Source organism: Henckelia pumila, chromosome 1 (assembly GCF_033568475.1).
Source record: "Henckelia pumila isolate YLH828 chromosome 1, ASM3356847v2, whole genome shotgun sequence".
NCBI lineage: Eukaryota > Viridiplantae > Streptophyta > Magnoliopsida > Lamiales > Gesneriaceae > Henckelia > Henckelia pumila.
The window spans coordinates 87,881,577-88,003,472 of record NC_133120.1 but is presented as its reverse complement, the minus strand read 5'-3'; the positions used below and the strand labels follow the sequence as shown (position 1 = coordinate 88,003,472).

General features: G+C 35.2%; 7 protein-coding genes across 15 annotated transcripts; 2 read left to right on the top strand and 5 right to left on the bottom strand.

Moving 5' to 3' along the window:
* Window positions 1–19,176: 19,176 nt before the first annotated feature.
* LOC140875064 (transcription factor PHYTOCHROME INTERACTING FACTOR-LIKE 13-like) lies at window positions 19,177–21,335 on the top strand. Of its 5 annotated transcripts, XM_073278609.1 has the most exons (6): window positions 19,177–19,314; window positions 19,472–19,683; window positions 20,312–20,493; window positions 20,583–20,648; window positions 20,719–20,784; window positions 20,878–21,335. In XM_073278609.1, exons 2-6 carry the CDS (start codon window positions 19,611–19,613, stop codon window positions 21,169–21,171), a joined length of 681 nt encoding a protein of 226 aa, XP_073134710.1. In that variant the 5' UTR covers window positions 19,177–19,314; window positions 19,472–19,610; the 3' UTR covers window positions 21,172–21,335. The 5 variants fall into 5 exon arrangements, 2 of the variants coding, with proteins under 2 accessions (XP_073134710.1, XP_073134708.1); XM_073278607.1 differs by having other exon boundaries at window positions 19,177–19,683; XR_012148312.1 differs by lacking the exon at window positions 20,312–20,493 and having other exon boundaries at window positions 19,177–19,683.
* A 1,169-nt stretch (window positions 21,336–22,504) lies between these two features.
* LOC140875695 (uncharacterized) lies at window positions 22,505–24,337 on the bottom strand. The gene is made up of 6 exons (XM_073279466.1): window positions 24,321–24,337; window positions 24,117–24,190; window positions 23,931–24,019; window positions 23,738–23,822; window positions 23,569–23,636; window positions 22,505–22,895 (listed from the first exon to the last, which is right to left on the bottom strand). The coding sequence occupies exons 3-6, from the start codon at window positions 23,996–23,998 to the stop codon at window positions 22,781–22,783; spliced, it is 336 nt and encodes a 111-aa protein (XP_073135567.1). The 5' UTR covers window positions 23,999–24,019; window positions 24,117–24,190; window positions 24,321–24,337; the 3' UTR covers window positions 22,505–22,780.
* Window positions 24,338–24,510: 173 nt separating this feature from the next.
* LOC140875359 (uncharacterized) lies at window positions 24,511–28,044 on the top strand. The gene is made up of 7 exons (XM_073279023.1): window positions 24,511–24,996; window positions 25,540–25,617; window positions 25,712–25,854; window positions 26,266–26,336; window positions 26,445–26,540; window positions 27,392–27,484; window positions 27,597–28,044. The coding sequence occupies exons 1-7, from the start codon at window positions 24,550–24,552 to the stop codon at window positions 27,677–27,679; spliced, it is 1,011 nt and encodes a 336-aa protein (XP_073135124.1). The 5' UTR covers window positions 24,511–24,549; the 3' UTR covers window positions 27,680–28,044.
* A 6,838-nt stretch (window positions 28,045–34,882) lies between these two features.
* LOC140889741 (uncharacterized) lies at window positions 34,883–39,066 on the bottom strand. 2 transcript variants are annotated; one of them, XM_073297472.1, is made up of 4 exons: window positions 38,817–39,066; window positions 38,042–38,675; window positions 35,464–37,373; window positions 34,883–35,378 (listed from the first exon to the last, which is right to left on the bottom strand). In XM_073297472.1, exons 1-3 carry the CDS (start codon window positions 38,952–38,954, stop codon window positions 35,500–35,502), a joined length of 2,646 nt encoding a protein of 881 aa, XP_073153573.1. In that variant the 5' UTR covers window positions 38,955–39,066; the 3' UTR covers window positions 34,883–35,378; window positions 35,464–35,499. The 2 variants fall into 2 exon arrangements, with proteins under 2 accessions (XP_073153573.1, XP_073153564.1); XM_073297463.1 differs by having other exon boundaries at window positions 38,042–39,066.
* Window positions 39,067–43,816: 4,750 nt separating this feature from the next.
* On the bottom strand, window positions 43,817–52,791 carry LOC140887705 (fanconi-associated nuclease 1 homolog). 2 transcript variants are annotated; one of them, XM_073295140.1, is made up of 15 exons: window positions 52,642–52,791; window positions 52,446–52,557; window positions 51,735–52,240; window positions 51,544–51,648; window positions 50,580–50,853; window positions 50,426–50,488; window positions 49,281–49,355; window positions 49,060–49,178; window positions 47,510–47,580; window positions 47,355–47,442; window positions 46,403–46,543; window positions 46,113–46,336; window positions 44,966–45,239; window positions 44,602–44,835; window positions 43,817–44,490 (listed from the first exon to the last, which is right to left on the bottom strand). In XM_073295140.1, exons 1-15 carry the CDS (start codon window positions 52,750–52,752, stop codon window positions 44,047–44,049), a joined length of 2,841 nt encoding a protein of 946 aa, XP_073151241.1. In that variant the 5' UTR covers window positions 52,753–52,791; the 3' UTR covers window positions 43,817–44,046. The 2 variants fall into 2 exon arrangements, with proteins under 2 accessions (XP_073151241.1, XP_073151250.1); XM_073295149.1 differs by having other exon boundaries at window positions 50,592–50,853.
* A 1,252-nt stretch (window positions 52,792–54,043) lies between these two features.
* LOC140883844 (uncharacterized) lies at window positions 54,044–64,399 on the bottom strand. Its single transcript, XM_073290444.1, has 8 exons — window positions 64,057–64,399; window positions 63,497–63,708; window positions 62,757–63,038; window positions 56,597–56,719; window positions 55,805–55,955; window positions 55,168–55,388; window positions 54,490–54,526; window positions 54,044–54,402 (listed from the first exon to the last, which is right to left on the bottom strand). The coding sequence occupies exons 1-8, from the start codon at window positions 64,349–64,351 to the stop codon at window positions 54,284–54,286; spliced, it is 1,440 nt and encodes a 479-aa protein (XP_073146545.1). The 5' UTR covers window positions 64,352–64,399; the 3' UTR covers window positions 54,044–54,283.
* A 435-nt stretch (window positions 64,400–64,834) lies between these two features.
* On the bottom strand, window positions 64,835–81,873 carry LOC140874842 (uncharacterized). Of its 3 annotated transcripts, none has more exons than XM_073278285.1 (11): window positions 81,561–81,873; window positions 71,008–71,102; window positions 70,605–70,662; window positions 69,238–69,432; window positions 68,842–68,918; window positions 68,350–68,432; window positions 68,147–68,198; window positions 67,447–67,515; window positions 66,795–66,881; window positions 66,635–66,696; window positions 64,835–65,304 (listed from the first exon to the last, which is right to left on the bottom strand). In XM_073278285.1, the coding sequence occupies exons 1-11, from the start codon at window positions 81,685–81,687 to the stop codon at window positions 65,130–65,132; spliced, it is 1,080 nt and encodes a 359-aa protein (XP_073134386.1). In that variant the 5' UTR covers window positions 81,688–81,873; the 3' UTR covers window positions 64,835–65,129. The 3 variants fall into 3 exon arrangements, with proteins under 3 accessions (XP_073134386.1, XP_073134395.1, XP_073134403.1); XM_073278294.1 differs by lacking the exon at window positions 81,561–81,873 and adding an exon at window positions 71,367–71,870; XM_073278302.1 differs by lacking the exon at window positions 64,835–65,304 and adding an exon at window positions 66,295–66,521.
* Between the last annotated feature and the right edge of the window lie 40,023 nt (window positions 81,874–121,896).

Below are 121,896 nucleotides of genomic sequence, written 5' to 3'. Positions count from 1 at the left end.
CTAGATATGAAGTTATAATTTTTCCACAAAAGTTGTGCAGTACCTATTTCTGCAGAACTTGAAGTGAAGGATGAAGAATCAACTTATGAAAATTACTGGACGTGCTTGAGACATCCAAATCAAATCTCCACCGATCAAAATCAATGTCAGGATGTTTTAAAACGTATATCAAAATTTCATATCAATCCAACGGCTAGATATGGAGTTATGAATTTTCCACAAAGGTTGCACAGTACCTATTTCTGCAGAACATGAAGAAAATGATGAAGATTCAACTTCAGAAATTAACTGGGATTGTTTGAAACATCAAATCAAATCTCCACCGATCAGATTCATATTTAGGATGTTTTACAACCTCTGTCCAAAATTCAAATCAATCCAACGGATGGATATGGAGATATGAATTTTTCAAATTTGTTGCACAGAACAAGTTTGAAAACTTGATGAAGTGACTTCCGAAAATTACTGGAAATGTTTGACTGCTAAAATCAAATCTTCACCTTTCATAATGAAGATCCAGATGTTTTAAAGCTTCAGTTCAAATTTCAGATCAATCCAACGGTTAGATTGGAAGATATGATTTTTCCACAAAATCCGCTCAGTGCTGAAAAATAGTAGGCAGCGGCGCCGAACACTTTTTGTCACTCCTTGACTTCTTAACACACGCTCCAAGCACTCAAATCAGATTCAAATCTTTGCAAACTATAAATAGAGGCCATCCAAGTTCATTTGGAGACATCACAACTCATCTCTTCTCTCCTTTGCAAGCAATTTCTCACTATCAAAGTGTTTGTGTGATATATTTGAGAGTGTTTGTAAAAATAGTTTGTGAGTTGGTTGTGCTATTGTTGTAAACACTTGAGTGTGAAGCCAAGTGTGTTGTGCTATCGTTGTAAGCACTTGAGTGTGAAGCCAAGTTTTTGTGTTGAGGCTATCCTTGGAGCCCTTAAGGCCAAGAGTATCGAGTTGTATCGGCGCGATGATCGTGTCAAGTTTTACGGCTATCCTTGGAGCCATCAAGGCCAAGACGTTGAAGTGCTAGTGGATCCTTGGTTAATCGATGTTAACCAAGAAGGGAAGACGTAGACGATTTATCGTCGAACTTCCATAAACATATCCTATCTCATTTATCGCTTTATTTCTTTTACGCATTTATTTACCGCATTTATTTTTTATTGTTTTAAGTCTTCCGCTTGCGTATTTCCATAATCGCTTTAAATTGCTAAAGTTGTCAATAGAACCTAAATCCCCCCCATTAGGTTCTAACAAGTGGTATCAGAGCCACTTTTTTACAAAAATATTTTCAAAAAGGCTCTATGGCAAATCTAGCTAGCGATTATGCTCAAGGGCAATCTATCAATCGTCCTCCTCTTTTCAACGGCATAAACTACGGATATTGGAAAAATCGAATGTCCCTATATATTCAATCCGTAGATTATGATCTTTGGAAAGTTACGGTAAAAGGTCCCTACAAACCAATGAAAGAGGTTGAAGGGATTAAAATTCCTAAGGGAATGGATGACTTTACCAAGGAGGACATGCGATTAATTTCTCAAAATGCTAAAGCTATGAATATTTTGTGTAACACCCGGTATTTTTAATACGTAAATTCGCATGCATAATTAGGAAATTTATTTATTTAAAATTTTAGATTTATGGGTTAAATAATTATGTGAAATTATTTGTGCATGTTTTAAGTTATTTTTAAGCATTTAACCCATAATTAGTGATTTTTCATGATTTATGGAAATTTAATTATTTTATCGCGTAGACGGGACCGTGGACGGACAAGATGACAACTTTCTATCCAATTTATTTCATGAGCATTTTTAGAGCCTAAAAATATTATTTTGAGTTTTATTTCCTCAAAATTATCAGTATTTAATTTTATATAATTTTAGGAGTCCATTTTTATCCAAATTTAGCCAAAATAATGACTTTTTACTATCTTTAAAATTCCCTTAATTATATATTTTGGGATTTTATTAAAGTTATCAGATTTTAAATATTATTTAGAGTTTTTTTAAGTTATATATATATTTTATATTTAAAACCCATATTAATATTTTAATTATCCTAAACCTTATTTTATTCTAATTACCCTAAACCTACCCCCAAAATCCTACGTTAAATCACTCAGCCGCCACCCCACCATCTTCATCATCTTCTTCATCGGCCATCACCCCCTAGGACTCCATAGCCACGTTTTTGAAGCTCCAAGTCAAGTTGTCGTCGTTCCGTCGTCCCGGAATCGTTCCACGCGCCTATTTCTCTTCAAACATCGGTGCAAGGCATGTTCCTTTTCATTTTAACGTGCCATATCAGTGTTTATGTGTGTGTGTGTGCGTGAGCATCAGTTTCCTTCAAGAATTTTCAGAAAAACGAGATTTTTTATGGTTTTATGCGTTTGTTCTTGTGATTCTTGATCATCTTCATGATTTTCTTAGCCATGGTTCGTACCACTGCTGGTCGAAGGGATGTAGGGTGTGTGAGGGTTGCCTAGACTCGAATGGCTCGAGTGGCTCGAGCCAAATGAGCCCAGGAAACCAGCTGTTGCAGGTCGGGTCCCTTGGATGCGCAGAATAGGGTTTCGTGGAAGGGGGCTCGGGATTGGTTCTGTGGGTTGCATGGGGCTGGGTCAAGGACTAGGTTCGAACCGCCCAGACGTGGGCTACGTCTGGGCGGCAGCGCTTCGGCCAGTGGCGGCCGGAGCAGGCCTTGGCTGCTGCTCACGGCCGCGGCAGAATCGGGAAGAGGGGGGATCGGGTTCTAGGGTTTGGGGTGGATCCGGGTCGGGTTGTTGTGTCCAGGTCGGGTCTGGAAGGTCATGGGTTATGTTAGTTGGGTCCGGGTCCGGGTTAAGTTAGTCGGGCTCGGGTATTTTATTTTTAAGTTAATTATTAAGTTAAAGTGTTTTAATTGGGCTAATTAGATTAATTAAATTAATGGGCTACATTTAAGTTTATTAATGGGCTTGAATAATTAAATTAAGTTGGTCCAATACTTATTATGAGCTTGGGGGGCCATGAAAATTATTGGGCCAGTTTTTGGGCTTTTGGGCCCATCGGGCCAGAATAGGATGTTATTGGGCCAGGAATGTTTTAATGGGCTTGAATTTATTAAGTGGGTCTAGAAATGTATTTTTGGGTTTAAGTGTGTTAATGTGTCAGTCTCAGTGTTAATGGGTCAGATTTAAGAAAATGGGCTTGGGTGTTAGGGCCAGCTGTTCAGTACAAACCATGAGAAATTGCATGTGTCCTGAATATATATTTAATTATTTTTATGCATGGAAGTTATTTTTAATATTTATATGTTAGTATGAAATTAAATTAAATATATATGAAGGACACACATTTTATTTAAGTACATGCATTCATGAAATAATTTTTATGCATGATTTAATGTTTAAGGTTGAGCAAAAGAAAATAATTTTATGTTGGAAGTTGAAGTAGTGTGACAATTTAAGGGGGATTCGTCCCCATATGTGAACTATTGAAGGGCAGTTTACTGCCAATTTAAGAGGTGATTCGTCACCGCCACGTACGTTGGTTTACCACGCTGATCAGTATTTAATGTATGTATGGTTACACTATGGAGACGACCTTTCGATGTTAGAAAATACTTTGCTCAACAATGTTTATGTATTATTATGATATTTAAGTTTATGTTATGTTCATGATACTTTTAAGCATGCTCATTCATGTATATGTTATGTATTAGTATTAAAGTGATTTAAATTATTTTAAACCCTTGTTATGTTAGCATGTTGGGCCTCTAGGCTCACTACACTGATATGGTGCAGGTGAGTACGTAGAGGAGGATATAGTACCCACCGGCGGCGAGCACCTATGAGCGGACATGCAGTAACCCCGTGACCGTTGTCTGAGTCTACGTCATGTTTTGAATATTTTTATCGTGTTATACATTTTTATTTATTTTCAGTGGTGGTTATTATTACTCATCTTATTTAAATATTTTCGGTGCATGCAAATTTTATTTATTTTGCTTATGTCAGTATTTTATCAAATGTTAGACTCAGATATTTAATTTATTAAGGGTTGTATTTTTAGTTAAGTTATTTATTTTTAAATCTATTTATTCTGTGCATATATGTATGGGCATGTATGTACATATTTTTACTTAGTAAGTAAATAAAAAAAAAAATTCCGCATATTTATTTATATTTAGAGATTTAGGTTCTTTACAGTTGGTATCAAAGCACGGTCCTTGGAGGGGTCATTACTGCTATGCGAGCTCAGAAAATCCGCGCTACCGGTCTGTAAGTTTTACGTGTTTATAGCATGATTTACTTTTAAGAATTTAAGTTAGCATTAATGTTAAAACACTTAGTTATGCATGGCGATTTACGTAAAGAAATATGTTGTGGTGCAGAATGCCTCCGAGACCTATGAACAGACGTGGGGAATCTCCACCTCCGCAGAACCCTCTTGCAGCATTGGAGCAGGTCAATGCTAATATGATGGCAGGGATTACTGCTCTGTTGGAGCAGCAGGCTGCACGTCCTAGGCTGTCCCATGAGGAGGACGTTGCTGAGCGGTTCCAGAAGAAGGGATCGAAGGAGTTCACTGGTACCATTGATCCATTGGTGGCTGAGATGTGGATTCGCTCTTTGGAGTCCATCTTTGCATACATGGGGATTACTGACGCCGACAGGGTAAACTGTGCGACTTATATGATGAGGAGAGATGCAGCTCTTTGGTGGGAGGGTGCTGCTAGGGGAGTACATCTTCCTACATTGACTTGGGCGGAGTTTAAGCGTATCTTCTACGCCAAGTATTTCACAGAGGATGTGCGCAGTCGCATGATTCGGGAGTTTATGAGTCTCCGACAGGGGGACAGGTCAGTGGTTGAGTATGTGAGACAGTTCGAGAGGGGCTATCATTTTGTGCCTCTGATTTCAGACAGTCCACCGGAGAAGATGAGGCAATTTGTGGAGGGACTGAAGGCGGATATCAAGCATGATGTACGTATGATGGACGTCGCTACATATGAGGCGGCAGGTAGTAGAGCACTGAGGTCAGAGGAGGGTAGGAGAGAGATATAGCGAGAGCAGCAGGGGAAGAGACAGATTCAGTCTGGATTTCAGCCACCATCTTCGCAGCCTCCTGCGAAGAAGCAGTATACTGGGCCATCTAAGGGCCCGAACCAGCAGCAGAGGCCACAGCAGCCGAGGGGCGGGGCCCCTAATACTGGAGGTTTTCCTACTTGCCCGAAGTGTCAGAAGATGCATTCGGGACCTTGTCTTTTGGGAGCAGGAGTTTGTTTCCACTGTAGAGAGCCAGGGCACCAGATAGCTAATTGCCCGAGGAAGAAGAACACTGCTAGTAGAGTGTTCGTTATGCAGGCAGAGGAGGCAGACCCAGACACCTCCTTGATCACCGGTATATCTTACCTCTAGTATTTTATAATTTCATCCTTTGGTTAAGAATTTTGATTTTTTCTTTGTGAAATAATTTGTATTTGGGATTTTTCTATATGCATGTTAGAATAAGAAGCATGTTTATTAGTTCATCTTTGGGGGAAAGTTTGGTAGTGGTATGAAATTTTTGGGATTTTTCTGCGTGCAGGGAGAATTCTAGTTGGAGGCAAATCCACCTTTGCGTTGCTAGATTCAGGGGCTACGCATTCATTTATCTCCCTGGAGTTTATCAGACGGGTAGGCATCACACCTGAGATTGTTGACAGTGGTTATGATGTCACTATGCCGTCAGGACAGATTATTTCTACCTCTAGTGTCATTCGAGAACTGGAGTTGGAGCTTCAGGGGCACTCCATTCGCGCAGATGTGGTGGTTTTGCTGTTGAGTGGATTTGATTTGATATTGGGTATGGACTGGTTGACAGTCAATGGAGCTTCGATTGACTTTCGTCGGAGATCAGTGTCAGTGAAACCATCAGAAGGCGACCCGTTTACCTTCCATGCATCTCAGAGCAGTGATATTTCTCAGGTGATATCTCTTATTCAGGCGAGGAAGCTGTTGAAATGGGATTGCCAAGGTTTTCTAGCAAGTATTGTCACGGCCTCAGGACCATCTAGCAGATCATTATCAGAGATAGAGGTGGTTCGTGACTTTCCGGACGTTTTTCCGGAGGATGTTGCAGGAATTCCACCAGTGAGAGATGTGGAGTTCAGTATCGACTTAGTGCCAGACACCGTGCCTATCTCTAAAGCACCATACAGACTAGCTCCTACCGAGATGAAAGAGTTGAAGGAGCAGATTCAGGAGTTATTAGAGAAAGGCTTTGTTCGTCCTAGCTTTTCTCCATGGGGAGCTCCAGTGTTATTTGTGAAGAAGAAGGATGGCAGTATGAGACTGTGCATCGATTATCGAGAGCTCAATAGGGTCACAGTGAAGAATAAGTACCCACAGCCGATGATAGAGGACTTATTTGATCAGTTGCAGGGAGCTTCGGTGTTCTCCAAGATCGACCTGCGATCTGGTTATCATCAGCTGCGAGTTAGAGAGGCAGATGTGTCCAAGACTGCTTTTCGGACACGTTATGAGCATTACGAGTTCTTAGTGATGCCATTTGGGATGACCAATGCTCCAGCGGTTTTCATGGATCTCATGAATCGGGTATTTCAGCCGTATCTTGATCAGTTCATCATAGTCTTCATTGATGATATCTTGATCTACTCTAGGAGCGTTGAGGAGCATAGGCAGCATCTACAGACAGCCTTGCAGACTTTGAGAGAGCATCGTTTGTATGCCAAGTTTAGCAACTGCGAGTTTTGGCTCGAGCAGGTGGCATTTCTTGGCCACATTATTTCGAGAAATGGGATTGCAGTGGATCAGTTGAAGGTTGAGGCAGTGCAGAAATGGGGTATTCCGAGGAATGCTTCGGAGATTCGCAGTTTCTTGGGTTTGGCAGGATATTATAGGAAGTTCATCAAGGATTTTTCCTCTATTGCAGTACCCTTGACTTCCTTAACCAAGAAGAACGCGAAGTTTATTTGGAGTTCAGACTGTCAGAGGAGCTTCGATCAGCTGAAGGAAGCACTCACTACTGCACCGGTTTTAGCGATGATAGTACCACATGAGGAGTTAGTGGTGTACACCGATGCGTCTAAGCTAGGTTTAGGCGCAGTACGTATGCAGTGTGGTAAGGTTATTGCTTATGCGTCGAGACAGTTGAAGATTCATGAGCAGAACTACCCGACACATGACTTGGAGTTAGCAGCAGTGGTCTTCGCTTTGAAAATCTGGAGGCACTATCTGTATGGAGAGAAGTGCAAGATTTTCACGGATCATAAGAGCCTCAAGTACTTCTTCACTCAGAAGGAGTTGAACATGAGGCAACAGAGATGGTTGGAGTTGGTGAAGGATTACGACTGTGACATTAGCTACCATCCAGGTAAAGCTAATGTAGTGGCCGATGCTTTGAGTCGGAAGTCGTCAGTGGTATCGTGTTTTTCAGTGCAGTTACCACTGCAGAGTGAGATTCAGAGGTTTGATTTGGAGTTTTACTCGAGTGGTCATGCACCGAGCTTGTCAGTGTTGACGGTGCAGCCGATTCTACGGGATCGGATCAGAGAGGGACAGCCTACAGATGAGGAGTTGCAGCGTTGGAGACAGAGGGATGAGGCCAAGGGTGGTCTTCTATATACAGTTGTGGATGACATTGTTCAGTACCGTGGTAGGATGTGGGTACCGAACGTCGATCAGTTGAGAGCTGAGATTCTAGCAGAGGCTCACACATCTCCGTACTCCGTTCACCCCGTAAGTACGAAGATGTACCGACATTTGCAGCTATTGTATTGGTGGCCCGGGATGAAGAGAGACATCGGGAGAGTTGTGTCAGAGTGCTTGACATGTCAGCAGGTCAAGGCTGAGCATCAGCGTCCAGCAGGACTTCTTAGACCTCTTCCTATTCCGGAATGGAAATGGGAGAATATTACGATGGACTTTGTAGTTGGCTTACCAAGGCGTGCCAGAGGTTGCACAGCTATTTGGGTGATCGTGGATAGACTCACCAAGTCAGCTCATTTCTTATCGGTGGGGACTAGTTACTCGTTGACACAGTATGCAGAGCTTTACATCAAGGAGATTGTTAGACTGCATGGCATACCAGTGTCGATAGTATCAGACAGAGATCCGAGATTTACGTCTGCGTTTTGGAAGAGTTTGCACACTGCATTGGGGACTAGACTTTTGTTCAGTACAGCGTTCCATCCCCAGACAAATGGTCAGTCTGAGAGAGTGATCCAGGTTCTCGAGGATCTACTGAGGGCTTGTGTCATCAACTTTCAGGGCTCGTGGGAGACTAGACTGCCATTAGTGGAGTTTACCTATAACAACCGTTTTCAGTCGTCTATAGGTATGGCTCCTTATGCAGCATTGTACGGGAGGAGATGCAGATCTCCTGTGCATTGGGATGAGGTTGGTGAGAGGATTTTACTTGGTCCTGAGATTGTACAGCAGACTGCAGACATTGTGACTCAGATTCGGGATCGAATGAGGACTGCTCAGAGTCGTCAGAAGAGTTACGCAGATACTCGACGACGAGATTTGGAGTTCGCAGTAGGTGATCACGTGTTTCTGAGAGTGTCACCTATGAAGGGAGTGGTACGATTTGGCCGGAGAGGGAAGCTTAATCCAAGATATATAGGGCCATTCGAAATCTTAGAGAGAGTTGGCACGTTGGCCTACCGTTTAGCTCTACCGCCAGGGCTTGCAGCAGTGCACAACGTCTTCCATGTATCCATGCTTCGAAGATATGTCTCTAACCCGTCGCATGTGTTGGATTTCGAGCCCTTGCAGTTGCCACCTGATCTAGTTTATGAGGAGAGGCCAGTACGGATCTTGGCTAGGGAGGAGCGGAGACTTAGGACGCGAGTCATACCGATGGTCAGAGTCCAGTGGCTGAATCACTCGGAGGAGGAAGCTACTTGGGAGACCGAGGCAGACATGAGGACTCGCTACCCGGAGTTGTTCGGGTAAGTACTTTAATTTCGAGGACGAAATTCAATTTAAGGGGGGGAGAATTGTAACACCCGGTATTTTTAATACGTAAATTCGCATGCATAATTAGGAAATTTATTTATTTAAAATTTTAGATTTATGGGTTAAATAATTATGTGAAATTATTTGTGCATGTTTTAAGTTATTTTTAAGCATTTAACCCATAATTAGTGATTTTTCATGATTTATGGAAATTTAATTATTTTATCGACGAGATGACAACTTTCTATCCAATTTATTTCATGAGCATTTTTAGAGCCCAAAAATATTATTTTGAGTTTTATTTTCTCAAAATTATCAGTATTTAATTTTATATAATTTTAAGAGTCCATTTTTATCCAAATTTAGCCAAAATAATGACTTTTTACTATCTTTAAAATTCCATTAATTATATATTTTGGGATTTTATTAAAGTTATCAGATTTTAAATATTATTTAGAGTTTTTTAAGTTATATATATATTGTATATTTAAAACCCTTATTAATATTTTAATTATCCTAAACCTTATTTTATTCTAATTACCCTAAACCTACCCCCAAAATCCTACGTTAAATCACTCAGCCGCCACCCCACCATCTTCATCATCTTCTTCATCGACCATCACCCCCTAGGACTCCATAGCCACGTTTTTGAAGCTCCAAGTCAAGTTGTCGTCGCCCCGTCGTCCCGGAATCGTTCCACGCGCCTATTTCTCTTCAAACATCGGTGCAAGGCATGTCCCTTTTCATTTTAACGTGCCATATCAGTGTTTATGCATGTGTGTGTGCGTGAGCATCAGTTTCCTTCAAGAATTTTCAGAAAAACGAGATTTGTTATGGTTTTATGCGTTTGTTCTTGTGATTCTTGATCATCTTCATGATTTTCTTAGCCATGGTTCGTACCACTGCTGGTCGAAGGGATGTAGGGTGTGTGAGGGTTGCCTAGACTCGAATGGCTTGAGTGGCTCGAGCCAAACGAGCCCAGGAAACTAGCTGTTGCAGGTCGGGTCCTTTGGATGCGCAGAATAGGGTTTCGTGGAAGGGGGCTCGGGATTGGTTCTGTGGGTTGCATGGGGCTGGGTCAAGGACTAGGTTCGAACCGCCCAGACGTGGGCTACGTTTGGGCGGCGGCGCTCCAGCCAGTGGCGGCCGGAGCAGGCTGGCAGCAGCCAAGGAGTGGCTGCTGCTCACGGCCGCGGCAGAATCGAGAAGAGGGGGGGATCGGGTTCTAGGGTTTGGGGTGGATCCGGGTCGGGTTGTTGTGTTCGGGTCGGGTCTGGAAATTCATGGGTTATGTTAGTTGGGTCCGAGTTCGGGTTAAGTTAGTCGCTCGGGTATTTTATTTTTAAGTTAATTATTAAGTTAAAGTGTTTTAATTGGGCTAATTAGATTAATTAAATTAATGGGCTACATTTAAGTTTATTAATGGGCTTGAATAATTAAATTAAGTTGGTCCAATACTTATTATGGGCTTGGGGGCCCATGAAAATTATTGGGCCAGTCTTTGGGCTTTTGGGCCCATTGGGCCAGAATAGGTTGTTATTGGGCCAGAAATGTTTTAATGGGCTTGAATTTATTAAGTGGGTCTAGAAATGTATTTTTGGGTTTAAGTGTGTTAATGTGCCAGTCTCAGTGTTAATGGGTCAGATTTAAGAAAATGGGCTTGGGTGTTAGGGCCAGCTGTTCAGTACAAACCATGAGAAATTGCATGTGTCCTGAATATATATTTAATTGTTTTTATGCATGGAAGTTATTTTTAATATTTATATGTTAGTATGAAATTAAATTAAATATATATGAAGGACACACATTTTATTTAAGTACATGCATTCATGAAATAATTTTTATGCATGATTTAATGTTTAAGGTTGAGCAAAAGAAAATAATTTTATGTTGGAAGTTGAAGTAGTGTGACAATTTAAGGGGGATTCGTCCCCATATGTGAACTATTGAAGGGCAGTTTACTGCCAATTTAAGAGGTGATTCGTCACCGCCACGTACGTTGGTTTACCACGCTGATCAGTATTTAATGTATGTATGGTTACACTATGGAGACGACCTTTCGATGTTAGAAAATACTTTGCTCAACAATGTTTATGTATTATTATGATATTTAAGTTTATGTTATGTTCATGATACTTTTAAGCATGCTCATTCATGTATATGTTATGTATTAGTATTAATTTCGAAGCCTGCTCTGTGATGGGAGGTGAGGCTGTGATTTAAATTATTTTAAACCCTTGTTATGTTAGCATGTTGGGCCTCTAGGCTCACTACACTGATATGGTGCAGGTGAGTACGTAGAGGAGGATGTAGTACCCATCGGCGGCGAGCACCTATGAGCGGAAATGCAGTAACCCCGTGACCGTTGTCTGAGTCTACATCATGTTTTGAATATTTTTATCGTGTTATACATTTTTATTTATTTTCAGTGGTGGTTATTATTACTCATCTTATTTAAATATTTTCGGTGCATGCAAATTTTATTTATTTTGCTTATGTCAGTATTTTATCAAATGTTAGACTCAGATATTTAATTTATTAAGGGTTGTATTTTTAGTTAAGTTATTTATTTTTAAATCTATTTATTCTGTGCATATATGTATGGGCATGTATGTACATATTTTTACTTAATAAGTAAATAAAAAAAAATTCGCATATTTATTTATATTTAGAGAGTTAGGGTCTTTACATTTTGCATTGTTCTTTAGATATGAACGAGTACAACCAAATATCAATGTGCTCCTCCGCTAAAGAAATATGGGATAAATTAGAGATATGCCACGAGGAAACCAACCAGGTCAAGAAAACAAAGATTGACCTCCTAGAGCTCAAACATGAGAAATTTGAGATGGAAGCCTATGAAGATAGCGATGAGGAGGAAGCCAACATATGTCTCATGGCATCGCCTCCGACGATGATGATGAGGTACCATCTTACGATTAATTACTACAAGCTTATAAGCTTATGTTTGACATGGCTAAACCACTTAGAAAAGAAAATATAAACCTCAAAAATGAATTAGAATCTAAGGAGCATGAAAACCTAAGATTAAAGGATGACATAGCTACCTTAGAAAAATCATTTTATAAATTCAATGTTAGTAGTAACAAGTTGAATAATTTACTAAGCATGCAAAAATGTAGCTTTGATAAGGGTGGAATAGGGTATGGTAAGAAATCAATAGATTTTACTAGCCTTATTGCTAAAACCAAAATGAGATCACCCCCTACATGCTCTTATTGTTGTAAAATTGGTCATGCTAGATATAAATGTAGATCTTTAAGATTTCAATATGATCAAAAGAGCTATATGAAATGGAGGCCTAAGAGTACTTAACAACTCATCAGTTGGCATTATGAGATCATGATCTAAGGAAGTTCATCATAGACCGGTTTAAACTGCCTTGAATTGCGACTGGTCTTCCTGATGAACGCTGCTCTGTCCAAGAAAATAGGTTTTTAAAGAGGCCATATCCCTACCTACTACTGGGAGCACTCTTAGAAAGTGGCGATGATGTTGCTATGAGAGACTGAACTCTTAGAAGTCTATTTTGTATCTCTCTTTTCTAACATTGTGGACCCAAAAAAACTAAAGGGTACCAAAACCAATTTTTGCAGGGAAATAGGAAAACTGTTCTCCCTAGCATATGGTATCTAGACAGTGGATGTTCTAGACATATGACAGGAAACAAAGGGCTACTCCAATCCATCAAACCAAAGGAGAAGGGATCTGTCACCTTTGGAGACAACAGCAAAGGAGTTATCGAAGGAATCGGCTCAATAGGTATTTCTAAATCCTGCTTGATTGATGATGTACTCCTAGTGAAAGGGCTTAAGCATAACTTACTAAGCATAAGTCAATTGTGCGATAGAGGTTATGAAGTCAAATTCACTCTCCAACACTGCACTATATCACTCATGACTGACAAATCCATAAATTTCAAAGGATATAGAAGTGAAAATGTATACAAGATTTCTTTAAATAATTTATCTTTATCAAATATTAAAAGCCTTGTATCCTTGAATGTTGATGACAACATTCTTTGGCATAGACGACTAGGTCATGTTGGTCCTAGTACCATAGAAATTTTTTTTAAACTTGATTTAGTTGTTGGTATGCCAAAACTCAATTTAAAATTAGATTCTGTTTGTGATGCATGTCAACTTGGCAAACATACAAGAGAATCTTTTAAAAGAAAAAATTTTGTATCTACTTCTATGCCCCTTGAACTTTTTCACCTAGATCTATGTGGTCCCTCGAGGAACGCTAGCCTAGGAGGGAAGCTTTATGCATTTGTCATTGTGGATGATTTCTCACGTTACACGTGGACATTGTTTTTAGCCCACAAAAATGATGCCTTTGATTATTTTAAAACTTTTGTCAAACTTATTGAGAATGAAAAAAATCTTTCAATAAAACAGATCCGTAGTGACCATGGAACTGAATTTTAAAATGAGAGTTTTACAAATTTTTGTGAAGAGAAAGGCATCGATCACAATTTTTCTTGTCCTAAGACTCCTCAACAAAACGGGATCGTTGAAAGGAAAAATAGGATACTTGTGGAGATTGCAAGGACCATGATATGTGAGCATTCTCTACCAAAATATTTTTGGGCTGAAGAAATGAACACTGCTTGTTACATTATCAATCGTGTATCAATAAGTCCAATTCTCAAGAAAACTCCATATGAATTATGGAGAGGGAGAAAGCCTAACATTTAATACTTTCGAGCTTTTGGTTCCAAATTCTATATTCATAATAACGGTAAGGACAACCTTGGCAAATTTGATGCCAAATCCGACAAAGGTATTTTTTTTGGATATTCTACTACAAGTAAGGCTTTTAGAGTATTTAATAAACGCACTTTACTTGTTGAAGAATCAATGCATGTAATATTTGATGAATCTATGTCTATAGTTCCTCGTAATACTAACGATGATGTAGAATTACTCGAAAAAGAGATGGCCTCCTTAATATTAAATGATATAGATGTTTCTGTTGAGAAAACACCACTTCCGAAGGATTGGACGCTTCACAAAGATCATCCTATGGATCTTATCATTGGAAGTCCTTCGAAGGGAGTAACCACTCGCTCTTAAATTAATAATATTTGCAATCATCTTGCTTTTGTTTCGCATGTTGAACCTAAGTGCATTGATGATGCTTTATTAGATGATTCATGGATTATTGCTATACAAGATGAGTTGAATGAGTTTAGACGTAATAATGTTTGGAATCTTGTTCTTAGGCCGCATGATAGATCTATTATTGGTACTAAATGGGTCTTTAGAAATAAACTTTACGAGCATGGTACTATCACTAGAAATAAAACTAGGCTTGTAGCTAAAGGATATAGCCAAGAAGAAGGCATTGATTATGATGAGACTTATGCGCCTGTTGCTAGACTAGAATCTATTCGCATGCTACTTGCTTTTGCTTGCTCTAGAGATTTTAAGTTATTTCAAATGGATGTCAAAAGTGCATTTCTCAATGGTGAATTGAAAGATGAAGTTTACATTGAGCAACCTGATGGCTTTGTTGATGCATTATTGTCTGATCATGTGTATAGACTAAACAAATCATTATATGGTTTGAAACAATCTCCTCGAGCTTGGTATGAAAAGTTATCAACTTTTCTTCTTTCAAATGGTTTTTCAAGAGGAAAGATTGATATTACGTTGTTTACCAAACATGCTAAAGATGACTTATTGATTGTGCAAATTTATGTTGATGACATAATATTTGGTTCTACTAACGAAACTCTTTGTCAATAATTCTCTAAGTTGATGCAGGATCACTTCGAGATGAGCATGATGGGGGAACTTAATTATTTCCTCGGATTACAAATCAAGCAGTGCAAGGATGGGTTCTTTGTGAACCAAAGCAAATACATAAAGGAGATTCTAAAGAAGTTTGGGATGGAGAACACAAAATCATCATCCACACCGATGAGCACAGCAATCAGACTCGACAAGAATGAAAATGGTAAATCTGTAGATCAATCTTCCTTTCGTAGTATGATTGGCTCCTTACTTTATGCTACTGCTAGTAGACCGGACATTATGTTTAGTGTTTGCTTGTGTGCACGATTTCAATCATGTCCAAATGAATCGCATTTGTTCGCCTTAAAACACATTTTCAAATATCTTTCAAATACTCCAAATCTCGGCTTGTGGTATTCGAAACATTCTTTCTTTGATTTAAAAGTGTACTGTGATGCCGACTTTGGTGGATATAAGGTGGACAAGAAAAGCACTAATAAAACTTGCTTCTTTCTAGAAAATTGTTTATTTTCTTGTTTTTCAATGAAACAAAATTGTGTTGCGTTGTCAACGATCGAAGCCAAATATATGGCTGCCGGTAGTTTTTGTGCGCAAATTCTTTGCATGAAGCATCAATTGCTTGACTATGGTGTATCTTTTTCAAAAATTTCTATTTTCTTTGACAACACTAGCGCCATATGTCTTACAAAGAATCCGATTCAATATTCGCGCACCAAACATATTGACATTCGTCATCATTTTATTCGTGACCACATCGAACGAAATGAAGTTGAACTTCAATATGTTGACACAACTAATCAAATTGCTGATATTTTTACAAAACCACTAGATGAAAATACTTTTATTCATTTGCGTGGTGAACTTGACATGATTGAGTTGTAATCGCTTGTAGACATAAGTTTAAATTTAATGTCATATTAAGGGAGAACTTAATATTAAATTCGAGCAATTTAATATTGGATAATACAAATTAATTGTATTTATTCAAAATTATAAAGCTCACATTTTATGTGAAATTTATGCGTTGCTTTTTAGAAATCATATTTCAATTCTTTTGTTTTTGCATTTACTTTTCCAGTCTTTTTGATTATCACAAAAAAAGGGAGAATTAGTTTGGTTAAATACTTTAACTATGGGGGAGACTTAGTTTGGTTAAATGCATGGAGAATAAAACTGGTTATTTGATAAACAAACTCTTCTTAACTAATTGTTTAAATTCGGCGGAGTTTTATTCATGCAATTATATTTTACAAATTTAAATTTTTTATTTAATATTGTACATTTATTTCTCCTATTTAACCAAGTTTTGTGATCATCAAAAAGGGGGAGATTGTTACTCCTTAAACGCATACAAATCTCGTGTTATGAGATTAATGTTTTTAATGCATTAACAAGTCTCATAATATTATATTTTGATGATTACAAAACTCGGTTAATTATTACTAACCATTTAAAGTAAGATTTTACAGATTAGATTTATTGATGATTAAATTTTTGAAAGCTATTTTGAAGCTATACATGTATTTATAAAGTCTTGTATTGCTCATTGAATTGATGAAACATTGTTAAGAGATATGAAGAAAAAGACAAGAAGAAGCCAAAGTATGTAGAATCAACTTCCGAAAACTAGGAATTTTCTAGGCATTGAAATCCGATCTTCACCAGTCATAATCGTGATGAGGAAGTTTTACATGTGCTGTCCACATTTGAGAGCAATCCAACGGCTAGATATGAAGTTATGATTTTTCCACAAAAGTTGTGCAGTACCTATTTCTACAGAACTTGAAGTGAAGGATGAAGAATCAACTTATGAAAATTACTGGACGTGCTTGAGACATCCAAATCAAATCTTCACCGATCAAAATCAATATCAGGATGTTTTAAAACGTTTATCAAAATTTCATATCAATCCAACGGCTAGATATGGAGTTATGAATTTTCCACAAAGGTTGCATAGTACCTATTTCTGCAGAACATGAAGCAAATGATGAAGATTCAACTTCAGAAATTAACTGGGATTGTTTGAGTCATCCAAATCGAATCTCCACTGATCAAATTCATATTTAGGATGTTTTACAACCTCTTTCCAAAATTCAAATCAATCCAACGGATGGATATGGAGATATGAATTTTTCAAATTTGTTGCACAGAACAGGTTTGAAAACTTGATGAAGTGACTTCCGAAAATTACTGGAAATGTTTGACTCGTTAAAATCAAATCTTCACTGTTCAGAATGAAGATCCAGATGTTTTAAAGCTTCAGTTCAAATTTCAGATCAATCCAACGGTTAGATTGGAAGATATAATTTTTCCACAAAATCCGCTCAGTGCTGGAAAAAAGTAGGCAGCGGCGCCGAACACTTTTTGTCACTCCTTGACTTCTTAACACACGCTCCAAGTACTCAAATCAGATTCAAATCTTTGTCAACTATAAATAGAGGCCATCCAAGTTTATTTGGAGACATCACAACTCATCTCTTCTCTCCTTTGAAAGTAATTTTTCACTATCAAAGTGTTTGTGTGATATATTTGAGAGTGTTTGTAAAAATAGTTTGTGAGTTGGTTGTGCTATTGTTGTAAACAAGTGTGAAGCCAAGTGTGTTGTGCTATCGTTGTAAGCACTTGAGTGTGAAGCCAAATGCTTGTGTTGAGGCTATCCTTGGAGCCCTTAAGGCCAAGAGTATTGAGTTGTATCGGCGCGGTGATCGTGTCAAGTTTTACGGCTATCCTTGGAGCCATCAAGGCCAAGACGTTGAAGTGCTAGTGGATCCTTTGTTAATCGATCTTAACCAAGAAGGGGAGACGTAGACGATTTATCGTCGAACTTCCATAAACATATCCTATCTCATTTATCGCTTTATTTCTTTTACGCATTTATTTACCGCATTTATTTTTGATTGCTTTAAGTTTTCCGCTTGCGTATTTGCATAATCGCTTTAAATTGCTAAAGTTGTCAATAGAATCTAAATCCCCCCATTAGATTCTAACAAGCCTTTTAAACCTAAAAACAAATTGTTAAAGTAAAAAGAGATGTATTTATGAGCTTACAAGAGTTTGACTTTGATTTTATCAGTTGTTGCAATAACTACAGTGAAGAGAAAATTTTTATCTGTAAATATTATTATGAATATTGAATATTAATTACTTATAATGCAATATATATTTTAATTTGTCAAATAAAGTTATTATTAATTATTTTCAAAAATTATTAACTTGTAAGGGTAAATTGGTTAAATTTGAAATCTAATAATATTATTTAAATTTTAATATTATATTTAACTTTTGTTACGTGATGATTATATATATATATATATATATATATAGATGTGATCTTTTGTTATATTCGGTTGCCCTCCCTTGATAAAATTTATGTATCCGTCCCTGCTCGTCTCAACCCGTCGAATATATATAACTAAAAATTAGCGGATCGACCCGCTTCGCACTGCCAAATAAATAGGTTGGGTTGATAATTTCACAACCCGCCTAAATAGTGGGTCGTCTCACCCCGCCCTGCCAACTGATTAGTTTTGATGAGTTGCGGGTTGACCAGTCTCGTCGGCCCATTTTAACAACTTTAGATACTAGTCTATCTATTTTGGGTAGTCGTTCATATCTATATTATTAATCAATTTTTTTTTTTTGAAGTCTATTATTAATCAAAATTAAACTATTAAAAATAAGCAATTTCTCCAGCTCTACTGTCTTATTTTCCCATCATACTATTTTAATTTCAAAATTGATAACTTTTTATTTTATAAATTAAAAAAACTTTATTTTTTTATGTTAATTGCATATGTCAGAAGCAGGGGTCTAAATGAATCGAGGTTGTTCGGGAGCTTTTCGAATCGGCCCGATAAATATTTGATTCGTATTTGAACTTATCGAACTCGAGTCGAATCCAAACATGTTTGAACTTTTTTTTTCGAACCAAACTCGAGTCAAAATTATTTTGTTCGATAGTTCTTAAATAGTTCGCGAGCTTTAATATTTTATTAATATAATATAATTATATAATAAATATATATATTTCGAACCTTTTTTGACATTTTGAGTTTTTTGAACCATAATATCCGAACAATAGTTCGAATAGTTCACAAATAATCCGAGCTCGAACCAAAATATTTTATTGTATTTTACTAATTTAAAATTATAATCTTTATTGATTATATATTTATATATATCTAATAAACTATAGTTTTTTTCTCACTTTATTCAATATTATTATCTATCTTTTAAATGAATATTTTTTTTTTCACTTTTTAAAGTCGTTCTAACAATAATATATTGATAGTTAAAATTTCTAACATTTATCTGAGATTTTTTTGACACACTCCCATGAAACAATCTCACTCTCATGAAACAATCTCATCGTGCGACGGATCTTGACCCAGATCCACCATATATATTATGACCCGGCAAACTGTAATCCAACTTCTCAAATTAATTCGAACCCAAACTCTTACTCTGCTTACAAAATTGAAACGAGAAACTCCGATCCGTTGCCTTGCGTTTGATTTAACAGAAAATTTCCCAGCCCATCTCGAATCAAAGAAGCTTCAACCTCTGGTAATTCAACCACCCATTTTAAATTGTTTTGCAAGATTGGTAAAGGTTTTTAGGATTAGTCGATTGATGATTTAATTTTTGTTACGGTGATTTCATGCCCGTGGATTTTTCGCCGCCGCTAATCTCATCGTTCTTCCTCTCCATCGGAATCGTGAAGAACTGTTGAGCTCTGCTATATAATTTTTTTCTTGAATTTTGCGATTTCCGAACTCAGCTTGTGTTGAAAAGTTGAGTACAAGCCCGAGATAGTGATTGGCGAGAGGCATTTGGTTCACGATTGTGATGTGAGTCGAGCCATGGGCTATTTTGTGGAGCCTCCGATCGTGTTGGCTTTGTTTGGAAAGAAGCCTCTCGCTATTAAACTCCATGGTATACTTACGTTTTTAACCTATTTGTTCCTATGAAAATTAGTTGTTATCATTCGATTGTTCTCTTAGAAATATAACTGAAATAATGAAGTGCAGATGGCCAAAGTACCAGTTTATGATTGATACATTCGGATAATAGTGTTGATCAATATAAAAAATAGCTCCTTTTTTATTCAAAGCTGCTGTGTCTCTTTTTGTGGCACCTTAATATGGTTCAAGAAAGATTATGACTGAAAATTTTACCTTTCATAGACTCAAAATTAGCTACAATTAGAATTAGAATTGGTGCAGATTAAAATATATGTCTGTTCAATTATTATCAAGTATTCAAATTGTACTGATCAAGTGCCTTGAGCACGTGTTTATTTGTCTAAATGGTCGATGGATGTTTTGGGTCTCTCAAATCTCATGTTTGTGGCTGTGAGTCTGTGACTGCCATAACTTACACGATTAAGCTATGAAACTCTTATAGTTATTTATTCATTGGTCTGCCAAACTTAGATGTCATTTGACTAAAAGTTTTGGGATATATCTGCAAAGGTAATGTGCATTTGATGGTAAAGAAAAGAATTTTCTGGACATCAATCTTAAGTGCAACCATTTATATGACTGTTAGCTTTATGTGATAGGAAGGAAGCCAAGAGACTGTTGCAACTATGATAAGAATGGCTTTAGGAATGCTCCTCGCCCATATTACTATGGGGCACTCATTTGCCATTTGGTTTTGTTTTCTTTCTCTTACCGTCTTTCTAAGAAATCTGGAACTGCCCGCAGAAGCCGTGTAGCTGAAGTGCATAACTTATCCGAGAGGGTTCAAATTCTTGGATTTCTCATGTACTTTCATTTGGATGCTTCCTACCCATTTTTGTAAAACAGATTTTCATCGTGTTCGACGTGCAGAGAAGGAGGGACAGGATCAACGAGAAGATGAGAGCCTTACAGGAGCTGATCACTCACTCTCACAAGGTAAAAATGCCAAGAATACATGATAACGAGCTATATTTATTCGTGTTTTTAATTTGAATTTCTTGTACAGTCGGATAAAGCATCCATGTTAGATGAGGTGATTGAGTACATGAAGTACCTTCAATCACAAATTCAGGTACAGTTTACTTCCATAAATCGGTTGGCTGAAGTCGTCCTCTATGCCACTAAGATTATGTATGTGTTGTCTTTCATCGCATGTTTTCATCAGTTTATGTGGATGGGAAGTCAAATGGCACAAATGGTACTACCAGGCATTCAAAACTACATGTTTTGGGCAGGAATGGGAATCAGCCCGACTACGACGATTTCTCAAATTCAATATCTCATGTGTTTCCCAAGGCTGCCACAAATCTACCAAGCCATGGCAGTGATCCATGTTGGGATAACGATACTGGGAAAACATGAAAGATTTATTGCAGTGATCCATGTTGGGATATTCCCACCATGTATCAAATGTAATGTCCAAGTTGAATATTTTATATTTTTCGCATTGATATTATGATTATCATTAGACCTTTGAGTTTAAGATTCTATCATTTAAGATATTAGATACAAGTTCTAGGATGTTTATAGGGAAATATATAATTTGCGAAATACATTTTTGATAGACTTTCCTTGTAAAAGTGATAAGACTTTACCCCTTGCTACATGGAATGATATTTTTAACGATCTTGGAAGTTCTTGGTTCTAGTTTAATAGAATGTCATTAAGTCGTCAATGTATTCTCAATTTTTTGCAAAGTAATTTTTTGATATAAAAAGTAATACTTATGCAATGAAAACTAATATTTTTCACATAAAAAATAATATTTTTCACAGGAAAAATAAGATATTTTATGTCAAATTATCATAATTTAAAGTAATATTGTATCATAAAGATTAATATTTTTGATTAAAAAAATAATATTTTTATGTCAAATTAACATACGAGGGAAGTAATATTTTTAACAAAAAAAAGTAATACGTTTGAAAAAAATAATAATAATTTTAACATAAAAAATATTAATATCATGTCAAATAAACATGCATTAATTTTGACATAATATCTAAACGCATGCGTTAGAAGTAATAGTTTTAACAAAATATATATCACCCTTGACAAAAAAAAGTAATACTTTGGGAAAAAAATAATATTTTTTATTTCAAATTAGCATATATTAGAAGTAATACGTTTATCACAAAACTAATACTTTGCACATAAAAAATAATACGTTAGATTAAAAAAAATTATTTTTATGTCAAATTAGCGAACGATGGAATCAATATTTTTAACAGAAAAAATAATATTTTTATCATATAAAATAATACTTTTAAAAGGAAAAATAATATTTTTTTATGATCAATTAACATACATAAGAGGTAATACCTTTAATAGAAAAACTAATATTTTTTTAAAAAAAATGAAATACTTTATATGTAAAATTTGTATACTCTAAAAATAAAAATTTTATCATAAAAATAATAATATTTTTCACAAGAAAATTAATACGTTTTATATCAAATTAACATATTTTAAAAGTAATACGTATAACAGAAAAAATAATATTTTTGATCGAAAAAATAATATTTTTAACAGGAAAAAGGTAATAAATTATTTTATATTTAATCATTCTGATTATAAATATTTAATAGAACGTTGTATGAAGTTAGCGTTTTCATAGTAAGTTACAAATTAAGTCCTCAAGGTATTCTCAATTTTTTACAAAATAATAATTTGATATAAAAAATAATAATTTTGCAATGAAAACTAATATTTTTTTACATAAAACGTGATACCTTTGAGTCGAATAAACATATCTTAGTTTTCTAATCTTTGTTTAGCAGAGGAACCGATGGTAAAAAATATTACTTTTTAGATTCACTTTGATTAAATGGATTCGCAATCAATTTGATGCCTTAAAATGGTACGGTTAAAAAAATGATCATGATAGAATCTCATTAGACGAATTTGCATCTCTTGACGACAAAGCCGGTCCAAAGACAATCTTGTCGCAGATAGGCTTCGCTTCCGTCATGGTACAAATGAAATGTTTCAAATGAACCAGGTTGTGTCTCCATTGACAACTAATAACCCGGTAAATTTATCCATACAACGCATGCCAAGCTTCTTCGCTATCCCTCAAAATCTTTGTTGGGTTTAGCAGCATGATTGTCTCTCGTGAAAAGCTGAGCGACATTAAATTTGCTATATGCTCTCCAGCATCGTATATAACCTGACAAATTTGCACTAGTAAAACAATAAACGTTAAGAAAGAAGGAAGAAATACGAATCAGGTAGAGATGTGTGAGTATTTCGTTTTGTTATTTTTCATTGGTTGCATTGTTGCTTGAACATGTGTATGTATAATACTTGATATAAGGAGTAACGTAAATACTTGTCAAAAGTGGGAAAGAGTAGGTATGCAGAGTAGAGAGCATTTAAAGTCGCCACAAAGATTTCAGGATAGGGTGCGAAGGGAGATTGACAAACGAGAAAATAAGACGTGCAACTTGAAAATTGCATTGTTGTCATTTAAAATTTGAGCATCCATTAAGATTCTTGCTGCCAACTAAAAGTATTTTAATCTAAATCTAAAATTATAAAAAAAATTGAAAACATGAAGTTTACAGCCTAGCTTTTAGCAGTATACAAACAAACAAGCTATGTAAGATACTAAACTCACTGAAACATATCCCAGAACACACTAACCCAAGCATTCTTGCTTGAGCTTAAAAATAACATTGAAGGTACCATCCAATCATTATAGAGAAGAATTTCAGCCTCATCCATGTCCATACTCCATAGGCATTGCAATATGCTACTCTTTTAACTTTTTACTAAATTTACTAAACTAATTTTAGCAAATGAATTGTCTAAACGTGCGAAAAGAAAATGAGTAATTGAATTCCAACGACATTACCTTATGAGGTTTTCCAGAATCATTCCCTCTACTGGCGCACATAAAATTCTCACCTTCTTAAACCTACACTAAAGAAACAAGAATACCAAGTGACAATCAAGTACTTAAAACTGAATGATTCACACAAAGACCAATTTTTTTCATAGATATTAGAAATTAATTAACATACTGAAAATGTTCGAGGAAGCCGAGGGCGACAGAAATGGAGTTCGACCATGAAATTGCTGTGGATCCACTTACTTCCATCAAGAAAGCTTGACCGACACACACTTTGTTAGAATCACGAGAGAATGAGGAAAATTAGGGAAAAAAAACCAGAAATCGACAAAAAAAAATCAGAAATAGACGAGTCGTTTAATTACCATGAACTTTGAATGAAAGAGGTGGGAGATGAGAAGCCCTTCTCGCTGATGTCGCGCACTAAACCCATGACTTCTGGAAATCTTGTGCCCTAAACAAACCATTTAAGCATGAAATTGAAGATGTTCAAAATCAAAGAATAATTCAAATGCGTGAGAAGGAGCAGAATCGAACGGTGAACTATTTACCCTTGCTGCAAGCGTCGAGGCAGAGGCAAGAAATCCCAAATTTATTTTCCTCAGCAAACAAACCTGTAACGAGTCTAGGGTAGTGTTTGAGAGGGCTTTTTAAAAGTACTTTTCAGCTTTTTATTAACAAAATTTTACAAAATTTTAAACTTTTGTTAACGAACAAGCTGATAAGCGCTTCTAAGAAGCTATCCCAAACACTACCTAGGCCTAAGTGAAGAATCCGCCCAATTTGCCAAGAATATGGATCCGATTGTTAACGTGGGTATTTGAATTTTATAACCGGGTTGACCCGTCTCCTGTGAGACTCACAGGAGAGTTACTCGTCTTTTTATATGCTGACTACTTAATTTTTGGGCAAAAATTTATTATTTTAATTTTAATATTTAAAAAATGTAAAATATTTACTGGTGACGGTGCGGAGGTCGGAGAAATGAGCAGCTCATCGTATCTCCAACTCCGCTTCGCCTTCCTCTTCTCCCTCTCCCTCGCCGGCGGCGCCGCCACCTTCACCAAAAACCGTCTCAATCTCGTTAATGTTGACGCTCTCTCTCCGCCATCGAAGCCCAAAGCCACTGCGTCGGACTTGCTTTCGCTACTGGGCACACCACAGCAGTCTCATTCAGTCAACTCGCAGGTTGCCCAAGACATTTGGTCCTGCTTCAAATTCCTTGCGCCCTTTCCTCCCTATAATGAAACATTAGCAGCTAGGCGATCGCTGAGTTCAAAGATAAGTTTTTCATCGAATCGGAGCGAGGAGGATATCGATTATCTGATTTTGTCGCCGCCGGAGCCAGTATTGGAGCTTGCTCGGCTCGCCGTTGACTCTGGCGCAGACCCGGGGGCTATTCAACGTGCTCTGGACCCAACCATTCTCCCTGTCAGTGCTCCTTCCTTTTTTTGCTCATTAAATTTAGTCTAATGCTTAAAGGTTGCGATTTCAGCTTGTGCATACATGCATTTCAGTTAAGCATCATTGAAAATGTTTATATTTTGACACGATAATTTCCTGGCTTATGAGCAGCGCGGTGATATCATTTCCCCCAGTAAGTGTGAACTTGTAATATTCGCGCCCCTTGATTTATACACCCAAATCTTTCGTTTCCTCCTCTATCCTCCTTTAAATTATGTATGATGGGTGCAATTTGGGAGGTGCTTCATGTGCGTTCTTTAAATTCTCAGGCAATTATATTAATATGTGAAACTTGCTATTGAAGTCTTTTATATGAAGTATTCAAGATGCATCAAGGAGAACATAACTAGTGAAATTTGCGTGAAAACTTTTATGTTTTTAGGACATTTGCAGGTGGCAGTGCAATTTAAAGAGCCCATTGTTAATTTATCTGTTCTGCACTTCTGCTACTTGCAAAGTTACAATTGGGACAAAAACCCCATAAGAGACATTGTTATTTGATTGGTACAGGTTCCTGATGTTGAAGGATCGAACGAAGATCGGTGTGAACTTACCAGAACTCCTTATGGCAGACGTTTTATAAACGAGGTATGTAATATGTTGTTGATAGCTTTTGGTCATTTAAAGTGATCTGGTTTTTCATTTTTCTTTGTTAATGTAGTGTGTTATTTTTGTTTTGTAGGAGTTGAATTCTTATCTTGAGTTTTTGTTCAATATTATTGTCGAGCGGGGTCCTAGTGTAGGGCTGAATGTTTCTTTGAGTCGCTATGACTTGTTCCATGGTCACCTTTTCCTTGCTGCAGATTCTGGAAGGCTTGGTATACTGTAAGTTGGCACATGGAACAATATATATATTTGCAGTCTGTGAACTACTAGTGATATTGATGGTTCAGATTCTTCAGAACCAAACATTTCAGAATTTCAATGCTGTCATTCTTGTTTGCTCAAGTTGGAATTATCTTTGTTAATAGTGCTCCCATGTGGGACGGAAATCATAATAGATTGTTGTTTGGGTTGTGGGACTACTTAAGAAGAATCACAAAGAAATACTGACACAAGGGCTGTTGCCTGTATTTTGGGCTTCTAAGAAAATCACAAGTGTTACGTAGCTGAAATTCATGCCACATTATAGTAATATATCAAATTAAGAGACGATGCCATGCTAACAGAAAGTGGATGCATGCATATTTGTTGAATACTGGCTTATTCATTGTCCCAGAATACAAACATTTACAGGTTTCACGCTAGAGAATATCCTGCATATGACAAAGAAGTTTTTCCATTAAATATGGGCTATTGCCAAGTTGGTAAGTAAATTTCTTTCAAATTTATGAATCAATCATAAAAAAGGATGATACTGGGGGATTTGAGGAAGAGTATTTGATTCTTTTAACTGTGATTTTGAGTGTTCTCAGGGTCTCATGTTGCTTATGATGATTCAATGAATCTGAGAAATATTTTGTGGCTTGCTCCATTGCCAAGTGATTCCACGAGAGCATGGCTGGCACCAGGTATCACTCCTTGTTTGTTATCTTTGCAAAAATTGTTCAATTAGCAGATGCTTTTAATTATTTTCATTGTTGACGAAGTATTAGCATTGATTTCAGAATTATTCTTTAAAATGCTATTTTTTGTACTTAAACATGCAATGACTCTAGTTCATAATTTCATGCTCCTGCAAGACATTTTCGTTGAGGTACTCGAGTAAATGTTGGAACACGACATTATGTATCCATATGACATATTTCTTATCGATATACAAAAAGAGAACTGCAATGGGCTAATCTGAACTGAAGATTTGCTCATAACTTTACGGCATCAAGAGAATTTTCTTTTTCCTTCGAAGATTCCCATCAATGCAAGTAGTTTGAAAATGATCTTGCCTTTCATTTTCTTCGACAGTAATTAAATGCCTTGCGACTTGCGAGTTTGGCTAGAGAAACCTTGATTTTAAAGGGAGAAAAACGGTTTTTTTTTAAGGAACACTTTTTATGATAGACAGTAATGTTTCGATAAAGAAGGTTATTTAAAAAAAAAAAAAAGAAGCCATAAAAATGTGGCTGTTAGAGTTTCAATTTCATCTATTTAAAATATTACAAAACTCTTTCCACTATCGTATCCAAATTAAACACACTTGAAAATTCTGCTTAAAAAATTGATTTGTTTGAGCCAAGCACTTTTTTACTCAAACTAACCCTAACTGGAATTATAACTTTAGTGTTGGATGTCTGGATTCTGTTGTGAAAGGAAACTAATTGAAAACATTATCTTATATCTACTTTAAATTTAAATAATTGGTTGAGTTAGAAATACCTTATAAGCTATCTCATATACTCCTTTTTCCCATTTATTCTCACTGAAGGAGTCCTAGTTGTATTGGATGCACATCCTGAGGGAATCATATACGGAGATCTCATACCCGATTATGTTCAAATTGCAAGGACACTCTATGAAGGTAGCTTTTATCTAGTGGTTCTAATGAAACTATAGAAACGTTCATCTCCGCCTACCATTTCTTGAAATTAATTAAAGAAAACGTAACATGTATACTTTATATTTTGTGACAGATGATTTTGGAGAAGTTGTGGTTGATGTTAACTACCTCAACGTTGGAATCGACGTGCCTAAATTTCAAGTCTTTTTATGCTGATTCCTCCTGCTAGTAAGCTGGAAATCGTTTGCCACTTCAGATTCCCTATAAGCGTAACATCTCTATGCCACCGACGGAAAAACCGAAAAAGAGTTTCTTGTTAATCTATATTACAGAAGCTTGAAAGGGCTGCTTGTTGTGCGGGTGTTATCGAGCCGAGCCGAGCCGAGCTCGAGTAGCACACTACTCGAGCTCGAGCTCATATTTTACTACTCGAGCTCGAGCTCGATCGAGTAGTAAAATATGAGTTTGAGCTCGAGCTCGATTGTAGTTCGAGTACTCGAGCTCGAGCTTGGGCTCGGGCTTTTATATTATATATATATATAAATTAAAAATATATTAATAAATAAATAAATATTATATTATATTATATATATTATAAAATAAATAAATATATAAATATAATAAATAAAGAAAAATTAATTAAATATTATAAATAAATATATAAATATTATAAATTATTTAATATATAAATATAATATTATATTATATATATTATATTTATATTTATATATATTTATATTATTTTTTAATATATATATGTGGCTTATCGAGTAGCTCGTGAGCTACTCGATCATATAGTTTTAAAGCTCGACTCGAGCTCGATTGTATGTTAGAGCTACTCGAACTCGAGCTCGAGTCGAGCTTTGACCTAGCTACTCGCGAGTTGCTCACGAGTAGCTCGGCTCGTTTACACCCCTAGCAAGTACCATGAGCAGTCAAATGAGACAGATATGTACTGTATATTGATTGCACAATATCCAAACAATGGTGCTACTGCTAGTAACTTTTTAGTGGAGTTGAGTGAATGCATCTGAAAAATTATTTCCTCTCAGACAAAGTTTTGTGGCATTATGGTATCTCGGAACAGGGTGGATTCCGCTATAAAAAGAGAGTTGATTGTATTTCTCTTCACATTTACATTATACTTTTCGACGATACTTATATTCTATAATAATCTCATTTTTGGCACTGTTGTAAATATCAACCTCGAGCTTGATTGATGCTAAAAGAATGCGAGCTTTTTTAAATAAAAAAAAATTGATTCAAGAGGTTTTTTAAGCTATTATATTATAATGCATGCGCTTAGTTTTAAAAATTAATGATTTTGTGGCATTTTTTTACTAATACTAATATATCTGACAAAATGTTATGTCTGTGCACGTACTGACGTACATATATGTATATTTTTTGGAACAAAATACCGACGTACATATTATTTGATGATTTCATGTATATATTATTTCATGAAAACTATCGTAAGAAAAATTTTGAAATATATTTAAAATGATTTTTCAAGGTACAGTAGAAGTTGGAGAGAATTAACAAATATGCATTATTCAGAAACTAAAAAAAATTTTGGGCTTTTTTTCTAGACTTGGGCTTGAGACGATCGATCGACTTACTCAACTCATCTCAGCTGCGATTAGGGGTGTTATCGAGCCGAGTCGAGTGCTACTCGAGCTCATATTTTACTACTCGAGCTCGAGTAGTAAAATATGAGCTCGAGCTTTTATATTTTATATATATAAAAATTAAAAATATATTAATAAATAAAAAAATATATTATTATATTATATATATTTTAAAATAAATAAATATATAAATATAATAAATAAAATATATTTAAGTAAATATTATAAATAAATTAATATATAAATATAAATATTATATTATATGTATGTATATATATATATACAGATTTGATATTATGAGCATCCATGATGTGCATTTTTGTGTGCACCGCTGACGTGTCATCCTCTACATCCAATAGGTGAACGCCACATCAGCAGGTGCACACATAAGTGCACATGATAGGTACTCACAATATCAAAACTATATATATATATATATATATATATATATATATATATATATGTGACTTATCGAGTAGCTCGCGAGCTACTCGATCACATAGTTTCAAAGCTCGACTCAAGCTTGATTGTATGCTCGGTCAAATCGAGCTCGAGTCGAGCTTTGACCGAGCTACTCACGAGTAGCTTTACTCGTTTACACCCCTAGCTGCGACTTGACTCGGTAATGAACAGACGCATTTTCTTTTCTTTCTTTTTTTTTCTTTTCTTTTTTATTATAATATGTTTGTTGTTTTCTTTTGAAATTTTTTTGTATCTTTAAATTATAATATATTTATTATAATTGTTAATTATAGGATATTTTTATTTTAAATTTTCATTAATCTGATTATATTATTTTAATAAATTTTTATTTTAAATGTTTATAGATAATTACATCACTTAATTATTCTTTTATAATATTATATTTAATAAATATATAAATTATTGTGTTTATAAATTTTGTGAAATAAATTAATTGTTAAATAAAATAATAAAAAATATTTTGATAATATTTCTTTAGTGTAAAATTTAGAGTTGATGAATTGAAAATAAATTTTATATTTGATCTAAAATTAAATTATACTATATTAAATTTAATATTACACTAAAATAGCGTATAAATTGGATATGACCTTATAATATTTCTTTACAATTGGATATGACCTCATAATTAAAACTAAAGTATTGATGTACGTGTTGCGTATTTGTATAATGTTTTTATAATTAATTTGATTTACATTCAAATAAGAGTAATATCATACTTGTAAAATTATTGAGAGATCAAACTATAATTTAAAATATCGAAAAATTAAAAAATAAACACAAAAAAATAAAATTTTAATATCTATATCACATATGGACAATTTGGATAGGAAAAAAATGGTGTCTAATAGACATTTTTTAATCTATAGGAGAAGATATATTTCTACAGTTTTCATAATATTTAAAATGTTGATATTATTAAATGTATTTTCTAACAACATATATATAAAATTAAAAGTCCGAAAGTTAGTTATTTTGATGCTCTCTTTTTCTTAAACTTTCACTATTTCCTAAGTGAGAGTACTGATAATTGATAAGAAAGCTAGTTTAGTGATGCTAAGCGTAGCTTTAAAAATAAGCCTAGTTTCAATTTAAAAAATAAAAGGATACATAGAGATGATTTGAAATATCTTGGTTTTATAATATAATATTATCAATATTGTATTAAAGTAAAAGTAATTCTTTCACTTTAATTGTGAACTGCATAGCTTTCCACTAATAAATTTGTGTCAGTTTTATCTTTTTAAAATACTAGATAAAATATATTTAGATAATTATGTTAATAAATTTTTTGTTTGATATTTTTGGTAAATCGTGTGTACGCGCGTCGGCTGTAAAGAGGAAATTATACATTATCTTGCCCATATGGCATAGACGAGTTGGTAAGGTTTATGGTGACGTGAGATGAAATTTTTCAGCGTTGCAGATTCGATTTTCGTGTGGAGCATATTCCTCGTGTGGAGCATATTCTTCGCATGAATCAGTGGGCATCTGACTCATGTGGGATAGATTTCTTTCGGGGTCAACCATTTTAAGAAAGAATAACACTCCTGTGAGACGGTCTCATTCGTGAGACGGTCTCATTCGTGAGACGAGTTAACCCTACCCATATTTATATTAATAATTAATATTTTTGACATAAAATATAATAATTTTTAATGGATAACCCATATAAGATATCCGTCTCATAAAAATGACATTTGAGACTGTCTCATAGGAGTTTTTGCCTTTAAAAAAATTATACATTATCTCGGTTTAATGTATAAATTTAAAAAAAAAAAAACAGTCGCATTAATTAATAATCTCTATGAGATAATGACTTTTCTTCACCAGAACTCTCGCTAAAATGAAAAATTAATAACTTGAAAAATCGTAAGAAAATATTATTTTTTGGGAAAGAGTATAAATTTACAAATATCATATTTCTTAATATACTTTTTTCATGACCAGAACTGAATTTTTCATTAAAAAATATGTTTGGATTTGTTTTTTTGATGGAATGTATTTATCGTGCACAACAAATCATATAATGTTTTGTCCGGCACAAATTATTAAGGTTAATCGAGTTTTTACTTTTAAAATAAAATTGATAGTTTGGGTTCTGGCAACGGAATATTATTATAAGTTGAAATCACTCTTAATCAAGACTTGGTCGTTTTTTTGGGACACTGATGATATTAGGTAAAAGATTTGAGACGATAAATTTTGAATTTAAATAAATGTTTGTGCTGAGATGTGATATCACACACGCATCATATGCTTGTATTTTTATTTTCTAATTTTACAGCAAGTCGATTTTACGGATCAATATTATTCATATTAAAATAAAAATAATACATTTAACATAAAAATCATATTTTTTATGAATACAAATAGAATATTCATTTCATAAAATTAATCCAAAAAACTATGTCAAATAAGAGTTTGTGCTAATTTTAAGGGTAACAGCCAACAATACATCCAAAGACCATGTGTTTTTTTTGTGTGTAAATTGCTACCAGCGAATAATTTTTTTTAAAATATAATTATAAGGGCAACTCTGCCTAGAATATAGGACGGCTATAGTCTATACTGTATTATTACGTATACATCGCATCAAAACAAATAGAAACATCGTTTAAAAAAACATTATTTGCATAAAAATTTTATATATATAAATGATTGTATTTATTTAGTTTTATTCATATATCACATGACAATATGTATTTGAAATAAGTAAAAATTAATTTGGTACATGAACTATTGGTTAAAAATCAAATTGGTATACAAAATTTTGTTAATGGCTTAATTGGTACATGTCAACCTGATTTTGACTAAATTATGATGAAGAAAAAGATATAATAGTTTTGTGATACTAACAATTAATTAAAGCAATAATATTGTTTTGTTTCAAAACCAGCTTCATCATTTCAATGTATTAATATTAGTCACGTTCTTTTATAAAATTATTGTGGTTAAATAAATTTTCAATTTTTCTATTTGTTAATTAAAAAACATGTTGTACATTATGACGGAGTTTAATTGATACTTTAATGAGTTTTTCTTATAAATATAATTTGAAACTTTAAATTAATTTTTATTAGAACTTACATAATATTTTTATTAAAATAATATATTCAATAAATTTTTAATAGTTAAAATATTAAAAAATATTTTATCACAATCATTCTTTATTTAATATTTCACAATATTATCGAGACAATCATGTATACAAATATCAGAATTTTAGCTAAAAAATATTTATTTATTTTCTATGATATTAATTAATTTATTTATAATTATTTAGACATTGTATGCTTTAATATAATTTATCTATTCCTTCTCGTTGAAATATATAATATATTTAATATATATAATATAATAAATATTATGTAGTACAATTATTAGAGAAGAGTAATATTTGAAATGTCTAAATTATTAGAGAAGAGTAATATTTGAAATGTGTAAATTCTCTAACAAAATTTCGTGTACTAATTTAGTATTTAACTAAGAGTTTTTGTACCAAATTAAATTTAATATATTTCAAATAAGATTTTTATGGAGACTGCAGAGGACAATACCCTTCCTGCTAAAAGTGAGTGTATATAGTACAATTATTAGAGAAGACATCGGAAAAAGGAATCATTTTGGGTGGAACTTTACAAGAATAAATTGAATAATCCAACCAAATAAAATAAGTAATTTTCAATTTCCATTATGAGAGGCTGCTGCTGAGCTCTAGCTTTCAAGTTGTTGGCCCAACAAATAGTTATATAACGTGTGTGTGAAAAAAAAAGGAACATATTTAATCATCGAGTAAATATATTTTATTGATGATGATTAACTTAATCATTTTATCAATGACTAGCATGAGCATAAAGTGTCAAATTTATAGACATAATATTCGGTTGAGTTTCCAAATAATATTGTCATGACCGATCAAATCACCTTGTGACATCGGAAAAATCTGTCTATTAATTGAGTGAATTTGATTCGAAAATGATTTCAAATCGATTAGTGAGATCGATGGATCAAGATTTCGTGATATTCTCGTCAACATAATATATCACAAGCTCATTTCAAGAATTCGACATGTAAACTCTGAACTCATGAACATATTGGTGAATAATGAGTTATATATATATATATACATGTATTATGTATATATGCATAATGCTAAAATAATATTATGTTTCTAGCACAATCTTTTTTTTTTTTTTTTCTTTTCTAGCAGAATCTTTTTTTTTTTTTTTTAGAAATGTTTCTAGCACAATCTTGAAAACAAATAATTGTTATTTGGATGCCTTCTTCACAACCGGACAAGCAACAAGCAACTAAAACTTTAGGGGTGGAATTCCGTGGAAATCCCTTCAAATCAGCTAAAATTTTCTTTGATATTTAATAATTTTTAAAGAATATTTTTCGCAATATTCAATTTTTTTAATTCATGCAATAATTCAAAATTGAATGTGAAGAAACGACTTTTGGCCGGAAGTCACCAGCTGGCAGCTGCCTAGTGCCTACAGAATACATCTCATTTAATTAATTTTTTTAAAAATTATAATAAAATAAATTCAAGATTATGATTGATCTACAGTCCTGAAGAAACCCCGTACTTTTCATTGGGGGACAGCTTTATGAATGACAACTAACGAATCACTAGCTAATATTTGGATAATAATAATATTAAAAAATGAAAATAAAAAATGTGCAGATTTGGTGAGATTTGGTAGCAATAGCCAACCACCCAAGAAATAAAAGCCAAAAAAGCAGACCAATTTTCAAATGGCGAATTGAATCCAAGCAGCCTCGAATCCTAAGATTTTATTACAAAATACTCGGGAATACATTAATTAGTGCCTAATCATATATCTTGACGTCAGCACTAATTATTTCTAGGGTTTAAAATTAGATAATCATATATCTTGACGTCGGCACTAATTATTTCTAGTGTTTAGAATAATCTAATTAAGCTAATAAGTGAATTAGTTAGACCATTAATATATTTAACCAGTTATAACTTATAAGAGACGTTGATTCAAAAAAATAAGTAACTTATAACTAGAGACGTCTGGTTAACACACACACACATATGCATCGAGAGAACTTTTATTATTATTATTATTATAAAGAAATTTATTATTATTATTATTATTATTATTATTTATTATTATTATAGTGTGCGTGTGTGTATATGCCCGATATATATATAGCAATTGGGTAGTCAACAATTAATATTTTATTGATCGGCCGTACGTGATCATGTTTCTTCTTCTGTTGGATTCATGTCGATGTTATAATAAGGCCTAAATCAAATGAACTGGAAGACAACAAAACGTAACCATTTATTATTTACTTTTGAGATTACATGACGAAAGGATATTTAACAAGAAACAAGAAACAAGAATAATCAATGCAATTCAATCAAACGAGGCCATATATATATATATATATATATATATATATATATATAGGCCATATATATATATCCACTATGCACATACAAGGTTTAGAGGAAACACAACACGATAAACAAATGTCTGGCCCTCCGATCATATATAGGCTTAAACTACACTAGATAAATATTCGTTGTGCAAGACGATCGTTCATCTTTGAGCCTTCTCCACTCGAATATATCAGCATGAGCACCATGGGTAATAAAACTGCCAAACAAGTCGATGCAAACTGAACAAACACATAAAGTTTTGAGCTTTCTAATGGTTGTAAGACCTTATTGAAAAGTAATCTAGCTGCCGGGAAACGTTTATGCCTGAATCTTTTCTTATATGAACCTTCTTTTATTCCGTCATTTGAACTGAATGCTGAAAAAATAAACATGAGTGTGAGGTCATGTGATGAACATAATGATTTTGTATAATGCACGATAAAGAGAGAAAGATTACTTACATGATTGTCCGAGTAAATTTGGTGGATTTTTTGTGATTACTGGTAAGTTGGAGGAGGTGGAGATGCGTATACATAAACGGGTGGTGGAGGTGACTTTATGGGTGGGGGAGGTGATGCATAGTGGTATGGAGGTGGAGGTGACGGTGACGGTGGAGGCGGGGACTTGTAAACATATGGTGGAGGGGGCGAGGGTGAGGGTGGAGGTGGAGAAATGTAGTGGTATGGTGGTGGGGGTGATGGTGAGGGCGGTGGTGGGGAAATGTAGTGGTAAGGAGGTGGAGGAGATGGCGATGGTGGTGGGGGTGAGTTGTAGTAGTAGGGTGGAGGCGGTGAAGGAGATGGTGGGGGAGGAGATTTGTAATGGTAAGGCGGAGGTGGAGATGGTGAAGGTGGTGGTGGGGACTTATAGTAGTATGGTGGAGGAGGAGACGGTGATGGTGGTGGAGGGGATTTGTAATGGTATGGTGGTGGAGGTGATGGTGAAGGGGGTGGTGGAGACTTGTAGTAGTATGGTGGAGGAGGAGAAGGCGATGGCGGTGGAGGAGATTTATAGTAGTAGGGTGGTGGAGGCGATGGGGAAGGTGGTGGCGGAGACTTGTAATAGTATGGTGGAGGAGGAGATGGCGATGGCGGTGGGGGTGATTTATAATAGTAAGGAGGTGGAGGTGATGGTGATGGTGGTGGTGGAGACTTATAATAGTATGGTACTGGAGGAGGAGATGGCGATGGTGGTGGTGGAGATTTATAATAATAGGGAGGTGGTGGAGATGGCGAAGATGGTGGTGGGGACTTGTAGTAGTATGGTGGAGGAGGAGATGGAGATGGTGGGGGAGGAGATTTATAATAGTAAGGAGGTGGTGGGGATGGCGAAGGTGGTGGCGGAGACTTGTAGTAGTATGGTGGAGGAGGAGACGGTGATGGCGGTGGAGGAGATTTATAATAATAGGGAGGTGGCGGAGATGGTGAAGGTGGTGGCGGAGACTTGTAATAGTATGGTGGAGGAGGATACGGTGATGGCGGTGGAGGTGATTTATAATAGTATGGTGGTGGAGGGGGTGGAGACTTGTATATGTAACTTGGCGGAGGAGGAGACTTATATACATAAACCGGTGGAGGTGGTGGTGGTGATTTATAAACATAAGGTGGCGGTGGTGGTGGGGACTTGTAAATGTAAGTTGGCGGAGGAGGTGGTGATTTATACACGTATACGGGTGGTGGTGGTGGTGGCGACTTGTACACATAAGTCGGTGGTGGTGGTGATTTATAAATGTATACCGGTGACGGAGGTGGGGGTGATTTATAATAGTATGGTGGTGGAGGGGGTGGAGACTTGTATATGTAGCTTGGCGGAGGAGGAGACTTATATACATAAACCGGTGGAGGTGGTGGTGGTGATTTATAAACATAAGGTGGCGGCGATGGGGACTTGTAAATGTAAGTTGGCGGAGGAGGTGGTGATTTATACACGTATACGGGTGGTGGTGGTGGTGGCGACTTGTACACATAAGTCGGTGGTGGTGGTGGTGGTGGAGGTGATTTATAAATGTATACCGGTGCTGGTGGAGGTGGCGACTTGTAATAGTACGGGGTCGGGGTCGGCTTTGGCTTCGTACATTCTTCGTAAGGGGTCTCTGGAGCATAAGCAAATGATTTAGCATATAGCACAACTTCATGCTCAGTCTTAGATTTCACTTTGAGCTTGGCTCCTTTCTTTCCCCAATGAAGATTTGTTGGAATATTGCATTTGGAACCCTTAGGTGGTGCATGGAGTTTAGCCTTGCATGCCGTAGCTCCATATTTGTTGTATTCAAATCCTTCGATTGGAATGCTATATTTCCCATTTATCTTTGTCTTGCCGTATGCCACAATTTCTTTATCACCCACCTTGCATGTCACCTCGACAATTGCACCTGTAGCATGCGTGAAATATGTTACAAAAAGATTAAATTATAAATTTTTAAAAATGGAATAAGATTGATTCTTATTATCAGAACATTGTCACTGATTTATACACGGTCTCCTTTAATATTATTACATTATATTGTTAAATAAATAATGGAGTTCTTAATTCCATGTATAAAATTTTGATTGAGCTATTCAAATTTGGAGTACTGTTTTTAGATATTTAAATTTAAATAAATTCAAAAGTGCAAACAAACAAAACGAAAAAGAAAAGCAAAGCAAAGCAAAAAAGAATATGCTGAAATGAATGGGTCCATATTTCAAAAATATATATTAATGGGTCCACTTTGCTAGCCAATTCAAATATTTGTTGATTTCAAGATTAACATATATTCAGATTATTAAATACCTATTACTAAAAATAATGCAGAAGAATCTCCTATGTATACGTTTAGTTTTATTTTTGAATTAATGTACAAGTTTAGGTTTAATTATATATGTGCTCTCAAAAATAAAGTTGGGTTGCATGCATGTATAATCAATTAAAGCATATTAAATGCTGCAAGCTCATGTACCCTCATTTATATATTGTTTTTAACAAAAAAAAAAAAAAAACTATTATCAAATTAAATAAGACGAGAGATATAAAACATATAAAACGAGAATTGTTAATTACCTTTGAGATGTTTCTTATCATGAGACTTCACTGGATACGTCCAATCATAGCACTTGTAACAATATACTTTTCCTACAACCTTAACAACCAACGGGTGGTGATGAGGGACAGGAGGAGGTGGAGATGTATAGTAATATGGAGGAGGGGGCGACTTCACTGGTGGTGGCGGCGAAACATAGTAATATGGGGGTGGAGGTGACTTTAAGGGAGGTGGTGGTGAAGTATAGTGGTATGGTGGTGGTGGAGATTTGTAGTAGTACGGTGATGGTGGTGGCGGAGATTTGTAGTAGTATGGTGGCGGCGGAGACGGTGATGGTGGTGGGGGAGATTTGTAGTAGTATGGTGGTGGCGGAGACGGTGATGGTGGTGGTGGAGATTTGTAGTAGTATGGTGGTGAGGGTGGTGGCGGAGATTTGTAGTAGTATGGTGGTGGGGGTGATGGTGATGGAGGTGGTGGAGATTTATAGTAATATGGTGGAGGTGGTGATGGTGAGGGCGGTGGTGGAGACTTGTATACATAAGGTGGAGGAGACTTGTAATGATAAGGTGGAGGTGGCGATGGGGAGGGTGGAGGGGGTGATTTGTACTCATACGGTGGTGGTGGAGAAGGTGAGGGAGGTGGTGGTGATTTGTACTCATAAGGTGGAGGGGGAGACGGCGATGGCGGTGGGGGAGACTTGTAAACATAATGTGGCGGTGGAGGAGATGGCGAGGGTGGTGGTGGTGATTTGTATTCATACGGAGACGGTGATGGTGGCGAAGGAGATTTGTACACATAAGGTGGTGGGGGAGGAGACGAATAAGAATAAGGGTCGGCTGATACAATGTTGGAAGTAGCCAATATAGCCAAAGCCACCATGAGCTCCGGCAAGAACCGTCCCCTGGAGGCGGGGCGGCGGCCTCGAATCATCATTCTTTCACGGGAAAATGCCACCAAGGCCACCCAATTTTTGTTAGAAAATCCCTCTTGGCCAAATCAATTATAGTGTGAGCATGCTATACATCGTATCGTAGCAAGTAATTAATATTAGGCAGGAGGAGATATAATGGAAGTTGTTTTATGGCCAGGAATATATATAGGGCATAAATTGGTTCTCACAATAAATAATTTGTTGGGTCACTTCAAAACAGCTGTAATAATCACATTTTTTAAAGTCCATAATCGAACCACTTCCGGGTTTCATTTTATTGATTGATAATATGCTAGCTAATGGTCACCTGCTACCGAATACTTACTATTATTTACAACCATTATGCTAGTATATTCTTTTGTGTTTGTACATATATATATGTATGAGTGACTTGATCGAGTCAAGGCTCTTAAGTGATTTAACGTAATATTTTACGTGTGTCGATTGAATTACATTTCGATTTCAACTTCAAAATGCGAATAAATTTATGGGTAATGCTACATGTACACGGAAGTTTACACGTTGGATTACACGTAGAACTTGAACATATGTTATAATTCAATTTTTGTGTTTTTATTTCGAAACACATTTTGTTTTTAAATTATTTGACAAAAGTTAATATAATCTTGATTGATAGTTACATTTGGCATTTGTCAGTAGATGATTGAAAGTTGAGATACTCGAAACAACTGAGGAAGGCGTACACTCCTCAATCCACAAAATCAAGACTAACTAACTCATTTATTTATTTAAAATTTAGTTAGTGTTGTATACTCGTACTGAATTAATCATTTATATAATCTCGTTGAAGGTTTTTTTTTCCCTAGGCGTACACTCAATCCAAAAAATATAGACTAATTAATTCATTTATTTATTTAAAATTTACTTTGTGTTGTACACTAGCTCGTACTGAATTCATCATTTATATAATCTCGTTGAAGGTTCTTTTTTTTAAAAAATAATAATAATCCTTTTGGTGGTTCGAACCGATAGATACATTTCAATTTCCCTTTCAACGACTGAAGATTTTGATCTTGCTCATTAATTAATATATCGTAAATGAAGAAAGAATGTCGTTAGAGTAATTTTTTTAAGTTTTATAAAATAAAATTCTTAGTAAATTTGATTATTTACTTCATTTGAACAAAGTTGTTCCTCTTCGATGCTCGAACCTACATCTAGACTTGCGAAAATCCGATCTGTTCGATCTTGTGTTTAGGGCAGTATTGTCATGAATGTTGATCCAATAATGTGATATGTGTTAAATCTGATTATTTACGTTATTTTATATGTCTATTGTATGACATTATATCAACTCTAAAAACGATGTTGTAAGTAACTCCGACATCTTTGGCTATTTGTTTACGTTCACATAATGTTAACCAGATTGATTTTCCAATTTTTTGACATATAATATCTTTTAACATTATATAAAAGAAACCCCAATTGATTTTATTTTAATTCTCTGATATTAAATTTTTTATGCATGTAAATTAGTTATGCGGTGTGTGGGTTTTAATTATTAGAGAAAAGTAAAAGGTCAAATCTACCCAAAAAAACCCCACATGGGCATGTTGGAAAAGCAAACGCTCCTTTGCGAACATGTTTTATTTTGACATAACGAAATCATGGTTTTCTTTTTCCATTTATGTAGTATTTTCACATGACAGATAAAAGTTTATAATTTATTATTTAAAATTCAAAAATTATGAGACAAAATTTAATTTACTGAGAAAAATTATAAGTGTTTCAAATTTTTATTAGAATTTGAATAGTACTCCAAACTAAAACAGCGTTGTTGCTAAAAAAATCGTTGAATAAATGAGAATATTGAATGCTGGAAGATTTGAGTTCAATTATTAATATATATAACACAATCATTTTATTGATTTAATTAAATTAATTTTTGAATCCATGGTTGTTGAATGATTAATTGGTGCTTGCTTGTTGAATGATGAATTAGTACAATAGTACTATAGCTCAATTGCTCTGGAAATTGAATGACATGATTGACGGACTGATTGTATATTTTCCTTCAAGGGAAATTAAATACATAATTCAAAATGAATAATAATAATAATAATAATTTGGTATTTTTGTCATAATTTTTCTTATTAATAATTCTTATATGTAAAAAAAAAACAAAACTAATTTAATCCTCTAAATTGTCGTGTTTGTTTGTTTTTTTTTTTTTTTGTCTTCTAACACGTTAAATTTGTGTTTTGCAAACATATCCTTTTATTAATTTAAATTTGAGCGATTTGGAGTATTGAAAAATTATTATTATTAAAAGTGTTTTTCATTTACAATTTATTTTAAAAATTAATAAGAGAAACAAAAGATTTATAAAATCAAGTCGACATGTTTCTGGCGTAGCACCTTAATGCAGAAGGGGAAAAAGTCCATACTCCTGAACTCTTAGTTCTATATTAAATAACAACCGTCACCATTTTATATGGTAGAAAAATATCTCGAATAGTACAATTAAATTAAAATAAATTCACATCAAAATTTAATCATAACCAGTATTATATATTTAATTTGTTGATAACAATAAATGTCTATACAAGATAAAGATAAACGGATAAACGATCAAAACATAATATTTGATATGTCGCAAGATTTAAAATCTGAGTAGCATCGTTAAAATCATTTATAATTTTCGATAAAATAACAAACACTTGATAATACAGTATTTAATATGAATCTAGTTATTTAGGTCATCTCCAATCCAACCTTACATGAGAATAGCGTTTCTCATGCAGGAAAGGGTCTCCAATCCAGGGACGCTACTTTGAAGTAGCGTTATAGCGTCCCATGATTTTTATTCCTGCGTCAAATTTGATGCATGGGGCTTTTAATTTTTTTTTTATTTTTTATTGTTTTTTTATTTATTATTTATATAATAAAATAAAATAATTAAATTAATAAATGTAAGAATAATAATTTAAAAGTAATTTTTAAATATTAATAATGAATTGTAAATAAGTTATTATTTAAAAATATTTTAGTTTGTATTATAATAATTAAAATATATTTATTACTTATTAAAATAATTAAATAATGTAAATAATTAATACAAATTATATGATTGATATTATAAAAATTAAATGTAATATAATTAATTAATGCAAATTTATAAATATATTTTTATAAATAATAAAAAAAATAAAAAAGTAAAGTGAAAGGAATATTCTAAGAATATTCTTTTTAAAAGTAAGATTTGAAGTAAACCTATATTATGTAGATGAATAAATCATGTTTTAGAAAATAAACATATCACTTCCACAAAAATAACCATATTATTTGGGATTATTTGCGGTATAAATATATCAATATTATAGTTTAGTGGACATTTAGTCTTCGTTAAATCCATGTGATTTCTCAATTATGAGCATCCATGCACATGCATGTAGGTGCATTAATCAAAATTCCAAGAACCTGCACAATCAGAATTAACGGTAACAAAATTATATATATCTTTCATTTATATAAATAATATGGAACTTGGAATCATTCTTCAAGAAATTGTAGAAGTAATTAGGCTACAAAATCAAAGATACGTACTTTTAAATCATATATAAAATAAATTTTGATGGAGAATTCGATCTCAATTCGGGTTTTGTTCATGCCGCCCGGTGTAACCCCATGATTGGTTAAAATCAATGGGTCCCACGTGAGGCCTATTAATTTTAACCAATAAAAATTTGCCACGCTACAAATAAAATCCAAAATGTAAAATCACATCTCAAATTCCGTGGTAAAAAGTTTAGGGACAAAATTAATGTGTCTTTTAAACCTTCGTAGGATATAATGAGAGTATCTTTTCATTTAAACCAAACTTTATTTTGTATTTTCAGGAGCATATATGTTAAGGTATATTTTACACAAAAAATAGGATTTAATATTAAGGTTAATTACATACATCACTCTTATAAAATCTCAAGATTTCTAAATTCGAGCACACATACCTCTGAAAATACATACAAATAAAAATATAGTATGCTCAAAATTTAAAAATATCAAGATATTTGTACTCAATATTTAAGAATAAGAAGAGTTGATAAATCATTTTTTTATGAAAAAGTTTAACAATCCCAAAATTTCTGTTGCAATTAACTCTGATGTTATGCGACGACCATTCAGTTCTATGCCAAGATCAAGATGGAGAATGCTGATCCCTAGACAAAGAGACATCCCATTTTACGAAACAGGACAGACGACCCATTTTCCAAAATAATACTTTTTATGCAAATAGTACTATATTATATTATATTATACGTAAAATAGATGCATATTTTTCGTAATTCTTTTTTTACAAAAAAAAAAAACATATATCTGTATTTATTCGAAGATAAATTATTCGAGCGAGAGGCTAAAATATTGTGGAGGTGGATGAAATCACATGGACATGTATAATTGTACAGAAGTGACAAAGAGACGCGACTTTCCGATGACATTGTAACGAGTCAACGTTCTTATTTATGATGATTGAAATATTAATTTTGTTATCCTAAAATATATTTAGATAAATATTTGGTCGGTTGAAATTCATGTCTATTTAAATGGTATGTGCAGGATGTAACAGTAAGCAATATAGACTATGCCACTGAGATATCATTTTTGTTGTCTAGTAGCTTCGTCTTCCAGCTATGTAATAAACAAAGAGGGGATTATATTTTAAATCGAGATTTCTCTTTCGGAAACCCCAATAGTTATTTTCGAAATTAATATCAACTTTATGCCATCAAAATGCATATCAAATCGTAACTATGAAAGTTTCGTAAAGTTAATGAAATTGAAGATAAAATAAGGATTCGATAACGTTTGAGATGATCGAACAAGTAATCACGATTCTCTTCAGAACTCAATTTATTGCTCTCATTCCTCTTAAATTTTTGTATCGAGTTTTACATGTATTGAACCTTCCCACTGAGGTACAATCGCTGTCATTCCTCTTGAATTTTCTATTTAGTGTTAAATATATTGAATTTTCTTACAAAGGTTTTTTTGGCTCGGTCACTCCATTCCAATGAAGAGAACCAATAAAATGCACCACCACTGTGGTGGTAAAGAGTGTGAATGTCACAACATTCACGGTTTCGGGGCCGGAGTTATCTTGCAAACCTCGACATTGAAGCCACATTCTATTAGAACTAGCAGCCATGCCCGCTGCTGTTCCGAAAGTCGATCGTTGGGGCCCTTGACTTCCACGAGCTTTGCTTCACCTCTGTAACAGTCATGGAGGCGCCATAGCAACAAATCAGGCATGCCACTAGACCAGCTGCGGTAATCTTGGGCCAAATGCCGGCAGATTGAGGCAAGAGAGACGCCGCCAATGCATGTAACAGCTGCTCGAAGATCGGATAGTGAATGCTTATCCCAGTTAACTCCTCGACAGGCTGTTCCAAAGTGTGCTTCCCATGATGTGATGAGTATCTCTTCTGCCATGCCCTCCCGTATTTTGTCCAGGAGTTCTTCTATGAGGCTCTTTCTAACTTCGTAGAAGCTGTCGGACTCCAGATCCAAAGGTGCAGTCTGCAAAAGAGCAAGATTTAGTGTCTCCGTATGTTCGACAAAGAGGTCTGGAGACGGGGAGAGCAGTCCCCAGAAGCCATCACGCAGTTTTAAGTTGATTATTCTGTGAACCTGAAATTTGGTGCGGAAGACATTTGGTACATCAGAAAAAATAATATCCCACAGTAAGATCCCGAAAATGGTTAGCCAAATGCCACTCTCTGTATGAACGCCATGCCAACCACCACCTTCCCCAGCATAATACTCTAAAGCAAGCTGTTCGACTCCACATTGCTCTCCATCTTCGCTATAAAATATGCTCCTCATCCCTGCTTTACAATTTAACGGTTTTCCTTGAATATGAACCTACATAGGCATTGCACTTATAATAAATTATTGAGACAATAAATATCTAATTAATCCAGGAAAATAACATGGTATTGGTGTATCACTAAAAATAAAATAGCTAGACCTTTGGAATTTAAAATGCATTTACCTCGAAAATCTTCCTCTTAATTGAACTCGAATAACTAGGAATTTTCCAGCGCCTGGGTGGTTTCCCTAACCGCAATACCCGCCTTTGCAGGGCTACTCTTGAACCTGCACGAACCCATGAATCAAGTAAACCATCTTCTGCAGTTTGTAAACTCTCTTCCAAACATCCCAAATGTTCCAAATTAACAGAAAGCCTTAGAATCCAGTAGCCCCGTCTTCCGTCAGAAATGAACGTATTTAGCAGCCGTTTGAGTAAATTGATGGCATCACTATACCTATAAAAGAAATTTGCTAATTGTAATATGCAGCTTGCAAAGCTGCACGAGAGAACCAAAAAATTTTCTTCAAAACAAATGAAGACACATCACAGTGTCACACAATAAAAAGTATGTGAGAATGGAGTAAAGCTAAAATCTGAAAGTTGTTTGGGATCGCCTTTCACTGTATCTTGTCAGAGTGATTTTATAAGTTTGAGAAATGCCTCGTCCAGATACAAAGTAACAGCACAATTTTCATATAAATATTTGGGAGTAGTATGAGTCTCGATTCCAACTCCCCCTGCAAGATTCTAGCTTTAGAATTCTGACATGAAAAGCCACAGGATTAAAAGTGGTAGATACAGAATTGCAAATCAATTTCACTTTATGATCAGCTTTTTGGCATATTCCTCATCTTATCCCAAAATTTAGAAGTCCATGGTTTGATAATCTACGAGTACAATTAAATCCTTGGTTTTTTTAAGTTTTAACATCCATTCCGGACATGAGCATCATAATTATAACCAAACCTCAGGACCAGTGCTGTAGTCAGGAGCCAATGTTTAAAAAGACAACTGAAGTCAACCAACCTACCATCTGCTTTCTGTTCATCTCTGCTAAGATAAACCAATTCAATATGGTGGCCATGTATGCAATAATGAAACTTCATAATTATGGAGTTGCTTTGGCAAACATGTGTCACTCACTAGTTTACTACGCTCAAAACATTGAACAAATGCTAGAATTGTGGTTTGAGTTTCTCCAAATTTGCTGTTGAATCCCTTAACTGTCTTGTTTTACGGTTGGACCAATTAACTTGTAGAAACGAGGATGAAATCAGATCACATCATTCACGTAGATTATCAAAACATGAACTTCTAAACACCTTACCTCTTTTCACGCTCAAGAAAGGAGACACCCAGTAAGACCACCTTAGAGTAGGTCCATGAGGCTGAAAAGCGTGATATGAAAGATGCCATTGATTTCTCACTTGAATATTTGCCTTCTTCAAAAGAAACCATCAAGTTTGAAACAGAAATCTCTATGCATCTCAAAACCAGCTCACTGTTGCTCTCGTCAATACCCTCAACCATGATTTGTGCAACTTCGACAGACTGCAATCATTATACTTGCAATCAGAAAGAGAGATAAAAATTATGCTGACAATAATTCAGGTGTACCTTTTCAAAAGAAAGCAAGTCACTCCCATTTGAAAATATCTGTTCAGTGATTATACAGTTGTAAGCAGGATACTTCACAATGCCCAAATCCACAAGTAAAAAAGTTGACAGATCCTGCTCTCCATTAAGGAAGAAAAGCCTCTGTGCTAAGTAAAAATAAATAAATCAATAATGGAACCAAAAGAGGAAAACAAAAAAAGGATGTGACGAGTGAACCTATGTCCAAAAACGAAATTTCCCAAGGTTGAAAAAAGGATGTGAGAAGAGTGGACCTATGTCCAAAATAAAATGTCCCAAGGTTGTGAGGAGTGTGGACCCATTTATCCCACCCTTACAGGAGAGGTCTACAATGTTAACAACAGGACCAAACATCTATAAAAAGGGTCGCATAGTAAAATGCAACAAAAATAAAATTGGAGGGCCCAAAAGTGTGACCTGAAAAAATAAAAAGCAAACAGAAGAAGATGCAATTTAGTTTCCTGAATGAATTAAGTGCAGCAACTAATTTCTGGTCGCTATTCTTGATTACGAACTGGATTTTTAGTGATCCTTGAAAAATGTTAAATATCACTTTTTAACTTTTACAAATGCTTTTTCAGAAATATGTACAAGAACAGCCGTTTAATAATAAATGAAACTCTATCTATAGGCTTTCACATATTGCCTTATCAAAACTTGTGAAAGACCTGGCATGTAGTAATATAATTCAAGCCCTTGGTTATGACACATTTCATTGACCCAAATTTATCTAGTTTTGCTCTTAGGTTTCATGGTCAATTAACTTCATTTCCTCAATTAATGTGTTGGAAACAGAGTGTCTAAAATAAACAAAGACAAAGTTATATTACAAGAGACCCTTTAACCAGCTGCATAAACGGATGGAGGTACATAGGCAAGGGGGAAGAACACCCAACATCAACCAACCAACTTAAAGAAAATGCAAGAAAATTACCTCAATCCGCCATATCAAAGATTCAGCTAATGGTGATATTCGAACACAAGCACCAGTTCTTTCCAAAACAAAAGTTTGGAGCTTGGTGCTGCATGAGACATTGAAGGCCAGTTAGATCAGAAATACACCTAGCTATGATGAATAAATTCCCGTACCATAGGCCAACCCTGCATGAAGATAGAAGCAAATCGATCATCTCTTGCTTTCTTGTACCTTGACTGCGTTTCTGAATATTGATAGAGTAAAAAGAATCATAAATTTATCAGCAAACATGAAGGGTTGAGAACTGTAGACATAAACTCCAAATCGCTGATGTTTTATTGAAACAGGTATCAGTGATATATTATCTCCACAGATATAAAGTTTAAGAGAATGAAGGGAAATCACGATGAATCTCGCAGATGACTAAGATGTCAATTAAACAAGATAGAATTTCTTTCATTCAAAATTTAAGAAGTTTGAGAATATGGGCAAGGGCAAGCTATAATTAGAAAAACATATAGCAGCTAAACCCAGGGTAATACTGGGTGTCACCACTTTTCCATAAGACTGCGAGCATGAAATTGATGCTTCATATGTCATGAGAAAGATGCGCTTTGTTTTCTTATGTATAGATTATATCTCTTCAAACTGTTAAATGATAATACAAAGTGCACAAGTTGCCAAGTGTATCCAAGCATGATATCACCACAACTTGGTATGCTGAAAACAATAAATCTGACTCTCTACAAATAGCAAGAAGTGCCTGGTGCCGCACTATTAACAGAGAAATGCTGCAATTTACCATTTACAACCAGTCATTTTAGCAATGCAATTCATAATGGAGAGTTGTGCATTGAATGAAGAAAGGATAAGGCAAACAACACCAGCCATTCAACGACGAACTCAACCAAACATATCGATAACAAGAAAAGTTATTCAATGGATGCTAATTAGGACTGCCTAGAGTGCCACAAAGTGGCTTCATATAAATGCTTTATTGCAGAACTATAAATACTTCTGTTTGTGACCTTGACTAAATCATAACATGGTACATAATATGTGGCCCGTATCTGTCCACACAGTAAGTCTCCTTCTGTGTAGTCATCAGAAGCCAATACTAACTTTAGGAGCATAAACCATGGAGTCAACAAATCTAGAGTGACCCATCCATTATGCTCCAATTCTTTGGGCAGAAAAGTTTTCCCGAATTTAGTAAATGAGGTATCTTCTGTAAAAGAAATAATCGAAGATCGTCGAAATTGAAGTATTCATAAGGACATTGTTCAATTTATTAAGCCCACTGTCTACATTAGATTCAAATATTCCAAGAATTTCAAAAAAAAAAAATCAATGAGCCAAGCGTCTAATACACCGATAAGGTTCAAAGTTGGTATCTAAAATACACAACCTACACCCATTTTCAACCAGAAACTGACAGATCACTTCCTTTGGGATGTGAAGAGAAGAGAAAACTACTAACAGATAGTCATGCAAGTAATATTTCTCATAATGTTGATTGATAGCAGGATTGAGATTACCACTTAACCATTTCCAAACACAATATGTATATAGGTACTGTTTTTTCACATATACTTCATAGATCCAGTTCAAGCATCGGGATTGGTAGATGAATCAAAATATCAAATCAATGACTCAATGTCTGGCTAAAACTATGCAAATGACTGCACACATATAAACTGCATAGAACACTTTAGGAACCAACCTTGTTAAGCATGTTCAAGGCCTCCCGTAACTCATCTGTGTAAAGTACATTCAAGACCTCCTTTAAGTCATCGTCATCTACTTCATTCTTCGATGGAAAGACACAGATGTATCCTGCCTCTTTATTAGCCCAACACCAATAAACCTTTTCAAACTTTACTCAACTTCATTAAGAATGCATGTCTAAAATTAGGTGTTCCACTCAATTAAAGATATTTTCACCTGAGAGACCCTTTATTGCCTCAGTCAAATCTGCTATCTCAGGGTATGAGACATTTGACATCCGAAACCATGGCCCTGAGAGAAGAAAACCAACAATTTCTCGAACAATAAGATTTTATTTGCATAACTTAAAAGACCTCCAAAACAGCAACAGTAGAACATTAAACATGCCCCTTAAGCGATTGTGTGTCATTAGAAAACAGGCATGTCAAAATTTTGGAACATTATATTTTATTATTGATTTTGCAGCTTCACAATAAAATAACAATAATCTATACGTAAATCTTGAACACAGCCAATTAATGGACTTTTCATACGTCTTCAGCACACAGAAAGGACTCTTTCAAACTCAGTTTTTTAGAGTGCACGTGAAACAAGGAACTTCACTTTAAATAGTTTCCAACTTCAATAACAATTGAAAATTTCTGTTTTCTTTTACCAGTAGGATGATAAACTGAAGAGACAAGTTTTGCAGAGCAAACTGAATAGTCATGTAACCATGTCAGCTTCTAATGTCTAAATATCTATGCTAGAGTCACATGCTAACAAATTCAACCATTACATGAGATTCACTCCAATCATAAGTAAATAATTGTGAAAACAACAAGAATCACGCCCCACACACGATCAATCTTTCTTTCAGAAGGATGAGGATAGCAGGAAATGAAGTCAAAGAGGGTAAATGTAAGTTTTAAGTTTCACATTTCTTTTTAAACAAATAACAATTCTAACATGGACAGTATTCCCTCTCACTTTGAATCCATCAACAGTCCAGAAATATCCAAGGCTGTAGTAACTACATAAAGCCTCCAAGTCATCAGGATGAATACTTTTTAGCTTTATTTTAGAGGACACGTTACAGCTTTGTTGGACAACAAAATCAAATAATATTTCCAAGTCAAGAAATAAAATTACTAAAAAATTGAATTTAATATACTTGACGATTAACAAAGTGCCACGATAAATTCACGATCATCCATAGCTCACATGTCATGAACATATCAAGTTGATTCTCTTTGGAATAGACAATTGGAAAAAGAATTCGTACAAACTTGTTATCTACTTACTATATAGAAAAAATTCACGGCATCGGTCGCACAAAGCCTAAAAATATAATGGACAATAAACAATTGGTCGTGTAAAACCTTTCCGTGCGTAAAGCCGAGCAAATAGTCTCTGGCTATCATCTGAAAGTGATATAAATGATTCTGCAAGAGAAAGAATGCATAGACCACATTATAATCATTTCAGATTTGACTAAATAGAGAATGGAATAGAGTCTTCAATTTCATCAAGTACCAAAAATAGTACCCAAGAAAGACTTCTCAGTGATGGTGAAAACATGTGCGCTGCTCTTTAAAACCTCTAGTATAATCAGCACCATATTTTGCTGATATCTGATCATCCCAGAGCGATTAGTCTTGGCAAGTTCAACATTTAAAACATGACTCCATAAAGTCTTAAAATCTTGAACATTGTCACAATATTTTTTATCACGTAAGTCCACATTTTTGCACACAATTTGAATAGGAACAGCAGCTCGATAATCTTTTGGAACAGATGTTATATTTCCCTGGAAAAATACACAAGAGTACATCTATTGAACACCAACAATCACGGAAGATAATGTTTCAAGCAAGAAAAATATCTGAGAAATATAAAAATCAACAAGTGTAACGGGTGTGTGCCTAATATAAAATATCTGAGAAATATAAAAATCAACAAGTGTAACGGGGTGTGTGCCTAATCTTTTTTTTTTGATAGGAAACTAGTATATAATATATTATATGCCTAATCTCAACACTTTTACTACAGAATAAAGATTATACTGCGTGAAAAGCAAAAAATTACTCCACAGAGATTGGGCCAGAGGGAAGATTGATATAATTAAAAAAACCAACAAATAAATCTATTTTCACATGTGAAATATGATCGGTATACCATTGACAGAACCACGAGATTGTTTCTGTGAATGAGATTCTCAAAAAATCACAGAAAAGAAGTAATCTTCAATAATAATCTTCTGAGAACAAATGATTCGATGACGTTTGAAAGAGGAGAATATCAGAAAGTCATTGGTGCATTTGTCAGAGAAGGATTTGGTGGATATTCAAGTTGCATTATCTTTAATGGCAACAGAAAAAGTCACTTTAGCACCTTGCAATATCCCCGCATTTATTATTCAGATAAAATTCGTCTATGACACGAAGAAAATTCGATTCCGATATTCAAACTATATATACCAAGAACATAGTCCCAGTACCTCGAACGTCAAGTCGAACATGTCTATCAAAGTAGACAGATACTGAGCCAACTCTCGAGGTAAATAACCTAGCACATTATTGTCATCAAAATCTGCACAAATTACCTGGTCAAAGGGGGATATAACACTTGCATGAATAAAGAATTCAGTGTAAATCAAAATAAGCACAAAGGAGGAAAGGAAAGCTGAACCTTAATAGCGTTTGGATCCTTAACGTTATTAGGATCTCTAGAGAGACATATCCTTGATTCAGGATCTAGCTCCTCTCTTCGACCATACCTGCGCCCAACAATGAAAGTTGGAATGAAAACCTTCGATATGTCGAAATCATCCAGACAATCCTCCAGCACATATTTAGCCCTTTTTGAAATCAATGATGGTGACACAAGCTCCTCATTGACAGGTTCATTAGGAAACAGATTTTCAATAGAACTTGCAATCGGATTGTTCCTCAAAGCAAGGAAACCATAATTTGACTCTTCTTTCTCATTTTCACACCCTTTAGAACTATCTGACTCATTCGTGTCATGTATTATATCGCAAAAGCTAGCGGCAATGGGATTACTTTGATCAAGGTTTCGTCCCGTTTCACCCAGATGAAGGTCGTGAACTTTAACTTTTGACCTAGAGAAGTTCAACTGAAGAAGAGTAAGCTGGTTCAGTTTGCGTTTACTCCCTCCTTTAGCAACGCACTCATCTGAAACCATAAAACAGACAATTAGCATCTTTAAATTGAAATCTAAACAAATAAAAGCGCTTGTGATACTGCATTGCACAAAAATGCAACTATGGCATCCCCAGATCACGGAATGATAATTAACAATATTCATCAATTAATCCAAAAATGTCAAGCCAAAAAAATAAAATAATAAGACAAATGGAAGAACGCGCGCGCATCTAACCTAGATGGGAATTGATACTGGCGTTGTCTTGAGCAGGAAACTGGTTTCCACAGACCGGACATTTGGCAGAATCAGAACTTTCTCCGACCGCATCCTTCTTGTGCTTTTCATCCTGTTAGCACAAATGGAAAAGTGAAGAACACAATATTGTCATAAATTTAATGAAAAAGCAAGAATTCAAAAATGAGCAGAATACCGCAATGTGAGATGAAGACAGCGAAGATGAAGAGAGAATGGTGCGACGGTTGGGTAGGAAACGGCGTCGTCTCCCGATCAACCGGACCAAGCTTTCGCGGCCCCTCAGCATGTTTTCTCTTCTTTGTTCGGGATTGGCGGCCAAGGCTTCCCTCCCAAGCTAATACCGTACGCAGTCCCCATTTATGAGTTTTTTTTTTTTAACTTTCCCATTTATGAAAATAATAAAATAAACGACAGTAAATAATTTATTTTGTTTTTTGAGTAACACTCTTGTGAGATGGTTGAGACGGTGGAGTTCTTATGTGATGAGCTTCCGAAAAGAAGATGCATCTTCTTGATATGAATAGTACATATGAAATCTTTTAAGCCCTCCTCAACTATGTAGTCCCATACGTACACAGTCTCAGAATCCCCTCTCATTCCGGCACGAGATCGGTTCATTCATGTCTCCCTCCGCCTAGAAGCCTACCAGGAGCCGCTCATTGTCCGTGCAACCTCTTGGCACCGGCGATCACTCCCTGCCTCCTCAGCCCCGGGCGTCACAGACGGTCTCAAGGGTCATATTTATGAGACGGATCTTTTATATGAGTTATCCATTAAAAAGTATTATAATTTATGTAAAAAGTATTACTTATTATTATAAATATTTGTATAATTGACCCGTTTCACGGATGAGACCGTCTCATAAGAGTGTTACTCTAATAAGTAATATTTTTGACATAAATTGTAATACTTTTTAATGGATAACCCATATAAAAGATCCGTATCATAAATATGACCCTTGAGACCGTCTCATAGAAGTTTTTGCCTGGTTTTTTAGAGGAAATAATTTATTTTAAATCGAACATCATGAACTCGAAAGTTTCATTGTGGTAAAATAATAATAATAATGATAATATATAAATTCAAAAAACAAGAATAAAATATAATCAAAATTTTCTAACAATTGTAATAAAAAAATTATGACAATTACCTTTAAAAAAATTCTCACATTTTGATATCATTTTCTGTGATTCACGTGATAATTAATAATTATATATATCTCTATATTTTCTATGTGTTACCCATTTTGACCTCCACAGAATGTGCCAACCGTTGTTTTTTTTTAAAATTTAAATCAACGAGATTGAAAGTTCATAAAACCAATTCCGGAATGACAGCTTGAGAAATCAAAGTAGGAGAACGAGACGTTCCTCCCATCGGATCACTCATGGAAACAACATTATCAGCTAGAACATGAGCAACCCGATTCGTCGATAGTTCAACCATTACTAAATTGTGTACAGCTTATGGATATTGCATTATGTACAGCGAGAAAAACAAAAAAAATCCTATGTCACAGATTAACTTTGTGTGACGGAACTTTAACTCGACCTATATAAAAGAATTAATTTTTTGTCAAAATATTATTTTTCTATACAAGTAGAGATCGGGTCACATTGACCTGCTCGGAGAAAAAATCCAAAATTTTACATAATGTAAGACCAAAACAAAAGATAATCCATAAATCAAATTATTGGGAGACCTATAAATTATACTCCAATAAGATTTCGATTCGGATAGTTATTTTATCAAAAGAAAAAAGAAATAAAAATAAATAAGCTTCATATGCAAATCGAGGAGATTCTGGTCACCAAAATCTACTCCAGAAAGACTTGAATTCTGTCACCCATTCTATCTTTGAAATCCAACAACTGCTTGCCGCCTTCTTCTAAAGCAGCATCATCCAACAACGCCTTCAAGTTTATGCCCCCAAAAGCTGTGCACGAGCAAACAGTATACGTTTCACATATAGTTTTGGTGGTTGATTTCGAAAAAAATACTGAAATTTTTATCTAGACAGAACCTGGAATTGTGTTGGTAATTCCATTCAAAAAGCCTGCCTGAGAAAACGAAAGATAAAATGTGTAGGAATCAGATCACAAGCCAACTTGAGATGATAAATACACGCCTCATCCCGGAGAATTCTCAACCAAGAATTTGACGTTCGGACCAGCTAATTATGTACTTCAAATACAGCATTTTTCAAAGAAAAAAGGTTTTTCCAAATATTGGCTCATGGTTTACCTACGAAATATGTAACTACCCGATAAGCTTCGATATAATAAAGGGCGCTATGTCTCACATGCGGTAGAAACGGATAATAATTAAGCTCTACCATATGAAGAATGATCAGAAACTATTACAAAGCTATATTTTGAATGTGATTTGTAAATCGGCCTCTTCAGGTCGTAGTCCAGGGCGTAGCTGAATACTCCGATTTTACAGTTAACAAAAACTTTTCAAGTAAACAACCAAAGTGAAAAAAACTAAAAAAAAAAATTGGCGAAAACCAGTCAGACTACTGCCTACAGAATTGAGCTTGGCATGGACAAGAAAATAGCAAATTTGGCTAAACATGGTTATTGGTGGCTTGTACTCACTAACTGAGCTAACATCCTGGCTGAAAAAATCAAAAGATAAAATCATTTAAGCAAAACCTAATGTGTATGTTGATTGTTTGAAACAGAACAAAAAGACATACTGGTATTCGAACATCAAGTCTTTCAGATCCATCTCGTCCAGTTATTTTAACTCTCAACTTCCGTGACCAAATGCCAGAGAAAGGACCCTCAGAACCATCTGCATCAAAGTTACGGAACTTTTCAGGACTTAATACTTCCACCACAGCTTCATAGGCACCCTGATTGCTCTTATCCACATCGTGTTGAGTAGAATGAGAAGTGCTGCTTGTTGAGGAATAACCTGCGATTTAAATAAATGTTTCCATGTGGGCCTTTGATAGCATACTATATTTAGTGAAGTAAAATTTTCAAAAGACGCGCAGGAAAACTTTACTGTATCTCTTGAAATGATTGGGTGAGATTATTGAAAAATAAATCGCATCAAGATCTTCAAATATGCTCAGAACTTCCAAAGGGATACCTCACAATTTCTTGGATGTCTTGTACTTTTTTGCATCACTGTCGTTTACCAGTTATTTGACTCAAACAAAAATAGCATATAATAAATCACACTGAGAACTATAAATTGTTCTGGTTAAAGAGATAATACTGTGACCAGTATCAGAAATTTTTAGTAGAATGCCAATTTGTTAGATCCAATGAGAGAATGCATGCTTTAACTACCAGAACTGTTCTGCAGTATTTTTTTTGGACTACCTCTCTCTATAGGGAGTTGGTTGATCTTGGTGTCATATCGCATCTCTTCTTCATAATAGGTATTAAAACCCAGAATCTCTTTAATTTCTTCAAAAGATGGCATGTTTCCGGGAGAAGGCATGCGACCTCCTTTAATAGCCATCAATGCATCCTGCAAGACAGTCGATGAATTTATGCATCAGTGAACTTAGCAATGTCAAATGATAGGACTGGATACACATCCGCCAGGGCTAAAAAAAGGGTAGTGAAATGGTCAGATTTTAAACCAATTTTGATGAGGATAGAAGATAGTTTTCGGATCAACTAAATATTTGAATTAAACCCCGGCGTCCATTGTCAAATATTGATGAGGAGACAATTAAGTTTAAACCAAGTGCACAGAATATGATAGTCGCTAAATGTATACAGTAATTTCACTTGAGTATATGAATACAAGTTTCAAACTCAACCCTAGAAATTATGTCTCCAGACTCACTCTCCACACTGACTTGATTGCCTTTTATCAGGGAAGAGCACTGAAAATTTTAGCAGTATATAGAGTACATGGAAAAAAAAATGAAACGATGTTAGGAGACGAGGAGTGAGGCCAGACTCCAACTAGTTCACAGATGACCACAACTAAAACAACATCATTTATAAGTCACTTGAGAATTTCAAGAATCTTGGCTGACATTATTCATATTTGATTATTCATATTTGTGTGTTTACACTCGGTTCCAGCTTCTAACTACATGGAAATCCATAGGACAAAGCCAATGGTTGTTTTTAATTCACTTTATAGACCCAACCCACCTGCATTGCACGAATGGACACACCCATCAATGACAATGGATACGCCACGATTTTGTATCCAACATCAGCAAGCTCCATAGGGCTAAGTATTGGGGTCCTTCCGCCCCCTTCAAGCATGTTGGCCTGGACAAGATATACAACTATAAGTAAAGTTTCAACCACAACACAGGAATGTAGTTAAATAATAATGTCACGACGTTAGCAGAAACAAAGATCTAAATTGCTAGTCAGAATCCATCAGTTGCTGAGTCGTTATTTAACATAAGTGAAAGTTCTTACGGCTCAACCCTTTGTTATGGACCAAAGTAAAGAAAGCCCAGTTACAGGTACAGAGGCAGTGATGGGCCCAAGTAGCAAAGGAGTTACAAGTGCAGAGGCAGTTATGGGCCCAACTAGCAAAGGAAAGCCCATAATCAAAAATGTGTACACACGTAAGAATAAGAAGGGGTGAGAAAGGTGATGGGGGGGTATTCAGTTACGTCTGTTTCTGAGTGAGACTAGCGTGAGCTAGGGAGTGTGCACAGAGTGAATCTCTGGGATAATCTTGTATTGAAGGTATTCATTTATTTGATCACAACAATTTGGTCCGACCTGCCGGATCGAAGTGGAGCTTTGTGTTGCGATGGCCAGCACCCGTTCGGAGGCAAAGGTGGAATCGTTGGAAAGGTCGGTCATGGGTTTGCAGGAAGGGATGTCCAAGGTACAGGGCGATGTGGCGATGGTTTCTCAGGCAGTAGGGGAACTATTGACGGTACGGGATGAGGTTGTTTCATTAAACCAATCTGTGTCAGAGTTGAAAGGAGTAAAGGCGCTGATGGAACAACTGCTGTTGCGGGAGAAAACGGGAAACAAGGAGGGTCAGAAGGGAGGACATGGGGAGATTCATACCGAGGATCATGCATCGGGGCACTTTGGCGAAGTAAATGGGATTCATGTGCGCGAGGGGCCACACCAGTTCCACCAGGCGTTGAAACGAATTAAACTACCATCGTTTGAAGGAGGGGATCCGTTGGTTTGGCTGGGCAAGATTGAGCAATATTTTGAGCTCCAAGGTACGCCCCCAGACCACAGGGTGAAACTCGCTTACATGTGTATGGAGGGATCTGCCGTCCACTGGTTCCGATGGACACGATCACGGTTTCCCGAGTTAGATTGGGACACTTTGGTGGATGAATTGATCAAGAGGTATGGAGGGAAGCGCGCGGCGAATCCTTACGAGTTATTAGCCTCTTTGCACCAAGGAGATCTGACGGTGACTTCCTACATCGAACAATTTGAGGTTCTGTTGGCTCAAATTGGTAATCTCCCGGAGGAACAAGGGCTGGGTTATTTTCTGAGTGGTTTACGTGACGAGGTGCGGCGGAAGATTGGGATTCACGATCCTCGCACGGTTGCTCGCGCCATGGATTTGGCTCGGTGGGCTGAGGATGAATTGTGGGGCGAGATGTCTGGTGGCAGGATGAATCCCTATCCTTTGGGCCAGAATAGTGATTTTCGAGGGGGCTATGCGAACAGCTGGATGGGGCGGGCCCAAACGTTTGAGAAAGATAGGCCCAAAACCAACTACCAAGGCCACAACAGTAATCGTGGGGGTATATGGCCCGATTCAATTCAAAAGAAACCAAACCCAGTGCCCTCTCCCATGAATTCACGCCCTAACACTATGCCGGACAGAGGGGTGAGATCACGACCGAACAATCCCGTAAATAAAGAAGGGAGGATATTCTCACATCAGGAGTACTTGAATCGTAAAGAGAAAGGGCTCTGTTTCAAGTGCGGCGAGCCTTTTCATCCGCTGCACAGATGTGCCCATAAATCTATGTGGGTGATTTATTTTGCAGAGGATGAGGAACTTGGGGACGACAAAGAGGGATTTGAGAAATTGGGAGAGGCTGACATCGACCCACTGCCGAGTGAGGGCTTGGAGGAAAACCCCGAGTACAATACCATCGAGTTGCCACTGTACTCGGTTGGGGGGATTAACCATCCACAGACTATGAAGCTACGAGCTAAGTTGGGGGGTACCACGATTATTGCGATGGTGGATAGTGGAGCCAGCCACAATTTCGTCTCTCGCACCTTGGTCCAGGGCATGGGGTTGGAAATTGATGAATCTGTCAAGTTCACGGTATGTTTAGGAGACGGTGGGCGTGTACCTTGTCAAGGTGTCTGCCGAGCATTGAGTTTGGACTTAGGGGAATGTCAAATATTCATTGAGGGGTATGTGTTTGAACTGGGCGGGATTGATGTCATTTTGGGCATAGATTGGTTAAGGACGCTGGGAGATATGGTGGTCAACTGGAATTTGGTTCAGATGTGTTTTACATGGGACTCAAAGAAAGTAACGTTGCGAGGGGACCCTACCCTGAACAGGACCCTTGTCTCGTTGCAATTTTTGGCAAAAACCGTGGAAATAGAGTTGTGTGCGATGGTGTGGCCCAAGTGGGAGGCAGGTGACGAGCACAAGGGCGACGCCACCAACTTAGGGCAGCAAGATGAATTTCAGCGACTGTTGCAACGGTTTGAGGGGGTTTTCCAGGAACCTCATGGGCTGCCACCGCAAAGGAAGAAGGATCATGCTATTCACATAAAAGATGGATGTGGCCCGGTATCAGTCAGGCCCTATCGTTATGGGCACAATCAAAAAGACGAGATAGAAAAGATGGTAGCCGAGATGTTAAAGGCAGGGGTGATTCAGCCAAGTGTCAGCCCCTACTCTAGTCCCGTGTTATTGGTGAAAAAGAAAGATGGGAGCTGGCGTTTTTGTATCGACTATAGGGCTTTAAATGATATCACGGTGGCCGACAGATATCCCATACCAGTAGTAGACAAACTTTTTGATGAGTTGCATGGGGCTCAGATTTATTCTAAATTGGATCTCAAGTCAGGGTATCACCAAATCAGGGTTAAACAGGAGGATGTGGAGAAAACAGCGTTCCGAACTCATACGGGCCATTACGAGTTTCTGATAATGCCTTTTGGATTGAAGAACGCCCCCGCCACGTTTCAATCTACAATGAATGAGGTATTTCGACCTTTTCTTCGACGATTTGTATTGGTATTCTTTGATGATATCCTCATATACAGCAAGAATTGGGAAGAGCACGTTACCCATGTGCGCACTGTTCTAGGTGTGTTGGAGGCAAATCAGTTGCTGCTCAATAAAAAAAAATGTCATTTCGGGCTACGACAAATTGAATATCTGGGTCATATTATCACTAATCAGGGGGTGTCGATGGACCCCAAGAAGGTGGAGAGTGTGGTTCAGTGGCCACTGCCCAAGTCAGTAAAAGGCATAAGGGGTTTCTTGGGGCTCACAGGATATTACCGCAAATTCATTCGTAATTACGGAAAGATAGCTAAACCTCTTACTGATCAGTTGAAGAAGAATAATTTCAAGTGGAATGCAGCGGCCCAGAGTTCTTTTGACGCCTTGAAACAAGCCTTGGCTACAGCACCGGTTCTGCGTATGCCAGATTTCTTGAAGGAGTTTGTCATCGAGTGTGATGCATCGGGAGTAGGGATAGGGGCAGTGTTAATGCAAGACGGGCAACCACTAGCATACTACAGCAAAGCTTTGGCGGATCGAGCTACATCTAAATCCACATATGAGCGGGAACTCATGGCTTTGGTTTTGGCCGTACAACACTGGAGGCCTTACCTATTGGGCAGAAAGTTTGTGGTTTTGACTGATCACAAACCACTACGAACGCTTTTGTCTCAGCGTATTTCAACACCAGACCAACAATATTGGCTTACTAAGCTCTTGGGGTATGAGTTCGAAGTTCGATATAAGACAGGGCTGCAAAATCAGGCAGCTGATGCCTTGTCCAGAAAATATGAAACAAAAGACCTGAAGTCAGTATTTCTACCAAAATGGGGGGAGAGCGAAGAGTTGTGGGTGGCAGTTGACAAAGATCCAATATTAAGGGAGATCAAACGCAGGGTACAGGCTCATGAGCCCCCCTCGTTCCACTATTCCGTAATAAATGGATGGTTGTTGCACAAGAACAGATTGGTACTTCCAAAAGACGGGCCGTGGATCAACAAACTCTTGGAAGAATTTCATTCCACACCTTTAGGAGGGCATTCGGGTGCATTACGCACTTTCAAGCGCCTTGCAGGGGTGTGTTATTGGCCTCGAATGAAGCAGGATATTTACAAATTTGTGGCTAGTTGTCTAATATGTCAGCAGCAAAAGTATCAAGCTTTGACTCCTGCACGGCTTCTACAGCCACTACCCATTCCGGAGGTGGTTTGGCAAGATATAGCGATGGATTTCATTTCTGGGCTTCCGAAGTCGAGAGGATATGATGTTATTATGGTGGTTGTCGATCGTTTGTCCAAATACGGTCATTTTGCGCTGCTGCGACACCCATATTCTGCCCGAACAGTGGCTGAACTTTTTGTTAAGGAGATAGTGAGGCTGCATGGGGTGCCCAAGTCAATTGTCAGTGACAGGGACCCCGTATTCATGAGTTTATTCTGGAAAGAATATTTCAAGATGCAGGGTACTAAGCTTAAAATGAGCTCTTCGTACCATCCCGAGACAGATGGGGAAAGCGAGGCTCTCAACAAGTGCATCGAAACATATTTGCGATGTTTTGTGACAGAGCAGCCCCGGAGTTGGGCATCGTGGCTACCATGGTGTGAATTTTGGTACAACACCGCATTTCAAACCGCGGCAGGTATGACCCCATTTGAGGTTGTGTATGGACGAAAAGCTCCAAACCTTCTACAATATTTGCCGCAGGAAATCTCTGTGGCTGCAGTAGCAAGCGAGCTACAAGATAGGGATGAGATCCTTCGACAATTGAAGTACAACCTTCAGCGTGCTCAACAATCAATGCTGAAGCATGCCAACAAAAAAAGGCGGGACGTGGAGTTTCAAGTGGGGGAGTGGGTTTTTCTCAAGCTCCGACCCCATAGACAGAAATCAGTGTGTTCGCGGGTTAATCAAAAGCTTGCTGCCCGTTATTATGGGCCATTCCAGGTGATTCAACAGTTGGGTGCGACGGCCTATAAATTACGATTACCAGCAGGTTCTAGAATTCATCCGGTATTTCATGTGTCGTGCCTTAAGAAAGCAGTGGGCAGCACAGAGCAGACACTTAACCTTCCTCATGAGTTAGAACAAGATATGTCCACTGACTTTGAGCCTGAAGAGATCATGGCCCAAAGGCTGAAGAAGAAACATGGAGTTTTTGTCCGGGAATTGTTGGTTCGTTGGAAGGGGAGAAATAGCGATGAGGCCACATGGGAAGTCGCTATAGATTTCATTGCCCAATTTCCTGACTTCCGTCTTGAGGACAAGACTCGTTTTGAGGGGGAAGGAATTGTTATGGACCAAAGTAAAGAAAGCCCAGTTACAGGTACAGAGGCAGTGATGGGCCCAAGTAGCAAAGGAGTTACAAGTGCAGAGGCAGTTATGGGCCCAACTAGCAAAGGAAAGCCCATAATCAAAAATGTGTACACACGTAAGAATAAGAAGGGGTGAGAAAGGTGATGGGGGGTATTCAGTTACGTCTGTTTCTGAGTGAGACTAGCGTGAGCTAGGGAGTGTGCACAGAGTGAATCTCTGGGATAATCTTGTATTGAAGGTATTCATTTATTTGATCACAACACCCTTCTTTCTTCAGAATAACGTATCAGCAAAAAACAATCCATGAGAATGTTATAAACTTTTTTGGATGGAATTGGTGAAATTCGAGAGGAAAAGAAGTTCTGATCAAGATGTGCCGAAACAAGCAAAGAATGTTTTAATATCTGCAGGATTATCTGCCACTCCCAACAGGACAACAATCACGTCCTGACGTCCTATTATCCAGTTGCAACGTCTGGAACAAGGCTCCAATGAATGCTTCTATGCATTTTGTCACAGCAAGGAAATGAGAGAAATGCAACAAAATAGTTAGGGAAACAACAGATAATTTTTTTCAGAGTTCCAGAAAAATTGGTAGCTCATTCAGGATAAATGCTAAATGAGCGTGCAGGATTTTTATGACTAAAACCTAGGACATAAGGGGAGCGCACGCGCGCATATGTATTATGTTTTGCTTTCAAACAAAAAGTACAAAATTTGCATACGTCCAACAAGAGAAATGTAAGAGTTGCAAATATGAGATGTATAGGCACTAATTCACTAACTAATATGTCATACCATTTTTGGAACCAATGGGGAAACTTCACAGAAGGCCTTCATCTCTTCTTTTGAAACAAGGGCATCGATAAATAAAACATCAGCTCCAGCATCAGCAAGAGCACTAGACCTCCAAAGTGACTCTTCAAGTGACACAGCTTGACGAGAATCGGTCCGTGCTACTATAACGATGTCAGAACCACTCTCTTTTCTAGCATCAACTGCTGCTTTTATTTTCATTATTGCTTCTTCTCTAGGAACAACTCTTCGACCTTGTGTATGACCACAAGCCTTGGGAGAAACCTGTAGAACACCTCCTTTAAAAGCAGCAGTAGAAGAAAATATCAACAAGGTATTTAAATATAATAACTAATCATATTGGGGTTTGGTAGAAAGCCCTGCAAAAGGACTTTGATATGACCATAGACAGTGTATTGATGGCGATGACAACAATAAGTGCTTCTATGACTGCAACAAATGATTACTGCCAGATATTAAATTACCAACAACAATTTTTCCTCTATTGTTCATGTCTGCCGAATTACTGGCCAAAAGGAAAATTTGGTTTTACTAAGTATTTAAAAACTAAAATATTTTTCAAGCTTATTTAAGATAAGACCACAAAAATGAAGCCAGCTAACACTTCAGAATGCCAACTTTATTTTCTTAGTGTCACACATCCAAAAGGTAAGAATTGAGAATGAAATAAGGTAAAAATAAAATATAAAAGACAGAAAAAAAATATTTTCAGTGGTATTAACCTGATCTTCGAGAATAATTCCAGCAAAGCCAGCTTTGATATATCCTTTGACAGTTCTCTTCACGTTCATTGCATTCCCATATCCATTATCTCCATCCCCAATAATTGGTATAGACACAGCTCCAGTTATTTGCCGTCCTTGATCCACCATCTCTCCAAAAGAGATTAGTCCAGTGTCCGGCAATCCTAATCGGGCAGCTGATATTCCGAATCCTATAAAATAAATAGATTGCTTATTCGCCCTATCAAATGGTACATGGTATGGAACTCATAGTTTTCACCTGGAACAAAAAATTCGAAATGAAGGATTTCAAACAAATCACACCAAGCACAGCTTACGCCTTCCAAATAATACTAGATCATTCACGACAGGTTATGGCAAAATCCCTGAGGAAATTCTATGCCACAGTCGTCGCATTACGAAATAACTTGAAATTCTCACAAGACTTAAATGCAATCTTTGTGATAGAACAGTAATCCACCCATCAATGTGGCAATTGGCGTAAATTCAAAAGAGTGCGTGATAGCCCAGAAAGCATCAATAGAAATCACACAACTCACCAGTAGTGAAGCAGAAATCAAAACCAGCTCTCTCGACGAGCTTAGCACTGAGAGCATCGAAACAAGCTGGGCCCAGATGAATCCCTGGAGATTCCAGAACCTGCCGAAGTAACTTCACCGGAGACCTGATGACGTCATCTCCAGCCGGCACCCTGCCGCCTCCGTAGCTGCTTGAGGAAACTAGAGTCAGCGACCTTGTTCCACCATTTCTCGCACTAGAAAAAGCAGTTTTGAAACATGAATTCTGGCGATGTAAATAGGAATGATCGTTGAAAGTTGGGGTAGAAATGCTCATCTTGTTACTGGCCCTCACCCTCCACTCTCGACAGTCTCTGGAGACTAGTATCTTAAAAACAGACGTATTCCGTAAATTATTAATCAATGTATTTATGTATTAATAATTATTTTTTTTATATTAATCAATTAAATTATTATATTTAATTATTAAAAAACAAAATAATAATTTTTCATATTACCTAAATTTTAATTTTAATTAATTAAATCAAACAACTTATTATCTATCAATCAAATCAAATACTATATTAAATATTTTTATTTATTTATTACATTATTTATCAATATATTATTTATCTTATAACACAAACTTATAAAAATATTTTTTATAATTCAATAACCACTGTCAAAATAAATAAATAAATAATTTTAAAAACCAACCCAAAAAAAATTCGGCTCGTTTTGGAAATTAAATTGAATAAATTAAAGGTCCGTGTATTCATTAAAAATAATAATAATAATAATAATAATAATAATTGATTGATTAAATTAAATATTTGTTTATTTTCTACCATTTAATATTTTCAGTATAATTTTACGAAATTGAATATAAAAAAAAAAAAAAAAAAATTGAACATCTTATGCCAACGGCTTATTATGAGGGGTATCCTATTCTTTTAAGTCTTAACACATGTGGAGGCAAAATAATTATTAACGAATTTTCCAGTCATCACATCCTCGAGCTTCGAGGATGGCTGCCGAGCTGGGAGGACACAAGAATCTTGTTAGCTCTTTCCAGTTCTTTAACGTTGCCAAAATCTCTTCGATTCTATGTCCTTTTAGGCGGTGCCACTTGAAGAAGCAACGTCCCGTTTACCAGAACCTCCAGATTTCGAGGTTCCCACTATGTCTCTGTGATCTTGGTGACGAATACCGCCTTCCTCATCAAAACGTTTGCTATGCTCAACCTCCTCGTCAGCAACCTCTGCACTGTTTTGATCCGTTTTATCGCCCCTGCATTTGATTATATCATGAATAGATTGATGTATTAACAAAGTTACAAAGACTCGGAGAAGTCTGTAGCATCACCATAAGTTTGATGTCCACAAAAATTACATTTGTATCAAAAAGCAAAGTGTAGCTGCATTCTGAAATTTGTCGAAAATTTTCTGAAGCTCCCAACACAATGATGGCAATGGAAATTGTAATGAACTTCATGATCTTCTCCCCCTGGTGGGGAGTTTTTGCCCTCCCCAGGATTCGAACCTTGCACTCCAGGTCATAAATGCAATGTTTCCTTAATCCTGGTACCATTGAGCTTGTGACGCCCGGGGCTGAAGAGGCAGGGAGTGATCGCCGGTGCCAAGAGGTTGCACGGACAATGAGCGGCTCCTGGTAGGCTTCTAGGCGGAGGGAGACATGAATGAACCGATCCCGTGCCGGAATGAGAGGGATTCTGAGACTGTGTAGGTATGGGACTACATGGTTGAGGAGGGCTTAAAAGATTTCATATGTACTACTCATATCAAGAAGGTGCATCTTCTTTTCGGAAGCTCATCACATAAGAACTCCAAAGTTAAGAGCTAGCTCAATGGTACCAGGATTGAGGGAACATTGCATTTCGGAAGCTCATCACATAAGAACTCCAAAGTTAAGAGCTAGCTCAATGGTACCAGGATTGAGGGAACATTGCATTTATGACCTGGAGTGCAAGATTCGAATCCTGGGGAGGGCAAAAACTCCCCACCAGGGGGAGAAGATCATGAGTTCAAAAATGAACATTACAAAAAAAGGGCGCCCTTTTTTGTAATGAACTGGATTCGAACCTTGCACTCCAGGTCATAAATGCAATGTTCCCTCAATCCTGGATTGAGGGAATATTGCATTTATGACCTGGAGTGCAAGGTTCGAATCCTGGGGAGGGCAAAAACTCCCCACCAGGGGGAGAAGATCATGAGTTCAAGAATGAACTGGGCCAGCCCAGTTCATTACAGAAATTGTTGCAGTTTAGCACCCACAATAACATGTTCACGGCTATTCATTAAATTAAAAATTCGCATTGATGCAAGCTTATTTGAAGCAACCCCACAATCCTTAGCGTCATACGCTGGTGTCACGAGCTTGCGTAAGCAAGGATCTATACAATGGGTCGACAACTACACCAAACCCTACTTCCGACATGGAACAAAGTATAACTCTTGGGTTGTTTCTTAGAGCTTAAAGTATACCACCTACGCACAAGTAAAGCCTCCAGTCGAAGTGAAAATACTTGTATGTTTTCAACTTTGGCTATCTCCTGATTAAAGAAAAGTGCAGGGAAAATAAAAGACAAAAATTTGCATACCATGAATAAACGACAAGCCCAACAACAACAGCAGCAAATGCTACATAGTACATCCAATCCACCTGGAGAATATTGAAATATCTTATACTCAGGAATATAAAAAGAAAAGGAAAAGATAGCTCAAATATTATTTTCTTTCGCATCTATTGTTTTTCCAGACCTTTTCCTTGTATGCAAACATCCGAATCAAAACCGCCCACATATCTGAGGTTAGCAAAGATAAATTTAGCATCGTAGCTCCACTGATCTGCATGAGAGGTTGAGAGGAAAAAAAGGGATTCATCAACTGAGCCAGAAATTTGATATCTGGCTAAAGAGAGTAAAAAATGAACCATCCGGAATACCAATGACTTCTATATACAGAAAATAAGAACTTTTTGTTACTTAACCTTTTATGCCAACATAGATCCTCCAATGGAATTTAACCTCTTCTTTTTTTCTGACTCGCAAAAAGCTTGCGAGTTGGGGTTTATTCGTATGTATAAATATAAAAGGTGAATCACAAAATATTTCTTTTACTTTAAGATATCTGTTGATACCTTTATATTATTGTCATTTGAATCCAGAAAAATCTCTACCATCATACCATCTTTATTACATTTTAACATTCAACATCAATTACGGGTTTTAAGACAGCTTCTACTTCATGTGACAGAAACAACTTTATCTATGAGATGTTCAAAAAGAATTTCTATTGGAGACTGATTTCATTATGCGTGTCTTTAACAGTGATAAAATGCTGAACACCACTAGAAAGCAAAAATAAGTCATAATAATAATTTTAAAAACATTAAATCAGAATAATATGATACCTTCAGCAAGATGGGGACTCCAGAGTAAAACAGAAACATGGCCAAAGAAAATCCAACAAAAGGAAAAGTCTGTGACAAAAATTAGCAAGGATGTCAAATTAAGTTGTAACCAGTCCAGTGTGCTTTGTATTGAATCACAGTGTTACTCGAGATCCAGAAAACCACTTTGAATATTCCACTATGAACACATACATGCAACGTAACTTGGATGACATATTTTATGCCTCAGAAGATTCAAAGTACAAAATCTCTGACGCTCGTATTTTAGCATGGAAAAGCATGTATGAATGCCTCAAACCAAGAAATACTAGAATATATGAAATTGGGAACAACACAGGCAAGGGGCGACCAAGAAATTCTCAGCCCCGGGCAGGGATTAAATGGAATTGGAGGAAGGGGCATACTAATAATTTTTCAAAAAACACAGAAAATTTGCATATTTTCCCTCAAGGGGGGCTAACCCACATATTAAATCAGTGTCCATTAGCTTTTCACAATGCTAGTATGGACTGCAAATTTCCCACGTACCAAAAACCAGGAAATTTGCACTATAATACAAAATAATTAAGTAGGGCGCCTAGATCCTTGTTCGAATATTTGTTACACAAACAAGAAACATGCCGAGGGGAAAGGAGGAAGATAAAGTAAATGGGTGGGCAAGAGAAAGAGCGGTAAATGAGCAAGATAACAAGAGAAATACCGCCCCAGCTGACCAGTGAATGGATTTGAGTTCATTCCGTTCAAGTATGCTTCTGTACACTTGGTTAAAGAAGTCGCTCATACCTCATGGCAACGCACCATGTAAGTGACGTATGTATGCCATCACAATATGATGAGCCAAAATGGTGTTCAGCGTGACAAACCATAATATGAAAATAACTTCAAAGCGTAGAGAAAGGATACATCTGTATCGCACTAATAATGGCACCAAAGGTTCCTAAACACGCCATAAGTTCAACCCTATCAGCACTCTTAACAAAAAACTCCTGCATACAACAAAAACACAAGGATTCATTAATCTCCAAATTTTGAAGTACAAGGATACCAAAAAAGATTGATCTGAAGCCATCTATTTTAACTAGAAGGCATCAAGCCTCAGATATTATCAATGGGTGACAATAATGGTTTTGGTTGCGCCGGATATCTCAAGATGTTGGCAGGTAATTAAGAAAATGTTGAATGGTGGAGAAGGTAAATAGAGAAGCTAGAGACTGTGCAAGTAATTCAGTAATGTAAAGAAACTGGAATTAGGAGCAGCAAATAACATTGTGTCTAATAAACAGAAAAAGAAAATTGAATTATACATCATGTGATGAAGGCAAAAATTTCCAACAATGTAGATTCACATCCAAACATGAAGTTCAAATTTAAAAATTCTAAGCAGAAGCGACCTACCTCACTGACGTTGCTAACACCGTAAAGTGTGGCCCCAGCAATCACAAGCAGATCACCTTTTAATGGGTTGCTACCATCTATAACGATGAAAATGACAGCATCATAAATTATATTCCAAAAAAGTATAGCATCAAAAACTTAAAATGATCAAAAGAGAATGAAGAAAAGACAGAAAAGAGTGATGTGGAATCAGCGTTCACTAGTCTACAGAATTCTGCTGTCATCGCATTAATAAAACAAAATGACTTTGGTGCCTTTAGAGTGGCTTGGTTGTTGAGAAGGAAAAGAGTAAAATTTTTCGGGTACTGCTCCAAAGGAGTTTGATTAAATAAAAATAAGTAAATAACTGATAAATGGTAACTGTTAACTGGTATACAACTGAAAAAAAATTCTTACTAGTTCTATCAGCAGAATGAACGTCAGAGAAGACAACGACTACAAGGCCAACAACACAAATGACTACACCAGCAAACTTTTTAAATCTGTACTTAGTCTTCAAAAAGAACCAGGTAAGAAACAGCACACATGGTATTGTCCAACAATCTAGTAGCATGACACTCGTAATTGATGTGTACTGGTATGCCTTCACCACTGTTATGCCAAAAAGATATTAGCTTCTGTAATCTCACACAATCAGGCAAAATAAAAAGGTCAGTCCACTTTATATTTATATTCTGTTTTGCGGTGTTTCTTTTCAAACAACTGTTGCCAGAAAATAAGAATAAAGCAGACACTTGATAGTAAAAATTATGAGTTGCAGCATACAATATAAAATGTATGTCTCATCTGATCTGGTTCAGTCCAGTGTATAATGACTCTTGTGATAAATTAAAGCTTTGAAGCTTTGTGATGTATAACACGATGAAGATGCACTTCCTCCTACTATCATGTTTTACGTGGAAATTGCATCTTGTGGCTAAAAATTATTAACAATAGAATCCTGCAATCACTATTTATAAGTTGCTAGAGATTTTCAGAATAGCTAACGATTCCCTCAAACAAAACCACATAGGATATGGTATACATGAAAACTTACAGTGTTGGCGGCATTAAAAAATAAAACAAAAATTTACATAAAAATAACCAAAATTAAATCACAAGATATATTAAAAAACACCTACAGTCAGATGATGTTATATATTACTCATGGAATTTTTTATAAAAATCATGGCTCAAGTTTACATTAAAAATAAACAAAAGAATCATAAATCATAAAATATATTTTTAAAAAAAGGCTACAGTCAGATGACACAGGTTAATCAGAGAATCTCAGAAAAAACATATCACTTGCTGGGTTCCCACAATAAACCCAACGCAGCTTCGATCTAGAGGTAACTATTGACAATTCACAACCAGTCAAATTTTCTGAAAATATTAAACAGATATCGTAAATATTTACATACTATAGATTTAAACTATATATGGAACAAATACATACTAAAGCGGATTGTTCAATATCCAAATTAAAAATATATATCATTATTGTACAATAATAATCAGGATATAAATCAATATCATAGAGATTATTATAACCTAAATTTATTTATCATTATTCATAAAATTGGACGAATGCTTCCAGGTAGTTATTTGAACAGCCTTTGGATCCTCAGCTCGTAGGATGATAAGGCATCACGTCTCATAAGTTGTCAAAGATCACAATTATATAATTGACATGAAGCACTAAAAATTCACTATTCGTCGTCATTGATGGTTTAATGTCGAGTTTGTAAGACTCATTAGGAACATGGTTATCATAAACTTACCAAGAAAATTAGCTTCAACATCAACCAATCCAAGCGCAAGGTAGTAGTACCATTTGGCCTGCTTACAGAGGGCAAGCACATAAGGAATGTTAAAATGGCAAAAAATCATCCCTTAAATCACTTGCAATATTCAAAAATTACGCAGGAGAAGACGATCAAGGCTGCTGACATCAAGCATGCCACATACGATATACTCAACGAAGCAACAAAACAATAGCATATATGAGAAAGATAAAATACAATGCATAAACACTCAAGCTTTGTTTCTGTCATCTAGAAAAACGCTGTATATAAGTAACTCAAGTTTTGATACCCAGTCGAAGTTAAGCTCTTTGTTCCAGAACATCTAAATTTCATAGTAAGAACTCCATAATAAAATTCAAAGTGAAAGCTACAAGCTTGCCTTGAGAGGTTTCCTTCTGTAGAGCATTGTGCCACCATATATCAATGCCAAGAGTACGTAATTCAAGAAAGACTGTGAGGTTGGTGCATTAATTCCTGCGGACGGAGACCAAACACATGTTTAATGTTAGAAATTGAACACAATGAAGAAATATGCCATAAATGACAAAGACCAGAGCCCCTATATTTAACCAGAGTTGCTGGAATGGCTGAAGGCCATAACCTGGACTTATTTTTATAAAAAAGAAATACATATTATCTGCACACTCAACTCAAGCCCATAAAAATCTAGCCTTTTTTCAGAAAAAGAAAGCAACGCAACGACTGATAGATTTAAAACTAACCAAAAAAAAAAAAAACCTTTTTTGGCGAGTTCAGAAGATGAAAATCCAGTTGAAGTGACGAGAAGAGAAAGAAATTGTCCCAAGGCAAGTGCCAACAACGTATTCTTTGTCCAAACATCCTTCCAATTCACCATAATTACCCAATTTACGAGAGGAAAAAAAACTAGGCTATATCAAACGCAACAGAAACTCAAAGGGTTTCCTTTCAGAAAGAAAAGGGACCAATTCCTATATTGATCCTTGAAAAAATATGTGCTGCATTCACTCGTGAATCTAATAAATAAATAAAACTAAATGGAGCATTCTATTCTCCAAGAATACGGATTTCTGAATGGAAGGCGTTGTGATGATGAAATAGTGAATTGACTCCAAGTAACGGCTGCGATAAATTCCCAGCTGCCCAGTGACTCTTCAGAATCACAATTCTTCTATTTCATCGAGATGATTGATTAAATATATTATATGTATTCACCCACTTTATCGGGGCTTTTTGTTCGATTTTCTAGCGGGGTTCGATTTAGCAAATCCAAAAGCTTTTCAAAGTTGGAGTAGTCAACAATGCTCTTTTCCTTCTTTTTTTTTTTCCCTCCTATGTTAAGTATTATTTTATTTGGATTATTTGGCACGGTTGGTTCGGTCCGGTTTTCGGTTTTTTATTTTGGTTTTTCCGGTTTTCGGTTTTAGAAATATATAATCCGATATCCGAACCTTTTTCCTTCGGTTCGGTTCGGTTTTTTACTAAATCGGTTCGGTTATTTCGGTCGGTTATTCGGTTTTGATATAATTATTTTAATTAATATTATAAATATATTTTAAAATATAATATGTTATCTTTTAAATGATTTTTTTGTAAAATATTTAAATTCAAAGTTTAAATGACTTAAATAAACAACAATCAACTAAAAATTATTAAAAATAATTCTTTATTCACTAGGTATCATATCAAAAAATATATAATATAAAAAATTATATAAATAAAATTATTTATTTAATAAAATTTCGGTTTTTTCGGTCGGTTCGGTTTTGAGATATATAATCCGAAATCGAACCAAATAAATTTCGGTTTTAACATTTATATCCGAATTTTAAATTTCGGTTTTCGGTTCGGTGTTTGGTTTTTTCGGTTTAGATTTTTGGTTTTTTCGGTTTTATCCGAAGTTTGAACACCCCTTGGAACATACACCTTTCAAAAATTGATTTTTAATTAATTTGGTGAAACAATTGTGAAATAACAGTGATACCCTTTTTGTTTTTCTTAAATGATATTTATAAGTAATTGTACCATTGTCATCTTAAAATAATATTTTTAAAATGAACCTTTAAAAACTGATTTTTTATTAACTTGGTGAAACCCATTTATCTATACTTATATGCTATTTAATAATGCAAGAGGGAGTCTTAGTAATTATTTTTTGGTATATTTATGTGAATTTTCAAAATTAATCCTATCCAATAAATTTAAAAAAAAAATAATTTTTAACAATTTCAATTTAATTTTATGCAACATTTCCATCATTTTAAGATTTTTTAATTTCAAAATTCAAAAATTAAGTCAAACATATGTTTACCTACTTGAGTTGGTTTTTTTTTTTTTTCAAAGATTAACAAATTTTATTTATAAATTATTTTTTAATATGATAATTTGATAAACACACGCATTGCGTGTGCAAGATGCTAGTTATATAGTAAGGATAAATTATAAATTCATACCCAAACCTATTTTCATCTTACACTTTAATACCTAACCCATTAAAACTTGTTTTCTACTCCCTGGAGAGAGAAAATTTTGTTTAAAAAACCCAATTCTACCCTTATCTATTCAAAATCCTCATAAATCACAATATTAATATAAAAAAAATATACAAAATAAAAAAAAGTGAGAATGGAGAATAAAAATAAAACTAATCCAAATAGCATTTATATAAAAATTCAAATTAAAATTAAAGAACATAAACCATATCATATACACGCTTATGTTGATACAGGAGCAAGTATGTGTCTAGCAAGTAAACACATACTCCCAACTCATTATTGGAAGAAATACGATAAAGGATTAAAAGTTCGAATAGGAGATGGATCAATAATCATGCTTGATACAGTAGCAGAAAAATTAAAAATAGAAATAGAAGAAACAAAATTTGTAATACCCATTATATATCAAATAGAATCAGGAATGAATATTATAATAGGAAATAAATTTTTAAGAGAATATCTTCCTTTTACACAATTTGAAAATCACATAACTTTAAACAAAGGATCATCAATGATTTACATTCCTAAAATACGAACAGCATTTCGTGTAGGACATGAAGGATTTACAAAGAATTTTCATAAACGAAATACAAATCCAATAGAACTAAAAATAGAAAATATTTTAACGATTAATCCTGAAAAAGAAATCATGAAGAAATTTCATGATATTTGTTCTGAAAATCCTCAGGACAAAATTAAGAAACGAAAACAATTCATTGCTTCAATAAAACTCAAAGACCCTAATATCACAATCTGTGAAGCACCAAGGAGATGTAACATGGATGATGTAAAAATATTTGAAAAAGAAGTTCAAGAATTATTAAAACTTAAGATAATCATCCCTGGTAAGAGTCCACACTCTTCACCAGCCTTTTATGTCAGTAATAAAGATACTGATAAGAAAAGAATGGTAATTGATTATTGAAAAATGAATAATGCAACAATTATGGATGGATATTACATCCCAAACAAGAATGATTTATTATCTTATATAGGAGGAATGAAATATTTCTCCAGTCTAGATTGTAAATCAGGATTCTGGCAAATCCAGCTAGAACCACAAACACAATTACTTACAGGATTCAGTTGTCCAAAAGGACAATATCAATGGACTGTATTACCTTTCGGACTTAAACAAGCACCAGGTATTTTTCAAGATATATGGATGAATCTTTTAAACCATATGTAGATTTTTGTTGTGTTTACATAGATGACATATTAATTTATTAAAAAACATTAAATCAACATTATAAAGACCTCATAACAGTATTAGATATTTGTCATAAAGATGGAATTATACTTTCTGAAAAGAAAGCACAATTATTTTAAAAAAAATCAATTATCTAGGATTACAAATAGAAGACAGAAAACATTGTTTGCAACAACATATACTTAAGAAAATTCATGATTTTCCTAGTGAAATCAAAGATAAAGATCAACTAAGAAGATTTATAGGATTATTAACATATTCTGAAAATTACATTAAGAAACTTGCAGAAATCAGAAAGCCTCTTCAGGTAAAACTTAAACAGGACTATAAGTGGAAATGGTCGAAAGAAGATACTAATTACATAGACACTATTAAAAAGAAAATAATTAGTAATCTTCCTGAGTTATATTTTCCTTCAAATAAAGATATAATAATAATTGAGACAGACGCTTCAGATGAATACTGGGGAGCATGTTTAAAAGCTTATACTGGAGAAAGAAATTTAGAAGAACTTACTACAACAGCTACTAGAAATAATGAAGAATTATGCAACTATACGTCAGGAACTTTTCAAGGTGCACAATTAAATTATCATTCAAATGAAAAAGAATTATTAGCTTTAATATTCACAATTAGGACTTATGAAATTTATCTTATTTCTAAACCGTTTTTAGTAAGAACAGATAATATGAATTTAACATATTTCAAGACAAGAAAAATATCAAGAAATGCAGGGAGAAATGCAGCAAGGCTAATTAGATGGCAATTGGAATTGAACCATTATCAGTTCGAGATCCAACATGTCAAAGGAACGGATAATTCATTACCCGATGCATTAACCAGAGAACTTCATCCAAACTATACTATCCGTAGTAACAGAATAACAAAAGAGATCCTAAGTGATCCAGAAAATGACTGCGAGTCATCCGAACATGCCTCAGAAAGCATGATGAATATAAATTGATGAAATGAGATTTATATTCAGAAACATGAATTATTTTTATGACTTTTAGTCATCCGAACATGCCTCGGAAAGATGGGGAATATAAATTGATGAAAATGAGATTTATATTCAGATACATAAATTACTCTATGAGTAAAGATTCGATTCTTGTAAAAGAATCTATAAATGCAATGATACGCATAATAAAATTATCCGAATTACTCACAAAAAGAGTTATTTTACAAACCATTATATATATATATATATATATATATATATATATATATATAAATATGTTTTCTTATGCAGAGTATAATCAAGATGGAGCAACTAAGCCAATTAAAAGAACAATTGATTGAATTACAGGAAGAAATTCAAATTCTTCAACTAAAAGAAAAGAATTTGAGTAGAAAAATTCAAAGGACAGAAGAAAAGATGACAACTTCATCATCATCATCCTCACCAAGAACACCAATCAAAATGACAACTCCATTCGACAAAATAATGGAGATAAAAGAGAAACAGTCAGTGGTCACAACCAACACTGACAAAGAAAAAGAAAATAAAAAAGAACCGGTGGACACAGCCAGCACCGAGAAAAATAAAAAAGAAGAAAGGACGTTTAAAAGCGCCCTTGAAAAGAAAGAAAGAAAGATGGTCAATTTACGACCACAAAATCCAATTTTTGAAAAAAAACAAATTTTTCAGAAAAATACAGGACTGAATTCTTTGAAACATTAAACTATTTGAGAATGGCCAAACCATATGCAGGATTTTGGCTACAAACTTGTGACACACAGAGCATATCGAGAGCAAGAACACTGCAAGGTGCTCCAGCGCATGAAGTTGTAAGATTCTTCTCAAATGGATTATTAAGTGGATTGGAAGTCAGTTCCAACAATCAAGAAATAGAACTATTTCTATATCAATTGAGAAATAGTATTATTCAGTTCAAGAAAGCAGTCTTCAAGGACGATCCAGTATTAACGTTGAGTATTCACTCAACTCTTCCAGATTGGGATAATAACAAATTCTATCAACCAATGGTATATATTCAATGTCGAAAACAAAAAGACATGTTCTTATTTGAAGGATCAAATGAAGAAAAACCAGTAATGGATATATCAACACTTCTTGAGATAAGAATAAAGATATTGATTGACATGATCTCAAAAATAGGAAAGATTGATGGAAACTCAAAGGTTAAAGTAAATTTTGCAACCAGTAAAATTTTATTAACCACTGGACACAAAGAGACAATCCAAAAGAAAGATCAAGCCATGTTAGCTCAATTCGAAGCTCCGATCTATGAAGCAAGAGTTGACATGACCCTAGAAACCCAACAAATGCTATGTCAAAAACTAGGAACAATAATTTCCACTAACAAATGTGGACATTGTAAAAAAACAGAAGAAGAGACAAAGGAAACAACTGTTAAAGAAAAGAAAACAATAAAGAAATGGTCTGAAGCCACTAGTGACACAGACAGTGAATTATCAATGTAATGAAATTATAATCGTGGACCACACCACGTGTAAAGGCGTCCATTCAAATGAAAAATGAACTGTTTTCATTATGTATTGTCGATGAGTGGTCCCTCATCACTTTTATTGTAAGAGTAAAGAGAATCTTATCTCTTTACGCGTCTTCCACTTTGTAAACTCCTCTATATAAGGAGTTGTGATTATAGTGAATAAAAAAAGAAAGTTTTCAACGCAAAAATTCTCTTTCATGCATTGATATATCTTCTGAACTTCATAAGAAAAAGAATAGCTTATGAATAATCTGAAGATGAATTGTAAAATCATAAACAAATGAATCAAACTTTTGGCTAAGAGAAATATAGCCAAAGGATTGAAAATCTAAAGGTAGATATATATATCTATCTATTTGAAACGGATTTCTTTGACAGGTAAACTCTGGAGCCCGTTGTATGTCGCTGAAAATCACAGGAAGTGAAAAAGGACTAAAAGGGTTGAGCTTGAGCCTCTGCCAAATCAAGAAAATCGAAGACAATAGATAAAGGTATAACTCAATAAATCAATCCTTTGTGCTATTAATCCAAATAAATCATGTCGTTCTCTTTTATAAGAAATGGAAGATTAATAATTAAAAACTGGTTTGAAACAGAAGATGAATATGATACATTTCATGAATCTCATACAAATAATTTTGATTTAACTATATTTGAATCGGTTTATCAACTAAGGGTTGTAATAGTAATGTATGAATGGAACCAAATTGGAATTAAATCATTTACCTATTATAAATAAATCAGATCTATGAGAAATTTACAAATAAATCAGATCTATGAGAAGTTTTCCTCAACCTGGTATCAAAGCGGTTATTAAAATAGATTACCAATGCCTGGATTAACCTTAGATATTGAGATTAAAAATTTATTTGATAAAATAATCTTACTAAAAGATTCACGTCAAATAAATCAATATTAGAATAGAATAAAAGATCTCCAAACTCTCTACTTCAAAAATCATAAAAAAGAACATTTTTCAAGTAACTGGAAAATGATAATTCAGATTTCTGAAAATGAAGAAATTGAAGACATAACAATCTGTTATGAATAAGAATAAACTTTGTTATCGAAATCCGATCAACAAAAACAAAATAATAAAAGTAACAATTTTTACTAAATGGAAAATGTATGAAAATACAAAAATGAATATCTTTAATTTATATTCTCAAAATATAAATTTTGATATAGAAAATTGTGAAAACAATTTGAAATATCTTAAAAATTGTCAATCTTCAATTGATAGTTTCGAAGATTTTCAGAATTTATTAGAACAGATAGATTCAACAAAAAAGCTTTTAATAGCCTTAAAAAAAATTAAAAAGTTCTATCATCTGTTAAAATGACAGAAGTAACAATTCCAAATCAAAATAGTCAGATTGATGAATCTGAAGATAACCAAGAGTATAATTTGAATATTATATTTAATCAAAATAAGTTTGCTGAGATACAGAAAACAGGGTTTTCTAATTCAAAAACAAATCTAATAGACCAACCAGGAATATTAAGTAAGATTTCAAATTTTATTAATCCTAGGAAAAATTTAATTTATTATTCGATTCGTACAAAAGAACGATATTGTAAAATAAACAACGAATTAAGGTCTAATACTCTGAAGTTGTTAACAACTTCAGATATTGATACCATCATGACAAAAGCCAGTGAAAAAGAACGATCTGAACTGAAATATGTTCATATCGGAGGAATTGAAATAATAGTATCAGCTCATTATCGAGAAGGAATAGATACACCAATTGAAATCACAGTTCGTGAAAAAAAGATACGTAATTTTGAGGATTCTATCCTTGGAAGAATTGAAGGAAATTTATGTTACAAAAAGATAAAATTTTGTATTTATCCACAATACAATATATCTCTTTTTGATAAAAACATAAATGACGTTTTAACATTAGATTATTACTTTTATAGAAATAATCTTATGTTAACAGGAAACCATCCGATCAATATAAACTATGTTGTCGGTTTAGCAATAAGTAATAATTCTCAAACAGGAATAATTTCAACAAAATCAACTATTTCTGTTGAAAGAATGTTTGAAAATAGTACAAGAATTGAACACCCTCGAAAAGCATTTATTGAAGAAATAAATCCCTATAAAATATGGAGTTCAGATGACCTCCAAATCACAAAACAGTTTGTACCAAGAAGATCATTATCATTTGCTAGAAATGATGAAGATATTCTTGAAAAGATTGGAACCATGAATCAAAATATTCTTAAAATTAAACAAGCTATTGTTAATGAGTCAACATCATCACAATGACGTCTTTAATAAAATTAGAAAAAGATCTAGGAGATTTAGAAAATAATATCAATCTATCAATACAAGAATTAGAGAAAAATTTTAAAGAATATATTGATTTAGCAACGACCAGATTAATAATTGAACAATAAAGACATAATAATGAAATATTAAACTATCTTAAAGAAGTTCTTCCAATAGATAAAGGAAAAAGGAAAATGAAAGAAGAACCACCATTCAAAATTGAATCATGGTATAGAAATCCCCTTAGTTATGACAAACATAAGTATGGAGATGTTTAGTGCAACAGATTCATCTGATTTTGAAAAAATAGGAGTAAATACAGAAGAATTATATCATTCACATCAGGAATTAGAACAATACAGAGATATGGATATTTCAGAATCAGAATCTGAAGATGATTCTAGACCACGATTAAATATACGAACGAATGTAGAAGGTAGTGGTGGAAGAGATGATGAAGAATTTAAATATAACAGAGACCAATACTCTGGATCTTATAAAGATGTTAGAGATATTCTTAGAGAATCAAAAACATCAGGATTTGTGAAACAGAATATCTTAGATTTAGGTTGTTCAACAGCCAAATAAAGAAAATCAAAGATAGATCATTGGACAAATGAACTATCAGTACAAATTCAATTAACATCATTATTAGACAAAAGTGAGAATATTCAAGTTTTAACTCATGGGATGATAAAAATGACACTGGTAGGAGCAGTAAAAACTTGGGCTGAAAACCTAGTAATTACTAATCTACCACAAGAAATGACAGGACATCGATATTTCGAACTATTTGTTGATGCCTAGTACCAAGAATTGTTAGGAGTTTCTAATAATGACGCTAATTTAGTAGCAAAAAATATAGAACAAAATAGATCAATCTTTATTCTGGATAATATAAAATTATGTTATTTATGTTATCTAGAAGAATTTATATGTGATTATGAAACAAACTATTATCAGTTAATAGATGCTGATAAAAAGGAACATTATAAATTAAGTATTTTTAATAAAATACCTAATATACCAATAAATAGAAAGGATGAATTCTTAACTAGCGCTTATGCCAAAACATTAGGAGGAGCTATTAAATTTATTAAAGATGTTATAACAAAGAAATGTCATGAAGTAACATTAAATAAAAGAATATCCAAATCTTACAAACAAAACAATAAACTTTGTTGTGACAAAATGAAATTCACAGTAAAAGAATACGGTTGTAAAACAAACATGTCACACAAACATTTAAAACGACAGAAACAAAATAAATTTAATAAACCTTATAAATCTTTTAACATGAAATTTATTCCTTATAAGAAAAAGAAATTTAAGAGGAATTTTTCAGAAAACCTTATAAAAGAAAATTTTATAAAAAGTTTGATAATAATAAACCACCTTGCCCAAAAGGTAAAGGAAAGAACTGCACCTGTTGGTTGTGCAATGAAGAAGGACATTATGCAAATGAATGTCTAAAACGAAATAAAAAGAGAAATAAAGTAAAATTTCTTGAAGAAATATATACTATTGGATTTTATCCGGTAGAAAAAATTGAATTTTCATCTGAAAATGAAAATATTTATTATCTTGATGACTCCAGTGAATCAGGTTTTGAAACCGATTCCACATCTGACAATTCACAATATAATAATGACAAGGGCATTTTTGGAAAATGCAACCTTAGATACTAAACTCAAACTTTTGTTTGGCTTGTGTATCTATTTCCAAGTTGCCCTTCTAGTAATACCCCAATTATGTACTTTTTTAGTTTTTACGCAAAAGTAAAAAAAAATTGATGTTTTAATAGTTATATTTATATTTATATATATATAATGCAGAAGAAATAGTTTGACCTGCAAAAGTACACGCCTGGAAAGAGGCGAGAATCGATGCCGCACCTTATTCGGACGACAACTCCACAATAATTTAGGTTTTCATTCCATGATAACTATATTATATGCTTTTTGTTAGAATAATTAATTAGATTAAACCATGACAATAAATTGTTTTTTTTACAACGAGTTTCAGATGTGTAATAAATTGCAAATCACGCATATACTTTGCATAAGACTGAAAACATCCCCAATCAAAAAATATTTTGTGATATTGAACTTGAAACCTCACTCAAACTTTGCACACTCGACAAACTCTGATGCCTGGCAAAAAAATCCGATTTTATAGTGTTCCGGGGGCTTCCACCAACAGCCGCATAATATGTCCAAAAGCAAAAATGCTTTAGGCGATCACTTGATTCTCATCGTAAACAATTATATTCTCTAGTGGTAATCAAGCTACACAACACATACTTGTTCCATTTCGCTTTGAATTTTGACCCACCAACAACAACGACATAAAATGATAAAGTCTTGTTCTACGAAATGGCATACTCATATATATACAAAAGCCAAGTTCAAAATTCAAAAGCACGCATCAATAATACTTTTATAAGGTCACATGATCTATAAGATGATTTAATTAACAATAAATTACCTCTTTTGGCTAACTCAGAAGATGAAAATCCAGTTGAAGTGAGAACAATAGAAAGCAACTGCCCCAGCACGAGTGCCACTATGGTCTCCTTCTTCTTCAAGAAATCGATGATTTTTGTATTGGTCATTTTCGTTTCGAAACTTGAGTTCTTTCGATGCGATTTGGTCGTTGATTTCGCTATTATTGTTGTAACATTCTAATCCAAGCACTTGCATTCCATTTCTTCAAGGAAAACTAACTCATGACTATAATGAGATCGATATTGCACAGAGGTAGCTAGATTTTCATGGTATGAATGTTTCAAATGTTATACTTAAACAAAAAATTATTGGATTTGTGTTAAATTGAAGATTTTTTTTGAATATGTATAGACAACAACTGCGGAAGTTTATAATTAATTAAGACATGAAAGTGATTGCAAAGTTGACGATGACAATACATATAGCTCATTCATTAATAAAGTCAAACCAAAACCAAGAATAAAAGCTGTTATTTTGTATTATATATATTCGTCCACCTTATTACTGTTATATATATATTCTCATTGAAATTGGAATTAGAATTCATAGAATTGAAATTCAATTTTATAGTTTGACAAAAATTTAAAATATAATAATGTCATCAATTAATAATATATTTTTTAGATCAATGATATTTTGTAAAAATTGTAAAGAAAACTTGAAATCTACTGTTTTTAGAGCTCATAAGTTGTTAAAAAAATAAGCTGTTAAAATGTTTAGGTAAAATGTTTGGGTAAACTTGTTTTGAACAACTTAAAGATGTTGATATATATGTTTAGTATTATAAAAAAAATTTATTGTCAAAATTATCAAAAAAGATATAATGTTATGAAGATAATGTAACAAGTTATAAATATAACAAAATATATAGTTTTAGAATGAACTTATTTTTTTAAAAATAAAAATATTTTAATATTTTAACAGAGAAAAAAAGAAGATAATTTTTAAAATGGCCTTCTACAATTTAAAAATATCTATAATAAATTTGACCTCAATTTATCTATTTTTTCAAATTAGTTTTTAATCATGTCAAGGTACAAATTTTTCCTTAAAACTCTATTATCACCTACCATCACCAATTATCATTTTATTTTCTTCTTCTTGCTCACCACCCACTGCCAAACCATTAAATCCAAGGTGAATAATCTATTTTTGTTTTATTTTTGATTTTTTATTTGTTCTTATATCTTATTTTAATGTATTCAAGACACAAATTTTTGTTATTATACTAGCATAGTTGCATACACGTGTTGCGTGTGCCCAAAAAAAGATAGTGTGAAGATATTTTTTTATATATATAGGGAGAGATATTATAATCTTATCCTATACTCTCACCGCCAAACCACCAAATCAAATCGAGGGAGGTTAGGTAATCTCTTCTTCTTCTTCTTTTTTCATCAAATTAATATGAGTCACATATTAAAAGCTATTAAAAATTTCATATCAATTAAATTTTAGAGTTATTTGCACCAAACACCCCTGTGAAATATTGAAAATGCACACTTCTCCCCTGTGAAATTTTAATAGGCATATTCAACCCTGAGCTTTTAAAAAATTAGCACACTCGCCCCTTCAGATGAGTGATTGTTGCGCACGCGCCCCTCATGCGACTAGGAAAAGATTTTGATATTTTTTTTGCACCAATACCCTGTGAAATATTAAAAATGCATATTTGAACACTGTGAAAATAATTTTTAAATCTATTCAGCCCATAATACACAATTTTTAATAAAATCCAATTATAAATATTTAGAAATTTTTTTTGTTTTATTAATTTTTATTTTTTAAAATGTATTATCATTAATTAATTATTTTCTAAAAAATATTATTATTTTATCTTGTTATCATTATTTTATTAAATTCACTTTGTATTTCCAACTTTTCCATTAAACATGCATTCATAAACAAGTATTAAATAATTTCAAGTATCAAAATATTGAACTAAACTGATAAGTTTGAACATATTATTTTTCAATTTAGGAATATATATTATTGAACAAAAATTTAAATTTTTCGAGAATATGCATTGCACAATTTATAATAAATAATAAAAAAATAACATGCTTATATAATTCTAAATCAAAAAAATAACATTCATGAACTTATCATTTGGTTGAATATTTTGGTATTTTTAGATATTTAAATCCTTGTTTATGAATCATGTTTAATGCAGAAGTTGAAAACAATAAGTGATTTGATAAAATAATGATAACGATATAAATTAATAATTTTTTTTTAAAATAAATAAATAAAAAATTATAAATTCAAAATAAAAATAAATAAAATTAAAAATGTTTGGTACGTATCATTCACTTATCATTTTGATTTAATATTTTGGAACTTTTAGGTATTTAAATCTCGTTTATGAATGCATTTTTAATGGAGAAGTTGGAAACAAGAAGAAAGTTTAATAAAATAATGATAACAAGATAAAATAATAATAGTTTTTTAGAAAACAATTATATAATCATAATAAATTTAAAATTAAAAATAAAATTAATAAAACGAAAAATATTTGCTAAATATTTTATAATTAAATTTTAATAAAAATTATGTATTATGAGTTGAATAGATTTAAAAATTATTTTTACAGGGGTCAAATATGCATTTTTAATATTTTATAGGGGTATTTGGTGCAAAAAAATATATCAAAATCTTTGCCTAGTCGCATGAGGGGCGCGTGCGCAACAATCACTCATCTGAAGGGGCGAGTGTGCTAATTTTTTAAAAGGTGAGAGTTGAAGATGCCTATTAAAATTTCACAGGGGAGAAGTGTGCATTTTCAATATTTCATAGGGGTGGTTGATGCAAATATCTCTTAAATTTTATGTATGACATGTATTGTGGAAAATATTGTGTATATTTAAAATATATTTTAAACAATCTCTTTTGACAAGCCGATTTCTTTTTTTTTTCTTCTTCTTCTTTTTTTTCCCCAAATAAAGTGTAATAAATCTCTCTTAATTTATCGAGTGAGTTATAGTAATAGAATCTACGAATATAAAAAATGTTTAGAAGGGTATTTTAGGATTTTAAATTTATGGAAGGCTATATTGCAAAATATTTGATGAATAAAGGCTACTTTAAAAAATATGGTTTTGAAGTAGGCTAGAATAGTAGAATCCTTAAATTTTCAAAAATGAAGATATGTTATTTGGAATTTTTTTAAAAAATTAATATTTAATGGGTAGAGGATATGATGAGGATTTATAAAAATATGTAGGGATATTTTGGAGAGATAAAATGTTAAAATAAGAATTTTTTTTAAAAAAAATTAAGGGCGACATTATTTTTTTAAAAACAGCTTATAATCTGTCAAAACGCTTATAAGCTCTTTGGAAAAAATTTTACCAAACAATTTTTAAGAGTTTATAAGCTTCAAAAAAGCTTATGATAGTGTTTGCAACCTCTAAAATAAGTGATTATGAATTTTTTTAACAAATTTGTGAAGAAAAAAATTCATAATCACTTATATTTAGATATTATAAACACTACCTGTAAGTTGTTTTGTAGAGCTTATAAACGCAGCCAAACACCCTCTAAGTTAATAAGAATTTCATTTAGTTAAATAAAATTCCATCAAATTCAAATTCTCCATTTCGAAATCATATTTTACCAAATACTATAATGATATTTGTAATTCTGAATCTCATCAAACTATCGAATTTCTGTATGTCAAACACAATGTGATTCTTGATTTGATTGATGTAACATAAATAATTAATGATTTGATTGATATAAAATAAATAATTAATACATGGATAAATAATATGACGAAAAGAACGCGAAATTAGATAAGATAATCATACACAAATTAAAATATAAAATTTAGCATGTAATGATACTGGCTAGTTTCGATTTTCGTTAGTCCTTACTCTTGTATGATGATACTGGAGTATCTGCTAATAATATGACATCATAACAGTAGTTGAAATTTTCTCCTTAACCTCACTAATATATTATATATACATATTTATTATATTATTCATATTATATTTACATTTAATCTAAAATTATTCAGATAAAATTACAAGGGGTAGAATAATGACCTAAAAGATCTTTATGGGGAGCTCAGATAAGGATGGTAAGGAGGTAGGTCGGGGACGGGGGATGCCTCCCTTATCCTCGTCCCCGAATACAAAACCCGTTCTCATTCTCGCCTCATTCGCCGTTATTTTTTTATCGGAGATTCTCTATCCCCATACCCGCGGGGACTCAATCCTAATTCCCATCACTGTACCCGAATATATATATATATATATACATATATATATATATATATATGTTGATAAAATTGTAAAACCTAGTCTTCAACACTCAAACCAAACCTAGGTTGGATAGACAATTTTATGTAATTTTTGGCGATATACCATATCAAACAGCGGCGAAAAGTTGACCTAGCCAACCATAATATAAAAATAGAGAAAATACACAAAAATTAAAAGGAATAATTACCGCATGTAAATCTGACTACCTGCTTCGTTCCAATGTTGTTAACTTTGTGGCCCCATGGTTTAAATGTCAACATAATATCTTCCAATTTTTCGTCAATCATATCTCCCTCAAACAAAGCCCATGTTGGCAGTGGTGCCTCATCGTGGCGGCCAGATTTTTGAATAGCACAATCATCGGTATATAAAGAGTCTAATGCTTATGAGTATTGATAGTCGGCGGATGAACATTGTTAAATAAAAAAAATTAATGCCAATGAAACTTGGTTTTTGTAATATATTAATTCGTTTAAATTTATATCTTCCATTACAATAATAATAATGAATGTTCATGGATCAGGAACAAGAGTTGAAAAAGTATCATTTGATGATTTGTTGCTCTTACATGGAAATGAGATTGAGAAAGCATATAAAATTTTTTGGTCAGATTTCCAGATAATCAAACCCTCGAGTTATGGTGAGATTCTCTATTTGACTTGATTGCTAATTGTTTTTCTTTATTTTATTATTTTAGTGGGCTGAATAGTTCAAGACACTCACTATTAGATCTCGGCCTGCCAGAACTATTAGAAGCCCAATCAATGAAAAATTTTAAATAACAGTTTGAAGATTATTTTTTGACAGCAAAAATGAAGACTTCACAATTGTCCCAACTCCGTTCGAACTTCGAGCGAGTTAAAATTGATGCATGAAACTCAGCGTATCACTTCTACAATTGAGAACAAGACTTCGCAGTTGTCCCAACTCCGTTCGAACTTCACCAATAACACAATGATATCTGGTTTGATACTCTAGTCGACTTGTTTCTTACTTTTTCAGTTTTTTCATACGTTTGATTTTCTCTTATCTTATTATTTTGGTGGGCTAAACCAAGTCGAGTTCTCTTTTTCCATCTAAAAAATTTAAGATTATATAATAATCACGTGATATTTTACATGAGATAATTCAGATACAATTTTTAGTGTATGTTGAAGTCAGTTAAATTTTGAAACATCTTGGTCATACACAAGTCACAAGAGAAAAATTTTGGTAAATTTACAATTTGATGATTGGAAGTTCTTATTTGCCAAAAAAAAAAAATTAAGTACAGTAAGAGGAATATTTTTATCTTGATAACTATCCAATGCTTGTTCTACTTTACACATAATTCAGCTTAGTTTTGAATATTATATAGGTTTTATGAATATGACAGAAAACCCGGTGAATAATGACCTGAAAGATCTTTATGGCGAGCTCAGATAAGGATGGCAATGGGGCGGGTCGGGGACGTGGATTCCTCCCATATTTCTGTCCCTGAATACAAAACACGTCCCCAAACGTAAATTACAATAAAGGCTAGAGTTCTGGCTAGTATTAATTAATATTGATTTGTAAAGGTAACATGAGGAGGATAATAGAAAGCAAGCATAGCAGAGTCATTATTTATTTGCTTAAAGATCGAGATTTGTACATTGACACCATGGTTAACTTCGATGGCAAAGTTGGTGGTTCTGCAACTCATATAATCCCCCACCCAAAAAACTTCGCTACATGCCTAAAAGAAATCAATGCTGGCATAATATCAAATCGAGAAACCCAAAAAAACTCTAATATATAGATTATCAAATCAAGAAACCCTACCCATATGAACCCTAAAGTGTTGTGTGTATAGTCAAATCAAGAAACCAAGAACATGTGTATTAAAATAAAAGATACGTGTATAATATACAAAATCAAATCAAAGTCGTCATCTCACATTGTAGTGGGGTTCGATTTTCAGCAACTTTCTGGCTGCTTTTCGACATGCATTGATGACATTATCATTCCTTTAACTCTTATTTTCAGTCCACTTAGTTTTTTGTCGTCTTCTTCGCATTTAGTCTCAACCACACTCACAATGTAATCAGAAGAAGATTCGTTTTCCATCACGATGTGATCAGAAGAAGAGCCGTTTTTCATCACGATGTGATCAGACGAAGAAGATTGATTGATACAAGAGGAAGAAGGAGGAGCTCTTTTTCTTCTCTTCTAATATATATTTGAATAAAAATGTACTGTTGTCCCAACTCCATTCGCACTTCACCAATAACACAATGATATCTAGTTTGATACTCTATTCGACTTGTTTATTACTTTTAAGTTTTGTCATACCTTTAATTTTCTCTTATCTTATTATTTTTGTGGGCTAAACCAAGTCGAGTTCTCTTTTTTAATCTAAAAATTTTAAGATTATAGAATAATCATGTGATATTTTATATGAGATAATTCAGATTACTGTCTGTTGAATTCAGTTAAATTTTGAAACATCTTAATCATACACAAGTCACAAGAGAAAACTTTTGTTAAATCTACAATTTGATGATTGAAAGTTCTTATTTGCAAAAAAAAATAATAATAAGTAGGGTAAGAGAATATTTTTATCTTGTTAACCATACAACGTTTGTTCTATTTTTCACATAATTCAGCTTAGTTTTGAATACTATATAGGATTTATGAAGATGACAGAAAACCTGGTGAACAATGACCTAGAAGATCTTTATGGGGAGCTGAGATAAGGATGTCAAGGGGGCAGGTCGGGGACACGGGATGCCTCCTTTATCCCCGTCCCATAATACAAAACCCGTCATCATTCTCGCCCCATTCATCCTTACTTTTTTATCGGATATTCTCCATCCCCATACCCGCGGGGACTCAATCCTCATCTCTGTCACTGTGCCCGAATATAAATATATATATATATATATATCTGTGTGTGTGTGTGTGTGTGTTGATAAAATTGTAAAACCTAGTCTTCAACACTCAAACCAAACCTAGGATGGACAGACAATTTTATGTAATTTTTGGCGATATACCATATCAAACAGCGGCGCAAAGTTGACCTAGCCAACCATAATATAAAAATAGAGAAAATAAACAAAAATTAAAAGGAATAATCACCGCATGTAAATCTGACTACCTGCTTCGTTCCAATGTCGTTAACTTTGTGGCCCCATTGTTAAAATGTTAACATAAGATCTTTCAATTTTTCGTCAATCCTATCTCCCTCAAACAAAGCCCATGTTGGCTGGCAGTGGTGCCTCATCGTGGCGGCCAGATTTTTTAAGAGCACAATCATAGGTATACAAGGAGTCTAGTGCTCCTGAGTATTGATAGTCGTCGGATGAACATTGTTAAATAAAAAAAATTGATGCCAATGAAACTTGGTGCTTGTAATATATTAATTCGTTTAAATTTATATCTTACATTAAATTAATAATAATGAATGTTCATTGATCAGGAACAATAGTTGAAAAAGTATTATTTGATGATTGGGTGTTCTTACATGGAAAAGAGATTGAGAAAACATATAAAAAATTTAGTCAGATTTCCAGATAATCAAACCCTCGAGTTATGGTGAAATTCTCTATTTGACTTGATTGCTAATTGTTTTTCTTTATTTTATTATTTTAGTGGGTTGAATAGTTCAAGACACATACTATCAGATCTCGGTCTTCCAGAACTATTAAAAGCCCAAACAATGAAAAATTTTAGATAACAGTTTGAAGATTATTTTTTGATAGCAAAAATGAAGACGCAATTGTCCCAACTCCGTTCGAACTTCGAGCGAGTTAAAATTGCATGAAACTCAGTGTATTACTTCTACAATTGAGAACAAGACTTCGCAGTTGTCCCAACTCTGTTCGAACTTCACCAATAACACAATGATATCTGGTTTGATACTTTAGTCAACTTGTTTCTTACTTTTCAATTTTTTCATACATTTGATATTCTCTTATCTTATTATTTTGGTGGGCTAAACCAAGTTGAGTTCTTTTTTTCCATCTTAAAATTTTAAAATTATAGAATAATCATGTGATATTTTATATGAGATAATTCAGATTCAATTTTTAGTGTATGTTGAAGTCAGTTAAATTTTGAAACATATTGGTCATACCCAAGTCACAAGAGAAAACTTTTGGTAAATTTACAATTTGATAATTGGAAGTTCTTATTTACCAAAAAAAAAAACTAAATATAGTAAGAGGAATATTTTTATCTTGATAAATGTCCAATGCTTGTTCTACTTTACACATAATTCAGTTTAGTTTTGAATATTATATAGGTTTTATGAATATGACAGAAAACCTGTTGGATAATGACCTGAAAATCTTTATGACGAGCTCAGATAAGGATGGCAATGGGGCAGGTCAGGAACAGGGTTCCTCCCATATCCCTATCCCCGAATACAAAACCCGTCCCCAAACGTAAATTACAATAAGGGCCGGAGTTCTGGCTAGTATTAATTAATTGTGATTTGTAAAGGTAACATGAGGAGGATCATAGAAAACAAGCAGAGCAGAGTCATTATTTATTTGCTCAAAGCTCGAGATTTGTACATAGACATCATGCTTAACTTTGATGGAAAAGTTGGTGGTTCTGCAACTCATATAATCCCCCTCCCAAAAAACTTCGCTGCATGCTTATAAGAAATCAATGCTAGCATAATATCAAATCGAGAAATAAAAAAAACCCCTAATATATAGATTATCAAATCAAGAAATCCTACCCAGATGAACCCTAAAGTGTTGTGTGTACAATCAAATCAAGAAACCAAGAAAATGTCCATTAAAAGAAAAGATGCGTGTATAATATACAAAATCAAATCAAAGTCGTCATCTCATATTGTAGGGGGCTCGATTTTCAGCAACTTTATGGTTGCTTTTTCGGCATGCATTGATAACATTATCATTGCTTTAACTCTAATTATTTTCAGTCCACTTAGTTTTTTGTCGTCTTCTTCGCATTAGTCTCGACCAAACTCACAATGTGATCAGAAAAAGAGTTGTTTTCCATCACGATGTGATCAGAAGAAGAAAAAAAAGATTGATGTGATACAAAAGGAAGAGGGAGGAGCTTTTTTTCTTCTCTTATAATATATATTTGAATAAAAATTTACCGTTGTCCCAACTCCGTTCGAACTTCACTAGTAACACAATGATATCTTGTTTGATACTCTAGTCGACTTGTTTCTTACTTTTCATTTTTGTCGTACTTTTAATTTTCTCTTATCTTATTATTTTGGTGGATTAAACCAAGTCGAGTTCTCTTTTTTCATTTAAAAATTTTAATATTATGGAATACTCACGTGATATTTTATATGAGATAATTCAGAATACTGTCTGTTGAATTCAGTTAAATTTTGAAACATCTTAGTCATACACAAGTCACAAGATAAAAATTTTGTTAAATCTACAATTTGATGAGTTGAAGTTCTTATTTGCAAAAAAAAATAATAATAATAAGTACGGTAAGATAATATTTTTATCTTGTTAACCATACAATGTTTGTTCTACTTTTTACATAATTCGGCTTAGTTTTGAATACTATATAGGATTTATGAAGATGACACAAAACCTGGTGAATAATGACCTAGAAGATCTTTATGGGGAGCTCAGATAAGGATGGCAAGGGGGCAGGTCGGGGACGGGGGATGCCTCCCTTATCCCCGTCCTCGAATACAAAACCCGTCACCATTCTCGCCTCATTCGCCGTTATTTTTTTATCAGAGATTCTTCATCCCCATACCTGCGGGAACTCAATTTTCATCCCCGTCACTGTATCTGTATGTATGTATGTATGTATGTATGTATATATATATATGTATATATATATGTTGGTAAAATTGGAAAACCTAGTCTTCAACACTCAAACCAAACCTAGGATGAACATACCATTTTATCTAATTTTTGGCGATATACCATATCAAACAGCGGCGAAAAGTTGACCTACCCAACCATAATATAAAAATAGAGAAAATACACAAAAATTAAAAGGAATAATTACCGAATGTAAATCTAACTACCTGCTTCGTTCCAATGTCGTTAACTTTGTGGCCCCATGGTTTAAATGTCAACATAATATCTTCCAATTTTTCGACAATCATATCTCCCTCAAACAAAGCCCGTGTTGGCAGTGGTGCCTCATTGTGGCGGCCAGATTTTTGAAGAGCACAATCATCGGTATAAAAGTAGTCTAGTGCTCCTGAGTATTGATAGTCGGCGGATGAACATTGTTAAATAAAAAAAATTTGATGCCAATGAAGCTGGGTGCTTGTAATATATTAATTCGTTTAAATTTATATCTTCCATTAACTTAATAATAATGAATGTTCATGGATTAGGAACAAGAGTTGAAAAAATATCATTTGATGATTGGGTGCTCTTACATGGAAAATAGATTGAGAAAACATATAAAACATTTTAGTCAGATTTTCAGATAATCAAACCCTCAAGTTATGGTGAGATTCTCTATTTGACTTGATTGCTAATTGTTTTTCTTTATTTTATTATTTTAGTGGGCTGAATAGTTCAAGACACGTACTATCAGATCTCGGCCTGCCAGAACTATTAGAAGCCCAATCAATGAAAAATTTTAAATAACAGTTTGAAGATTATTTTTTATAACAAAAATGAAGACTTTGCAATTGTCCCAACTCCGTTCGAACTTCGAGCGAGTTAAAACTTATGCATGAAACTCAGCGTATCACTTCTACAATTGAGAACAAGACTTCGCAGTTGTCCCAACTCCGTTCGAACTTCACCAATAACACAATGATATTTGGTTTGATACTCTATTCGACTTGTTTCTTACTTTTCAGTTTTTTCATACATTTGATATTCTCTTATCTTATTATTTTGGTGGGCTAAACCAAGTCGAGTTCTCTTTTTCCATCTAAAAATTTTAAAATTATAGAATAATCATGTGATATTTTATATGAGATAATTCAGATTCAATTTTTAGCGTATGTTGAAGTCAGTTAAATTTTGAAACATATTTGTCATTCACAAGTCACAAAAGAAAACTTTTGGTAAATTTACAATTTGATGATTGGAAGTTCTTATTTACCAAAAAAAAAAAAAAACTAAATACAGTAAGAGGAATATTTTTATCTTGATAAATTTCCAATGCTTGTTCTACTTTACACATAATTCAGTTTAGTTTTGAATATTATATAGGTTTTATGAATATGACAGAAAATCTGTTGGATAATGACCTGAAAGATCTTTACGACGAGCTCAGATAAGGATGGCAATGGGGCGGGTCAGGAACGGGGTTCCTCCCATATCCCTATCCCCGAATACAAAACCCGTCCCCAAACGTAAATTACAATAAGGGTCAGAGTTCTGGCTAGTATTAATTAATAGTGATTTGTAAAGGTAACCAGAGGAGGATCATAGAAAACAAACAGAGTAGAGTCATTATTTATTTGCTCAAAGCTCGAGATTTGTACATAGACACCATGGTTAACTTCGATGGCAAAGTTGGTGGTTCTGCAACTCATATAATCACCATCCCAAAAAACTTCGCTGCATGCTTAAAAGAAATCAATTCTGGCATAATATCAAATCGAGAAACTCAAAAAAAAATCCTAATATATAGATTATCAAATCAAGAAACCCTACCCATATGAACCCTAAAGTGTTGTGTGTATATTCAAATCAAGAAACCAAGAAAATGTGTATTAAAAGAAAAGATGCGTGTATAATATACAAAATCAAATCAAAGTCGTCATCTTACATTATAGTGGGGCTCGATTTTCAGCAATTTTTTGGCTGCTTCTTCGGCATGCATTGATGACATTATCATTTGTAGTGACCCGCACTGTGATCACCTACTAATCAGAAGCTTAAGCATGCATTTAACTTAATCAAATAAAATATCAGAAATAATAGCGAAAACTTAAACAATAATAAAAATATTGTTTACAACCATATCGAATAAAACCAGAGTATTAACCCAAATACAACTGAAACAAAAGCTTAGACAATAACCCTGCTGGTCCTCCATCGCCTAAGCTCTCCTGGAACCACCCGCATCGTCCAGCCGCAGACCTGCCCCATGGAATAGGGTGTCCAAATACAACAAAGTATGGGACATGAGCATGATAAGCTCAGTACGAGAGTATGAGTATACGGTGTTATGTGTGCATGTATGCAAGTGAACTGAGTACCAAGACTCTCAGGTCAAGAAGCAAGCTCATAGACCGGGCCCAGGGTATATAGCACGCTGCGCCGTCGCATCAGGAGGTGGCTTATATATCCAGTGGATAATGGTGACCTGATACTAGTACATGTGTCCAACCATAAGGTGACCTGACACAAGACTTACGTATCCAACCATCCACAAACTCATAGGGTGAGCGCCCTACTACATGATACCTCTAAGGTAAAAGCTCAATATGCTCATGTATGCAACATACAGTCATGACATGATGTATATATAAAGGCATATAAAACATGCAATCACATAATCCATGCAAACACATAATACATGCATACTCAATCTGGATATCTCGAATAATACTTCCGTACCTCATACGCTAGGCAAGCTAGACCAGCACTATGTCCAAGCCTACAGTCCGCACTACAATGCAAAGTACTCATGCATTACCACTTTATTCTAGAAGCCTTAACTACGCTATAGCATACTCCCTATTTACTATAAGGAGCCAGAGCTATACCTGCGTCCGTCGTCAGCCCACTGATGACGATTGCCCCAGAACTTGGGCACCACTCCACCGTAACCCTGAGCGCCTCGCCAACCTCCGGACCAAGCCTAGGAAGGCTGGAAACACCCCAAAAAGCTCCTAGAATGATCTAAAATCGAGAGAGAAAGAATATGATTTGGTGTGAAAAATGAGGCTCTCGGATGGCCTATTTATAGGCCACGATCGGAAGCTCCGATCGGTGCATGTTTGCCATGTTTTGGATGGCCGAGATCGGAAGCTCCGATCGCAGGATCGGAAGCTCCGATCTCCTGTATCTGGCCACGTGTTTAAATCTCCTTGACACCTGTTTCTGGTTGAGATCGGAAGCTCCGATCTCAGGATCGGAAGCTCCGATCTGCCCGGAAGCTCCGAACTGTTTCTCATGTTTTCGAACTGGTTTTGGGCTCCCAAGACCCCCGGGACCTACCCCACCGTTTTCGGACGTTCCGGATCTGATTTTCCACTTATTTTTACCAACTAAGGAATCCTTAAACATGTTTTGACACTTTTAAAATTATATGTCATTTTCTAACATGTTTAAAATCACTTAATCTTGTAAAATGGAACCGGGCTACTACATTCTCCCCCTACTTAAGATATTTCGTCCTCGAACAATCTTAAGTACTGAATGCAGTAAAACACTGAATAAACATCTTTTATTCAAACTGATTCATTTTACAAGTTACAATCTGAAAATACAACAATTCAAAATAACTCTGGATAATCTGTACGCATATGACTCTCAAGTTCCCAAGTGGCCTCCTCAGTGCCTCGACGCTGCCACTGAACTAGAACAAGAGGAATTGTCTTGTTGTGTAACACCTTATCCTTATGACCTATGATACGCAAAGGTCTCTCCACGTATGTCAAATCCGAGTCCAACTGTACCTCAGACGGCTATAAGATATGAGACTCATCCGCCACATATCGTCGTAACAGTGAAACATGGAACACGTCATGGATTTTTGACAAATACGGTGGTAACGCCAACCTGTAAGCCAGATCTCCAACACTTTCCAGAATTTCAAATGGACCAATGAACTTAAGAGATAGCTTACCTTTGTGACCGAATCTAAAAATCCTGCGAAATGGTGAGACTTTCAGGAATACTTTCTCACTCACCTCAAACTGTAAAGGTCTGCGCTTGACATTCGCATAACTAGCTTGTCGATCCTGCGCAACCTTAATTCTCTTCTTGATCTGTCCAACAATATCAATAGCCTGCTGGACTAACTCTGGTCCCTCAACTTGTCGCTCCCCCACTTCCTCCCAGAACAGTGGAGTACGACATTGTCGCCCGTACAAAGCCTCAAACGGAGCAATCCCAATACTGCGATGGTAACTGTTGTTGTACGCGAACTCAATCAATGGCAACTGATCTTGCCATGCTGGACCAAAATCCATAGAACATGCTCGCAACATGTCTTCAAGAGTACGAATCGTGCGCTCTGACTGCCCGTCAGTCTCTGGGTGATATGCTGTACTCAAATTAAGAGTAGTACCCATAGCGCGCTGAAGACTCCCCCAGAACCTGGAAGTAAACCTGGGATCTCGATCGCTGACGATGCTCACAGGCACTCTGTGCAATCGAACAATATCCTGGATGTACAATCATGCCATCCTATCAAAACTAAAGTCTCGGTTATAAGGAATGAAATGTGCTGACTTGGTGAGTCGGTCCACCACAACCCAAATAGCATTACAATTCCTCGAGCTTACCAGTAAATGGGTCACAAAGTCCATCATGATCAACTCCCATTTCTACTCAGGAATAGGTAAACTGTGAAGCAACCCTCCAGGTCATCGGTGCTCTGCCTTGACCTGCTAACACACCAAACATCTAGAAACATATAGATGCACACTCCTTTTCATTCCTTTCCACCAGAACCTGGTACACAAATCCTTGTACATCTTGTTGCTCCCCGGATGAATACTCAATTTAGAACGATGAGCTTGGGATAAAATCTCATCCCTCAGAGTATCATCCTTCGGAACAACAATACGGCCAGATAAACAAAGAAAACCATCTGACTGATAATGGAATCCAGACGAACTATCATCCCTGGCTAAACGAGCCAAACGCTGGGTCTTCGGATCAGCCATCTGAGCATCTCGAATCCGAGAATACAAAGCAGGCTCAGATACGATCGCAAACATCTGGATACTCTGCATACCTTTCTTATGCTTGAAGGTATACCCTGAAGAACAATAATCTTCAATTGCACTTGCCACAGAACAAGTCTGTAGTGCGGACAGTCGCACCTTGCGGCTCAAGGCATCAGCAGTGAGATTAGCAGCTCCTGGATGATAATTGATTTCACAGTCATAATCCTTAAGCAAATTCATCCAACGTCTCTGTCTCATGTTCAATTCTGCCTGAGTAAACAAATACTTGAGACTTTTGTGGTCTGTGAAGATCTCAAATCTTTCTCCATAAAGATAATGACGCCAGATCTTCAATGCAAATACAATAGCTGCTAACTCAAGATCATGCACTGGGTAGTTATTTTCGTGAACTTTTAACTGTCTAGAGGCGTATGCAATCACATGCCCATTCTGAGTCAGGACACATCCCAGTCCCTGAAGAGAAGCATCCGTGTACACTACATACCCTCCAGATCCAGACGGCAAAGCCAACACAGGCGCAGAAGTCAACCGTCTACGAAGTTCACAGAAATTCTCCTCACATTCTGAGGACCACTCAAAATTCACGCCCTTCCGAGTAATTTGTGTCAAAGGTCGAGCGAGCTGCGAGAAATTCGCGATAAAGCGACGATAATATCTTGCTAGACCCAGAAAACTACGGATCTCAGCTACCGTCGTCAGACGCGACCAGTTCATTACAGCCTCAATCTTGCTCGGATCCACAAAAACTCCATCTCTGGATATAATGTGGCCAAGAAACACCACCCGATCCAGCCAGAACTCACACTTACTCAATTTGGCGTACAACTGTCTATCCCTCAGAGTTTGCAATACCAGCCTCAAATGGTAAGCGTGTTCATTTACATCACGTGAATACACCAAGATATCATCAATAAATACAACGACAAACTTGTCCAGAAATTCTTTGAATACACGATTCATTAGATCCATAAATACAGCTGGTGCATTAGTCAACCCAAATGGCATTACTAGGAACTCATAATGCCCATACCTGGTCCTAAATGCTGTTTTGTCTATATCTTGATCTCGAACTTGCATCTGATGATATCCAGATCTCTAATCAATCTTCGAGTAGACCGAAGTACCCTGCAATTGATCAAACAGATCATCTATACGAGGCAAAGGATACTTATTCTTGACCGTTACCCTGTTCAACTGGCGATAATCAATGCACAAACGCATAGACCCATCCTTTTTCTTCACGAATAGAATAGGTGCTCCCCAAGGAGAAACACTTGGACGAATATAACCCTTGTCCAACAGATCCTGAAGCTGCTGCTTCAACTCACGCATCTCTGATGGATCCAGACGATACGGTGCTCGAGAAATAGGCGAAGTCCCTGGCATCAGATCTATACCGAACTCAACTTCGCGTACTGGAGGAATTCCTGGAATTTCTTCTGGAAATACATCTGGGAATTCGTTCACAACAGGAATAGCTTCTATACCAATACTTCCAGCGAATGTATCAACTGCATAGATGAGGTAGCCTTCCGCGCCAGATTCCAAAGCTCGACAAGCTTTCAAAGCTGATACCAATGGCATCTGAGGTCGCGCTCCCTCACCGTAAAAGAACCAGCTATCATTGCCAACCGGATGAAATTTTACCAATCTCTGGTAACAATCCACTGAAGCTAGGTATGTAGTTAACACATCAATTCCCAAAATGCAATCGAAATCCTCCATTGCTAATATCATGAGATTCACCATCAAGACAGTCCCTTCGAACTCTAAAGGGCAACCCATCACTAGACGCTTAGCCGACGCAGACTGACCCATCGGGGTAGAAACAACAACAAATGTGTCTAGTGAAATGTATGGCAACTTATATTTCTTAACAAAACATGCAGATATGAAAGAATGAGATGCACCAGTGTCAATGAGTGCAAAAGCAGGTATATCAAATAACAAGAACGTACCTGCTATAACTTTCTCATTCTCATCCACCGCCTGATCATGTCTCAAGGCGAATACTTGACTGAAAGCACGAGGTTTCAAATTAGAACCCCCTGTCGACTGTCCCTGTGGCTTCTGCTACACTAAAGCCTGAGAACCAGAACCTGAGCCAGAACCAGCTCCCCCGGCCTGTGGACAATCCTTCTTCAGGTGGCCAATTTCTCCACATCGAAAGCACGCCCCTGAAACCTTCCGGCACCTGTTGGCAGGATGATTCCCGCCACAATTCTTGCAAGGAACTTGATTCTTTCTGCGGAAACGCATCACCTCCCCGGATCCTGAGGAAGAAGAAGTAGAACTAGACTTCTTGAATGACTGAGCACGGGGACCCAAGGAACTTGCGGGTCTAGATGAGTAAAGGATCTGTTACGGCGGATGCTGTCCTATGCCTGGTGACATCGGCTCACTAATCCCTCGTAAGTCATGTCATCTCCCACAGCAACTCGGTCATGAATCTCCGGATTAAGACCTTGCAGGAATAGATTATACTTCGCCTCCGTGCTATCAGAAATCTGGGGGCAATAGGGCAGTAACTCAAAGAACTTCAACTGGTATTCCTCGATCGACGTCGATCCTTGCCGCAAACCCAGCAACTCACTTGTCTTCGTCTGTCGGAGAGCAGGAGGAAAATACAGCTTATGAAAAGCCGTGCGGAACTCATCCCAGGTAGCAACTCCTCGGGCTGCAATAAAAGGCGCAGAAGTAGAATCCCACCACTTCCGCGCTCGTCCTTCGACCAAGAAATCAAGAGTCTCCATCCGCTGCTCCTCAGTGCATCGGAACTCCCGGAAACAAACTTCCATATGTCGTAGCCAGTTTCCTGCATCCTCCGGTAACTCTCCTCCGACTAAAGGCTTCGGCCCCATCTGCATAAACCTATGCATGCTGAAACTCCTGTGATCATCATGGCAATGGTGATGATGGCCTCGACGATGCTCTCGATCGTCCTGATCACCCCAGCGTCCACCTATGCTGCCGTGACTACTCTCATCACCATGACCCGCCATCTACACGATGATTAAAATTTAATCCCAATTTCAACAATCTAGATCCCAAGATTACTATGCATGCTCTGATACCATAAATGTAGTGACCCGCACCGTGATCACCTACTAATCAGAAGCTTAAACATGCATTTAACTTAATCAAATAAAATATCAGAAATAACAGCGAAAACTTAAACAATAATAAAAATATTGTTTACAACCATATCGAATAAAACCAGAGTATTAACCCAAATACAACTGAAACAAAAGCTTAGACAATAACCCTGCTGGTCCTCCATTGCCTAAGCTCTCCTGGAACCACCCGCATCGTCCACCCACAGACCTGCCCCATGGAATAGAGTGTCCAAATACAACAAAGTATGAGACATGAGCATGATAAGCTCAGTACGAGAGTATGAGCATACGGTGTTATGTTTGCATGTATGCAAGTGAACTGGGTACCAAGACTCTCAGGTCAATAAGCGAGCTCATAGACCGGGCCCAGGGTATATAGCACGCTGCGCCGTCGCATCAGGAGGTGGCTCATATACCCAGTGGATAATGGTGACCTGATACTAGTACATGTGTCCAACCATAAGGTGACCTGACACAAGACTTATGTATCCAACCATCCACAAACTCGTAGGGTAAGTGCCCTACTACAGGATACCTCTAAGGTAAAAGCTCAATATGCTCATGTATGCAACATACAGTCATGACATGCTGTATATATAAAGGCATATAAAACATGCAATCACATAATTCATGCAAACACATAATACATGCATACTCAATCTGGATATCTCGAATAATACTTCCATACCTCATACACTAGGCAAGCTAGACCAGCACTATGTCCAAGCCTATAGTCCGTACTACAATGCAAAGTACTCATGCATTACCACTTTATTCTAGAAGCCTTAACTACGCTATAGCATACTCCCTATTTACTATAAGGAGCCAGAGCTATATCTACGTCCGTCGCCAGCCCACTGATGACGATTGCCCCAGAACTTGGGCACCACTCCACCGTAACCCTGGAGCGCCTCGCCAACCTCCGGACCAAGCCTAGGAAGGCCGGAAACACCCCAAAAAGCTCCTAGAATGCTCTAAAATCGAGAGAGAAAGAATATGATTTGGTGTGAAAAATGAGGCTCTCGGATGGCCTATTTATAGGCCACGATCGGAAGCTCCGATCGTAGGATCGGAAGCTCCGATCGGTGCATGTTTGCCATGTTTTGGACGGCCGAGATCAAAAGCTCCGATATCCTGCATCTGGCCACGTGTTTAAATCTCCTTGACACCTGTTTCTGGTTGAGATCGGAAGCTCCGATCTCAGGATCGGAAGCTCCGAACTGTTTCTCATGTTTCCGAACTGGTTTTGGGCCCCCAAGACCCCCGGGACCTACCCCACCATTTTCGGACGTTCCGGATCTGATTTTCCACTTATTTTTACCAAATAAGGAATCCTTAAACATGTTTTGACACTTTTAAAATTATATGTCATTTTCTAACATGTTTAAAATCACTTAATCTTGTAAAATGGAACCGGGCTACTACATCATTGCTTTAACTCTAATTATTTTCAGTTCACTTAGTTGTTTTTCATTTCTTCGCATTTAGTCTCGACCACACTCACAATGTGATCAGAAGAAGAGCCGATTTCCATCACGATGTGATCAGAAAAAGAGTCGTTATCCATCATAATGTGATCAGAAGAAGAAGAAGATTGATGTGATAAAAGAGGAAGATGGAGGATCGCTTTTTCTTCTTTTCTAATATATATTTGAATAAAAATGTATCGTTGTCCTAACTCCGTTCGAAATTAACCAATAACACAATGATATCTGGTTTGATACTCTAGTCGACTTTTTTCTTACTTTTCAATTTTGTCATACATTTAATTTTCTCTTATCTTATTATTTTTGTGGGCTAAACCAAGTCGAGTTCTCTTTTTTCATCTAAAAATTTTAAGATTATAGAACAATCACATGATATTTTATATGAGATAATTCAGATTACTGTCTATTGAATTCAGTTAAATTTTGAAACATCTTAGTCATACACAAGTCACAAGAGAAAACTTTTGTTAAATCTACAATTTGAAGATTGGAAGTTCTTATTTGCAACAAAAAAAAATTAAGTACGGTAAGAAAATATTTTTTATCTTGTTAACCATACGATGTTTGTTCTACTTTTCACATAATTCAGCTTAGTTTTGAATACTATATATGATTTATGAAGATGACAGAAAACCTCGTGAATAATGACCTAGAAGATTTTTATAGGGAGCTCAGATAAGGATGGCAAGGGGCAAGTCGGGGACGGGGGTGATAGGCCTGTCGTCAGCCAACAAAATTAAAAATTCCTACTCCCTAACAAAATGAGTATAGTAGTGAGCAGGGTCGAATCCACAGGGAACAGATATTTATTTCTTTCAAGTAAATGTAACTAAAAATGAGGGGGGGGGGGTTTGGTTTTGCAATAAAAATTAACAAATTAAACTAATGTGAGAATTTAATAAATGAGAAGAACAAATAATTATATGATAATTCAAATATTTTACCGAATTCTGACTCAAGGAATTTCCGTATTTCAATTATATCACTGGTCATCGGCTAACAAATAATTTATTCATGCAGTTCTAGCAATTAACCTTAAAATCATAGGGATAGCCACTAAGATTTTTGTGTTCTCCTATTTTAATTGACCAAACCCAACATCCAGTCAAAACTTATCAATAATCAACTGGGCACGATAGCGTTCCATATTGATTAAAAATAGCTTTTCAATTTGTGAGAACAGTTAATCCTAAAATCTAACAATCGAGATAGCTGCAATTGTTAAACCTAGTTTCGTTAATTTATTTATATTAAACATGTCATGATAGCACAACACACCTAAACTATCGCTACTGAATACCAATCATTCATGATAATTACGGATCACTGAACTCATGGTTAGCAATCGAAAATCATAAATCAAATTAATTTGTCAGATTAATTGACCCACAACTTTCATGAAAATAAATTATAAATCAACAAATACTAGAAACAGACAAGAACATCAATTTAAACTCAAAACCTCACAGTGATAAATTGAAATACATGAAATATTCCTTGAATCAGAAATAAAAACTTAGCCAAGCATAGCTGGCTTCATAATTCTCTAAAAATATAAAAGATTAAATCTAAAAAAATATGAAGAAGAAAAGAAAAAGAAAATATTCACTATCTTCGGCCGTGCAGAACGTGCAGATGCAGAGCAGAATTCTGTAATTCTCTAATCTCAAACTAACGTCTAAAGCCTATGAGAAAAGGAAAAAAATAAAATCTAGGAAAAAGATAAGATTATCTACAAGATAATCTTGATAATTGTTTAAAAAAAAAAAACAAATCTCCAACAATATTTATCCAAAATAAAATCTTCTCTTCAAAATTCTTTCATAAATTAAATACCATATTTATAATTCCTCAAATATGGTATTTTCTTCTCAAATCTGAAATCTTCAATTTCCACCGAACAGTAAAAGCGTAGTAACTCAGCGCGCCCACGCCTTGCCTCAAGACCTCTTCTAGTTTGCTCAATTTCTCAAAATTTCTCTTGGCAACTCCAAATATGATAGAAGTCAACCTTTTTAGCCTAAATTTTTGCCAAGATCATCAAACTTCCTCCAACTACAAAACACAACAAAAACGCACCAATTAACATATGCAAAAGATAAAAACCCGAGAAATATGATATTAAAATATAAATATTATGAACCTATCAAAATCTCCCACACCTAAACCATGCTTGTCCTCAAGCATATTCTAGTTCAATCCATCATTCCAACTTATCATCCTCCTTTCTCTTTCTCAACCAATCCCAAACAAAAAACATGCATATCATGCATCAAAAAAAGCCAAAAAAAGAAATTCTTTCACCAACATCATAGACAATCAACTCAATCAATTGTATCGAAATTAAAATGTGTAGGTCCAAAAAATCCTCACAGGATTCACTCATTGCACTCCACAAAAAATGTATTTGGTGTATATATATCAAAGAAAACGCTCATGTCAAAACATAAAAAAATTTTAACCATAAGCTTGCAAATATATCACGTCTTTCCCAGAATGAATTAAAATGCATGATCAAAGGGCATAAAGATGGTTGTAACGGGTCTATGGGAAAGGTAGGATAAAAGGATAAAATGGCTAATAGAATTGAAATAATCATATAAATCCTTCCACAGACACCAATTCACCCAATTATTCATCTGCAGCTCATTAAAATCTTAACTTCCAATAAAATCATTCATCACTCTTCATTTTCATTTTTTTTTTCACTCTCTTCTCTTTTCCTTTTGACTTTTTTTTTATTTCCCATATTTGTTTTCTTTCTTTTTTCGGGAATCTGAAATGTAGAAAAGAGAATTATAAAACTTGGAGCATGAGTAACTAAATCTCCACACTTTTTCATAGCTTTTGCTTCAAATAGTGTCCTATGTGAAAAGTTTACATGATTTTTCAATTCAAGGTTCAAAAATGGGATAATCAATGAAGAAAGGATTTTCAAGGCTCGTAGTGTGGGTATTTTTCAAAGAAAAGGATCAGGCTCAAAATTGGCTCACTAAGGGTATATGATAAGGGTAGGCTCAAAGCAGGGGCATGTGAAAAAATGGTTTTAACCTAGGGCCCTTAATTCTTGAACAATGCATTCAATCCACCAAAAGGGGTTAATGAGAACATGTATAATAATGCAAGTTCTAAAAAAATCAACAATGCATGACAAACACACCATCAAGAAAATAGAGCATGATATAGTGGCTGCTCATTGGCTCAAATCTCACCACAAAATATGGCTATGTGTTAGACCCATACATTTGTCCTTTCAACCAATTATCAAGAGCAACTACCCACAATGAAGCAAAGAGAATACAAAATTTTAAATTTTTTTTTTAAAAGGATCAATGTCAGAAGTATCCAGGATTCAGAAAAGAGAAACAATAATCATGAACTAAATACCTCTTGGACAGAAACTCACCAAATAGAATAATACAAATTCCTAAAAACCTCCCACACCTAAATTAGACATTGTCCTCAATGACATAAATAAATGCTCAAATAAAACAAGAAAAACGTAAGGAAAAGTAGAGAACTCCCCTCAAAATTTTGAGCATCGACGAAAGTGCCATCTACTGCTGAGGTGGGGGAAACGGCGGATCAAAACCCATGTGTCGATAAAATGCCAGCTGATTTTTCTCCATTCTCATCAAATGCTGTCGGATATCAGAAATTTCCTCTATGAAGCGCCTGGTAGACGGTCGAGAACCGGATGGTGGTGTAGAAATCGGTGATGGTGGACGAATGTCCAGTGGCTCGGGCGAGATATCAGGATCAAAATTGGTCTGGCTGGACTTCACTGTAGCAGGACCTGGTGGACAAAACGAGAAAACTCCCTGCACTTGTTTTATGAGTCTCATACTCTCTAAACAACGCAAATCCAAAGGATACATAGGACAAGCCACATGCAAATTATTATCATTCAAATCAAGCAATTTGGCATTGACAGCTAGTGCAGTAATCAAGGAACCAAGAATCAAATGACGTTTATTTGCTACTACACTAGCAAATTGTGAAACCAACCAATAACCCAAATTAACTTTTTTCTGGCCTTCCATGCACCAAAGGAAGAAAAGTTCAGATTTTGTTAACACACTTGCAGAATCTTTTCGACCCGAAAAATTAAAAGCCAAGAACCTATGAATGTATTTTCAAGCTGGATCATAAAGGTACGAGTCCTTGGACTTACTTGGGTCATAATCTTTTTGGTTTGATGTAGCTCGATAAACAAGAATGGGAGTAAATTTGTCATCATAGTCACAAGCACTAGTCAAATAATCATCAGTTTTAGCAAATTCTTCGGTGATAAAACCAAATGTCAGATTAAATTCAGTGATTGATAATTTGAAAGTGCGCCCCATCAAACGAAAATGAACTACGCCTGGACTCAAGAGTGTAAAATTTTCAGGTTTGACAAATTCAAAAGTAGTATAAACTCTCGAACCAGCTCGATATATGCAGGACATGAAACAGAGAAATATGACTTCCACCCAATGTTATGAATTAATTTCAACACTTGATCCTTAATATTCAAAGTCTCCAAGGTGGGTTGATCAATATACTTACAGGGAATTATTTGTTTTTGACAAATCAATTTGTACCTATCCTTTTCCGCCTTTTTAGTAAAAACTAAATTACCATTCAAATCAGATTCAGAAGGCGGTAACACATTCATTCCCTTTCCCATTCTCGCCCTTTTATACGCAGGAGACGAACTAGATTCGCCGACTTTCTTTTTTGTAGCACTAGACTCTCGACCCATGATATCAAAAATATCTTTTCAACAAATTATCTCGCAACAATGAAAACAAATCATAGTAAAACAAATCACAGCGATCAATTCGTGAGCAAACAAAAGATGAGAGATATCACCAATATGTCGCTGGCGGCAGAAGTAGGCGACTGGCAAGTGGTGACCGGCGTGGAGATGACAGGCGCTGATGATGATTTCCGATGAGGATGATGATGTAGCAGCGGCAATTGGAAGATGATGCAGTGGTGTTCGTGATCGTTCGACGCCCGATGAAGCGCTGGTGTTCTGAGGAATGGGACGGGCGTGAGGGTTGTGAACGATGATGGAGAGACGCACATGCGACGATGATCTTGAGGAGTCGTGGCCTTGAAGGAGAAGAACAGCAGCAGCGTCCTTGTTGTTCGGAGATTCGGTGATGATTATGCTAAAGGCAAGGGACGAACAGGGGTATGCAGCGGCGGAGTTCATGTTGGACAGGAGATAAACGAGTTCGGCGATGATTTTGTGAGGAAGATGGAGGGGTGAAGCTGTGGTGTTCGGATCAGTGGTGTGGGCGATAGGCCACGACCGATGATGTTGAAGAACGAGCGGCGGCTTGTGATGGTGGTGATCGGTGATTGATGATGATGAATGGAAGTGGTTGTGAACGGACTATGATGGTGCACGGACGAGAGAAACAGACGAGAGACAGTGGTGATCGATGATGATGATGGGAGAAAAGAGCGAAGCGGCGGAGTCCCTGTAATCAAACGAAACGAAACTGAGAAACATGAGAAGGACGGGGCGGCTCCGAGAAAGAAAAAGATTTAATAGATTAACCCTTATTTAGATTATTATTATTAACATAATTAATAATTAAAAAAAACTAAAATAAATTTTTAACGCTTTTTTAAAAAACAGAAAACAATTTTTAATAGGGCGTGGGCACGCCTTGTAAAAATTTATTTTTTGAAAATTTTAAATTTTAAAGAAGAAAAATTGATTTTTTTTTTTTTTTTTACAAAAAAAGATTTTTCATAGGGCGTGGGCACGCCTTGTAAAAAATTATTTTCTGAAATTTTTTTCTTTTTTTTTTCAAAAGTAAGCATAAAAAAAACTAATAAGAATAATAAAAAAACGTTGGGTTGCCTCCCAAAAGCGCAATTTTTTAGCGTCGTTATGCTCGACGTTACCAATCCCCTCAAGTTGTGGAATAATCAGGATTTGTTAACTCGATCTCCATGTACGACACACTCTCATCTTCAAGAAACACCTTCAGTCGATGTCCATTCACTTTGAAAATTTTCTCTGTATCCAAACTCTTAATTTCTACTGCACCATAAGGGAATACGTTAGTAACAACAAATGGACCAATCCATTGAGAACGAAGCTTACCTGGCATGAATTTCAACCGAGAATTAAAGAGCAGTACTTTTTGGCCAACAACAAATTGCTTCCTCAAGATAGAGTTATCATGAAACAACTTCGTTTTCTCTTTATAAATTCTTGAGTTCTCATAAGCCTCCAACCGTAGTTCCTCTAACTCTTGCAGGTGCAGCTTTCTAGTCTCTCCTGCCTCATCCAAGTCCATGTTACAGCCTTTCACCGCCCAATATGCTTTATGCTCAATCTCAACTGATAGATGACACGCCTTCCCAAACACTAATCTGTAAGGGACATCCCAATAGGAGTTTTGTATGCGGTACGGTAGGCCCAAAGTGCATCATCCAGACGAATACTCCAATCTTTTCTTCCTGGATTTACCGTTTTTGCAAGAATCGATTTGATCTCCCTATTGGAAACTTCTGCTTGACCATTCGTTTGTGGATGGTAAGCGGTGGCTACCCTGTGATACACTCCATATTTTTTCAATAAAGCCTCAACAGTTCTATTGCAAAAATGAGTCCCTTGGTTGCTGATTAGCGCTCTAGGGATTCCAAACCTGCTGAAAATATTAGACTTGAGGAACAACTTGTGAATCATTAGTCCTGGTGGGTTTTGCTTCCACACACTTCGATACATAATCAACCGCCAAAAGTATATAAACATAACCACATGATGAAGGAAATGGACCCATGAAATCTATACCCCAGATATCAAAAATTTCACAAACAAGAATGGGAGTTTGGGGCATTTGATTTCTATGAGATAAAGAACCCGTTCTTTGGCACTTTTCACAGTTTTTATAAAACAGATAAGCATCTTTAAACAGAGTTTCCCAGTACAACCACTATCCAAAATTTTTCTAGCAGTTCTTTTCGGTCCAAAATGACCACCACATGCATAATTATGACAGAAAACCAAAACTGACTTGTACTCGTTTTCAGGCACACATCTCCTAATGACTTGATCATCACAAAATTTCCATAAATCAGGATCCTCCCACACATAATACTTTGCCTCACATCGAATCTTATTCTTACGGGATTTACTAAGGGAAGAGGGAAAAATTCCACTAACCAAATAGTTTACTATATCCGCATACCAAGAAGCCATACATTTAACTTGGAATAATTGTTCATCAGGAAACAATTCAGAAATAGGTATGGATTCCTCTTCTTTCACCAATCTGCTCAGGTGATCGGCCACTGGATTCTCGGTTCCCTTTCGATCTTTGATTTCAAAATCAAACTCTTGGAGCAGGAGTATCCACCTTATCAGCCTCGGTTTCGACTCCTTCTTCGCCAATAGATACTTCAGCGCTGCATGATCAGAATACACCAACACTTTAGAACCAAGCAAATATGATCTGAATTTATTTAAAGCAAAAACAATTGCTAAAAGCTCCTTTTCAGTAGTTGTGTAGTTGCACTGTGCAGGATCCAACGTCTTTGATGCATAATATATGACATGACTCTTCTTATCAATCCGTTGGCCTAAAACAGCTCCCACAGCATAGTTACTGGCATCACACATGATTTCGAAAGGCAAGGTCCAGTCAGGAGGCTTGATTATTGGTGCAGTAGTCAGCATGTTCTTGAGTTTGCCAAAAGCCTCCTTGCACGTCTCTCCAAACTCGAAGGGCACGTCCTTTTGCAATAATTTGGACATTAGCAAAGCAATCTTTGAAAAATCCTTAATAAACCTGCGATAAAAACCTGCATGCCCAAGAAAAGCTCGAACTTCCTTAACGTTAGTGGGGAATGACAAGTGTGTGATCAAATCAATTTTTGCTTTATCAACCTCTATACCTCTTGAGGAAACAACATGTCCCAACACAATACCTTCATTCACCATTAAATGACATTTTTCATAATTCAAAACCAAGTTGGTTTCCATACATCTTTTCAAAATATTGGATAAGTGATCCAGGCAAACCTCAAATGAGTTTCCATAAACAGTGAAATCGTCCATGAATACTTCAATGCAATTCTCAATATATTCAGAAAATATACTTAGCATGCACCGTTGGAACGTACCTGGGGCATTACAAAGTCCGAATGGCATGCGTCTATAGGTGAAAGTTCCAAAAGGGCATGTGAAAGTTGTTTTCTCTTGATCTTCCTGAGCAATGACTATTTGGTAGTAACCTGAAAATCCATCAAGAAAACAAAAATAAGTTTTTCCAGCTAGCCTTTTCAATGTCTGATCAATAAAAGGTAAAGGAAAGTGATCTTTTCTGGTGGCTAAGTTAAGCCTTCGAAAATCAATAACCATTCTCCAACCATTCTGCACCCGTGTTGGTACCAACTCATCATTTTGATTTCTTACCACTGTGATGCCTGTTTTCTTTGGAACAACATGGATCGGGCTCACCCATTTGCTATCCGAGATAGGATAGATTATGCCTTCATCTAAGAGCTTGATGATTTCTTTCATTACCACTTCCTTCATTATTGGATTCAGTTTTCTTTGGAACTCTCTTACCGGTTTGGCATCATCCTCCAAAAGAATCCTATGCATGCAAATTGACGGACTTATGCCTTTGATATCAGCTAAAGTCCACCCGATTGCAGTTTTGTGCTCCTTGAGTACTGTGACCAACCTCTCTTCTTGGTCCTTGGTTAATTTCTTTGAGAAGATCACCGGTAAAGTCTCTTCATCACCCAGATATATATATTTCAAATGATCTGGCAAACTCTTCAACTCTACTTTGGGTGCCTGCAAAACAGAAGGTAGCAATTTTTTATGAGAGAATGGAATTTCAACCTTTGAATTTGTTACCCTCGTTTGATCAATTTCTGATTCTGAAATCTCATAAGCCTCAGCTAAGTCTCCTTCCACCTCCAATTGTGCATACATTTGAAAATTTTCAGTCTCACATTCTTCCTCAAAAACTTCTTGCACAATTGAATCAACAACATCAATAGAGCATATCGAATGATTTTCACTTGGGTACTTCATAGCATCAAAAATATTGAATTTTACAATCTCTCCGTCAAATTCGACGGAGAGGGTACCATCATCAACATCAATCTTTGTCCTAGCTGTCTTCATGAATGGCCTTCCCAACAGAATTGGAGGTGAATTCGAAATGGAATCTTCTTCCATTCGCAAGATATAAAAATCTGCGGGAAATATCAATTCTTTTACCTGCACCAAGACATCTTCAACAACCCCTTCCGGGTAAGCATTAGAACGATCTGCCAATTGAATCACCACTCTAGTTTCTTTCAAAGGACCCAGATTTAGAGCACAATAAATCGAATATGGCATGACATTTATGGATGCACCTAAATCTAACATGGCACGCTCAATCTTCAAATTCCCAATAACACAAGGCATAGTAAACATACCTGGATCCTTGCACTTATTTGGTAATGACTTTTTTATCACAGCCGATACATTTTCTCCCACACTCACTTTCTCATCACCTCTCAGCCTCCTCTTGTTAGTGCACAAATCCTCCAAAAATTTAGCATACCTTGGAATTTACTTAATTGCATCAATCAAGGGTATATTGATTTCCACCTTCCTAAACGTCTCCAACACTTCATTCTCATAGTCAGTCTTCTTAGATTTTTCCAACCTAGAGGGAAAAGGAGGAACAACCACATTAGATATATCAAATGAAGGGGATGTGGGTTTTACCTTTGTTTGCTCCTCGGATGTGTTTTCAGTCTCCTTGTCCATTTCCTTTCCTTCATTAGTCTTCATAGGGGAGGTAGACTCAATTTCGATCTTTTTTCCACTTCTCAACACCATTGCACTTGCATTTTCTCTTGGATTTACTACCGTTTGTGATGGTAGTTTTCCATAATTTTGAGCCTCCAAGTTGCTGACCGCAGTAGCTAATTGAGTTATCTGATTTCCTAGATTCTGCATGCTGGTCCTTGTTTCCTGTTGAAATTTCTGAGTGTTAGATGCAAGGGCCTTAACAATTTCATCTAGAGACATACCTAAGTCAGAGGATTGTGCAGGTGCTGGTTGTTTGTTGTAATTCTGTTGTGGAAATCCTTGTTGTCCTCCTTGGTTCTTGTAACTGAAATTCGGGTGATCTCTCTATCCCGGATTGTAGGTATTGGAATATGGGTCATATCGACGCTGTGGTTGTCCAGGAAAACCGCCAATTTCATTGGCTTGCTGCGTCGGATCTTCTTGTAATGTTGGACACATATCAGTCGCATGTCCAACAACCGAACATATCCCACAAGATTTGACCTGTTGTGCTTGTCCTACAACCAATTTTTTCAAAAGAGATGTGAAAGAATCTAATTTTTGATCAATTGGACTAACACTTACCTCTTTAACCTGTCGTGGAGCGTTGTCTTCTCTTGTTCCGAACTGTTGAGCATTAGCTGCCATGTTGGCAATCAGATCACTTGCTTCTTGAGGTGTTTTGTTCACTAATGCTCCTCCACTTGCAGCATCCACCATGTTCCTATCGAAAACTGAGAGTCCCTCATAAAAATATTGAATTAAAAGCTGTTCAGAAATTTGATGTTGCGGACAGCTCGCACACAGTTTCTTGAATCTCTTCCAGTATTCATACAAAGTCTCTCCCTGTAACTGTCTGATCCCACAAATGTCCTTCCTAATATTTGCTGCTCTCGAATCTGGGAAGAACTTTTCCAAAAATTGCTGCTTCATTCCATTCCAAGTTGTTATTGTTCCAGATGGCAAATAGTAGAGCCAATCCTTAGCCTTGTCTGCTAGAGAGAATGGAAAAGCTCGCAGTGAAATTTGTTCCTCTGTAATCCCTTGAGGTTTCATGGCAGTGCAAACAATATGGAACTCCTTTAAATGCTTATGCGGGTCTTCACCTGCAAGACCACGAAAAGTTGGCAATAAATGAATCAACCCAGATTTCAATTCAAAATTGGCTTCAGTAGTAGGAAATTGAATGCATAATGGCTGTTGAGTACCATTAGGATTAGCCAACTCCCTGAGGGTTCTCTGCGCTGGTTTTGCCATTGTTTCTTCTGTCTCACTTTCTTCAGTTTCAAACTCGGGGTCAGATTTCCTTTCAGATTCACTCGAGTTCAATTCCGCGTTCAAACTAGGAGATGGAATCGATGCTTGGTTACGTCGTAGCCTCGCCTCTTTTCTCAACCTCTTAGCCGTCTTCTCGATCTCTGGAATATATTCTAATTCACCTGTACGAGAAGAACGAGGCATAAAAAAATAATAATTAAATAACAAAAACTCAAAAGAAATAATTATAAACACCATTCCCCGGCAACGGCGCCAAAATTTGATAGGCCTGTCGTCAGCCAACAAAATTAAAAATTCCTACTCCCTAACAAAATGAGTATAGTAGTCAGCAGGGTCGAATCCATAGGGAACATATATTTATTTCTTTCAAGTAAATGTAACTAAAAATGGATGGGGGGGGGGGGGGTTTGGTTTTGCAATAAAAATTAACAAATTAAACTAATGTGAGAATTTAATAAATGAGAAGAACAAATAATTATATGAGAATTCAAATATTTTACCAAATTCTGATTCAAGGAATTTCCGTATTTCAATTATATCACTGGTCATCGGCTAACAAATAATTTATTCATGCAGTTCTAGCAATTAACCTTAAAATCATAGGGATAGCCACTAAGATTTTTGTGTTCTTCTATTTTAATTGACCAAACCCAGCATCCAGTAAAAACTTATCAATAATCAACTGGGCACGATAGCGTTCCATATTCATTAAAAATAGCTTTTCGATTTGTGAGAACAGTTAATCCTAAAATCTAACAATCGAGATAGCTGCAATTGTTAAACCTAGTTTCGTTAATTTATTTAGATTAAACATGTCATGATAGCACAACACACCTAAACTATCGCTACTGAATACCAATCATTCATGACAATTACGGATCACTGAACTCATGGTTAGCAATCGAAAATCATAAATCAAATTAATTTTTCAGATTAATCGACCCAAAACTTTCATGAAAATAAATTATAAATCAACAAATACTAGAAACAGACAAGAACATAAATTTAAACTCAAAACCTCACAGTGATAAATTGAAATACATGAAATATTCCTTGAATCAAAAATAAAAACTTAGCCAAGCATAGCTGGCTTCATAATTCTCTAAAAATATAAAAGATTAAATCTAAAAAAATATGAAGAAGAAAAGAAAAAGAAAATATTCACTGTCTTCGGCCGTGCAAAACGTGCAGATGCAGAGCAGAATTCTGTAATTCTCCAATCTCAAAACTAACGTCTAAAGCCTATGAGAAAAGAAAAAAATAAAATCTAGGAAAAAGATAAGATTATCTACAAGATAATCTTGATAATTGTTTTTAAAAAAAAAATCTCCAACAATATTTATCCAAAATAAAATCTTCTCTTCAAAATTCTTCCATAAATTAAATACCATATTTATAATTCCTCAAATATGTTATTTTCTTCTCAAATCTGAAATCTTCAATTTCCACCAAACAGTAAAAGCGTAGTAACTCAGCGCGCCCACGCCTTGCCTCAAGACCTCTTCTAGTTTGCTCAATTTCTCAAAATTTCTCTTGGCAACTCCAAATGTGATAGAAGTCAACCTTTTTAGCCCAAATTTTCGTCAAGATCATCAAACTTCCTCCAACTACAAAACACAACAAAAACGCACCAATTAACATATGCAAAAGATAAAAACCCGAGAAATATGATACTAAAAATATAAATATTATGAACCTATCAGGGGGATGCCTCTCTTATCCCCGTCCCTGAATACAAAACCCGTCCCCATTCTCGCCCAATTCGCCGTTATTATTTATCGGAGATTCTCCATCCCCATACCCGCGGGGACTCAATCCTCAACCCCGTCACTGTACCTAAATATATATATATATATATATATATATATATATATATATATATATATATATATATATATAAATTTGTGTGTGTGTTGATAAAATTGTAAAACATAGTCTTCAACACTCAAACCAAACCTAGGATGAACATACAATTTTATCTAATTTTTGGCGATATACCATATCAAACAGCGGCGAAAAGTTGACCTAGCCAACCATAATATAAAAATAGAGAAAATAAACAAAAATTAAAAAGAATAATCACCGTATGTAAATCTGACTACCTGCTTCGTTCCAATGTCGTTAACTTTGGGGCCCCATTGTTTAAATGTCAATATAATATCTTCCAATTTTTCGTCAATCCTATCTCCCTCAAACAAAACTCATGTTGGCAGTGGTGCCTCATCGTTGCGGCCAGATTTTTGAAGAACACAATCATCGGTATACAAAGAGTCTAGTGCTCCTGAGTATTGATAGTCGACGGATGAACATTGTTAAATAAATTTTTTTTTTATGTCAATGAAGCTTGGTGCTTGTAATATATTAATTCGTTTAAATTTATATCTTTCATTAAATTAATAATAATGAATGTTCATGGATTAGGAACAAGAGTTGAATAGGTATCATTTGATGATTGTGTTCTTTTACATGGAAAAGAGATTGAGAAAGCATATAAAAAATTTTAGTTAGATTTCCAGATAATCAAACCCTCGAGTTATGGTGAGATTCTCTATTTAACTTGATTGCTAATTGTTTTTCTTAATTTTATTATTTCAGTGGGCTGAATAGTTCAAGACACGTACTATCAGACCTCGGCCTGCCAGAACTATTAGAAGCCCAATCAATGAAAAATTTTAGATAACAGTTTGAAGATTATTTTTTGATAGCAAAAATGAAGACGCAATTGTCCCAACTCCGTTAGAACTTCGAGCGAGTTAAAACCGATGCATGAAACTCAGTGTATCACTTCTACAATTGAGAACAAGACTTCGCAGTTGTCCCAACTCCGTTCGAACTTCACCAATAGCACAATGATATCTGGTTTGATACTCTAGTCGACTTGTTTCTTAATTTTCAGTTTTTTCATACATTTGATTTTCTCTTATCTTATTATTTTGGTGAGCTAAACCAAGTTGAGTTCTCTTTTTCCATCTACAAATTTTAAGATTATAGAATAATCACGTGATATTTTATATGAGATAATTCAGATTCAATTTTTAGTGTATGTTGAATTCGGTTAAATTTTGAAACATTTTGGTCATACACAAGTCACAAGAGAAAACTTTTGGTAAATTTACAATTTGATGATTGGAAGTTCTTATTTGCCAAAAAACTTTTGGTAAATTTACAATTTGATGATTGGAAGTTCTTATTTGCCAAAAAAAAACTAAGTATAGTAAGATTAATATTTTTATCTTGATAACCGTCCCATGTTTTTTCTACTTTTCACATAATTCAGCTTAGTTTTGAATTATATATATTTTTTTATGAATATGACAGAAAACCATATCAAACTGTGACGAAAATTATATCTAGCCAACCACAATATAAAAATAGAGAAAATGAACAAAAAATAAAAGGAAGAATCACTGCATGTAAATTTGACTTTCTGTTTCGTTCCAATGTCGTTTAGTTTGTGACCCTATAGCTTGAAAGTCGACATAAGATCTTCCAATTTCTCCCTCACACAAAGCCCATGTTGGCAGTGGTGCCTCATCGTAACGACCAGATTTTGAAGAGCACAATCATCGGTATACAAGGAGTCTAGTGCTCCCAAGTATTGATAGTCTATAGATTGACATTGTAAAAAACATTGATGCCAAAGAGGCTTGATGCTTGTAATAGATTAATTCGTTTAAATTTATATCTTCCAATAAATTAATAGTAATTAATGTTCATGGATCATGAACAATAGTTGAAAAAGTGTCATTTGCTGATTGGGTGCTCTTACATGAAAAATAGATTGGGAAAACTTGTAAAAAAAATTAGTTAGATTTTCAGATAATCAAACCCTAGAGATCTGGTGAGATTCTCTATTTGACTTGATTGTTTGGGCTTCTAATAGTTCTGGACATGGTCTTATTTCTATAAATAGTAGCACCCACCAACATGATCGATAACCATCTTAAATCAACAACAAAACAAATTACAATAAGGGCCGGAGTTCTGGCTAGTATTAATTAATAGTGATTTGTAAAGGTAACATGAGGAGGATCATAGAAAACAAGCAGAGCATAGTCATTATTATTTGCTCAAAGCTCGAGATTTGTACATAGACACCATGGTTAACTTCTATGGAAAATTTGGTGGTTCTGCAAATCATATAATCTCCCTCCCAAAAAACTTCGATGCATGCTTAAAAGAAATCAATGCTGGAATAATATCAAATCGATAAACCCAAAAAAAAACCATAATATATAGATTATCAAATCAAGAAACTCTACCCAGATGAACCCTAAAGTGTTGTGTGTATAGTCAAATCAAGAAACCAAGAAAATGTGTATTAAAAGAAAAGATGCGTGTATAATATACAAAATCAAATCAAAGTCGTCATCTCACATTGTAGTGGGGCTCGATTTTCAGCAACTTTCTGGCTGCTTCTTCGGCATGCTTTGATGACATTATCATTCCTTTAACTCTTATTTTCAGTCAACTTAGTTGTTTGTCGTCTTCTACGCATTAGTCTCGACCACACTCACAATGTGATCAGAAGAAGAGCCGATTTCCATCACGATGTGATCAGAAGAATAAGAGTTGCTTTCCATCACGATTTGATCATAAGAATAAGAAGATTGATGTGATATAAGAGAAAGAGCGAGGAGCGCTTTTTCTTCTCTTCTAATATATATTGTGAACAAGAATTCGCAGTTGTCCCAACTCCGTTCGAACTTCACCAATAACACAATAATATCTGGTTTGATACTCTAGTTGACTTGTTTCTTAATTTTCAGTTTTGTCATACATTTCATTTTCTTTTATCTTATTATTTTGTTGGGCTAAACCAAGTCTAGTTCTTTTTTTCCATGTAAAAATATTTAATATTATAGAATAATCACACGATATTTTATATGAGATAATTCATATTCAATTTGTATTGTCTGTTGAAGTCAGTTAAATTTTGAAACATCTTGGTAATACACAAGTCACAAGAGAAAACTTTAGTTAAATTTACAATTTGATGATTGTAAGTTCTTATTTGCAAAAAAAAAAAAAAAAAAACTAAGTACAGTAAGAGGAATATTTCTATCTTGTTAACCATACAATACTTGTTCTACTTTTCACAAAATTCAACTTGGTTTTGAATACTATATATATGATTTATAAAGATGACATAAAACATGGTGAATAATGACCTAGAAGATCTTTATGGCGAGCTCAAATAAGGATGACAATGAGGCGGTCGGGGACGGGATGCTTCCCTTATCCCAGTCTCCGAATACAAAAGACTTCCCCATACCCGCCCCATTCCACGTTATTTTTTATTGAAAATTCTCAATCCCCATACCCGCGGGGACTTAATCCCCATCCTTGTACCCGTACCCGAATATATATATATATATATATATATATATATATATATATATTTATTTATATATATATAAGGTTGATGAAATTGTAAAACCTAGTCTTCAACATTCAAACCAAACGTAGGATGAACATACAATTTTATCTAATTTTTGGCAATATACCCTATCAAACAGTGCCAAAAAGTCAACCTAGCCAAACACAATATAAAAATAGAGAAAAATATAAAATTAAAAGGAAGAATCACCGCATATAAATCTAACTTCCTGCTTCTTTCCAATGTCGTTAACTTTGTGGCCCCATTGCTTGAATATCGAGATAAGATCTTCCAATTTTTCTTCAATCTATCTCCCTCACACAGAGCCCATGTTGGCAGTGGTGTCCATCGTGGTGGCCAGATTTTGAAGTGCCCAATCATTGGTATACAAGGAGTCTAGTGCTCCCAAATAAAAAAAAATTTGATGTCAATGAGGCTTGGTGCTTTTAGTATATTATTTCGTTTAAATTTATATCTTTCAATAAATTAATAATAATGAATGTTCATGAATTAGGAACAAAATTTGAAAAAAATATCATTTGCTGATTGAGTGCTCTTATATGAAAAAGAGATTGAGAAAACATGTAAAAAAAATTAGTCAGATTTCCAAATAATCAAACTCTCGAGATCTGGTGAGATTCTCTATTTGACTTGATTGGTAGTTGTTTTTCTTTACTTTATTATTTTGGTGGGCTGAATAGTTCAAGACACGTACTATCAGATCTCGGCCTGTTAGAACTATTAGAAGCCCAAAAAATGGAAAATTTTAGAAAATGGTTTGAAGATTATTTTGTGATAGCAAAATGAAAACTTCCCAGTTGTCCCAACTCCGTTCGAACTTCGAGCGAGTTAAAATTGACTCAGCGTATCACTTCTACAATTGAGAACAAGACTTCGCAGTTGTCCTAACTCCGTTCGAACTTCACCAATAACACAATGATATCTTGTTTGATACTCTAGTCGACTTGTTTCTTACTTTTCAGTTTTTTCATACATTTGATTTTCTCTTATCTTATAATTTTGGTGGGCTAAACCATGTCGAGTTCTCTTTTTCCATCTAAAAATTTTAAGATTATAGAATAATCACGTGATATTTTGTATGAGATAATTCAGATTCAATTTTTACTGTCTATTGAAGTCAATTAAATTTTGAAACATCTTGGTCATACACAAGTCACAAGAAAAAACTTTTGGTAAATTTACAATTTCATGATTGTAAGTTCTTATTTGACAAAAAAAAAAAACTAAGAACAGTAAGAGGAATATTTTTATTTTGTTAACCATACAATGCTTGTTCTATTTTTCACATAATTCAGCTTAGTTTTTAATACTATAAAGTATTTATGAAGATGGCAGAAAGCCTGGTGAATAATGATCTGAAAGATCTTTATGGCGAGCTCAGATATGAATAGCAATGGTGCGGGTCGAGAACGGGGATGCCTTCTTTATACCCGTCCCCCATCCCCGTTCCCGTACCCATATATACATACATATATATATAAATATATGTAAATATATATATATATATATTTATAGATTGATGAAATTGTAAAACCTAATCTTCAACATTCAAACCAAACGTAGGATGAACAAACAGTTTTATCTAATTTTTGGCGATATACCATATCAAACAGCGCCGAAAAGTAAACCTAACCAACCACAATATAAAAATAGATAAAATGAACAAAAATTAAAAGGAAAAATCACCGCATGTAAATCTGAATTCCTGCTTCGTTCCAATGTCGTTAACTTTGTGGCTCCATTGCTTGAATGTCGAGATAAGATCTTCCAATTTTTCTTCAATCTATCTCCCTCACACAGAGCCCATGTTGGTAGTGGTGTCTCATCGTGGCGGCCAGATTTTGAAGTGACCAATCATAGGTATATAAGGATTCTAGTGCTCCCGAGTATTGATAGTCGACGAACCAACATTGTTAAAAAAAATTTGATGTCAATGAGGCTTTGTGCTTGTAATATATTAATTCGTTTAAATTTATATTTTCCATTAAATTAATAACAATGAATGTTCATGGATCAGGAACAAGAGTTGAAAAAGTATCATTTGCTGATTGGGTGCTCTTACATTGAAAAGAGATTGAGAAAGCATGTAAAAAAATTTAGTTAGGTTTCCAGATAATCAACGCCCCGAGATCTGGTGAGATTCTCTATTTGTCTTGATTGTTGATTGTGTTTTCTTTATTTTATTATTTTTGTGGGCTGAATAGTTCAAGACACGTACTATCAGATCTCGGTCTCCTAGAACTGTTAGAAGCCCAAACAATGGAAAATTTTAAAAAATTGTTTTAAGATTATTTTGTGATAGCAAAAATGAAGATGCCGAGCGAGTTAAAACTGATGCAGGAAACTCAGCATATCACTTCTACAATTGAGAACAGGACTTCGCAGTTGTCCCAACTCCATTCGAATTTCACCAATAACACAATGTTATCTGGTTTGATACTCTAGTCGACTTGTTTCTTACTTTTCAGTTTTGACATACATTTGATTTTCTGTTATATTATTATTTTGGTGGGCTAAACCAAGTCTAGTTCTTTTTTTCCATCTAAAAATTTTAAGATTATGGAATAATCACGTGATATTTTATATGAGATATTCAGATTCAATTTTTACTGTCTGTTGAAGTCTGTCAAATTTTGAAACATCTTGGTCATACACAAGTCACAAGAAAAAACTTTTGGTAAATATACAATTTGATGATTGGAAGTTCTTATTTGCCAAAAAAAACTAAGTACAGTAAGAGTAATATTTTTATCTTGTTAACCATGCAATGATTGTTCTATTTTTCACATAATTCAGCTTAGTTTTGAATACTACATAGGATTTATGAAGATGACAGAAAACTTGGTGAATAATGACCTGGAAGATCTTTATGGCGAGCTCAGTCAATCAACTCATCAATATCAATATTAATTATAACATGCATCCTATTATGAATTAAATTCATTGTCACTGTCTAAAAAATTGTTATGTCTTAAATACATATAAATCTCAAGTGTGAGATTAATGTTTTTAATGCATTAACATATCTCAAAATTTGTATTTTGATGATTACAAACATGGTTTATTTTTACTAATTATTTAAAGTAAGAATATGAAGATATAATTTTTTTCCCAATTGAGTTTGAAAGTTCCAAACACAACCATTTGTGATGCCCTATCAAAGCAGTTCGATTGGATGCAGCAAAATTACAAAGTTTGGAAGATCCGAAAGAGGTTCGAAAGATCCGAATGTAATCTCAAGAAATGTCCATCCGAAGGAGTGCAGAGGCAACAAAGTGTACTGTTCGAAAATTCCAAAGAGGAGATCGTTGGGTCCGATCCTCAAGATCAATCTATTCAATTAAATGTGGAGTAATTGATTCTGAAGACAGATCAAAAGATCCTAAGTGGGATCGGTGGTTCCGAACTCTATCAAATTTGAATTTTGAATTTGATCAGACTATGCAGTTTGGTGGATCCGAAGAGAATATCGGATATTCCGATCCTGAATAAAAAATTATGGGATTTGATTGCACAAGATCGGTAGTTCCGAACAGGGTTTGGAAGGTCTGGACTAGCTCAATTTTCCACCACTATAGAAAGGCAATTTCGAAGTCATTTGAAGACACAACACTATCTTTCAAAGCATTCTTCTCTTTTGTCTTTTAATATATTCTTGTATAAAAATTATAAGTGTGGTGATCGTGATCGTTTTACCTTTGAAAGTTGTGATCAAGTTGTAAAGACTATCCTTGGAGCCCTCAAGGTCAAGTAGACACAACGAGCGTGTTTTTGTAAAGACTATCCTTAGAACCCTCAAGGATAAGAAGAAGTTTGAGTGATACTTTGGTTAATCGATCTTAGCTGAGAATGGAAAACGTAGACCATTCTTCGTCGAACTTTCATAAACTACTCTTTCTATCATTTTATTTACTTTATGTTTTGGTATTCTTTTGATTGTCCAAAAGTCTTCCGCTTCCCTCCCTCAATTTTAACAAGTGGTATCAGAGTTATGTTTTGATTTTATTTTTCAAAATATTTTCATGGTCAATCTAGCAAGTGGTTATGCTCAAGGACAATCTAAGAATTGTCCACAACTCAAATTAGATGAACTAATTTCCAATCCAATTCAAGCATGGAAAAATTGTTCTTTCTTT

What these genes read in the sequence shown, in the direction of transcription:
- LOC140875064 (XM_073278609.1), top strand. Translation starts at nt 19,611, where the DNA reads ATGGGCTATTTTGTGGAGCCTCCGATCGTGTTGGCTTTGTTTGGAAAG. An exon ending in TCTCGCTATTAAACTCCATG is followed by an intron (nt 19,684 to 20,311) that starts GTATACTTACGT and finishes TTTATGTGATAG; the next exon opens with GAAGGAAGCCAAGAGACTGT. An exon ending in ACCTTCAATCACAAATTCAG is followed by an intron (nt 20,785 to 20,877) that starts GTACAGTTTACT and finishes TGTTTTCATCAG; the next exon opens with TTTATGTGGATGGGAAGTCA.
- LOC140875695 (XM_073279466.1), bottom strand. Translation starts at nt 23,998, where the DNA reads ATGGGTTTAGTGCGCGACATCAGCGAGAAGGGCTTCTCATCTCCCACC. An exon ending in TCTTTCATTCAAAGTTCATG is followed by an intron (nt 23,823 to 23,930) that starts GTAATTAAACGA and finishes GTGTCGGTCAAG; the next exon opens with CTTTCTTGATGGAAGTAAGT. An exon ending in ATTCTGGAAAACCTCATAAG is followed by an intron (nt 22,896 to 23,568) that starts GTAATGTCGTTG and finishes TTGTTTTACTAG; the next exon opens with TGCAAATTTGTCAGGTTATA.
- LOC140875359 (XM_073279023.1), top strand. Translation starts at nt 24,550, where the DNA reads ATGAGCAGCTCATCGTATCTCCAACTCCGCTTCGCCTTCCTCTTCTCC. An exon ending in TCTGGAAGGCTTGGTATACT is followed by an intron (nt 25,855 to 26,265) that starts GTAAGTTGGCAC and finishes AAACATTTACAG; the next exon opens with GTTTCACGCTAGAGAATATC. An exon ending in TGCAAGGACACTCTATGAAG is followed by an intron (nt 27,485 to 27,596) that starts GTAGCTTTTATC and finishes ATTTTGTGACAG; the next exon opens with ATGATTTTGGAGAAGTTGTG.
- LOC140889741 (XM_073297463.1), bottom strand. Translation starts at nt 38,954, where the DNA reads ATGATGATTCGAGGCCGCCGCCCCGCCTCCAGGGGACGGTTCTTGCCG. An exon ending in TGATAAGAAACATCTCAAAG is followed by an intron (nt 37,374 to 38,041) that starts GTAATTAACAAT and finishes CGCATGCTACAG; the next exon opens with GTGCAATTGTCGAGGTGACA.
- LOC140887705 (XM_073295140.1), bottom strand. Translation starts at nt 52,752, where the DNA reads ATGCTGAGGGGCCGCGAAAGCTTGGTCCGGTTGATCGGGAGACGACGC. An exon ending in TCGGCTTTACGCACGGAAAG is followed by an intron (nt 49,356 to 50,425) that starts GTTTTACACGAC and finishes TTCTTCTCTCAG; the next exon opens with GGCCATGGTTTCGGATGTCA. An exon ending in TCTTCCGCACCAAATTTCAG is followed by an intron (nt 44,491 to 44,601) that starts GTTCACAGAATA and finishes GCTCTTTTGCAG; the next exon opens with ACTGCACCTTTGGATCTGGA.
- LOC140883844 (XM_073290444.1), bottom strand. Translation starts at nt 64,351, where the DNA reads ATGAGCATTTCTACCCCAACTTTCAACGATCATTCCTATTTACATCGC. An exon ending in CCAACTCCCTATAGAGAGAG is followed by an intron (nt 55,389 to 55,804) that starts GTAGTCCAAAAA and finishes TTTAAATCGCAG; the next exon opens with GTTATTCCTCAACAAGCAGC. An exon ending in GACTTGATGTTCGAATACCA is followed by an intron (nt 54,527 to 55,167) that starts GTATGTCTTTTT and finishes TCGTTTTCTCAG; the next exon opens with GCAGGCTTTTTGAATGGAAT.
- LOC140874842 (XM_073278285.1), bottom strand. Translation starts at nt 81,687, where the DNA reads ATGACCAATACAAAAATCATCGATTTCTTGAAGAAGAAGGAGACCATA. An exon ending in GTGTTAGCAACGTCAGTGAG is followed by an intron (nt 68,433 to 68,841) that starts GTAGGTCGCTTC and finishes TGTTGTATGCAG; the next exon opens with GAGTTTTTTGTTAAGAGTGC. An exon ending in ATTATTAGTGCGATACAGAT is followed by an intron (nt 68,199 to 68,349) that starts GTATCCTTTCTC and finishes CCAAGTGTACAG; the next exon opens with AAGCATACTTGAACGGAATG.